The sequence below is a fragment of the Pelecanus crispus genome, chromosome 21 (genome assembly GCF_030463565.1).
Source record: "Pelecanus crispus isolate bPelCri1 chromosome 21, bPelCri1.pri, whole genome shotgun sequence".
Lineage (NCBI taxonomy): Eukaryota > Metazoa > Chordata > Aves > Pelecaniformes > Pelecanidae > Pelecanus > Pelecanus crispus.
The window spans coordinates 1,371,638-1,515,816 of NC_134663.1; the positions used below are offsets into that span (position 1 = coordinate 1,371,638).

The following is a 144,179-nucleotide window of genomic DNA, read 5'->3' on the forward strand; positions in this document are numbered from 1 at the left end:
AGTGCTATTGAGTCCCACTGCTAGTGTTCATTACCTCCCTTCAGCTCTCTCCCCTGCTGCATTGTAGTTCAGACTTCCCAGCACAGTTTCTCTGCTGCTACAGCCCCTTGCCTGCATTTTGTCTACATAAATTAGACCTTGTGCAGCATATTGGCCTGTCAGGGGACTAGGAAGAAACTGTATATTGTTTCTGGCATTCCCGGGCCCTTCTGCCCCTGACATCTGCTGTGTTTGTGACAGGGAATACATTCCTGACTCATTATCCGGGCAAGCGGAATCCCTCCCTGACAGCACCATTAATCAGAATCAAGCAGTCCAGCAAATAAAAAAAAAAAAAAAAGGGGGAGAGAGAAGAAGAAGAAAAAGAAAGCAAGCAAAGAAAAGAGACAGTTTCTAACTTTCACTTTTGTGTCATTCCAGTGTCTGGACAAGTAGCAATCTATCTTTCTGAGTGACAGCTCTGATGGATGGCATTATTTATGCTTTTCTGTATTAAAAGACAGTTCTGGCACTGGCTTGTCACTCTACCAGAGATTTGAAAAAAGTTGAAATTTAATTTGAAGGAAAAGAGGGCAAAGATCATAGGATTCTGGCTAGGGAGTGTTGCCTGGGAGGGACAGAAATTACAGTGGGAGGGAGTAACCAGCAGAGGTGTAGAAATGATGCATAAATAAGTAATTGCCCTTACAGGTATAGAGACTTCTACTTTTCACTGTGTATCTATATTAGTATCTTCCTGGGCTGGAGAGGTCTGTTTGTTGACACAAACAGGTTTGATGTTCCTTGGAGGGATGCGTCATTTTAGGGTGAGATGGGCATATGCTTAATTTTCTGTACATAACTTGTCTGCGTTTCTGTATACAAACATTATTATATATGCACATATATATGACTAAATGTGTGTATATAACAGGGTGTCTTTACATACACGTGTATTTACACAAATTAATTTTAAATATAGGCTTTTTGTTCTAGCACACACATCTTCAAGATACAAAACACATATCTAAATATCTACACACACATGAAGACAGTCACATAGATACATCCCAAGATGAACAATACATCCGTATTTTTAATTTCTTCCTTTTAAAAAATGTTTACATACTACACTATTTGTAGGCAAATTTAGAATAGAATAGAATACAAACAAAGGACAAAATTTTGTAAATCTGAAGTACCTTTACTTATTTAAAGTTTTGGGGAAAAAATTGCATTTCACTTCATCTGGAAAGTGAAGTTTGACTGTTAGTCTAGTTTTATGTCTTTTTCTTTACATTTATCCACACGCAGGCTAGTTGACTGTTGAATGCAGAAACCCTGTTACGAAGATTTAGTTGCCCCCACTCCCCTTTGTACCACCTCCTGCCTGTAGAAAAGGCTGGAAGCTGCATGTGAAGTGCCAGGCTGGGGAGCTGTCTCATACTGACCCATTTGTAAAGTCAGAACCGCAAGGAGTATAAATCTGTATTTTTGCTCAACTGCGCTGATTTACGTGCTGCCAATTGAACCCATAGGTATTTATACAGCATATACCACACCGTATATAACTACTAGAAACACAGTCAAAGTATGTTTGTGTGGGGATATTATACATAGTGCTACAAGAGGAAATAAGCAGGCCACGTTCACTTCAAGAGCAAACAGGTACATCTTTCTGAAAATTGTTGATTATGTGTATTAATGCCAGCAGTGAATTTGGCTCTACACATATTTATGTTTCTGCAGCCCTGATGATAGGAAGAACCCCTCAGGACCTGCCGTTCCATGTTCAGAGTGAACAGTGAAGACTTACCTGATCTGAAGACCGTAGTTAAATTATTAAAGGACATTATATGAATAAGGCACCCCAAATTTAGGTGTCAACATAAATTAAAAGCAGGAATCTTACCTGGAAAAACTGAATTTATTCAGAAAGTTTGGATCACAGGTGGATGCACATCTCTCTCTTCATCCCCTTCTAATACACCCTGGGACTGAACAGAGGGAACTGTCTGTACTCTGTTGTGCTGGCTCCAGTCAAGGATGAGGAGTCGCAGAGGTGCTAGCGCCATTCACACACATGCATCTGCGCGGGTATAAAATTGAAGAGAGCAATTTGGTCATAGGTGGAGCAAGGCTACCAGCCTCTGCCTGCAAAAACATTCCCTTACTGCGAACGTCTGTTCAGCAGGCTGTGGCTGCCCGTCTAATGCCATACACAGGTTTCTAACTGCACGGTGGTTTGGGGTTTATGGGTCAGACACACAGACATTATGGCAAACAGTTCCCTATAGCATAACAACACAAGATGTTTCACTCTGTGGTATTTCAAACACATGGTTTTGACCTGAGAGAACATGAAATAACAAGAAACATAGTTCCTAATATGTGTAACTTTTGCTTTCAGATGACCCATCTCTTGGCTATTTTGACAAACATCTGCTTTGGAACCCATTAGCCAACATACAGCATTTGCTTCTAATTAATACGAATCTGTTTCATTCCCAAGTCTCAGCAGGTTCCACTTCCCCTCTCCTAGACTACTGGCATCAGCAGCAGTCACCCTACCACACCTAGCAAATCTTGACAACAACCACTCCTGAGACTACACATCCAGGGCAAAATCCCAAGCACTTCAAAAACTGCCAGAGCTCTTGGCTAAATCCAGGAACGGTGTTGACTTGCAGGCCCAGCTGGATTGTTACTATCATCCTCTTGGACTCTTTTTTTCTTCCTGAGGATACTGTATCTCCTCTTCTTATCCACAGGGATTTTTCAGCTCGGCCTCATGACAACACTCAGAAGTAACACCGTATTTCCAGCCTATTGACTGAGCACTGCAGGTGGACAGACAGGGAACCGCTCTTACGCACGAGCATTTGAAAGCCCACCAGGCCAGGATCGCACCGCTGGTGTTCTGATCGAAATGGAGGTCACAAGAAGGCCTAGGACTGTGCACTGACTTAATCAGAAAAAGTTCCCTAAAGGGATGACATCACAGCAATCCCAGGCAATGAGCTATCCCTTCAGGGTGTGAAGTTGTGGAATAAACCTATTCTTTCAAGATCCAGAGCTTAAATTTCAAAGAAAGATGCGTGCGTAATTCCCTCAGGCTCCTTTGAAACCCCAGCCAGTGTTTTGAGAAGGAACTGGTCATTTTTCTACTCCCAGTCTCAGTACGGTAGAGACTGTAGATTGGCCTTTTTTAAATGTTGATACCATTAAATTGAAATTGGCTGGGATGTAGGGCAGGCTGTACTTAGTGGAGAAATATGTGGAGGGGTTTCTCTTCACTGGCTTTCAGAGGCGTAAGTCGGGGTGGTCAGTAACTGCTCCAGAAGGAAACACAATAATAATCACTCATAATAGCTAGGCACAGAAGAAAAGGAGGGTCTGTCTTATTTATCAGTCCTACTGTATCTATCTTCTTGGAATTGTACTGTGAAATAAAGACATCCAAGATTGTACCTCAGCTGGGGTAAATGGTGTAAATTTTCATAGCTCCAGTGAAGATAATTTACACCCGCTAAAGATCTGCCCCTTGATCTCCAAAGCCAAAGGAACATAAGCTCTTGCGTTTTAAGCATGGTAGTTGGAATGTTTAATTCTATTCTGTCGTCTGTCAGAACAGCAGGCAGAGGGAAGGAATGTATTGGTGTCATATGGAAACCATGGTTTGATGACGGACAAAATTAAATCCTTGCATTTGGACATAAACCATGGCAACACAAAATATGCAGCAAGTCAGGCTTGGTTTTCAATACTGAAAACACAAGGCCCCACTTGGCAGGCTGAGGAGGGGATATTAGTCAGATTTAGACATGGTTTTCTTTGTTTTATTGAAGGATAAATAATTATGTGCTGAGATATTCCAGACTCATGTTAACACAGTCCTGTGTGAACCACAGCAGAGGATGCTGTGAGAATAGGAAGGACTGAAGGCCCTTTAACCTACAAAGTATCTGGGAATCCTGGAAAAGTTTTGGGTTTACTTCTGGAAAACAATCCCAAAGTTTCCTCAAAATATATCTGACATGCTAATCTCCATAAATTAAACCTTCCGTGCGTTTGCTTTCTTGACATTCTTAGGTTAACAGACTGATTCAGTACGTCCCACGTCTCCCTGCAGCGTCTGCTCAGCACTCCTGCTACTGCTTCAGCTGGGGATGCGCTCCGAGCAGCTGGCTGAGCCCCCAGCTCCTGCTCCACTGTGCTCTGCGGCCGAGCACACACCCAGCGTCTCCGGGAATGGAGGGACTGCCGCACTCGCCGCATAAAGGCAGCTCTTCTTCCCTTTTAATGCTCTTTACTAGTTGAAGTCCAGAGAGGACCTCACAGACATGTAAGAGAACAATCAGTAAACAGAGGCTGTAGTCCTCTCAGGCAAGTAGCAGTGGCTAGTTCTGGGTTTCTGGGTCACACAAAGAGATTTTGGGAAAGTTTCATTATGACTTGGTAGCGTTTCTTATTTGATAGAAACAAATGTCTGTGCAGAACAACAGCTAAAAACACTTTAACTTGTAACAAACCTTTTCTTTCTAAGTGCAGGAATTCTGAGCCAGATTTATTGAATATACCCAAATCTGCTGAATAGCTCAAAGTGATACTCAGCAAATGAACGTTCTGCCTCGTGCTCTCTGTTTGTTCCACGATCTCCCAAGGGGTGCTGCCACTTGCTGTTTTAAAAGAAGCCCCAATGTAAAAACTGCCTGCAGTAGAGGATCAAAGCTATTACAGCCCTGTCCCATTGCCATGCTCCTGGTTTTATTTACATTGTAATATCCTGAAGGCAGAGACCCTATTTTTGTTCTGGTTTTGTATTGTGCCCCGCTCAGCGGAGACCCGACCTGGCCTCTAGTTGCTACCTGTGCTGCCCAAGCTAATAACCGTAACAGCAGAGCAGTTTAAGCAGGTGCTGTGATTATTCCCAGAGGCGCTGGGCAGAGCCACAGTAATTAGCTGCCCTAGCAGACACCCGTCCTGTGCAGACAGCCGTCACAAGGCCTGTGTACCAAGGTGGGATAGATGGTCTTATCCGAGATTCTGGGAAATAAACAGGCTTCATGAAGTCGTGGGGCCACCCCTGTGTGGTGGCACAGGCCTCATGCTGGTCCACCTGAACGGCTCTATCTTCACCGACCTGGTACCGCAGTGTATGAACTGCCCCTCTCTTCCCTTCCCAGTAACCCCACCCCTGCTTCCATTTCCCAAAGTGATTTATGATCTTTTGCACAGTGACATCTGCATTTCTCTTGCCTGACAGCACTAATGAAGCATGCAGAGACCTGACAATATTGACTGGTCTTAAGTCATTCATATTTCTCTTTCCTGGTCAGTCTCCTCTGCTGCCAAAAAAACTTCAAAAGAGAAAAGTGGAAGGTGAAAGCCACAATTCACTGATGAAGTTCTGGAACTGCCTTTTTCTAGGAAAAAAGCTGCTCCAGCACCTGCCCTCTAGAACTGAGTTCTGATTTGCACCACCCCCAGATTGCTGGGGATGCTGCTTTACAGAGAATCACAGAATCGTTTAGGTTGGAAAAGACCTTTAAGATCATCCGGTCCAACCATTAACATCTTGCACTGTCCTGTTGCACTCCAAGTGTAAAATGGAACTTGTAAATCGCTTTTTGGAAAAGGCAAGGGACATAAATGTCAGCACAGCAGAGTGAGTTTATGTAGAGATGAAATCAAGCTGAGTAGCATAGATACGGCATGGAGCTGGATTTCACATTTCACTGACGAGCTTGGTCCAGAGGTTTGCTCATTAACAAGGCTACGATTCTGTTATTGAAACTCATGGTAAGTGGTTCCTTAGGCAAAGATCCAGCAAAGCACTTAGGCAAATTCATAAATTTATGTCCCATTGACTTCTGTGCAACTATTTATACGCTCAAAGTCATGCATGTCTTAAATGCATTTCCAGATCAGGCCTTGTACTCAACAAATAGTCTTTCTGCAGCATCGTAAACCCCAAGCTTTCAAAATTCATGAGTTCAGGCTCTCATTTCCCCTAAGCTACCATAACTGCAATGCAGAATGCAAATTCAGAAAATGTTTTTTTGAAAGAAAAGGAGTCTTAGTTTTGAACTTCTAACTCTGGATAGGAGCCTAGCTTTAACAAAGTAAAAGAAACAAAAAAGAATGAAAACTAAGGCTGTCATCTAAGATCACGTCTTTGGGAGATGAGATTTTTTGAAAAAATACTCAATACTGTAAAATTTGCAATAAAATCCCTAAAGTAAGAAGACTGGTTTTCACATTTGAAAAGACTGAGATCTTTGTAGCGGTCTCAGGCTCACTATAACCAGCTAGGCGCAACTTCAGCTGCGTTTTGGGCGGGGGGAAAGATTGTGACTCTGATTTCTTGTGCCCCACACAGACTGCTTTGCTCCTCAGTCACTAAGGTGCTTCAGCTTAGCAGATTACTTTGTAGAGTTGTGCTGCTTCTTGTTTTCTTCTGCTTTATATATATGCTCTAAAGTCTGTGTTCAAAGGTCATCTCTTGAATGAGTATTTAAATTTCTTCATCAATAACAAACAAGGAATCAAACTGCCTTTTAGTAAGGAATCCCAACTTGTTTTTTGCAGCATGTGCTTTTTCTTATCATCCTTTTGGCCAGTAAGTCAAAACTGATTAAGGCAGATTAATTGAGTAGTTGGGAGCATCTTTGGATTAATCAACCCTTTTTTCAGAAGGGCTAATTTCATTTCTTGTAGACTCCAGGCACCCGAGAGTATAAAAACGTCTTGCCTTCACCCATGCGTGATTCATGTTTTACTCTTTTCTTTCCCAAATACAGCACAACATATTCTTTAACTGATCAAATATTTTAAATCCCAAAGTGACATTCTGCAGAAAATTATTTAGAGTCAGCTCAAGCTGCTCTTAATGTAAGTGGTAATTTCATCAAACTAAAAGCAATGGTGATTTATTTTTAATTATAATCACTATTTCAATGCAGGGAACTGAGCTGTAACCAGGGTTTGCATTTCCTGCTGAGTTTGTCCTGGCCTCGTGCAAGACCTGCTTACAAGGTGTAAGCTCTGTGCGATAGTCATTTACTCTGGCTGCATGTTTGGACAATCCTGCATTAAATATATATGTTCCACTCCATGCATATGACTGTTATAAACAAGACTTACTCTGTTTTGGTGCTTTTGCCCTTGACATCCCATCTATGTACATGTACTCCCAGCTCTCCGTATTGTTGCCTCTCTCCTCCTGGCTGAGGGAGGACCCATCGGGGGACCAGCCGACGGTGACGAGGAGTAACCAGCAGTACAATTTAAAATACTCCAAACTTTTCTCCAACTTCTTCCCATGTGGCTTTTCAGAGCCTGAACTGCCAGGGGCTGCAAGAGATGAACATGCAATTAAACTCTCAGGGAAACCTGCCTCGATGAAAATCTCTGGACAGAAAAATCCTAGGGCTTTTGATATTTTGTGTGATTTGGGCTTCTTGCTACTTTCCTCCAAATAAAGCCTTTGAGGAAGAGATTAACTTTGTTAGCTGGAGAACTTCAGCTGCAGGAAACTCCAGTCAGTTGCAATTGCTCAATTTCCCTGTGACAAGCCTCCTCACCCCCTAAGGCCGACAACCCACATTACACTCCCCTGCTCTCAAAGGGGTCGCTTTACATTGCATCATCGTGTAAATGGAAACCACCGAGTGTCATAGGGTGAAATATGAGCTCACCAGGCCACTGATTCCCTGACGGCACTACTGTAGAAATGGCTTATTTCTGAATTAGGAAGAAAAAATTGCAAAGCTTAAAATCATAGATTTGCCTTTTGCCTATGAAGTTGTAGGGGTGAGTGTGAATATGCTGGTAGGGGTTGCCAAAAGGTACCGGTCCAGATCCTGCTGTGGTTTTCATGTTCTGGGTGAAGGCCTGTCATTCCCAGGTCACCCCTTACCATCTTCCATGGCCACATTTTTCATTTTGCTGACCTGATTGTAAAATATCTGGTGCAAACCTCAGCAAGGAAATTAGGCCCATAAGGTTGAGAGTTAAGCACTCAAATGCTGGATTTCATAAAGCAGACAAAGAGATTAAATGCACATTGACGTATGAAACTGAACATACCCATAGGCCATTGAATATGTTCCCCAAATCTGAAAGGATGCACAAGCAAGCCTTATTTTCATCATCCCTGTCTATTAGCATCCAGCCAATACACTTTATAGAGTCTATAGAGACAAGGTATTATAAAGATCATGCAGCCTAGGGAAGTACAGAAGTGATTTAAAATGTTCTAATCTCATTAATCTGTTTCTTCTCCCTAAAGATGTTCAAAGCCTAGGCCAGATCCTTAGCTGGCAAGTGAAGTAGAAAAGCACTTAAATAAGACCTTAAATTTAAGCTCATGCTTAAATTCTATTTACCACAAAGTTCATTTCAAGATAAATTCATGCTAAAACAATATTTCTAAGCAAAAAAAACCTCACTTGAGCCAGAGCCTTTGCAATATAAACAGAGCTAATCTGTAGTAGATGAGGCTTTTCTGCTTCAGGACTTTTTTCCCACTCTTCTGAGCCTCTTTCATTTAGCAAAGGGAACAGAAACTGTGGCTTTGGTGACTAGCCTTAGCAAAGCAATTCTACTTGGATTTTGCATATTCAACTAACTGCTGGAAAAATCACAGTGAACCAGTTTGTCACCAAGCTGTAAAGCAAACAAAAAAAATATATTGCTGTAATAATTAATTGAAATCTGGTGTACTTGTTTACAGCCCAAAAAGTCAGACCCATTTTCTTGACCCTCTTTTTTTCCCCCTGCAGTTACTCAGGAATTGCAAGTACTGCACCGGTCTAGGGTGTTATGAGGACTAATACATCCAGGTTTGCTTACATCTCTGAAAATCACGCAGTGTAAATCTGTACGATGTTATCACCTGCAGACATCCTAATTATATTTTTACTATTATCTAAGTTATTATCACAGGCTCCTCAGTCTGATAAGCAGTATTTAAATATTTACCATAATGAGAAGAGACCTGACTGCCATTCTCCAATGGAATGGGCAGGTTTACACATACCTTGATTCTTTTTCCCAGCCCCACTGCTAATGGCTATTTCTGCAGTCTGGCGGAAGCCAATAACCCCTGTATATGAACTAGGTCAATAGTTAGATACTAATTTGGGGGAAGCTGGACAATCTTTTACTGTGCTCTTGGCCACTCCTAACTTAGTCACAGCATGATCCTACTTAATGTCCCTAAGCCTCATACATGTGAAGAAACGAGTACAAATGTTTGTACGGGTAGGCAACACTCAGCCACAGTTGTAATTGGAGGTACTATGTGCGTGCCAAACATTGCATTATTATTATTATTGCTATTGACAGTATAAATGGCAGCACCATAATGGGACAACAGCATCAGGTCTCAGGGAGGCAGAGGGTAAGGAGACATTAATATGTGCAGTCAACTTACATCTTGCACTATGAAAGTGTGCTGGTATGAGTGGTTCTGACACCTAGAACATAAACCAGATGGCCCCTTTCTTACGCCATATCATGCAAAAAGAGATTTGAATTAATTCATGTAGAAATCATGACAATTCTGTTACTGTTGGAACTCAGTATAGCGGACAGGGTGGCAGTAGATTATGCTGAATTTTTAACTTATAAAATACTAGTGACAGATGTCACTGCCTGTACTCCTTTGTTGCTTCCCACCCTTTCTCCATCCCCCAGTGCCCTGGTGTCCCTTCTCCAGAGCAGCAGCTCTGGACTACACTGCTTAAAAACTTATTTAAATAAAATTTTGTGCAGAACTTTCTCAGAGTCTGTGTGTGAAAAGAAATCCATCAAACCCAAAAGTGTGCGCCTGAAACATAAAGATGCTGGGGTAAAGGAGATTTCATTTTTCAGCAAACTCCACCTACAGCCCTTTTTGAAATTCCATCCAAAATTAATAAAATTTTACTGGCCATGGAGATCGATGAACTATGCAAGCAACAGTGCCTTCCACAAAGAGTTTGCCTCCTGAGTAGCTGAGCCCGAGTGGGAGACCGGAACATTACCATCCGCACTACACGGAGGCCGAGGCACAGAAGCGAGGGCGCTTTGCCCAGGGTTACGCTGCCCAGACCCCCCAAGTCCTGCTGTCGTGCCCCTGCCCATGAGACATTCCGCGCTCCCGTTCCAGGGATGCGTTCGCATGGGTGCCCGTCCAGCAAGGTGCCGGGGTCTCCCCGAGAGCAGGAGCAGCTTTCTGCCCGGGCACGGCTGGCGCAGCCACCCAGGCTCTGAGCGCACCATCCCCAGGGCCGCCTCGGCTGTACGCTGCCGTGATGAGACCCCGGGCCGCTCCCTGATCTCTGCACTTCACACATGCCTCCTCACTTCCATTTTTCAGCGCCTTCTCCGCACGGCACGTCTCCTGCCGACACACCCCTGTCAGCTCCTCCATTGTGTGGCCAGCAGCGTCTTTCAGCACATGAGCCTCAGCCAATATGGCTGAAACGCATCGATTCGGGGCGGGGGGAGCAGGAGGGAAGCCTCCACCACCAGCGTGTGTGTGTTTGCGGGGGGGTCCTCTCTGCCACACAAAAGCACAAGTGGTTTTGTTCAAGCTGGCAGAGGCCGGCTGTGTTGAAGCTCCCTTTCATCAGTGGGTATTAGGCCCAAATCGCTGCCTCTCTGAATATGTACACAGCGCTTTCCATCTCCTGTCACCGGGATGACAGATCTGCCAGGCTCCTCCAGGGCCTGGCACCTGGGGCGCGCAGCAAAGCCGGCTTTTCAGCTAAGAGCACACGCAGCTTTTTTCCCCTCTTTTTTTCCCTTCCCCTTTTTTTTTTTTTTTTTCCATTGGGGAACTTTCTCCTCCGCCTTCCCCTCCATTTCCCCCCCCCCCCGAACCTGAATGAACACTTCTTTCAGTAATGGGTTTTTTCCACCTGGTTGACTTGATGAAAGGTTTATGAGTTGACATTATGTGTGAGAAGAACAAAGCAAGCGCGGGGATGTGTGCGTGCGCGGGGGCGGGGAGCGGGCTCGACAGAGCTGCTGAAAACTTTATTACAAACTAAGAGACGTTGGGAGCAATAAATCAGTTGGATGCTCTCTACAAACCAGCAGAAAACTGCCACTGCAGAACAGAATGAGAGAGCACGCAAGGCCGTGCTGGGCACCAGCAGGCTCCAGCGAGTTGCACTGGGCTGCTGGAAGGAGGGAGGAGGGAGAGGGGAAGGAGGAAGGGCAGAGGAAAAGCCTGCTGTGGACCCATCTCTCGCAGGTCCCGCTTCCCTGTGCCAGCATCCTCCAGAGTCCCTACCTCAAAATCACAGTTACAGACGCAATGGCTCCAAAGGAGGTTTCCAGAGGCATGAACTGATGCTTATGCGCCCAGTTCAGGGTGAACACCAGCAGGCTTTAGGAAACAAGCTGCCTTTTGGACAGATGCCCTTGTCTACTCTCCCGCACTCTGGAGTTGCGTGCCCGGTCTACCCAGGCAGTTTACTGTTTGCTCAAATTCTGCCTCTCCCAAGGTGAAAGGCGGCAGCTACTATTTACCAACGTACAGATGAACAACAACAGCTTGCTGCAAGTGTTTAAAAAATACCATACCTAAAACAAACAAACAAAAGAATTTCAGCTGTTGTTTGTTAGGAAACCAGAGTTAACAGGCTTACAGTGATGAAAAGCACCTTTAGAAACACAAGTTAAATGAGAATGGTAGAAAGGACCTGAGCTGCTACCAGCTGAGCCTGCAAAACAACCAGGAGGTGTATTGTCACATCAGCTTAAAGGCAAGGCTCGCTAGCTAAGACACGACACGGCACGGCACGGCACGGCACGAACACGGCACATGGCTCCCAAAACAGACTGGCTTCCCTCCGTTGCCCCCCACTGCTTGGTACGGACGTGTTCAGCAGGTTGGGGGCTGCAGCAAGGGAAATGACAGCATGTTTCCTACAACGTCACAGGCTGCTCAGTGAGAACCATGCAGCATTCCCATGATTTTATGTTATACTGGAAGTACCTTAGTTCATCCAGTTTTTTTAAAGCATTACCCTTAGTTCTGCTCTAATTTAGACCTGTGCTAATTAGCACTATCTCTACTGAGGTGAATAGTTTCTTAGGAGGAGCAGGTAACAGCTTTCCCTGACTAAGCTGAATAAATTGCTCAGAGCATCACTGTAATGCGAAAAGCAGACCAGGTCCCACAGCATGAAAGCCTCTGAACCGTACAACTACCACAGGTCACGCAATCCAACCGCACGCTCCCATTGCTATTTCTCCTTAGCAATCCCATGCTGTACACAAAGGCAAACATGTTTCTATTTTAAACTCTAATCCAAGGCTACTGCATGCCTTTTGGAGTGCGGATGTCCTGGAAATGTCACTGCAGAGCAGTGTGCTCAAGAGATTAGAGCCGTTCCATTTTGCAAATGACAGAGTACAGTCACAGATGTTACTCTAGCCATGGGGTCAGACACAGTTACTCAGGCTTAACTTGTTGAATTACATTAATAAAAAGGAGAAGGGGCAAATGCTGAAAGATCCTGAGCAGCCATAACTTTGCTCAGGTTAGTATTTCTAAGGCTTTTATCCCAGATAAAGAAATTTCCTTTCTCCCATAACAACCACTAGCCATTACAGGCTTCTGAGAGATACCTTTAATGACTGACTTCTCAGGCAAAAAGTACACTTAATATTTCCAGTCTTGTCATGTATGGACCAGCTGAAGAGTCTGCATAGTTAACAGCCTTCCTGCAAAGAACTCTGCAATGAAAGTGACAGTCGTGAGGCTAAGAAGAATCAAGCAACTAAAGCAGCTCGAGTATCTAAGAGCACTGTCATTTGCTGAGCCATCTAAAAGCTTCAGAGTAGAGCTGGGTTAAGGGAACCGGTCAAGACCAGAGACAGGGCAGTGCAGAATCGGTCAGGGATATGTGAGAACTTAAACAGGACTGCCCAGGAGCAGAGATACATGGAGGGTGGTTGGGAACGCAGTCACTTACGGAGAGTGGAACTGAGCTCAGGTTAATGAGCAGTAGCAGCCCTGGCTCTTCAGACCAAGAACTGCCAGACCTGAGCAGTTCTAGCCAAGGCTCTGGTGCTTGGCAGAGCAGGGCTGCGGAAAGCACCAGAGCCTCCAAACGGTGACATGGTGCAGGCTGTGACTGAAGTTCACAGGCAGAGTAATGTGAACATAACCTGCTCGAATCCTAGGGGCCTGGTTCTCCCATCAGCAGTCATTTACACTTGGGCACTTCACACAGTGAGCAGCAAGCACAAATTGCAGACTAGAAGGAAATCAGGCTGTGTTAACAATATTTCCAGAAGAGAGTAATACTATGGGATGCTTCTATTTTTACGTACCTAATTTGAGAGCTTCTGATTTGCAGATAGTGAGAACTGAGTAGCTTTTACATTTTTAGAAAAGCAGGTGCTTTTAAGACGTACCTTTAAAATCAAAATCCATTTTAAATCACCACTGAGAACCTTGGCTGGTGTATAATAATGCTTCTAGGCACTTGCTCTGAAAAACAGCCTGAGCTCTGTCCTAGATCAGCATGCAGTGACACGCATCATTCACACTAATGGACTACTTCTAGCTGTGTTGGGGGAAGAGAGAAAGGGAAAGGCTGGGGGAAAGGTGCCAAGATGTGCTGAAAAAAAACCCCAAAATAAAAATCAGGTGCAATTGCGGCTCCAGCCTGCGTACTTGGTGTTAATCATTTACTCCATTTCTGGGGCTCACATCTGCTCTACACTTTTGCACTGTGAGCAATTCTGGTGCTCTGCACAAAGCAAAGTATAGACAAGCTTGAATCTAGAGCTAGCACCATTTTAGTGGGGTTTCTGCCTACCTGCTGCCCAGGGCAGGGAGAACCTATAATTTCTTTAGGGTCTGTAGCTGCCTGAGGAAAGCTGGGGAGAGGAAGAATCATAAATTACCTAGTTATTTAATTTTTTCCAAGCAAAAGTTTGAATCAAGCACATGAACCAAACACTGCTATATCAAACTGCCCTCAGTCAGATGTACTGAAGTTGTTACATTACTTGGGTGGAAAACGATAGGTATTTGTTCCCTACTGCCCACTGCTGTTTAAGAAGCAGGAGGCAGGCCCTCTATTTTCTTGTTCCAGCTGCAGCTGAAGAGATAACACAATAATCAGAGCTACTTTATGGTACATCTAATGGAGCAGGGGAAGAGTTTGATGGGAGTGACCACAAATGCATGCACTATTTGAGACACAGGTACACTATGGATATAATGAGCAATATGGTCTCTATTTCTTCTCTAGAAGTTTCTCACAGAGCTGATACCCTCACAGAGCTATCCACATAGCACTGACATCTCTGTCCTTCAAGGTATTAATGAATTGAGACATTTTTGAGCAAATATTTAGGGGATATTTTTTAACCATGTGACTTTACTAGCCTTGAATTTTCACTGTCATTTTATTGTCTGGCTGTTCAGTACTGTGAAATCCTCCTGAAACAGGAACATCATCATTGTGGCATTTGCTTTTCTGTCTTCTAAATGATGAATATACTAGTCCAGAGCCTCCCCCTCCTCACCCTATTCTGATCTGTAGTCCTACTCTCAAGGGTCAATTTTTTGCAGTAATTCATTCCCACTCCACATCAGAGTTTAGCTAGTCACCAAGTCTTGCCACAGCAATGAAGTCTGTAGGCTGTCAGGGTGATGATCCTGAAGAGGGATGTGTTCACTTTATCCAGACCACTCTGACAAAAATGAGTCCTGTTCTGAAGTGTGAAGGAGTTGAAGTCAGGACTAGCAACGTGTCCTTCACATCCCAAAGAGCAAGACTTACGCCCCGACAAGCTCTTGATTATGAGCGCTGATTTTTCGGTCTCGGACCTGCTTTTCCTTTTTCTTGGTAGCAAATCTGATCCATGTACTTGCTGACTAATGCTAACCAATCAGGCCAGTTGCTGCCTACTGGAATCACCTTTCAATGGGGAGCTGACAGCAAGAACAATGCATCTGTTTGGAGGCTGCGGAGGCTGCGGGGAGCGTCTGTCATCGGAGGAGCTACTCCCCAGAAGAGGTTTCAGGCTCTGCCTGTTTCTCAGAGCAGGGAAGAGAGACATGTACAGACCTATAGCTGGACTGTTGTTTTGTACTGGTGGCGCTTTCATCTTCCCCTTTCTTAGCTTCCACAGATGACTTTGTTCTATCAGATGTGGCTTTTAATTATGAGAGTTCTATGTGCCATTAGTGGTTTAACTGAAGGGAAATTGAACCATATAAATAGCACCATTTTGCTATTCTCTGTTTATATTAAGCTGGATTTCCCTTTTGATATTTATTGAGGGAGACGCCGACCTGTTTGAAGATTCAGTTCAACTAGTTAAGATTTTACTGGAGGAAGGAATTTAGCCACTGAAATTGCCATAGGCAGCATCGCAACTAGTTGGGTAGGAAAGAAGCAAGCAGCAACCACTGCTTAGGCAAGACAGACGACATCAAAGAGGCATTCCACCAGGGGTTTTTTAGCAGTCAGTAAATTATGCGTGTACAAAGTAATAAAGGAAGTGTAATAATGCCTTATTGTTACATGGGCACCTTTCATCCTGAAGGATAGTAGTTTACAAGCTGGAGAGCTCAACACTGAAACTGGTATTATGTTTTGTCTTGCAGGGCTGAAATATCATTCACCATTTTAGTCTTAAGCTCATTAAGAAATTACAGTTTGTAGAATATCGTCTATCGAAAACATTACTGAAAAATTGCATGAAAAATTACATTTGAAAAAGTCACTTATATATTTCTAGAAGGAAAGCATTTTTTTTTTTAGAGAAAAAATATATTTTCATTTGAAAATAAAAGCAACTAGTTACAGTAAAAGGTGAGGGACATCTTTTAATTAAATCACATGCAAAAATCAAATTCTTCACCATTATAGGTAGCAGCTTACGGTCAGCAGTATGAGCTGATCAGATGCAGTAGTACTGGGTGTCCTGTGAGAACTCAGACAAGTTGAATTTATAAGCAGCAGCATTGAGGATAAAAAGGGGGAGGCCAATGGCATAAGACACTGTACAAAATGCAAAGATAAGGAGAATATTGGTTAAGCCCCTAACAAAACTCCTCAGACTGATTCAATGTGATGTCAATTCTCCGCAGAGACAAAATCCCAGGTCTTAATGGCTTATTCAAATGGTAACCTACAGAGCAAAGTGCTTGATCCCTAACTCACCTCACTGGAAAACATAAAATGCTGAGTTAGTGCTACTGGAAACTGGAAAGGCAATTGTAGGAAATCTGAATTAATTCACACCAGTATTTGGATCAAGAAGGTAAGATGCTATAGAACCTGTTGGCTCCCAAAGCAACTAGGAGCGTACGTGTCAAGTCCAAGAAGTCCAGAAGTGCTGAGCAAGGAATTACAAATGCTTCTCAACGCTTCCTACAAGTTACGCAGCACTTGCAAGGGTGTGAAAGCAAGAGCCGGTGGGAGACTGTTGTCCTCAGCCTTGCCTCTTCGTCAAGGCATTGCTTTCTTCCACAATGATATATAATTTGGAAATACTTGTGCGTCCGCAACATTTACCAAATTAAGCAGGAATTGCACATGCTCAATTGCATCTTAGGTGACATGGATCCACTGAGAGGTAATTGACCCTAATGCAGAAGGGGATTTTCAGGCTGTCTCATCTGTCTCCCGGAAAAGGCTTCCTGGCAGGGATATCGCTTCATTAGAAAGCAACCGAGTGTTTTAAGTTCATTTCTGTCTTCTGCTAGGCAGAGGCTTCTAAGTGCACCCAGAACTGACTAAGACTGCCAGCATGCAAACTACAATTATGGTTAAATTATAAATTGTGAGACCATGAAAATAAGGGAAGAGGCTGGCTCTTTTTGTTTTGGTTAAGGCTGTGCAACCACCACTAGAAAATTCTTTATCTGTAGGGAGTGTTGCTTGTTTGCACGGTAGCACATCCTCCCAGACAATGCTGCATGCTAGAGGCTGTTCAGAAAGGAGCAGAAAAAAATGGGTAAAATTAGCGTCTACTATTCGTAGTCCAGGTTCACTGGTAATTAGCTTGGCTACCTCTACAACGTGTTACGCAACATAGATCAAGACTCGATTATTTCTGCCCAGTAATACTCACAAGCAGAGCTGGGTTGCAACATGAGATAAGGAAGTAAAAACTAAAGTTTAATAGAAAGCAACAGACACAGACAAGCAGACATCACTATCTAATGATGTTTGAAGAGCTTCTCTTTTTCAGCTGAATGTCTGTTTGGCCTGTAGGCATTATGAACTGTATCAATCAAATTTTCTGTGCCACCCCTTGTTTATGAAGCAAGGTACAATTACTCATATTTGACAACTCAGTCCCACAAAGCCTTGTGAAGTTCAAAGCACTACCCACCTGGTATTTCTTTTTTACAAGCAAGCAACTACAAAGTATAACTTTGGGAATTTTTTAACCTTTCTTTCCCACACACCCAACTATTCTTGTTCTTCCCTCCCTCTTTCTAGCTTTCATTTCACTGGGTATCACACTGAGAAGACTGAGATAATTCAGGTAAGTAGGGGATGAGTCAGAAAAGATGTGTTTAGGATTGGTGCCTGACTGAGTTTTAGAAGCAGCCTGCCACACTGAATGAAGTAAATCCCTGGGAGATTTTAAGTGCCCAAAATGGCCCACAGGACCCAGGTTTGGAGATGTTAAGCAAGGACTGAAATGACTTAGAGCAACGCACTCCACACCAAAGAACACTATGGCTTCAGCAGAGCCACTCTGAATGCAGCCCGAACTGTACAGACAGCAAAGACTGGTTGCAGAGGTTTATGAGAGCTCCTTTCATACCACTGCATTATTATAGAGATGTGTGTCTGAAGATGCCACAATTATAATGGAGAATGTTTATTTTGTCTGTAACCCAGCTGGCTGGTTTGCTGTATTTCAAATCTCTTCAAGTAAATAAATGAGGGGACTCTACTTTCCCCTCTACACTGCAGTATGTATACATGAGTGTTATTTCCTGTATCAGATTCCTGTACAAAAACTGCTGTCAGGCTATTAATAATCCAGAAAAACACCTTGAAACTTGACTCAATGAGGGCACATTGCAAATGGGCTCTAATGGCTTTTATTTCTCATCTCTGTCACCTCAGATCTAATCTGCCATTTTCTCATTTTTTATCCTCTCCGGTCCCCTCAAAAATCATTCAGCAACTCTTCCCTCAGTGCCAGGCAGAGCAGAAGGGGGCCATGTGATGGGGTCAGCAGGCATTTATTAACAGAGAAAGGTCAGGTGTATCATGTAGTGTGAAGAAGAGTCTTAGGCACCCTCCCAGAACAGGACAAAGGTGAGTTCACGGCAGCTTTCTGCCACTTCAAGGCCGAGGATCAAAATGTAGAAAGCAAAATGAGATGTGGTCCTGAAGGGAAAATATTCCCACCACCACAAATGAACCTTACACGCACGCACACCCATTACTTTTCATTTTATGGGCCAGTAAGGAAGTTTCCTGGATTCTAAGACTCACTTTTAGCCACAAGGAAAGAATTAGCCAAGACTGCCAAAAAGCCAGTAGCAAACCCCTGGAAAGTGACATGCTTGTTTTGTGGCTTGTTTCTTTTTTTTTTTTTTTTTTGTTTTTTTTGAAATTAAAAACAAACATACAGCCTGGAACTGAAACAAGTTCCTAATTTTTTTTTTTACCCCCTCTATTTTGGGACCACATCTGCACCTTCTGTAGAAACAATCTACAAATGCAAAATTTTGCAGCATGTGTCCCTATGTTTAAACTCATTCCTTACATGGGTTTGGTGTGGTACATTTGTCTGAAGAAAAAATGCAAATCAAAGGCTACTTAGTTCTTCCTCCTCTGAAAAAAAAGAGAGAAAGAATGTGAGAGGACATTGAAGAGCATTATACAGGACTTGTGACCTGTTAAGAACTTATGGTCAGACTTTCAAAAGTTGTTCAGATGCTCCACAGTTCTTAATTAGATATCACTACATTTTAATTAGATGGCATTCCTAGGTACCTAATTACCTTTAAAAAAAAAAAGGAACTCAGGTACGTAGTGGGAAAAGGCATTAGGCAGTTTCTGACAAAAGTTGTACAGTATGTGATTCTCAGAGAGAAGCCACGTGTCCTTTTTTCCCTCTCAACCATCTTGACATTACAATCTGTTTAGGAGTTCCTTCTTTTTTGTTTTATTTGGTTATGCAACCATTAATTTAAGGAAGATTTCTCAAGCCTCCTGTGGGAATCCAACCCAATTTTCAGAGACAATGCATGTGCAAAAATGACTAACATTTCTCTTTGAGAAGGGGAGGAGATTTAAGGCTTTTGACTCAAGGTTGATTCCTCCCCCCCCCCCCCCCCCCCGCTTCTCCCTCCTCCTCCTAAGTATCTCTTTATTCATCACTTTAATTACCTAATCGTAAATTTCTTTAGGGGGTTACTTAGAAGGAAAATTAGCATCAAAGCTTGGCAGTAAATTCAGGGGCTTTTGGAGCAGGTCCAAGCTGTTTCACCTGTGATTAATTAGATGATTTTTTTCTTTAAGTGCCAGAGGGCTGTTGAGGTCTTTAAGCAGTTACATGACTGCTGGCAGCTCAGGAATTATGATTGATGCATTAGTCTGGCATTTAGGACTTCTGCTTCTTTTTGGTAGTTGCCTGGATAAGCAAGTACGTAAGACCAGCCACACTGGTGGAAACAAAAGGCTCATTGCTGGCAAGCACCAGTCCTTGCTCTCATAGAAGAGTGAAGGAACTGGGTACCTTTGCTTCTCCACTGCTGGCAGAGTATTCAACAGGACTAAGATGAAAGGGAGAAAGAAATGCCTCCTATTCACATTCTATTTTACAGAGTCACAATATCAAGTCATAGCAGTACTTCTTTTCTTTAAAGCTTTCTTTAAGGTCTGGGCTTATTCAAGAATGAAAATGAGAGGAAAACAGAACCAAATGTTTAACCTCAACCCTGGAAACCTTCTATTAAAAAAAAAAAAAAAAAGATGGACTTAAAATGCATTTCTCTTTCACAAAAAACTAATATTCCTTTCCCCTTGCCCCAAAGGGGAAAGAATGAATCTCAGTGGCAATGAGGTTGCTTTTTTTTTTTTTTTTTTTTTAAAAAGCAGAAAACTTTACAAGACAACCAAATTCCAATTCACAGTGACTGATCTGGCTCCTCCTTCTAGCTGGAAACAAAAATCTCATTGTGTCACCAAAGAAGTGAATCCCCCCAAAACCAAGTTCTCCATTAAAGCTTTAGCAGAAGTTAGAAACATCAGCCAACTCTAATCATTATCCCCATGCAACTCCCACCCATATGCAGCAGAGAGGAGTTTGGAAAAGCATCTCTGCTTGTGAAGAGAGACAGCCCAGTGGGCTGTGTCTACACTTTCACTGCTCCAGCTATATCTGTTTTCTGGGAAATGGAGACACTTCAGTCACTAATGCTTATTAGTTGGCACATGTGTACTACAGAAGACATGTCAGAAGCATTAATGATGCACTTCCAGATTGCTTAATACAGTTAGCTCACCTAATTCACTCTGCACAGCCTCCTGCTGCAAGTAGAGAAGCAATCAGCAGTTAAACAGCTCTAGTCCCTTTATAACTGGCCACTAGAGAGACAGTGGGGAATAAGACTAAGGCTTTATGGTACATTGGTGGCAGGTCAAGAGAGTAAGCTGAAGTAGATGGATGGGAAAGCAGCAAAGAGCCCTTCCTTCAGCAGGAAGAGGCTAGAGAACCCACTGCCAATTAATGACTAAGAGAGACCTCCTTCTGTTCTGGCATTAACTTAAACCATTAGGTGTTTGGAGTTTCAGCAGAGTAAAATAATTTTTCAGACAAGATACATGCTTTGCAGGAAACTGTGTGTATGCTTTCAAAAGCCAAGTGTTCTCAGGACAACAGGATGTCCCTTCACATGAGGAGACAGCTCCTCATCCTGCTGTGAAGTAGTTAATGTCCATGGGAAGTTCCTAGGCCTCTCACCATCCCTGCTCAGAGAATAATGACACTTGGTGTTTGCAGCCACCTCTTGTTTTTGTCAATGCCCAGCCTGCCTCATCTAACATTTATAGAGTCTGGATTCTCCTCAGATCTCATTGACTATGTGTCAGTCGCCACCTGCAGCACGCTGTACTGCAAAACCCAGCCCAGCTCACAGCAGTGACATCCTTCACCACTCATTCTGCTGGATTGTATTTGACTACAGGAAGGAGGAGGAGGAGGGAGAAAACAACCCTGGCCTGGATGTATATATTCATCTCCTTATGGGCCTGTGTTTGTCTCTGTGTGTATGTCCTTATCAGTGTTCAGATCTAGGCGATGCGTGTGTTAGGAGTGCTTTAGCATGTTTGAGTCTCTGCAGAGTCTACATATCCCTGCATGCGTCTTTGGAGAGGTTTCTGGCTCCATTCATCATGTACCAGCCTGAAACAACAGTGTGGTCCAGCTGACAAGACACATAACTGCAAGACAGCTGACCTACTGGATAATCTCAAGTAACTTACTTTCCTGTTTGAAAGCACAATGATACTTGTCTGCTCCTGTAAAGAGGCTGACCATCTTAAAACAAATAGCAAAATAATTCATCAGGTAGTGCTCCGTGAAGACTATTTGAGTCAGCTGTAGAAGAGACTGTTAAATCCCTAGACAGACTGGCAAGGGAACAACCATGTTAGCAGGAGCTGACATCTGAGAGTGGAAATGCAAAATGGCCTAGTGGGAAAGCCGCTAGCCTAGAAATCAGGAGAGCTGGGTTCTGGTTTTATCTTTTCCACCAATCTGATATACGCTTTTGAGCAAACTACAACTCCTCTGCTTCCCTTATAACTAACTCTTTCTTGTACATACCACCTAAGCTCACCAGGGTCAGGGACTACTTCTGATTGTATCTGACACAAGAAGTTTCAGAACTCAATCGGAGACTCCAGTAACACTGCTAAAAAGTAAAACGTACTAATATTAATCACCACCCACAGACTAGGCAACCTTTACAGCTTGGAATGGGTGCAGATTAGCAAACTACAGTGCAGAGATCCTGTGACAGCTTTGTGTACCACACTGTGGTTTTCACTGCAGGAGCTGAATTTATTTATGCAATAGGTACAGAAACATATGACCCAAGCAACACACAAGAAGATACTGTTGCTGAAAATTCAAAGGTGGTAGCTTCAGGAAGCATGTCTGCACGCACCCCCACACAGATTCTCCCCTATACCTTTGCTTTTCACAGTTTGTGACAGAGATTATTCCTTGCTGGAAGAATGTGGCATTGTTGACATTAAAAAAAAAGCAAAACAGGCCTTTGCTTTGCTTGAACAGCACAGGCTTTCTTGATCAGCTGTCTGAGGTGCCTCATCTGTACAAAGCATTTAAACCTGTCTAACATCAAAAAGTAAGGTAAGACAAGTCACTTTGATGCTCCAGAGCACATGCCTAACATGATTATTGCAGAATCTTCCTGGTGATAATAGAATTATGCAAAGGAGGCCTTGACCTATTAATGCTTTTACCTTTCTTAGGATTTCTCTCCCTCTTCCTTCTTTCATGAGAAGGAGAACTGCTTGCTCAGATATAGTAACCGAACAAAAAGGTGGAATAAGCAAAGTGAAAGAGTTCCCTTCTCCACCTTGTCATCTCTCCCCACTCCACCTTACCCCACTAAATTACATGCTCTAGCAGTTGCAGGTTAAGCAACTGGAAATATGCTGTACTGGAAAAGCTGTATGACTGGAGATGGGCATATTCCCCCATCACAGAGATACTGTGAGTGCAGGAAGGGAAAGCATGGCATGTGTCATCACTGGCAGTCCTGCACCTAAGACACCTTGGAGAGAAGGAAAGTTTTAAAAAAAATGCACTTGCTGCAAACCTCTCTTTCTAAGGGAAAGAAGATAGATAATCACACCAGGGGTTGCAACAGTTTTACACAGGTAGCATGCTCTGGAGTAACACAGTAGTATATCCAATGTTTGGTGCCTTAAAGCTGGAACTGCTATGTCCTGGATCTCAATCATGAAGGAGCGCTTTCAACATTTGCCTCCATTTTCTAGGAAAAGCAGATGATTTCAGATAGAAGAGTTTGCTGACAAGACAGTCTGAGTTTCTCACCCATTCAGAGAAATTATGCAGTAAAGGGGTTTTGATGTTTTTGCAGTTTTGTTAATAAAAATACCTTAGCATTGCACAAGACCTGCTTAATATCAGAACACAGAGGTCCAGGCATGTGTAGTTATTTAAAAGCAACAGAAAAATAAGGAAGAAAAGGGGATGTTACCTCCTCTGTGCCCTGCTTAGACTGAATTACAGCTGAAAATAAAGAAAGGTTCAGATGATGACAATATAGAAAGTTTGCAGAATCTTAGTCTGAGGTATCCTTTGCAGTCAAAGGACTGCAAAGCCTGCCCAGACTCTTCCTTCCACCTTTTGACTGTCTTGTCTATTTAAAATAATGCATGCTAGGGAATGGACTGAGATGCTATTACTGAAGCCTTGTTCTGCCAGAGGGTAAACAGAATCCAGCGCACAAATTCTTATCTAAGTTTGTATATACAGTGGGTGATTTTAGGCCAAAATACTCCTACCGAGAGATCAGCTGACTGTGTTGGCTGAAGTTCAGGTCTGCAAAGGGCTGGCAAAGGCAAAGCATGCTTCCTATGTATTCTGTTTGCTCTAAGCATGGTTCACTGATTCCTACTTGCAATCTGTCCTGAATTGAAAACGCATGATTAGTTTGTTCCAGGAAAGATGAGTCCAGCACATTAAGGCTCAGACCTGAATCCAAACTCCAAACCTCCCCAAGCACAGATATGTTTCCATCTGGAGTTTTGGTCCAAGCTTTTCTCTTGCTTCTTACTCATGTTGTTTGAGTGGAGTTCCTAAATGCCCCATCCTAAATCAGTACCTATTTATGTTAGGCCAAACAAATCACAAGAGACAGTCCTTTCCCCAAAGCTCTCATTACCTAAATTAACAGTTATGTTATTATATTCCTCATGTGCAGCAAGCAGCGTTATGATATAGTTTAACTCACCCAAGGTTACGCAGCCAGCTTGTTGCAGAGCTGCGTGCTAAAGCCAGTTGTTTGACTCTTAAGCTCGGTGTTTTAACTTACTCCTCAAGAGGAAAAAAGTGCAAGCCCAGATCTGACCACTCTCCTGGGTAGGAAAGCTTCTGGAGTATCTATTTGAAACAAAGACTTACTTTCCCTCTTTTCCTGTCTAGAATAGAAAAAGGACCAAGACCTTATCCTTGAGCTTCAGGGATCTGTTAATTGGCTCCCTAGTAAAATTACAGAGACTCAGCTGCCTGATAATGATTGTAAATGACAGAGACTATCAGGTTTACCTTGTGATGTCCCTGGGGAGCTTGCAGTTAGTTTAGTCTGAACTCTGCGTCAGCTGTTTGGGTTCCTTTCTTCTCGGCATGTGGTATCTGGACTCAAGCTGCAGTCTTTCAAACCTAATTAGTGTTAGGGGAAAGAGACAGAGAGAGAGGGAGGAAAAAAAACCTAAACACCACCACCCTCCTTCCCTCAACTGACTTTCTAACATACTAGCAGGACTTGATTTATGGTACAAGTTCATGGGGTTTTTTTGCTTCGTTTTTTGTTTCTTTTCAAGTGTATCAATCCAGCATCTTCAGTTCTGGCTACAAGAAAACTGAATTTTAGTGTGCTGGAGTCTTTAAACTTTCAGAAGTTCAGCAGAGAATCTCTAAACTCAATGGAGTCATCGTGTTTGTATAGAGTTGGATCTGTTCTGTGCAGCGCTCAGCAGAAACTCACGTTTTTGCCCTTTTCCTCACAGAGAGCATTCTACTCTCTAATATGTTTGTTGTTAAAGCTTAACAATACCATTTTCAGTAATAACCTCATGTTAATGTTTAGCCAAATTCAAACTGTCACCCCTAAGAAATAAAAACGCAGACAATTTATTTGTGGGGGGGTCTTCGCTTGTACAATTTTTTATTTGCAGGGCATTTCACAATCTCTCACAACTCTGGCATGAAGGTGTCTGTACTACCTGTTTTCTTGCTTGGTAACTGACTTCCATCCCACATCACAGGTCATCAGTTGTCGCAACGTTGAATGGAACAACACAGAACAGCAGATCCGTCGACAGCATCTTCAAATCACTGGCAGGCCGAGCAATCACAAACCTGAAAAAGCAGTGGCACTTGAGATTCAGGCTGCTTTGTGAGGCCTTCGAACTGAGCATCTGGGACAGCAAAAAAGCTGTAGGGTTTTTTTTGCAATGACTGATTGCATGTACAGAATTCTTTGGAATGATGAGACAATATACAGAGGGTTTAATTTTACCTAGGAATGGGATACATATATTTTAAATGAAGCTAATTAGTCTCTGGAACAGCTGCTGAAAGATGTGATAAATTTTTTGATTGCTCAAAATCTTTAAATCAAGACTAAACGTCTCTAGGAGATCTGAAGCTCAAGCAATCACTAAAATCTTGAAATTGAAAGAATCGGTGAGTAGAACAGGTTAGATGAGAAGGTTCTCTCTGCCTGAAAACTCTCTGAAATCCCTGCCCTCAGCAGCATTACTAACTTCATGCTCCAGCAGCTCTCTAATGCAGAAGGCTCACTTGTAAAGATAAATCACATCTTAAGCGAACGTAAGGGAATCTCATACAAGCGCCAGTAAGCACCATGTTCAGACCACACACCAGTTTGCCCCAAATGGCCTTAGCTACCTACAAGAATGTCTAAATCCAAGACAAAACAAGGAATTCAGGTTGCCTGTAACAGATGCCTAACTTCAAAGTCTGAACTACTATCTTTTGACTTACGGTACAATTTGAAATAACGTATACTTGCCTATTCTTGTATGGATTGGGCTCTTCCATCAGGCGGTAGAGCCCAAAGCAGAGTATCCCAAACAAGTCTAAAGCTCTGCAGTAAATGTCTCCAAAGGAGTCGTCCTGCTATAAAAGAAGAAAAAACACTCTTATCTCAAGAGGAACCAAAGTGGACAATTCAGCCCAATACTAAATCACTTTAGCCAACTATCATCGCTATTCACTACTTTTAGTATCATAATATTTGACAAGAAAGGCAAGACAATGCCTGGTCCCCGTAAGATTAGAATCTAGTATAAAATAAGGCTATCTGATGTCTTTGCCTCTTCAAAATATGGCTCAAGCTACATAGCAAGGTTCAACTGAATGAAACTAAACTTCACGTAATGACAATCCAAAAAGTACTAGCAGCAAGGATGAAAGCCTAGCCCATGAAGCACCACTCAGTGATGTAACTCACCATGGCACCTGTTAACAACCTCCTGGGCAGTGGCAGGAGTGCTAGTTTGCATCTGGCTTGCGAGGCACTGTGGATCACGTTGTCAAGACTTCTGCACAGTCTGCCGCCCTCTTCCAACAGCTGTTCCCCCAATGCTGGGCTTGTCCCACTTGTCACCAAAGTCTGCAGCAGAGCCAAGATGTGATGGTTGTAGTATGTCTGGAAAGGGAGACAATGAAAAGTCAAAGACAAGAGAGTACGCCTCGCAAAGGAAAACCAAGTTTCCCAGTGAAAACCTAGAGAAAATGATCAGACAGACACTTCGGAGTTTTTTGTATACTTAAAGTAGTCCTTAATTACATTTAAAGTTTTCTGACAATATTTATGGACCACCACCTGCTTATTCCATTTCAGCTTCAAAGAGCAGAAGATCCCACCTCTGCTCTTATAACAGAATGCACTACGATGTGCGTGAAAGGGTGATTTCCAAAGGCACAAATAGAGCAGGTGTGGGGGCGTGTGTGTGTGCACACGCGTGTGCACGTGTGTGCCTGTAAGAAAACTGGGCAGCCTCTGATGCCACCTGAGTACAAGCGCACTGCACAAGGGGAGGCTGAGGAGTGCAACTGTCCTGCCCAGTAGGGTCCAGGCGCAGCAGGAAACTCTGTCCTGGTACTTGCCACATTGTTTTGAAAACCTCTCTCTGTGCTCTTATCTGTCAGTATTTTTTGGAAAAAAGTTACCATGGTTCAAATTCAGATCTGAGACAATAAAAGGCCTAGAATGCCTTTTTTTTTTTTTTTTAAAATGCAAAAGTGTTTCCTCTGCCTGCAGTGCATCAACTAACTTATTTTCCACCCTTTCTCAAAAAGCTCATTTCCTACACAGAGCCACTTTGTGGAACCTGTCACCTGTATTTGCCTGAGTAAAGAAACTAAACAAGCTGCAGAAAAGGAATAGTGTTACTAAATCCACGCTGGACTCAAATCCGCTTAAGAACATCTGACCATATAGTCGGGCAAATGGGTATAATGCTGTTAGAGTAATTCTCTCAGTCTTTTAAAGTAAGGAGCTATAGTCCAGGGTTATCCAGGAGTGGTACAGCTTCAGGGGAATCTGCACTTTACATATTTAACAGAAGCGTGCTGAGCTCTTTAACATATCATTGCTGTACTTTTTGACATCAAAAGGATTGCATTTCCATACTTGGATGAATTAATAGGATTTGCATGTCACCCTCATTCTGTACTTTCTTTGCTGAGTTACACTGCAGGAATTTGAAAGGCAGGGAAACTGGGGGGGGGGGGGCACGTGTACTCAGGAAATAACACACTGCATTTAGAATGGGGCTTGAAGCTGACTTTAAAGGAGCAACGCTTCTGTAATATGCCCATGAAATGTTACCTTCTTCGGCAGTTGTTGTTTGGTTACAGCTTCAGACAAGCAGATTTCCTGGGAACACCTCTGTATACAAAGGCAAGGCTAGAAACCTTCTCCCATCACCAAGCAGTTGCCCAGTTCCACTGACTCTGTGTTGCTACTAAGCTTTTAAAGCTAGTCCTGTATAGCTTCAGAAGCCACAGCTGGATCAGGAAAGGAATTCGGGGCTTATTAGAGTACCTGAGCCACAATGATCGTGCTCATTGAATTGTTTTCTGCCTATTGTGACCCCAAGAGTCAAGGCTGAAGCAAATGCCAGTTCTGCTTCAGGCTTCCAAGGGGAATTTCACTTTACAGACCACGTTCTGCCATTGAGATTCTTCTGCCAGTCTCCTTTCTAGCTAAAAGAAAACAGCACTCCTGTTCTGAGTGTCTTGAGAAATTTCAACAGTGATAGCAAAAGGAGGTGGTATTCGACTGCTGAAGGCTCCCTTCTCTTTCTTCTCCAGTTCACACACATCTTCTCCCCAATACTGCAATTGCTAAGCAATATCATATTTCTCTTCGTCTTCACAGCATTTACAGAATGACTGAATCCAACCTAAGGTACCCTTGTACTTTAAAGCAGAGTTGAGTGCTGATCATTTCTGGACAGACTTGGAATCTTAGGCTTGAGTGAAATTTTATCCTTTAAGACAGGTCATGCTATGTCTTGAGTTACTTTTACACTTGACACTAGCAGTCATTAATTACCATCTGGCTGATTGACATATCAGTGAGTAGCAGCAATATAATACTTTCCCTAACACTGAAGCCTTCTCAGAAAAGCATAACTGGACTTGACACACTTATTTTGCACTGCTTATCCCTTGGAGAGATTTGTTTTGTATTTATCCAGTTTCTGTAAAACTGCCACCCAAGCACTATCCCCTTGGACATGAGCTGAGAGCAAGGCATGTGGAACTTGACTGCAGCATGGGGAATTGAGGTGAAGAGGAAGGGGCTTTCAGAAAAAAGAGAAGGCAGTTTTCGAAATGCCAGCTTATGAGTTGAACTGCTGTTTTGCTGCCAAAACTGTGGCTTAACTCCACCGAAGTGTGACCCACGTGTGTCACCACTGGCAGTATCACTCAGTTTTGACAGCAACTTAAAATGATTATGTCACCACAGTAGGATCACCACGTTCCCTCCATTCTTGCAGTTTTAGTGCCATGTATCAAATCCTTGTGATGCAAATGATGAACACACTGCCAGGAATTTACAGAGAATCAAAATGCACGCTTTTAAAACCTGATGTGGTCTTGCGGCTTAGCAGTGGCCCACATGTATGGAATTTGTTTTATACCTTTTCAGAAAACAGCTATTGGAAGATTCCCATTGAGTTCAGTAGATTTTTCCATCCAAACTTCCAGTGAATTTCTGCCTAGTTGCTAGACAGACAGATGAGAAGTTAAATGTTCCATTTATCCCCATGCCTGCTATGGTAAAGTGGTGGTAGTGCAAGCTCCCTGTTCCTTAGCTCACCAATGCACCTCCAGCCAGGCTTGTAAAACTCCTTTCTACATGAACAGGTAAGAATTCAGAGTCCCCATAATCTTCTCAGCCTCTGCCATCAATGCTGGAGCTTCCACCAAGGGGCCAGCTGGTGTCAAATGCAATTTTGGCTTCAGCGACTGCAGTTGCCTTAGAGGGACTCATTGTAACATCATGTTGTCAAAAAGTAAGTAAATCAGGTTGGCTTTAAATACCTTTTGTAGCCTGTCAATATTTTGGAGCTGGGAACAGGAAGAACTTATGAAAACACTCTGAAAGTTTCTCCAAATAAGTCTATGTGTATACAACAGGGGCAGTTGCTGCTAACAGCACATATTTAGAGACATGTCTTCTGGAGCTGATAGCTGCCTTCTAGTGTATGGAACGCACTACCCCAAGGAATCACAGAGGCCCACTGATTAGCAAATTGCTTAAATAGGAATAGACATGTATAATTCTCAGGGCACCATGTAACTAATCACATCAGCAATCTCTGCAACATTTCTTGTGCCTTTCTCTGACATACATGGCCTTGACAATTGTTAAGGCTAGATTAAGTGGGTTTACCCTGGTTGGTAATCACTTTGTTACACACCGATGCCGCTAAATACGACAGAACGTGATACACCTACTTACCATAGACAAAAGAGAATTCAAGAAGCTATCTGAGAAGATAGCTCCTGCAGGGGCACCAGTGGTGAAAAGCTGATCTTGCTCTGGAATCTCAGAATTGCTGCTGGGAGCCTGATTAATGAACTGGGCATTTCGTGAAGACTCTGTTGGAAAAGCAAGGAAGAAAGAGGAAACATTTTAGCAAGCGAGGAGCCATCTAGAATCAGAAACAAAAGTTAATAAATCCAGTTTGCCATTCTGTGTCCAGCACTAGCCACAGCATGCAGCATTAGTAAAGAAAAGAGGAACAAAATATTCTGTGCTGCTAACTGCAATAGCAGACAAGAGCCACAGAATCCTAAAATTAAGTTTTAGGATATCAGATCATAATTAATTTACCCACTTTGAAGAAGAAAGGAATAATCTAATTTCTTCCCCTCAGTTTCCTGACTTAACAGAAATACCATTACTATTTCTATTGGCTTAAATTGGGATTACACAGTCCCCTTCACAGCTGTCCTACTGTTACAGGGATCTTCACTAGTTTTTCAACCTTACGCTGAGATACTCTTGCAAAATTCCCTCTACTCTGAAAGTGATTCCTCCTTAACTTTCTTTTCTATTTTCAGGGAACTGTCTAAGTACACCCAGGCAGAAGGCCCCTGCTGTGCTACTGAACACGCTAGGTATGTCCTGGCACTCCAGCACTACCAGCACGAATGCTGATGAATGACAGCAGCACAGCAGGAGACTGAGAGGAATTGAGATCAAGAACCCATATCTTCCCATTAAAAAACAGAGAGCGAGCACAACTAACTCTATGTGAGGAATGACTGATTTCTATTATGTCCCCTTGGGTCAGGAAGCATTTGAGTGCATCATTTTTAAAGATGACTAAAACTAGCCAGAATCACAATACTAATGTCTCCTGTTGTCTTGCAGTGTTGGTGTCATCCTTCAGCCATGTATCCTCAATACAGATATTTTACCCACCCTGGACTTGAGAGTTGGCCCTGCATCTGGCATTAATCAGCATGACTCCACTGACTAGCTTACACAGTCTGGGTATGAAAAGCATGGTCTCACAGCCACAATAAGGGATCCACGCTTTATTTCTCCACACCATTCTCTTTCTCCTTTACATATTTGTATTTCTTTATGGATCACTTTGCTATTTCTCTCCCAGATCTCTGTCTCCTTATGGCAAGGGTTTCTAGAATCCATTGTTTCTGAGGAATAACTATTTATAACATACCTCTGAGCCCACTGACCAACTCACAAATTCAGAAGATGCTCAACACATTGAACTGTGCTCAGCTTGGTGGACCTGGGCCTGCAGAAACTGCATGCAACACTTGCCATTTAATGGGCCTTGCATCAGCCTGATGTGAAGTGGCCAGTTTAGCAGTTCTTATTTTTCTGTGTTTCTCACCATTGGGCAAGGAGAAGCAGCAGCATGTCAGAGCATGATGACAACACACAACTCTCCTGCTCAAGTCAAAATTCATATCCAGCCCCCTTTAGAGGTCTGCAGACCCTCAGCTAATTCTGTCAACTCTGTCCCTGACTACGTGCCCTGAGCTCGGTAGGTGCTAGAGGACAGCACACCTTTGGGAGCACAGCACACCTCTGGGACTCAGGGGGCTCTGGCATTGCCATCCTGGTCACAAAGGAACTGTGGCACAGGCAAGTCAAGCTTGGCAGTTCTGGCTCTACTGAGATACTACATTGCTTCCTGTGCCTGTCAAGACAAATTGCAAAATTCCCACTGACTTCAGCAGTGACAGGATTTCAACTGAAGGCACGAAGGGTCTTAGCTTCTCTTATGGCAGCAAGACTGCTAGCAATATGTACTGTATTGCTGGCTTTGGTGTGTCAGGCACATCAAATGATACAGATGACCCTTGGTCAACACTCAGTGTGCTGTGAAATAAGAAATTCCCTGGAATGAGCAAAGCTCTTACAACTTAAGGCACAGGAGTATTACCCCCCTCAGCTTGTTTCTAAGAGATAGGCACAAAAGTGAGCATTTGTCTAGATCAAGGTCTACCAGAGAGACTTACGGGAAGCTTATTCAATCACAAGAAAGCTCCAGCCGGTTTTGTTTAGCAGGTTTGTGCTTCCAGGTTTTAAATTCTTGGGGTTATTTTGCTTCCCAGCTCATCTCTGTAACTCTGAACATATTTCTATGCTGTTCAAGACTACAGCAGGGGCAGGCATCCATGTGCTAAGGGACTGGGCTTGATTCATTATTTTGTCAAAGATCCGACATGACTAAAATCCAAGTCATGTCAACAGATTGCAGATGTTTTCCCCTCCACTGACACACCACATCCTGGAGGGAAATCACAGGGGTGCAGTGCCTGTCTGAAGATGTTAGCTTGACTGCACAATATCTTCTCAGAGGAGCTGGGCCTCAGTAGCCAGCTCAAGACATTTCTAAGACTTTTGGATGCAGCAGAAATAAAAGCCTAAACCACAGCACAAGATATCCAAAATGTCACTCTGGGAAATTCAAGAGTTCTGAAATTACTCAGGAGGAGGCATCATTATCTTATCATTATTTTGTGCTTTTTTATTTTGCAGTAGCTCCTCAGTGTTTCAGTCAAAGGAGCACACAGGACCGAATAGCCCACTGAGGTGCTTAACTGCTTCTGGGACACAGCTCATCAGGTGCAAGTTTTGACTAAGCAGTACACTAGAGCTTCATATAAGTAAAGTATTACTAGTGCCTGCTACAGGCCAAGGCTGCTCACTAGCCCTGTTCCAGCTGCAACCCAGTGAGGACTGGAAAGCACAGACCCCACGTGTGCTGAGTCCACATAGCATTTACAAGCATTGCATCAAAAAGAAAGAAAAAAAAGCCTGAGTGAGTCAGGGGCCAGTCATGATGCCTAGCAACAAGCTATGCTAATTTGATGGGTACGTTCTTGTGTCAGCACTTTAAATGGATCTAAACATCAATGTCCCTTGGGACTGGCAGCCCAGCCACACCGCTCTGGTGTGACACTGACTGCTATGTTACTAGTAATCAGTTAACTGGTGCACTTGTTCCTAATTAACAGATCCAGTTTGTAACCATCAGGAGATGAAGACAAAGACAGCCAAGAGTAGCATGAAAGAACTCCATGGGTTACTCCAGTTATGAATGCAGGCTAGAGAGGCTGAGCCTTGTGGAACAAGGACAAAGGTGTTTGGGCTCTGGAGTAAAATGCCTGCACTCTGTCCACCTTGGCGTGTGCACAGACCCATCCACGTACTGTCCCCCAAGCAGGCACTGCACAGTGTCGCACACTGCAGACTGTTTGGAACAGGCTCTGTTCTTTCACAGCCACTTGTACAAATGAGGAAGCCTGCAGCTATCCCCATAATCCAGAAGAGAAGGGAACCATCACCAGTGTTTCAGAAAAGGGAGGGTTGGAACAGACAGAATTAGGCCTTGATTCACCCCATTCTGTTGTGGGATGAAAACTGGGCATACAGTCTCTCTCAGTGCTTTTTAAAATCAGAGGAAAGCATGGCCAAAGGGCAAGTTAGATTTCATCTGGGCAGAATTGCCTCTGGTGATGCCTCTTTCTCCACTGAAAATAAGGGTAAACCAGGCAAATATGCTTCTGATTTATCAATCTTAGTGAAGTATGTTAGGATAGGTGGGAGGAATGCAGGCCCTGTGACTAGAACTCAGATCTCCTGAAATCCAGTCCAGCAGAAAAAAAACCCAAGGACATGATCTTTCTCCTAAATGGATGCTTCAGAGTTTTGCTACACACTGAGACCTTTGTAACACTTTGTTATATTTATTCTCCTGATAAACCATCCTGACTCCTTCAAAGCCAGTGAATTAACATCTAAGTCAAACCTTTTAATGTTCCTTGGACATGTACTGCTTGTCGCTTTCTGCCTGTGAATTCTAAAAAGGGCCTGGAGTAAATAAATAATGCAGCATGCATATTGCTTCTGTGAAATTTGTTCCTAAAGAATAACTTACTCAGCTCTGTAGTGATGGGGATCCTTTTATAACATCGCTGTGATTGATTCCCCAATGCTCTCGCTCTGAAAACAGCATCTGTAGAAACAGTCAATAACAACATGAGGAGAGAGGGAAGTTAGCAGAAGCAGAAAGGGAAAGGAAAAAAAGAAGAAAGAGGAAAAGAAGAAACCAAGGCACAATGGTTCAGACTGACAAATGCAGGAGATCTCTTACCTATGCCTAAAAATGTCATTGTCATGCAAAACTCCCAAAGCATTTCCTATATTTAGAAAGTTTCTTGCCTTGGTTTGCTTTTCCAAGGCTCACTTTCTTCACTCAGAGCTTCAAAGGATTAAAAAAGAAAAGCTCTCCTGGGAGCTGCTTATTGACATCATAACTAAAATATAATTACCCTCGGTGGAGGAGCAGTGCTGGTTACAGTGTTGTTTGGCACAAAGCCCCCACTAAGCCAATCTGCACTCAGAGCGCTTTTGAGGGAGGGGGTTGTGTTTTTTCCTTCCCCTTCAAGAAGGCTGTACATAAATAGATGGGACATGTGCTGTAGGAATGAAGGCAAAAGCATATACCATAATTTTTTTAAAAACCTGACAACCAAAAAGAGAAATCCAGAAGTTCCTAGAAGCATGTGTCCTTATTTCCTCCCAGTTCTCACCAGCTCGCTGATTTAGTAGAATCAGTCCCAGTTTGAAGTCTGCTTTCTGTGTTTTGATCACATCCAATCTTGTCTCCCTTACCACTATATCTAAATTTTTCCTTTGCTACCTAGCACAGCATCTGGGTAACTGAGTAGTAATACTACTACTTACTGCACAAGATATTATCAAAGTCAAAATGATGGCATCTATACTCCACTAAAGATTTTGCTAGAAATGGAACTTCTTCCAGTTCAGATACTGTAGAATGGATCCTCTCCGCTTGGAGGAGCACAGGAACACTGGAGATCAGAGACCCTAACAGTGTCCTAGATGGACTGTTGCTCCAATCAGCCACCTCTGAGGTTAGGCAATGGACTGCCAAAAAACCTCATTAGAGATGTCAGGCATCACAATCCCTCAAAACAGCAGAAAAAGTCCTTCCCAAATATAGCAAGGCATCTCTGAATGCATGCTAGTGGCAGCAACTGAATGCCTGAAATGAATCATTGCCCTTATTGTACCCTTCCATGTACTGTACCGGTTGATTTGAATGTATGTCTGATCATTGCCTGGATACCTTTTCCTTATGTCAATATTTTTGCTATGAAACAGTACACAGTACTCTACCTGAAATTTTACAAACTGGCAGGGTGCTATTACAAAAGATTACTTAATTGTAGATTACTACTGTACATTTGAATTTCAGTATCTTATTAAGTTGTCAGATTTAATTACCATTATATGTTTAGATTATGCCACAGATTATTTAGTTCGGTACCTAGGTTTGCCAACCTGTTTTCTTTGTGACATGACAGGGTGATAATTACAGCATTACCAGAAAACCTAAATTTTTCCATGGGAAAGACTAGAAGTCCTTGGCATCAGCACTGACCCTAGTAAATGCTCATTCTTGCAAGTGTAAGTAATGTTTACCTCCGTGTGGGTCTGGTTCTCTAAGACCTGTCTAATTCTCTACCCCATGAGAGGTAATGTGCAGAACAGGCCTGGGTTTGTTGGGTGTGAAATGCTCACAGCAAAATCTAAAACCCTAGGAATTGATTTGGGCTTTGTTACAATCTCCAAACCAAGACTATGCCTGCTGCAATGCTTACCAAAGCACCTGAACCATTAAGGGAACTCAGGGCCTTCCATCCAAATAACTATTTTCCACTATGGTTAGGATGCAAAATGCTATAGCTTTGTCTACAGCATCAAAGTTGGGGAATAGAAAGAATTTGGATGGGTAGGGTAGCTGGATATCCAGCCAAGTCATCTGCTGTCCCATCAGCAATAGCAACTAATAAATGAGAAAAATCAGTCTTTCTCTTTTCTTTTTAAATCAGATAATAGTTGCATAATCATCTTGCTTTAGAAAGCTCTCCCAGCTATTCTTCTGTCTTTTCCTACCTGCTTTCTCTCCTGGCTACTAACATTAATTGAGGCTAGGTTTCTTGGATCCAAGTTTTGAACGTAACTTTGCCCTTCTCCTTCAAAAAATTAGGTCACAACCCAGAGGACTGCCATACTTTTTGGGTCTCCCCTATATGCAGTAGTTCCTGCTGCCCACTTCCTTTTCTGCACAACTTCTGGATGTTTTTCCTACAAATGGAAAGAAAACCTGCTGATTTTGCAACTCTGCAGCTGAAAGCACCCACTGGTGGACAATGCAGGTTTCACTGGTACACTGTAATTAACTACTGCAGAGGTAAACCAACACCAGGTTCTGATCAGCACGGGCACAGCCTGGCTACGTTATTAGTATTTACTGTTCTTACTGCTTCCTAGCTAACTTGACAGCCACTGAGCCTGGAAATCCTCTTGATACTTTCTGTACTGCTAGTTCTTTTCTAGCTGTATTCTTCTTCAGTGCTCTTATGTAACTTAAATAAGGCCAGCGGCCCTACCCTCACTCCTTCTCCCCACATAGAAAACAAATTCTGACAAAAAGTCATCCTTTTCCAGCTTGTATTTCTCTCTTCTCTGAAACCTTCCTCATTTTCTGACCCCCATGAACTGGGCGGGGGCCATCCAGTCCATCGGGACCTGTTAAGATGAGCTGATTTTATCAGTGAAAATTTTGTCTTCTCAGAGATGAATTCCTATAAAATAGCAATGGCAGGAGGGAGAGCAGAGACTGAAACAGTGGGAACGGGGACACGTACATTCTGTTTCCACTCTGCACACCTTGATCCAAAACTTGGTGGCAAAAACCTATGAGTAATTTACTATCTTATAGGAGCACACATCTGTAATGCGTCTGGAGACCTTCAGAGGCAAAGACCTTAACCAGTGCAAGACATAGCCTTAATCTTGCAGTTGAATCTGAAGGAGCTTCTGGTATGAGAATCCTAACCTAAGATTTTGGTCCTATAATTATAAATAACTATAACAAAGAAGAAAACGGGCTGGCTTTTTTAGCAACTCACCTAATCAAGCTATAAGGAGAACGAGCTTATTTTTACACTAGCAGATTTAATGACTGACTTGAGGAAGAAGTGAAACTTGTGTCTTAGCCTTATTTTGCAAATATATCTTTATTCATTGATGATGATATCCTGTAACTGAACGCTGCTTTTCTGTCTGCAGAAAACACTGTAAATCTGAGTAATAGCCTTAACTGAGTGGCCAAAGATTTATTAGACTGGAATTGTAGTCAGCTTATGGAGCGACAATGCACTAACATCTGAGCTAGGCAATAGGTGCCTTATAAATATGCAAAGCGCAATACCTAAAATGAATAAACCAGGGTGGGTTTAGAAACACAGTATTTTGTCAGCTAGAGTAAGACAATGCTGTTGTAGTAAATGGTGACAGAATCTATCCTCTCAAGTTTGAATCAATCTTTCAGAAATAACTGATCACAGTAATGGGTAATAACAAGAATAATTTGCATTTGTGTATTGCTACATTGTGAGCTTGAATTTATCTGGCTTTAAACAAGCCTGGGAAATAAATATTGTTATGGGGCTCTATGCTGAGGTACAGCATGCCTATAGTAGCTGCCAGGGATGCACAGCAAAGGAGTAAGAGAAACAGAAGAAACTTTAACACCATTACGTTTACTTGATTCTGCCCCTTCTCAAAGCCAGAAAAGAAACCCAGAAGCACTGATTTCCATTCCCCTGTTCCAATGTCTAGACCATACTTTACCCAGGTTCCTGACAGAGGACCAAGCAATCCTGATTTCTGCTCATACCTGAAAGAAGGTGTTGCATATTTGGTCTGATTCTGATGCGCTGAAACACAGTGGTAGCTGCAATACAGAAATAACCTTGTGCCCGCATGTCTCTGCTCTAACTGTTCTGACTACTAGCCTCTTTCTGCACAAGCAGAAATCCTTTTGAGACTGTTCTCAGGGACCTTGTAACCACAGAACTTGATTATGTTTTTTCCAGTATGACTGAATAAACTTTTCTCCCATCTCTCACAATAGCAAGGATGCTGAACAGATTTAAATCTGCAAGATCCATTTTTCTGATGCAACTCATCACATGCCCATCTTCCCAAGGGAAACAGGGGAACAAATATATGCTTGTGATTAAAAAAAGACTTTGAGTATCCAGGTGGTGACAGTTCTGACAATGATACACCTGGTAAATTGTCTAACCAGCCATGCCTCAGCTTACTCAACTGATCACACCTGCATCAGCCTTAGGTCCCTGAGGTCTTCTGCTAGAAGAAGACAAAGCAAGCCAAAAGCTACTGCCACAAAAGAGAAACAAGCATGAGCTCTGCAAGGCACCTGGGTAAGGTTTTGATGAACAGATGCTCACATCTCTATTTTCCATATGCACACTGTAGTTCAGAGTTTTGCACTCCATGTACTACAATTTTGAGTGATAAAACAAAAAACGCTGGAGGGGAGTAGGACAGTGATTGATAGGATGAAATATCCTTTTTGCTCTGAGTCTCTCTTTCCCATATATAGGTATAAAGATGGAGTAGGTACAGTATCTATATCTGTCACTACAGATGGAGATACATAAATTATATATATAAGTACATACTATTTACTTCCTCTCTAGATACAATCAATAGAGCTCCACACATCTTTATATTTATGTAGCAATAAATACATTAGATAAAAGTAATCTATTCAAGTCACAATTACCTCTTACTCCAATATACCATATAAATAATTTGTCTTCCGTTCTGATTGTATACACTGTATATTGATATTATTTTGTCTAGTTATTGTTAAAAAACCCCTGTCTCTGCCTCACTCTAATCTTTTCTTTGGCACAGCCATTGTTTTAAAAGCCTAGAATGATAATAAAGTATAGGGAAAACACTTAGGAGAGCCATCCATTTCTCAGCCCGTCCTCAGTTAATTAATACTCCACATTCTCAAGAGGAGGACAAATCTTAGTTCCTTCGCCAAATTAAGGGAGGAAGAGACACAATAAATATTCTACTGGGCTGAAGTCGTTTTTGCTTCCGTTGCAGTTCTGAGCTACAAGCTCTGTTTGTCTGGGAACAGAGCACCCACCTTATCAAGCCTCAAGGGAAGGCTATTATTTTTTTCTTTTTGAAGGATGGAAGGGGCCTGCACTCACACATGCTTTTGCAAATAATACAGCAGTTACCAATACTGGTTACCATTTACCCTCCAGCCATGGTCTCTTTACTGGAAACCTTGAAGCTTCACTCGGAATTTGCAGGAGAAACTGGCATATTTCCAGGAGCAATGCTGGCTTATCACTCCTTCGAAGGAGCATATCTGTAGCTACAGAAACTGGACTAGGCTGTACAGCCAGCTACGCTAAAACGGACTTCTGGCCCCTTTTAACTTACGTATTTATACTCGGGAGAGACGGGCTGTGGCTCAGACTAGTGACAAATGACCCTTTCATTCTTCCCTCCTTCAGCTTCCATTTTTGGCGCATCAGCATGCTCACAGGCAAAAGGAAGCATACTTACCTAGTGGGGCTGAGCTGGACTTACCCTGCATGGATCGGATGTTCAGAGTGGCTAGGATGCTCTCTGTGTCCACCAGGGAAGGATTGCTTGAAGCAGTGGTGTTGGAAGACAGAATGGCGCAGGCAGCACAATCCTGGACATTAACTGCCCTCAGATCTGCACAGGAGAGAGCACTACCCTGATAAAACCACAGAAACAGTGTTAAGGCAAATTCTGAGAAAGTTGAACATTAAGAATCTTTAAGGGTGAAAGGTGAAATTAAATTTGTTTCAAACTCAGCTGGCACAAGTGCGTTTTGGAAGCAACTCCAAAGTTGGAGCAACTTTGGAAATGGGGAAGTGTCCAATAATTGAAACTCTAGACTTCTGAATTTTCTTCTCTGACCAATCAGGATCAGCTTTTCAGTGTTTCTGCAGGAAACCAGAAAGTACCAAGACTCCCCCAGAAGACAATAAGTATTTAAGAAGGGAAAGTTTTTCAACATCATCTTAGATTCAAGCTCAAGTCTAGAGCCTGAGATAATTTTGGTCCTTTTTGAATCTGAATTGTGCTATCATCAAGAAGTTTTAAAAAGTATTTAGAAATGTGCACGAGAGCTAGAGAAACGAAGGAAGAGGGAAAGAGAACATGTAAAAAAATTCTTACTGAGAATAACCACAGCTTTGGGAAGTTCTGAATAAATTTCCATTCTCTTTGCAGATATTCCAAAGACCCGAGAAAAACAATGTCTTTCAACTCATGGTAAATGAAGTTACTAGCTCTTAAGGGCATCACGAAGTCCTGCAGCCCAATCAGCGGTGAGTCTGCATCGCCAAAAACGCAGACCAAAATGTGATCCTGCAGGTTCGGTGCTGCTTGGTCCTTGCGACTCTAAATTTAAAACAGAATTCTGCTAAACCAGCTACTAGGTTGATTTTAGATTTCTTCAGTTACAGACTTAAACCATTTCTTAGCTGTGTAACATCTACGGGTAGAATGAGACATATATAAAAAGAAGTATCTCCCCTTAAGTATTTGGATTCCAAGTGTATCCTACAGTAGTGAAAAATTCATATATGTTGGCATAAAACATCAAAAATGTAGAACAAGGCAACAATACTAGTTTAATGCCAGGAGCTTAATAATGACTTTGGCCTGGTGTTTTTTTTCCTGGCTAATTGATCATGTTTCTCAAATGAGCTAATTAGTCTGGGAAAACATAGTAGGGAGCGGGTATTGCTTAGTGTGGTGCCTCACGGCTGGTAGGTAGCATGGCCAAGTCAGCCGACCAGGCTTATCAAAACCATTGCATTAATGTCCACATTAACCAACCAGGAACTGTGGGATCAGTATATCCCTGCAATGTTCACTCCTTGGCAGTTTTTTTTTCCAGAGAAACAAGGGACTTTGTCAGGGAGAAGTTTCCTGATGAGAGATTAGAATCATAACCAAATTAAATGGTTGTCTCTAACTAATTACATTAGTTTAAATTGAATAATGAAACCTTTAGCTGTATTTAATGTAACATGCCTGAAGTCCAACGATTAGTCTGCTGAATGAAGCTAAACAATTAAAAACACAATCTATTTTATAGCTTATTTTATAGGAACGATTGGAAAAACTATTACTGCTGAAATCTGCAGAGGAAATGCACAATTACAAGACCAACAGGAGCAGTCAGTATAGTGAATGAGCAGCAGGGACAGGTGAGCCGTTCTGAAGACACTAATTCTCAGACATCTATGCCATACTAGCCTGATGGTTAAAATCTCAAAAAATATTTGAACTATTTAATAATGTATACCTTATGTAAAAGTCGGAGGACCATATTTTAATACGTGTTTAGATGCCTTGTGTTTTGCATGGACATCAAGGAAGAAATTCTGTAAAGTACATCCACCTAGCTGTCCATGGTTTCCAAACAGAATGAAATGCTATAGTTATGAAAAATCCCATGGGAGTATACTTGCACCTTTAAGTACCTAAACAACTTTAAAAACGTAGCTTTTAAGAACCCAAAGCACAGTCTGGGACTTTGCCAAGCACCCAACTCACTCCCAAAAATGCATCTTAGACTCCCAGGCTTCTGAGGGCTTGCCTGTCCCAGATATGTGATTGCAAAGGAAGATACTGCGAGAACATGAAGTGCAATAGCTATTATGCACTAATTTCCTTTGTGGACATTCTTAATCCTCATAAAGAGCCCCTTGCACAGCCTAGCTTAGCTACACAAAACCACTCAATACAAGACAGAAGTGGCACATGGGGAGTTAGGACACACTAGCAGTTGTAAGCTTTTTCCTCATGTAAACCTGCCTGTAAGATCTTTTCAAAACATTACCCTTCAATTCACAGAGCTGAGCTTCCAGTCCTATTGGGATACTTGCCCATTTGTAATGACTAATCCTATTTTGGAGGTTGCTGGGCAATAGGGTCCTTTTATTTGCTTGGAAGGAAGCTGCAGCATTTCAAGCAGCATGAATTCCAGCCTGCTACAAGTCTCCCAGCTGGCAGAACAGCTTGAACATTCTGTATTTTTGATGAAATCTTTGATCACCTCATTGCAAGATTTGGTTGCCTACTCTCAGCTCTCTGGCAGCTCTGAGCACAACCTGCCATTTCTAGATGGGATTTGTTCTTTTACGGATTAGACACATTAAATAAACCAAATTGTCTTAAAGATATCCAGATCAACAATGTCACAGACACAGGGGTCTGGAAACACAACACACAAAATTTTAAAATAAAATAGATGTCAATCAGACCTTCCTTTGTCCATCTGCTGAGATCCTCTCCTGAGATAGGATGCCTGCCCTGCTTTAGATGAACACAGAAGGCATTACTGATCCCTTGGACAGCTTTCTCTGTTCCCAGGTTACTACCTAAATTACAAGGGAATATGGCCATGGAATGAGCCTTCAGCTCCCACCACTGCAACAGAATCTCCATGTGACCCCGGTCAAGATACTTTATCTGCAGCTCACTCCTGAAAAAGGGGGTAATGGTAAACCTTCAGTCTCTCCCCTCCAGGGCAGGGTCTGTCTCTTACCTTTGCATAGGAAATCAAAGTCAGAAATTTGCTAAGATAACATTGGTAAATAAACAGCAGTAAACTAGATAGTGCCGTGCCCTCCACCCAGATCAATGCATTGAAGCTCCAGCTTGTTCTCCTAGGAGAACAAGGAGGAAGACACACAAAGATCCCAAAAGCAAATACCCCACACCTACCAGAAGAGCCTCCTGCAGTGGAACAGCATCACACCAGTGGAACATTCCTGTTGAATCTAGGATGACTCTGCTGTTCTCCCCTCCTTGGCCATCAAAACCCCTAAAACAGAGAGAGAAACTTCTTAGCTACAGAACAACCTCTCAGCAGCGGCAGCTACAGTTTACCCAAGTTGAGGTCACATCTCCAGCTGCTGCTGAGATGCCCTCTATCTACATCATAGCTTTCATGTCTCAGAGTAGCAAGGAAAAATTTGGACGTACAAGTCACATATTAACCATGACAGTATGGGGTAAAAGGGTTGTGTGGTAGAGGAATTCCTTTGTCAATGTCAGCTGAGACAAATACAAGGAAAAATATACTGCAAAGTGTTTCCTTGAATTATTGTATTAGTCGTGATATTTATAGCTGTTTGGACTTCGTCCCTAGGATTATTTTAAATAATGAGTTCTTCAGTGGGGACACTCATTGAAGCAATATTTATACAAACATGGACTTGATTAAGAGCAAGAAGAAGTCAGCAGGAATTTTCCCCTTGTCTTCAGGGACTTTAAATTATGTCCATACTGCAGGATATTCTTAGAGACAAATTTCAGATACATAGCTGTGTTTGCGAGCATTGTGTTAGTTCAGAAGCAGCAACAAGACCATGTGAAACAAAAAGCCATTCAATCAGATGCTGCTCTGAACAAACTGTCTGAAGGGACTGCTACAGAACAGAATTGTGGGGTCATGTCGCATAACACAAGGGTTGTTCACATGTCTCCTCAAGGCCCAGACATGGACAGAAAAAGACCTGAAATCTGTTGGATAAACCATTTGCTCAGCACCATCTCTCTGGCTTTACTGTAGGTAGAGTCAGCCTTCAACAGTTGGCTCAAGAGCAAAGTTTATTTAATCATCACTCTGTAACTGAAATCACAGTGGTAACTGAAACTTGCCATCTAGGATTACAATACCTACTGAACACAGCAGCTTTAGTAGGGCTCTGTGACCACACAAGTGTTTGGTCCTGACGTTCCTTATCATGTCCAAGTTGTCCTTATCTTGTCTATGCAGTATTGGGTGAGGCGCAACTAACAGCAAGGAGGGGGGATTTTGCTAAGGGAAGGTGTTATTCATGACGAGGCCTGCAAGGTGGATCTAGCTGTGCCCTGTACAGACCAGCTTATGCTGGTACTGGGTTTAGCACTTCTTAGCACAGCATTAAGGAACCCGAGAATTTGCCCCATTTTTGCACATGGGGCTGGGGGGGTTTGCAGCTTGTGCCAAACTCCATGATGCCATAGCTATACAATTAACCCACACCCAAGATAACTAGTTAAAAGTCACAGTGATTTCAATAACTGCAGCATAGCTATACAGTCTTTCCCATTCCATATGGGAATTCAAAGACCAGGCTGGAACTTCTTTGCACTTTCTGCTAGCTCCCCAGGTCTTAAACTAAGGGACTAATAACAAAATAACAAATCCCAGGACTGATCATCTTAGAATAGGTTACCTTGTTCTTCTAAATTAATTTATTTCTAAGTTTTCTAAATGTTCACCTATCCTAAAACCAGCACAAGATATAAAAACCACAAAGGGTCTACTAATGGCATGGACATAAACTGTAATGACTGACTTTTGCCTACTTGCTCTCTAGTCTCCTCTGCTACATGCTTATGACATGCTGGGTTTGACTGTAATCCCAAATCTGGAAGCTGGTCCTTTCCAGCTCTGCAGTGCCTCCTATCTCTGTTCCCTCCACATCGCTGCAGGGTAAGAGAGAAAGGGATTGCCTACAGCAGATCCAACTCGAGCAACATCTAACCTTTAATGTGGACAAGTAGCAGATAATGCAAAGCAAGGTGCAAGCTATGCCTCATGGAGGAAAGCACAGAAAAATCTTTCCTTCAGGCAAGAAAGGCACCAAAGAGGTAGAAACAGATCTGTATGCACTGCCTGCTGCACTACTGCTGCTCAAGAGGAGGCAAGAGCAGCAGGCACTGGCAGCTGGAAGTAGCCTAGGGGAAAAGAAAGGAAGGGCAAACAGAAAGCAGTGTGCTCCAGGTGCCAAATGGCTCCTGACAGCTCCGCTCCTCTTCCAGACTGGCGGTACCAAGCCATGAAGCTTCCAATCTTTTTCCAGGCCCTTTAGCTCTAGTCCATCAATCTCCAGAAGTTCACAAAGCATAGCCAAAGACACCACACTACCTATCCCTGTTGCTCTCTTCTGCCACTCACACAGTTCTTGCTCTCAACAGCATTTGCAGCAAGAAGTTCCACAGGCAAACAGCATGAAGCTTTTTTTTTTTTTTTAAATCAGCTTTGAATTACCCATTACTTCAGCAAAATGAAAGGTAATTTTGCATCTCTGAACAGGGGCAGGGAGAGGCTTCAAACTGGCTTTCCTGAATTTAGCAAGCTAGTACAAAACTGGAGGGAAAGGAGAGCATGTACCCCCTTTAAATCTCTGCAGTGCCTCTACACAGCCCTGTGCTAACTGCAAGCAATTGCATCTATTAGCCACACATCTCCTCCCCAGATAACAAATCCTTAGGCCAGTGATTAAATGGTATTTTGGCAAGTTAGAGACTATCTTCTCACAAGCTCCCTTACTTGACTCAGATTTACCAATCAATCAATGTATATATCTCTATCATAATAAAGCTATCATCTATATACACAACCTGTCAGAAATGACAACTCCTCATTCTAATATTATGGGAAATATATACATCTTGGAAGAAACACCTGTTGGATCCCTAAAGTGGGAGATAGCAGGAAAAGAGCAGGAAACCCACTTCTTCATAACAGCATCCACCTTGCCAAAGCCAAGCACATTCTGATTTAACAAGCCATTCTTTAGTTAAGGGTTCCTTCTGCCATATATACTCTGTAAACTATGTGATTCTTACGGAAATCTGATTTTCCTGAGAGACTCATAAATCATCCTGCACCGGGGTCTGAGGAGCTTGAGGATGAGGGCACTGGAACTGACATGCTGTAGTACCCAGAGACAGAAACAGTCTCTAATTTAGCTACAGTCACTCACTACAGCCATTAGCAGGTTATCTGGGTCACAAATTGACTGTGCTGTGGGTGCACAGATACCCGTTTTGGCTCTGCATGAGTCTGGAAAGAAAACAGTTGCCTTCACAGGATGCTGTGCATTGCCGTGTCTGTGTTGCCTTTCTCTATCACATTCTCATTTGAGGTCCTTACCACTTACATTGCACTGAACAGAATATCAAAAAAGCACAAGACCATGTTACCAAAGACTGTACAAGTGGAGCTGACTTACAAAAGCACTAGGTACTTTGGACTGTGGGCATTTCTGAAAATGTGGTCCTAGTGGCTGAACATTTGAAAATACTGTTCCACAGTGTCTCATGCATAAGCCGCTGGTGTAATCAGTCTGTGCCCAACCCACAGACGAACTGAGTCGATTACAACAGCAGCCCACCATTAAATTTGGAGAAAAATTTGGGTTTATACTGCAAATAACCCCAGTTCAATACCTTATATATCATTCAAAATGGCAGTTTGGTCCAGCGTACCAGCATCCAACTGAGAGTGCTACAACATGGTGAAACATTTCTTTTTTGCCTGTTTCCATAGCCATGACCTAATATAAGCCAGTCCCTCATGTTTCCATGAATTAAAGGAGATAATGTAGCTCTCAGCTACACTAAAAGATGGTCAGACACATCCAAGATGTTTCAAACTTCATTTGAGGACTAACATAAGTGACTAACAGTTGTCTATAGCATTAGAAGGCAGGGAGTAGAAGTCCTTTTATCAAATTGTTAGCTGCCAACAACTTCCCTGCTGACAAGCTATCTTTAAATTCTTCATAATGCCTTTGCAAAGCCCTAAAGCTTTGTTGAATCCCTCGCCTGCAGTCTTCTGACACCAGCTCTTCCACTCCCTGTCGTGGAAAAATGTGGCTACAATGAGTCTTAGTGTCATGTGTACACATCGAGGTCTGTGCTCATTTGGTTTGCCTTCTGTGCTCTAAGTACAGTATAGCAGCAAATCCTCAGGAATCAGAGCTTATTTCTGTGTCCTAAATTTTGCCCAGAGAGAGATAAAGCGGTAGAAGCCTACTCACAAAGCACCTCAGGACAAGCAAGGCCTGGAAGGAGCTGCACCATTGGTCCCCAGAAACCTACACACGTGGGAAATCTGTGCACAAGTCTCCAGAGAGAAAACACCCGTGGGTACCTGTGCAATGCGGGCAGGCTGCTCCAGCAGCTGGATCTGGAAAGCCCCGGTCCACCAGCACAAACACCCTGACATCCTTCCCCTTCCTCTGTACCACAGCCTTGGGGATGATTTAACACTTGGCATGTGGGCTGTTCGGTTCACATCCCATTTGGGAATCCTCTTATTGTTTTTTGAATCGCTCCCAGATCTGCACATATGTTAACCTTTTCCTTTAGGGAGGAGTGGAGTTTCACACACACAATGAAAATTGCCTGTGAAGGCTGCTACAAAGCTCCTTTTCCCACTCCTAGGCCTGCACTATGAGAATATGGTGCTTGTCTGGACTTGGCTTATTCATCATCATGGATTATATCACTCCGATCACAACACATCAAAGTGCTTTCCCTACCTCATAAGGAACTACAAGGCTTAATTAATTGACACAGAGGTATTACATGTCACTGCAAAATATTATAATTTAGAGTATTCCATCCGATAATTAACAAATACGTCAGGCAACAAGTAAAACCAATCTTAAAAACGAGTAGTTAAATTTTTCTTAATTACATCCACTGAACAAAGTCTGCCCCTAAGCAATGCACATGTAATCCCAGTGAAGTCAGTGTGGTTGTACAGAATACACTAAAATAAAAATAGTCTGTAGTTATCATCTATATTGCAGCAATGCTTATAGTCCCCCACTAAGTTGAGGGACTCCTGCTTTAGAGTTGTAAACATGAACAATAAAGGTAAACTAAGCTGAACTGAGAAAATGGCATGGAAAGAGACATGGAGCATTGGGACTTACACGACACAGAAAGGCTGAATCCTAGTCTAACAGGCACTGTCTGACACCACGTTTTAAAGCGGAGCCAAGATTGTCTAATAACAGGACACCAGGTGATGCCTTAAGAACTCCTGATACCTGCGTGGCAAAGTCTGAAGAGTCAGCAGCACTGGAGAAATTCAGAATGCATAAGCATAACTGGACTGAACTGTCTGAACATTGATCTAGAAGCATTAGGGCCTACTTCACTAAAGAAACCTCAGAGGAACATAGAAGGAAAGACATCTTCTGCTGTTGTTATCTGCTCTCCATTTCTGCATTCAACCTCCATCCAAATCACCTCCCTCAGCTAACTCTTTACTATATAAGGATATGTTGTTCAGCCATACATATAAACCAGGTGTAATAACTCCCAACACTTTTGCAAATTAATATAGCACAGTTATTGTGGGGAAGCTGGATACTACTTCTGCAGGCAGATCGCACGTGTCAGAGCTACGAGCCATTGCTTCTGACAGAAAACAACAGCTCATTATTTATAACATCCCTTGTGAAGTCTTTGCTGAAGTCTCCCTCTCCCCTTCCGAGGTCACAGGAGGGCTAGATAAAATGCAGCTTCTCCCCTTTGACACGGACAAGTGTACGTGCACGTTTTTGTTCTACTGCTACTTGGGCTGGGCACAGGTTGTATTTTAAAAACTAAAGCCTAATCCTGCTACCCACACACAGAATACAGGCTTGCTTTGATTCCAGAAAGGCTGTTCAGAGAGTAGGACAGCAGACAGCTTGAGTAAGGGTAGCAAAATTCAGCTCCTAATAATTAGATTAAAACCTTGAAACAGTTGTCACGTATGAAGGGACAAAGTAGAATTTGGCAAACAGGAAGGGAAAAAACAAATCTTCTCATAATGATAAATAATTTCTGAAGACAACCTTGTCATTTTTTAAGAGCTTCTCAACAGTTCCCTGTTTTTATTTTTTTGGTCACTGCTTATCAAAATTTGCATGGCTAGTTAGTGGGTTAATTTAATTATGAGCAGCATTTATGAACAGCCTGATGGGGGAATCTACAGAGGGCAATAGAATCTGTTCTTGAATTATGAAATTGCACACACTCACACATCTGGAAGCCGTCATGGGACAGATCGCTGTCTTGTAAATGCGTGTTGAGTGTTACAGTATTTTACTACGCACTCCCAATCTGTCAAGGTTTACAGGAGAGTAGAGACTGGGAACATTTGGGATCATTTGTGGCTTAGAGCCATTAGCTACTTCCACCCACTTATTGTGACGTTATTAATAGCAAAATAATCTAAAGAGCAGAACTTGGCTTACTCAAGATCTTAGATAATAGAAGTGATTTTCACTAAGGGCCAAAACCACGGACATGGGACCCAGCTGAATAATAGACTGTGCTGGGTAGCAGAGTCTTATTTTTGGCTGAACTGGTGGTAACTTTGTGCAGACTGTTCCTCAGAGGACTTACCTGCAGACCTAGCCTAGCCCTGTTGTTTCAGGTCTGTGCAAGAGGTGGCACATGGTGACACCACCCAAGAAATAACCAGAGGAGAAAATGCCATGTAAGCAATGTGATGTTGACGATCCCTTACTAATTACCCTCCTCAACAACAGTTAATGGTAAGAATGGCATTAAGCACCATACACAAGATAGATCAATTTACACTTCATTAAATCATGGACAGTGTAACAAAAGCTATCTGCTAGAACAGAAAAATATGAGCTGTACCTCTACACTATCCCTACTAAAAAGTTGACTGGCTAAAAACCAACGCCATTATGCTCACGTGACATCCAGGGATGCCTGTGACTATCGTATCACCATTGCCAAGAGGAAGTAACATCCTAAATTTTCCTGGACTTAAAAACAGAGACCAGAACAGCCAACTAGCTACCAAGACTCAAATCATGTAGAAGTCCAGTTCTAGCCTGGCACACAAGAATGGATTTCATCCCATGAAAAGCAATCCTCTGTTGAGGAAATCAGGACTTTGCCTGTGAAAGAAACTTTGCACAAAGTTTCTTCACCTTCTGGAGCCATAGCTCAATGAAAAGATTTGGAAGACTTCAAAACTCCATGGAGCTTTTGGCTTCTTGTTAAGCCATTGCATATCTGTTTAATTTAAATCCCCATCCAATCATTAAATATGGGTGGGTTTTTTTTAATGGGTCATTATGATATGATTTATGACATTGGTGTAATTGTCAGAATTACTGTGGGTAATTAAAATATGAAATGCATGCTGCCAGAGGCTTCAGTCACTCTCAGCACCCTCATTAAAAATCAGGAGCTGACCAAATTATAAATAGACTGGTTTGCACAAGTTCACAGGGAAAGCTAATTATGAAACTTATCCTTATGCATTCAGAACTCACACCATCAGTCATGCAAATTCTTTAAGTGATTATACTATTGTATAACATGGAATCGGATTAGTATGTACAGGTGGGTGCAACTCCAGTTACAATGTGCAGTACAACTGTACTTTGCATGGTGAATATGACTCCCTAGAACTCTTATGCAAGCTTGATGATAGATGCGGGACAAGGGCCTGGGGAAGAGAGAGGTGGTGTATTTTCACATGAAATATAGAAAAAAAGACTGGGGAATACATGGAGAGGCTGCAAAGGATAAGGCTCTGATCTACAACAGTAAGTCTCAGAAAAACAAGAGAGGCTTGTGAACACAAGGGATGAGAGTTTCAGAAAAGCTGGAATAAACTTCGGATTAGCTGGCTAAATTTGTAAGGAATGGTGGCTGGCTAAAATCACAGGGAGCTTAGGTGCCAAATACAGTGAGCGTGAATACAAACTGAAGTTAAGAAAAAAATCTGTACATAAGGGCGGGCAAGGGCTGAGACTTTTTCTTTCTGGTATTCTGAATTTTTTACTCTCCAGAAGGGGAAAAAAAAATAAGTAACTGGAGGCCTATAAACAAAATTCAACCAAAATTGAATCAAGTAAATCACTGATAGAAGAAGAGTCTCGTTAGAGTTACCAGTAACATCTCTGGCAACCCAAAGCCCAAATGGAGTATGCTTTTGCTTATTAGAATCATAGAATCGTTTAGGTTGGAAAAGACCTTTAAGATCATCCAGTCCAACCATTAACCTACACTACCAAGTCTACTCTAAGCCAATCAAGGGTAGACTAGACTAAAAAGGGGCTTCAAAAAAAAAAAAAAGCGGGGGGGGGGGGGGGAGTGAAACCCCTCTTTCAATGCCAGTAAACAGACTTGGTTTTCATGCAAAGAGACAATGCAGTCTGTATAAAACAAGTTTGGGCAGACTTTGCACACCGCGGAAGCTAGGTTTTCTGTGTCAGAAATCCACTAACAAATCTGCTCCATCACAATGATTTGTCAGTCTTACTGGTTGTGCAAGTTGCAGTGAGGGTAAGACCTCAGTGTCCCATGAGCAGGATTCAAGCCAGCCTGCATCAACACAACAATTTATTGGGGTGCTTAAAGATCCATTCATACCAAAAAGAGTCATGTTCCAAAAACAACATCGATTTGTATTCTGTGTACCTGTACAAGATTCTGGGGGCTGGAGATTTGAACAGAGAAAGCTTGGGGGAAAGTATGCATGGATGATGTCTCCCACCCGAATTTCTTTAACTTGGATAAACCTAATTTACTGCATGTGTATTTATCAGCTTAGCTATCACTCCATCCAACCTGTCACCCTGACTGACAAGTAGTCCTCAAAAACACACAGCAAGAAAAATGGGACTTCAACACAACAAAAATTGGAATGCAAAATATTACCGCCTCTTCCTAGAGGAGCTCACTACCTAACATCAGTTCACAAGCTTCCAGTGTCCAAAATATCTGTTCATAATCGTCCTTTTGCATCCCAAACTCCAGAAATGCCATTTGTGTAGTTCAGGAGGGACTCTTTGCAGAATTCCACCCCTGAAGTGTTTGAGAGGTACTTACAGGCATCCACACTTTTCCGTGTTTCTACAAACCCTCTGAGGTTTGGCTGTCACTGAAAAACCCCTTCCACATCTCTCTCCCATTCTAGCAACAAAAGTAAAGCTGAAGGAACGTGAAACTTGTCTAACTTGTGAGGTTTTTTGCTATGCCAGACTGCTAAATTTTCCACAGAGCCTCCACCCTGTAGTGTAAATACCAGGTAGTGATCAAAAGCACAATGTGCCTGCTGACAAAAGGGATCTTGCTCACTGTAACAACACTTTCTCCACCTCTATCTATCTCCTTTTTCTTGAGAACACAGTTTTACACTTGTCCTTCATACAAATAACCCGAGGGTGGGAATTATTCAGAAGGCTCGTGTTTGACACCCCATCTGTTCATTTCTGACAGCGATATATAATGTAAGGCTATAAAAACTTGAAAAATAATGCAACATAAAAAGGGATTGACTCGGCTCCAAGAGGCCATAAACGGTAACAAATACCATTGTATGATTTATTTCATGCTGTAATCTTTACAGTAAGTCATCTTTCAGACATTTCCTTGTGACAGGTTTTAATAATATTAATGCCCAGAGCAATCCAAATCATCGCCAATAGACATATTTATCAAGCTGCCAATCCAAGTAAATGAAATTCTATAAGCAATAATGTAACATGTTTAAAGGAAGCTAATAAAACAAGTCAGGAGAGAAATATTACTGCAAAGTATGCTCTCTCTAATCCAGCCCTGGATTTTATACAGCCAAAATGCAAATCTTTCCCTCTATGATTTATCGCTCCAAAAATACCAATGACCTTTTCAGGAGCTCTTGTACAGCCCTTCTCACACATTTATAAAGATTGTGATGCATTCTGCCAGATTAGCGGAGCTGGAGTGCTCAGCATTACTGCCTTGTTTTACCCTACCTTTGGATTGGGAAGTGATGGGTAGCATCAAAGAGTAGGATCTTAAGTCTTTAAGATTTATTAAAGACTGACAAGCCTTAACATAGGCTCAGCAACTCAGCAGGTATTTACGAGCAATTATCCAGGCACTAGATAAGTTACAATTAACAGGGAGCTAAAACTTGGTTCTTTAACCTGGTTTCCCTTTTAATCTAATTCAGCTTCTACTAATCCATTGTTTGGCTGAAGTGACTCTATGCCGGGGCAAAAGGGAAGGAGACATTGCAGAGTTGTATACACGTGGAACCTTGCTCACAAACATTCTTTTATGCCTCACTAGAAACTTAGCAGGAATGAAAAACAAGAGTCAACAATTCAGCAAAACATACACCATTAAATTTGTCATGCCTTAGGCAAGAATGTGTGGAAAACCCATGACTACTAAAGCAAGTGTATCGATGCAGGGGCTCAGAAGTGCTTGAGGAATCCTACCAGGTCTTTATGTATTCACTTCTGGATGAGCTTTATAGGTCTTAGGGTTTTTTGTATTGGTTTGCAATGACATTTTTTTTTGTAATGATGCTAATTAAGTTCTTCCCCTGGATATAAAGATCTGCTTATTTTCAGTGGGGGGAACAAAAAGAGAAAGAAGAAAGGTACAAGATTTAATACATGCAATACAATGGAAGGTATCTTTCATTAAAATAGTCTAGGACACCAGCAATATTGGCCTGACTCAAGTATGTGTTTTGAATCTTATAATAGGCCATGCCTAATTCTTTCCCACTATACTTTATTGAATTTCCCTGAATTATGGTTTGATTACATTTTTCTTTGATTAGCCCACATGCAAATCTTGTCTCAATCTCAGCTGCAAATTTCTGCTTAAAAAAAAACAACTGGAATTTAAATATTTAGCTGATATTTTCAAATGACCCCGTAAAAGGGCAAGAGTAAGTATCCAAGTAATTTTAAAAGCACTGCCTGCTGGACACAGTGAAAGTATCCCCCTGTTGTATATCCAGAGAACCCTGGAAATGAGACTTGCGTTACAATGCCTACCTACATCAGATTGCAGTTTACCATCCTAAATCAAATGGAGCAGAGATTTGAACCTAGAGCTCTCTTTGGTCACTGTCCTAACTATCCTAATCTGGAAGCAAAAGGTCAGTGTTAGCTTTTCTATTAGCAAAACGCCCCAGGTGGAAAACCTTACCTTAGTCTGAAAATGGGCAATTGGATCCAATTCTATTGCTGGTTTAAGTAATAATAAAAAATGATTTGGGATTAATTTGAGAACTCTAATGTTATGAAGAGTCAGCCACAGAGCTGTATTTTGCATTGTGAGGTTTCCTCTATGACTTTCAATACCTCATTTCACCCTTTCCTACTCCCCTTTGCCTTCCCACTCTTTGTCTGCTCTTTCTATTTAGACTGAGAGCTCTTTAAGGCAGAAACTCCCTTTTACCATGCACATATACAGCATCCAGCCTGACAGGATCCCAGTCCCAGTAGAAGCCTCAAGGCACCACTATAATACAAATAATAAATACTGCAACTAATAACAACAGTACAGTAAAATGTCCTCCCCAGGGAAGTGTTGGAAGACCAGTCCCTCGTGTCATTTAAAACTAAACACCAGAAAACATACCTGCACTGACTGGATAGAATATAGAGTCTTTATGATATGGTGATGAGGGAGAATCTTCATGGGGATGGGAACAATTATTTATCTGCATATTTGGCTATTTCTTTAGGGGATTTCAAAATATCTTAGTAACATTTTTGTTCCTCACTGCTAAGCAGCAGCAGAGATCTCAGGGAAAATAAATAAATAAGAAATATATAATCCCTAAGGTGTAATCCCAGAGTATGGAAACTCACTTCACTTAAATACCTCCCTCCGGCATAATTGACTTTTCATGTGCATGTTAATAATGATATTTCAGCAGGTTGTGAGGGCTTGTTCTTCTCCCCCCACCCCCCATGGTAAATTATGTTGTCAGGCATGGGGGGGGGGGGAGGGACACATTATAAATCTAATTATGTTTTCGTTTATATTTAACAAGTCAGCACAATCTGGTAGTAGGCACGTATGTATTTACCATGCAGTCCCAATATTTACAGCTAACCTAATCAGTTGTAAGACAGCAGCACTGAGCAACATTTTATTGTCCCAATACCATGTATGTGCTAGGGACAGCTGCTAAGACGCAAAGCTCTCCAGAGGACACCTTAGAGACCTTGCCATACTGACAGTTGCCCTTGCTGCTGAAGCACAAGATAGGGTTTTGGAAGGAGGGAAGACATCATTTATTAAGCCTCTTCAGTTCTACAGTGGCTGCAAATTGCTCACAAGCAGAAACAAGGCAAGAAATATAGTTTGTGCATCTCTTCCCCTACTAGGTTCCTGTTTACTTCCTGCAAATTCTGGTATGACACTGTTTGCCAGTATGTCCTGTCACCCTCTCTAGTGGATGCTTTGGAAGAGCCTAACAGCTTGCTATTACTGACAGCTCAGTATCAGACCATGATACCCTTCCTTATGCTGAATGTGGCAGCTCAGGTTGAGGAGTCCTACTGCAAGTCAACTGGACTGGCAAACTAAGTACACTGTAGACAAGAACACTGCAATTCACACCTTGCTTTAGACAGCAGATGACTATGCTCTGCCATCAGTTTGTAAACCCTGCTGGGAAATCAGATTCCTCTGGCTAGGAAGAATTTCGATGGCCTAGAAAGGACTCCTCTAGCATGCATTACTGATGCCAGAGAGAAAGGCTGTAGGGTGACATTTCTCTCGGATCTCCATTTGCCTTTAGAGCAAGCTTCTTTCAGAGTACACCAGAGTTTGCTAGTCTACCAGGTTGCTGCCAGTATCACACTGCAATTAAATATCTGAGCAAAGAGCAAATCTCAGTGTTGGCATTTATGTTCCTACTCCTAGCTGCTCCTGCCTCCACTCTGCTCTCTCAGAAGCAGCCAAATAAAATGTGCTCATGACTCCGCTGGTCAGTGATGGTATCATTGGGCTTCTGTCTGGAAGGCAGTGAGCACTTTCAGGAGGTTTACCAATCCCTTCCTTCTCCCTTGTTCCTCCACAGTGGTATCAGGAGTTCACAGCACAGGCTTTGAGCTTGCAGGAGAGTATGAGAAGCTAAGGATTTGGATGCATAGGCATAGGTTGCATAGAATGCTGTTCGATTAACCAAGACGGGAGAAGCCATAAACCATCCACTTCAACCACAACCACCACCAATAGCAGAAGAATTAGTAAAGAGGCACACCCTGCTGTTCCCACTTTCCACACAAATTCACAGTAAGTCAGTCCAGGAAATACCTACTCAGCATACACACGGCTTTACATTTCTTACCCATTAACAAAAGTCTGAGGTAGAACACCACCAAGGGACCTTGACTTTGCAAGCTCTCCATCCAAAACATGCGATTCTCTACAGAATTTCAGTTTCTCTGAAACAAAAACAATGAAACAGAATTGGGTTTCTTTTGTTGCAGTCTTCAGTTGCATTTAGATTGTGTCTGCAAATGGCTACCTTTGCTTTTGAGAATTCTGTGGGGCTTCAGAAATGCTAGACAAAGGAGCTCTGAGTAATTGGTTATTCATACGAACTGCTCAGAAATACAGCACAGTGTTATAAAACAGTAATTCCACCTAGTATGCATAAAACAGTCTTAAATATGATAAGCACTACATACTTAACACACCATTTCATTCCAAAGGGAGCTTCTTTTCTTTGAGAGGTTCTCATGTTGGAATCCAGAAGCTAAAACTCACTCAGAACTGCTGAGTTTTTCCCCCCCAGAGTGAAGGAAACCTTTGTCACTTCTGCAGGTAGAGGCATGGATGAGGAAGCATACCCTCAACACATAGCCACGACACACTTGTGTTACCTGTAAGACATTTATTCTCTCATTTTGCATGGGAAAGAACAAGATGTGGTCTTGACTAGAGAGAATCACAGCTTACATTTGAAAAGGAGTGGGTCCTGGGGCTGGTCCCGAAGGGGTGAGCGGGTTTCTGGTCCCGTAGGGAGGGGGAAGTCCAAGGTGCATGGGGGTGCTGGGGCTGGGCCTGTCCTTAAAAGTGAGGAGGAGGATCCTGGTCCTGCAGGGGAGGAGTGCTCTAAGTGCTCTATGAAAACATGGCCCTCCATAAAAGGGGAAAAAAAAGCCAGAGGGTAGGAAGAGTTCATACTCTGTACTTGTACCATCCTCATACTTGTCATAGGTGACTTGCAATTATTTACCACACTAGTCTCTGCAAGTCAAACCTGCAAGTCAAACCATTTTTAACTTCCTCAATTTCCCATCAGGAAATCAAAATTCAGAAAGGCTAAGTTGCCTAAAGTCCCAGACTGAATCTAAGGAAACAGATCAAGAAAACGAGCTCAAGTTTCCTAAATCCTAAAGTAGCTATTTAACAGCTGGAACATCCTCTGACATTTGATGTAGTCCTTTCTGGGCCATAATCTGAGGTCACGGGCCATTAAGCCCAGCATTATAACACCAGGCAGTGATTTGAGGGTGTACAGCAGCACCCTCTGAGATTTTTTTTAAGAGCACCAGAGCCTACCTGCATCTCCTGCTTTTTACGGTGATGTAGCTGTTTCAGAATGCATGATGTTACTCCTCACACACCCCTGGTCTGTATCTTTGTTGCTAATCTGCATTCCTCCCCTTGTCAGCATTTGACAGGAGGCACAGCAAAGCTCTCCATGTCACATGTGTCTAAACATGTCCAACACATACAGATGGGAAAAGAAAGGTTGGACTGGAGGAACATTCAGGCACACATATCTTTATCTCAAACTGACAGATGAACCCTCTCACATACCCTTAACTTTCTTGTGGTGTCGTAACTATTGCCAAACCACACCAACCCAGATGAAACAGCTAGCAATTCCAAACATACCCCTGGCAGAAAAAGGGACATCTCTCTGAATAGGTGATTTGTCAACATTAAGCTGTAATTGTGCTACACAGGTGTGCTAAAAGCAGGTGCATTTAGCCTGAGTAACAGGATCCCTCTTTTGACAGCCCTGTGTTCAATGAGGTGGGAGCTAGATGGGTAGAGAGAGCTCTCTGAGGATGCTACATGCCACTTGATTCCTCTAGGTCAAGCTTAATGGGATTTATCACAAGTCAAGTCAGAGAATGAAAATTCAGAACAGCCTGTCTTACACAGGCACTAATAAGTATCTGAGAGAACTCTTTTATGGTCTTCTAAACCAAGATACTTGGCTAACTCCACAGAGCTGGAGTCACAGACTTCCTTGGTTACTGTGAACAACCTGTGCAGGGCCTGACTGCCCAGGGCAGCTCTGAGGTGCCGCAGAGATGCAGAACAGGGAGAAAAGCTCTTATTTACTTCCATTGCCTGACCAGGTCCCAAAGTGGGGCAGGGTGTCATTGTCTCAAGAAGCCCTATTGCCTCTTAATACATATCTGATGATTAAAAAAAAAAAATCTAGTAATAGCTTTTGATTAAGTCCGGATGATAAAGTAAAAAATAGCCTTTGTTTTCTGTTCTGACTGCACTCTGGTACGCCATTTACACTCCTGTTAAAATGACAATAGTAGCTCCTTTGACTAAAGCTCACAATTTGTGAGGCTCCTGTGTTAGTTTTTAGATTCATGACAATTAACTTGCTTTTCACCAACTAAATCTCCCTATTTCCACTGCAGGTACTGGAGGCATACTCATCTACACTAGTGGGGCCTCTTCCATCTAACCTTACCTCCCTCACAATGAGTTTGGAAGAATCCAAAACAACATGGACCACTTAAACTACATTATATGGAGAGTGGAGAAATAAACCAAAGTGCTTATAATTAAGCTCTGTTTTGCTCTGATACATCCAGAATCCTAGGGGAAACCAATGGCAAGGTCTTATGGCTGGCAAAGCTCCTGATCCACCTCAGGCAACCACTCTCTCTACAGTATAACTGGTGCAGAACTGCAGGTTTGCAAACAACTGCTTTTTATTAATACACATTTATACTGAAATGTCATCTTGTCCTTTTAAAATCTAAGATTGCCTAGGAAACGAGAAGAAAACCAACCAGGTGGAGAGCTCCTACAGTGTCAACGTCTTTCTATTCATTTGCCATTGACTTTTATTAAGATGTCTTTGCAGTCTATGGAAGTCTCTTTTCTGGGAGGTAGCTGGCTTTCAGGGACGTTAGTTACATCTATGCTGATAAGTGGGTTGGACTGAAAACGGGCTCCAGCTTCTCTTTCTACATGACATTACTACACGGAGTCCTCCAGGTGTCAGCGTGTTTGTGCTTCTTCACTCAGTCTGGCTGAGCACAGTGTGACTGAGTTTTGCCTTTATCTCAACCATCTGCAGCTCAGAGGCATGTTTTGTAATGGGGCTTGGCTGCCATCTGCTGCTTAAAGGATTTGCAAGTAGTGTACATCCACATTTAATGGAAAGCTCCTTCTTTACCCTTTAAAGCAAAACACCATCTCCACAGAGGGGAGACACTAGCAGAGAAGTTTACAGGAGCCTAGCAGGGGGTGTGCATTTTGGCCTTAAACGCTTAATGAAAATGCATCAAGCTTCAGTTTGGTGTAGTTACACATAGATCTGAGAGGCTGTTCTCTTTCCAGAGAAAACTAACACCTAATAAAACCCCACATCTTCAAAATGGATTTTGAGGCAAAAAAAGGAATAAGTTGCCCTGCTTAGGGTTAGATGTTACCATGATTAATCTGTCCTCTCCATCCAGCTAAGATTTGCAGTCCTCAGAGAAAACACCATTAAGTGTTGCTATACAACTCATAAAACCTCAAAAACATTTATCTGACTTCATGTTTAAAGTTTTATATTCTCACGATGACAAAGATCTAGACACACTTCCTCAGTGAATCCTGAACAAGAATCTAGTACAAACCAGACACAAAATTCTGTTTTTACCCAGCTGTAGCTTTTGCTTCAGCTATACACATGCTATAGTAATAAGACACATTTGCTTCAGTCTCTGCAGTTAAAGAACAATATTTGTGATAAACCTGTTAACGAGTTTATCTTGAGTGAAAATCTTGAACAAGATATATTCTGCCCTACTTTTTTTTTTTTTAGCCAAGAAGCTTTGACTCCTAAAGCAAAGCATAAAAAAGCATAAATTCAAAGCATTTAAAGTATAATCATAATCTATAAGACTTACTAGTATCATTAGAAAGCTCCCTATTTTACCAGGTAAGTAAAAGGCTGTGTATTCTAACTATCCTTCTATAGAAATAGGTAACAAAAATGCAGTTAACAGGTATTCATTCAATTTTTTCCTAATGAGAAACAGATTTTAAAAAATTACCTGAGAAAGGTTTTGAGTAGAGTCTGCTTTTACATTGACATTTTTTAATCTGCTCTGGATCCTGTATATCACTGTGACAGGCTTTACAATAGAACTGTGCCCTAGAAAACAGAAGTGAACTACGCAGAAATGAGTTGTATTTAACTGATGAGAGAATAAATGCACTTGTCTGCTCTTGAAAGTTTTTCTGTTCTAGACCTTTTTTCAACAAAACAGTAAGAGAGAATCTTACCTTCTGACTTCTGCCAGGGAATGAGCAATAAAAAAGCCCACTGTATTCTGATGAAGCTTTATCTGTGCAGATGGATTGATCAGAATAGCACTGCATTGAGAAACAATCAAGAGAGTAATCACAGTTTGTCTATCTAGTGACATTTTTCACCTCTGTTGTGAGAATTTGGACTATATGATCATAACAGTTTCCTCTCACCTCACAATCTTACATTAATCCTGTTATAGCTTCTGTGACTTATGAGACACACACGAGACATGAAAAAGTTAACATGCTTTTTCAATGGCTCAAAGGAAAATTTACTGTACACAGAAACCTAAGGGAGCTGTGAAAGAACAAGGACTCAAAGCACGCAAATCAGCTTTTGTTAGGATTTCGGCAGTTTATTCAACTCTAAGGCTTCTGAGTATTTGGCAGCTCTTTTTTTGTAATTAATTTGCTAAATTGTAAACTTCATAGGGAACAGGTGCTTTCACTTCCACCACATTATTTCTGAACACATTTAACATAATAAAATAATTCATAGTTTACTGCAGTCTGGATGGGCCATTTCTCCATGGGGTCACTGAAAATCCTGAATACTCACACTTATAATACAACTTCTGCGCAACTGAAGATACTAAGGATGTGCAGGGTATCAGGTATCTGCTCTAATGCTGAACATGTCGGGTAAAACAAGGGAAGGAAACCTTATTTTGTAAGAGTTCCCCCTTCTACATCCAGAGTGAGTATACCTGTTGCACTGCTTTAAGCACATCTATGTTGAATCCCAGTTTCCCCTACAAAGACCACTCAAGGTACCAGCTCAGTCCAAATTCTTATTGCTTTCAACCCCGTTTTAATCAATTTTGGTAGTGTGAATGGCACAGGGAAAGATGACATGGTTGTTAACATTTTCCTATCACACAAGAGAAGGCCTATACTCAGCTCCTCCAGATTCATGGCTCAGAGGACAAGCAAAATATGAATTACTATAATTATTACTACAGATATTGTAGCAACATTAGAGATCTTTCTTCTGTGCCAACTGTTGTGTAAAGAAAGCAAAAATATAGTCTATCTCTCAAAGAGCATGCAACTTCCTTTTCCCTCTTGCTTTCTCTTTTCATCATTCTATTTTCAGCCAGACAACGTATGAACTCAAGGAAGAATAGACTGAGTTGTGGCCTGTTTTCCATTAGTGCTAAGCAACTACATCTACTGACTTCTTTCAGTGTAGAGTTCATTCAACCCTTCTGGAAGAGAGCCCCAATGTATTTCTCACAGCAGTGTTTCCCTACAACCCTCTGTTTTCAGAGTTTCTATTCTACAGTTTCACCAGAACAGCCATTTCCTTTATAAAAGTGGAAAGAGAAATAATTGCACTCAATAGTCTGCATTTTCTGGGTGATTTCTCAAGCTTTTTAAAGGTCTATGGCACTTATTTATTCCCCTTTCTGAACTAGTTCCAGCTTCTCCATTAGGATGTCTTGTATTCATCATTAGAACAGACAGTGTTATCTGGCCCAAGACCAGATCAGCTTCAGAGAGCAAAAGCTCTGCTGCCAGCATTGACAAATTATCCCTTTATGACAACACGTTATAGTATTTAGGAGCCTCTGTAAACTTATGTGGCTAAAAAATGAGGCGGCGTTTCCTTTACCGATGAAAATAAATATGCTTGAGTCACCCCAAATCAAAGTGAGACCTATGCTGTTTGCATGTGGAATAGAAGGTAAGAATGGTGTTTCATCTCCCATCTCTCACCTGATTATCTGTGAGAAAACAGGAGGCAGAAGAGATTGCTGTATATGGTAAAATTCACCCCGGCACTTAAGTAACTAGGAACAACGTCTTGATCCTCTCTCCTAAATACTGTGCACAGGTAAGAGGTGTATAGAACCTGTGCAGACCCTGGGGCATGTTTCTTCTGAGTTCTTCAGAAATTGCTAGTTTGGAATTAGTTGGCTTCTTACTAGAAGTCTCCCAGACAATTACCTCTCCCCTTGACTGCCAAATTTGAGTTCAATTCCCAAGAGGACAAGGTTCAGTTTCACAAAGCACAACCTGGGGAAAGAAAGCAAGTCACAGTTAGACACAGTATCTGTACTGTGAAAAGACACATCTGGAAAGGAAATAACAGAAAAACAACCACATCTGCACCACATACCGACAAACCTCTATAAAAGTCATGTCTGCAAAATCATTGGAGAGCTGAAAAGTCATTACTTTGTAGTCTTTGTCTTCCAGAAGCATTTTGTCCTTCAAATATTTTCTCTTTGTCTAAAAGAATCAACCACAAAGATAATGTATTTATTGAAAGGCAAAGCAAGTAGGATATGCAATCTAACACTGGGCCAATACTCTAACACCGCACAGTATTAGATCAAAGGCCCTTAGTTGCTGGAAGCAGAGTGACATCAGCTATGTGTTGTCAGAGACAATATCAGAGTTAATAAACAACAGACCAGGGAAAGCCTCAATCCTTCTAGACACTTCCAATTCATATTATCATTGAAGAACAGTTGTTATTACTGCATACAAATAACGTTACAGCAAAATTTCATGACTGCAAAGTATTGGGAGCCCACTATTTGAGAAAAGCTACACCTTACTTTGCAATAAGATTAACCTGCCTCCCTAGTTATGCAAATAAGGACTCATCTTGTGTTAATTTTTACCAAATACAGCTATTAGAGGTGTGATTTATTGCTGAACTGTGATTGTCTACTCTAGTATAAGCACTTTATTTTTCTTCGTAGTTGTGTGACTAGGGAAGGGTTGTTTATACCTGGGTAGTTAAAGCAGCAAAACATTCTACTGCTTATAGCTCCTTCAGGTTTTAGAGTGCCACTCATTGTGTCACAGTATATGCTATTCCCTTGGCATACAAATGCCTTCCACATAAAACTTAATAGGCTACTAAAATGTGTAAAAAAGTGTTGCTTTCCAAAGAAAAATTATTTAATGGATTTTGACATAAGAGGCTTTTTTCAATTTAAAAAGTTTGCTGAGTTCTCACAGTATGCTCAAAAAAACCCTTAAAATATCAGTTTTGCTAGCTTTGCCATGTCTGTGAAATATTTGGACTTGAATGACACAGCATGCCAATGAAATAACACTGTCTAACAGCAGCCCAATTCTATATACAACTTCTGCAATGATAAACTCTGTATTTATTTCACCCGATATCTATTCAGTTTGTCTAAATTAATTTTGTGAAAAGTCCCTGAAGAGATAAATTGCAGTCAGATTGTTTTGCGCAGGAGATTAATGTGAAGTATCACATATAGCCACTAGGTGATAGCAAAAGCATGTCCACTGCAGGACTAGCAAACCTGAGACTTGTTCAGGCAACTTCATGCCTAGTAGTTCTGTCTTTTTATGTTTTTACTAGATCTCTGGTATTGAAATAGAAATATCCGAGCAACTTGTATACTGTAAAGTTAATATGCAGTGTATCAATTTTGCATTGTAGCAGGTACTGATGAGGAAAGACAGACAGGAGGATAAATTTGGATCACTTTCCTTGCAGAGAGATGACAGGATTTCTAGTTGTCACTGTTCTTGCGTAGATTACCCCGTAAGACCCAACCAAAGAAATAAATAAGCCTAAAAGGATACTGAAGAAAAGCATGGTATTAACTGGAAAGGGTACATTGGACTGATTTTTCAGCCCATTTTTGGGGGTGTCAAGCAGGAGTGGTTCTGAAGTGCTTTAAGCACAGATTCAAATAATGAATGCCAGACAGAATGGAATCAAGCACAGACACAGAGAAGCTAACAGGGTCCATACTGTGCAGTAACCAAAACTGATTTACTGTGTTCTCTCAGAGGTAGTGGAGCACTAGCATCACATGATTGTTTTTGAACTTCTAGCAATAGACAAGGTGCTTCCGCATATCAGCTAAATGCGGCAGCATGGCTCACTATGGGCCATCCTTTGCTTTGACACCTCCTTGCAACACTGTTGTAAAATGCATCCTTAGGTTCTTTTGTTCAGCATGCTCTACAGCACTCTTTTCACCTCTTGCACTGAAATCAAGTATTAGATTAGAAATAGTCTGTTAGGTTTTCTTGACTTCTACACCAAGCTTAATCCTAGCATGATCAAGATAAGCATCGAAAGACCTGGCTGCAGTTTCTACTCCAAAGTCAGGCACGTATTTCAGAGAAGATCCCACTGGGCTGTATTCACATTATTTAGACAAGTGAAGGACGTACCTCAGTATCCTCTTTCACAATGAACAAATCTGTTAGGAGAGTAGACAAACCAGGAACAAGGCAGCTTTGTGCTACAAAGCCTAGCTTCAGTTCAGCTAAACAGATGATGCTGTCCCCCCTCCTCCAGTCCCAGTTGGGGATGTTCGGCAGGTATACCTGTTTCAGAGTAGGAAAGTGATTACAGATCAGCATAGAGATAGGCAAGGCTACAATGTTCCTGTAAAATGATGATTCTTGTCTTTGCCTTCAATTTTTTTTTTTTTTTTTTTTTTTAAATCTGTTCTGGAATAGGCTAACAGATAGCTAAATGGACTTCTGAGGTTGTTTGGGTGAGTTTGGTTTTTATTTATTTATTTTTTTTTAAACACTGAAAACATGCATTTGCTGACAAGTGGCAAAGCCAACAAAAACAAACAAAAATTTATTCCTTATTTTTAGTAATGTTAAAAGATATTCTAGGTAGGTTAGTAACTGGATGAGTAAGAGACACTGGATAAAGATCCGTTTCTTATAAAAAGGCAGATATTTTTGATTCCATAAAGGCCAGAATTTCAACTGTGACAGCCTGCATGACAGACAGACAATTGTGATACCTTGTTATGAGACTGAATTATCTGTAAAATTACTCTTGTGTTCGGGTAGCGATTCTTGATAGACAGCACTCTGTACAAAAGACATAATTTCTGATTAATATACTCAGTTCTGGCTAGGGTCTCATTTTTCAAGTCAGACTAGTTTACTCCGGCAGATAGCAATTGGAGAGTAGTGACAAAGAACAGCATATGACCCGATGCCCATATCTGGGACCTCTATACTTGAAGCATATCCAAGGCCACTATCTGGAGAGTAAGGCAGTCACCATCAAAAGATTTTAAGATAATAGCACATGGCTTGGACACAGGGTGAAGAATCATACCTGTATCCCACTAGAAGTCTAGACCTAAGAGAAGCAACAATAATGAGTATTATTTGCTTCATCAGCTCCACCTGCAAGTTTCATTCATAAACTAGTATCTCCACTTCAGTAGATGCCCTACAAATAGAAAATAAAGATAATCCAATTTGGAACTTGGACTTCTGGACTGTTTTGGGGTATGCTAATTATGCCATCAGATTCACACAAACTAGCATACTAAGGGAGCCCTCAATTCAAGTCTGCCCAGTACGAAGACGTGTAGAATTACCAGACCTGACAGAGCTGCACCAGACGGTAGTGTGCAACTTGCTCCAGTGTAAAGGAGCCAGACTCCTCAACTGCTAATATTCAGGATATTGAAGAAGGTAATTACACCATATTTAGTAACAATATATTCTGTATGGGGTTGCAAGGCTGCACAGCTGCTACCTGCCTCAATCCTTCAACACATGTGATAAAATCATAGCAGAAAGCAGTCAGTTGGCTTTCAGAGTTCTCCAGGCAGAAAAAAACGTGACAGGACAAGTATGTTCCCCTGCCAGCAGCACTGTCTGTGTCACTGTTAATATCAAATAGATAGACAATGAAAGCAGTGGAGTATCTCATCCTACCTCATGATATTGGAAGTATCTTCAGTATAAGGCTGTGGAGATTGAACATCTGCTAGAATGAGACAAGCATTCGCAGATTCCATCTGTATCCCAGGAGAGAAAAGTTAAATCAGGGTTTAACCCCATATGAAGCACAACAACCTCCAACAGCAAGCTGATTTAATGGCACATGTCTTTAGTTAAAAACCTGTATAAGATCATCCTGATCCTATTACTTGGAGTTCTACACATGCCTGAACATTTCAACAGTGACGCAGCTCCAGTCAAACATGCAGTATGTAATGCATATTTCTATTTTTCAAAGTGCTGGAACACATGACATTAAGTTTCTAGTGCTAACATCTTCCTAGAAGAGGTTACAAAATAGGCAGCTTTGCTATACTCTTCTCCAGCAAAGTCCAGGTGAAGCACTTCAAGGGTCAGTATTTGGGCAGGTCAGAAGACCTGTCTCAGTCATCTAGTTAATACTCAGGCTGTGTAATTAAGTCATTAACAACAACAGAAAGTTTCATTTATGGTAGAGGTCTTATAGTCTGCTGGGAACTGGGTGGAGATCTACCACTGTATTTCAAACAGGATACTAACAAATAGAAAAACACCACTGCTGTTTTTTCATTTGTTGGTAGCAGCTTTTTTTTTTTCTTTAATCCAGGTCCATTCCTTCTGCTTCTACTGGAGTGTTCTACTGAGTCTTCAGTATTTCAAAACACAAGGTCTCTTTTCTGGACATCCATGAATGAGACCCAAATATGATGCATGCTCTAAGGGTGAGCTAACAAAGGGCTATTCCAATTATTTCCAGAAATGCTGCGCTCCTGTCGTGGTTCAGCCCCAGGCAGCAGCTCAGCACCACGCAGCCGCTCGCTCACTGCCCCTGCCCCGGTGGGATGGGGGAGAGAATTGGAGGAGTGAGAGTGAGAAACACTCCTGGGGTGAGATAAGAACAGTTTCATAATTGAAATAAAGTAAAATAGTAATGATAATAATAACAATATAATAGTAACAATAATATACAAAGCAAGTGATGCCCAATGCAATTGCTCACCACCCGCCGACCAATGCCCAGACAGTTCCCGAGCAGCGATCGCTGCTCCCCGGCCAACCCCCGCCCCGTTTCTATACTGCCCATGACGCCGTATGGTATGGAATGGCCCTTGGGGCAGTTGGGATCAACTCTTCTGGCTGTGCCCCCTCCCAGATTCTTGTGCCCCTGGCAGTGCCTGGGAAGCTGAAAAGTCCTTGACTGGCATAAGCAGTGCTGAGCAACAACTAAACCATCAGTGTGTTATCAGCATTCTTCTCCTACTAAATCCAAAACACAGCACTGTGCCTGCTACTAGGAAGAAAATTAACTCTATCCCAGCCAAAACCAGGACAACTCCATAATATTCCTCTTTCAAAATGAGATGATCAGTTTGGCTTTCCCCTTTATTTTTCCTGTTTCAGTGCTTGAAAAATTTATAGCCTGAAAAGTCTGTTATGCCTGACTCTTGCATTCTCAGTTCCCATGAGTGATATGTTGGTATGCAAAAGGTACCACTAAAATCAGCAGAGGTGCTTGAAGTGTAAATCTCAACATGAATTGAGTAAATGCAGCTCAAGCACCCTTTCATAAGGGACAAGATTTTTCACAAGGTTGGCTTATCTACAAGAAAGGGCAAATGATGAAGTTCTTACCCCAACTCTCTTCAGATCTTCAGAGTTTAGTGCAGAGCCATAAAAGAAAGTCGTGTAGGCTGAGTAGCATTTGAACACAGCTTCCAGCTCCAGACTAGGAAGAGACCTATTCAGTACAAACAACAAGGGGAGGAAAAAAATCCACCAATCTCTCATAATTACATTCTCTGCAAGTCTCCATTTCTCAGAGAAGCTATTTGCCATAACTACTTGCTGTTTAAAAAAAAGCTACAGGGATTTTGGCAGCTCAGTTAAAGTACATAGTTTCGATTTTAATGAAAACAAGCTTTTATAAAACTTAACAGTCATGGAATGTTTCCGGGATTTTTCCCGTCTTCTGCTATTGTCATTAATTTTTCATGAGTATCATTCCACAGCCATCCATGCAACTCTAATTGTACAGCTCACTGTTACTCCACAAGAGTCAGGAAATGACACTTCCTAGGGCTTGATTCTGCATTCTCTTTTCAAATGAAACTGCTGAACTTCAACTTTCTCTCTAACTCAAGTGTTATTTTCCTATTCAACTTATGCAAACTATCTCATCCAGGAACCTCTGTAACATTCTCTTCTACACGAGCTGTACAATACATTATCAAGATATTCCTATGCTGATCCCAGTAATGAAGCATGCCTTGCAGGAAAGTATCCAGTCTTGATTTAAAGACAGGAGCTGGAAAAACCCACCCATTCTCTGAGCAGTTTGAGTGATCATTAATCACTTATCACTTTCCAAAATGTATGCCTTGCTTCTTTCTTGAGTTTGCTCGACTTTGAATTCTAGTTATTAGCTTTTGTTATGCCTATCTTTTCCAGATTAAAGAAGATTTTTATACTGGTTGGGAAGCTACTTAGGCACTTTGAGCCAAACTCCCTATCCTCTTCCTGTTACACTAAACAGAGTGAACTCTACATCTCTTCCTCTAAAGTACTTTTTCCCATCTTTGAACCGTTCCCGTACCTCATTTCCATGCATCCTCAATTCAACATCTTTCTTAAAATGTCATGGTATTTCAAAAGAGATGCCTATAATATTCTGCTCACCTCTTGCCCCACCTCCATTGCATTCCAAGGTAAAATCATGTTTGTGCTCCCAGCAATCACCTCCTTCTGAAGCTTCTGCTTTCAGAAACATGTCTAATAGCTTCAGCTCACCAGAAGAAGGGGATCTGACAGGACAGCTGAAATGCCTGATATTTTTGGCACATAAAAGTAGCTTCACTTTCCTCCCTTTTCCATATGCCAGCATGACTAAGTGGAAGTTACAAATTTTCTCCCCAGGATGAAAAAAATGTACAAGAAATTGAGACAGCCGGCAATTATTTGATTGCCAGACTTAGCAAGACTTAAAGTCAGGTATATCTGGCAAAGCTAGCTTACTATGCAATTTACAGGGAAACTTTTTTTTTTTAATTGATCACAACAGAAAACATTGTCATGAACATTCCAGCATGAAAGCTTCATTGCTACAGTTTGGTTTGTAACTCCCATTCGTTACACAGCATTGCTTTCCTTTACTTTCACATCTCCTACATTTCCCCTAAGTTCTCAGGGAATCAAAGTGAAATATCTCAGAGAAATAAGGATACTTACTCTCCCAGAAAAAGGATTTCTGTGCAAACATTTCCCTTGTCCTGAAGCAAAAAGTCTCGCAGGAATGTAGTGACACTCTCCAGAGTGATATTACCACAGACAACAATATAGCTACAGGAAGAGATGAAACAAGATTTGTCAATTTGAAAATAGTAGAATGGTTGTTGCAAAGCTGACACTGTATGAAGCTACACACCTGCTTGTAGTATATTAATCCCATTTAGAAGACAGTTTGTATCTTTGTTTTGATGGAAATTTCATCCATCGTGACTATGTCATTGAGTTATTTTGGAAAGGAAGAGGAACTCTTAAGTGTTAGAAGCAGTGAATGGTAGACATTCCAAAACATCTGTCCAGTTCTGCGAGTGGCCAAAAAAAAACCCAAACCCCAAAAACCCAACAAAACCAAAGTAAACCACACCTACACCAAAAAACCCACACCACCACCACCAATGAAAGAGGTCTCTTCAATCTCTAGGTTAAACTATCATGTCAGCTATCTTCCCTGCCTTTGAAAATGTTCAGCCCATGCTGAACAGTGCTGTTGACAAGGTTATTCAGAGAGCCTTCAGGTAAGGATCCACCAAGAATAAGTTTCAGGATTTCATTTCAGTTACTACAGGAAGCTTTATTTAGCTTATTTCTCTGAGCTGGTTCCCAGCCTAGTCACTGATCTGATTTTTATTTTCCAAAGACAAATAGCAACCATACTTACTTTTTCCCACTCACCACTTCATAGGAGGATTTGTAATTTTTATGGCTTTCAACAATTTCCACAACTTCAGGGATAAAGTTTGCAAATAGTACCTAAGACATCAAGAAAAAAACCAGCGTCTCAGAGGCAATTTGTGAGAGTTTAAATTATGTGGAGCAACAAGAAGAACCTAACTTTGGATTCCTAAAAATCACTGGCAGGAATGTACAACTGTATGATGTAGTGATAATGGATTTATGCCGTTGATACCATCGATTAATTTTGTCCAGTATTTTGGCTCTTACCAGTACTTGCAGCCGCATGAAGAAATACTAGAGGCCCTGCCAGCTCTTAGAAGAGAAAATTACTCTAAAACCATGCCAGTAAATACTTAATGTCTAAACTCTCTTTGCTCATAGATGCCTAATCCCTACTGCAACCCTGCCAAGATCAAAGTTTTGGTGACACTGCTGTTCACTGTCTGTCCCCAGCTGCCATTTTCAAAGAAGAAATACAGGTTTCTTACCAAACCACCAATAATGAAGAAAATAATGAAGGTTTGACCCAACGTTGTTTGAACCACAACATCACCATAACCAACAGTGGACATAGTCATCATTACTAGGTACATGCATTTGAAATAGCTGAGGGACTGGGAATTTGCAGGCTGAACCCAAGGATCTCCATTGTTTTCTACCTGCCCAGAGGTGGGAAGAGACAAAAGAAGAGAGAAGTTTAAATTGGTGTTCGTTTCAGGCCATCTCCAATTCACAATCATTTCATTAAAAAAACTAGCACTATTTTAGTTGTTGCAGAAGTGATTCATTCCTGGGGGGGGGAAGTGTATTGCATCAGTGGAACCACATCTGATAACATATGCAAGTAAACTACACCGGCTTGAGTCCTGCTTTGTCCTGGTACAACAAATTTGCTCTCTCCTAAGAGAATGCTGCATTTGTTAGGAAGAAACATATACCCAAAGCTCACATGACAATACTGATTTAAGGTGACAAGGAAGGATGTGTAGCTGATTATACATACCAGGTGAATAAATCCTGCAGCTGTGAGCCAGGTGCTGATAAATACAGCAAAGAGCTTGGAGAGCTTGATTGAGTAACTGGAGATAGAAAGGGAAAAATCCCAGAACATTTAAAACATAACATACTCTTTGCCAGAGTTAAGATTTCCTACATGACCCTAGTCCACTCAACAAAACTCTTCTCTAGCGAGTATAAGGTTACATGCAAAGGATTTAGGATTAGAAAAATCTTCCTACATCCAGCCCTCCCTATCATAGGCAACATGTCAAATAATCCCATTTGACATTTATCAATCTTTAAAGCCTTTAAGACTTCTTGCATTTATGATTTCCACTCTTTTTCCCTACCACCGGAGTCTCACTGAGCTGATGATAATAAATTTTTTTGTAATTTCCAGTGCAACATTATAGATAGTAATTTTTTTCCATATGCAACACTAGTATTTTCCTTTATTACCCGAGTCAGCCAAAATACACATATCAGGGAGAATTGTTAGGCTTCCAAGTGTACTTGGTGAGGCTTTAACTTACTTGTTCTTCGTGATCCTGAGGAACTGTAGTATTCGTGGAAGTTCTAACAACCTAAGTGCTCTCAAAAAACGCAAACCTGCAGAAAAGTGAGAAAGTCAGAGGAGAAGAAAAAATCTGACTAGAAGTGGAGTGTCTCCACGTATTCAGATACGTTTAAATATGCATGCTTTGTTTTCCACATATTTATAGTGGATCCTACCTCAAACCTGGCAAGAGATGATAACATTGCTCAGTACTCAGAGCCTTTATGTCACTGGATTTCCAACTATGTCCTCAAGGGAGGCCTTGAATTATGAGAAAAATTAAGAACTGCAGTTCCTCTGAGCTGCAACCTGAAGGTTTAAGTGACATACAGGTCCACTGACTATAGACCACAGAGAATGCAAGAAAGCCATTCACAAAAATCAGGGTACCACCTTCGCTTCCCTGCTGGATAACTCCTCAACCAGTTGGTCAGGTACACTGATTGCCGAGATACTAAAAGCCAGGCAGACAGATAAACACAATGGAGACAGACTGGTAAATTACAAGCCCCTCAAAATTAAAGAAGTTTTTGCCAACAAGGCATAATTTTGCTCGCAAAGAGCAGTTTTCATACTGATGGTCGAGCCTCTCCAAATCAAAATAAATTTGAAGAGAGTCTTGATGTAAGATGCAGAACAACATGGATGGAAAGCAGGATCTCCAAGTCTTACTTACCAAGCCAATTCTTCTTTAAATAATAGGAAACAAAAACTGGAGGGATCGTGAAGAAATCCACAATAGAATTCAGCTCAAGCCAGAACCTCAGCTTGTCATCTGCAGCCACAAACTGAAGACGAATAACATCAAAAAGCATCAGTGCTGTGTGATCATGGGTCTCATCAGAGCAAGAAGGTAGCTCTCTGAGGAGACCCATTTTTGCAGTCTGCTTCCTTCTCTATTGTTTTGGCTTCTGTGGACACCCCCTTAACATTCCTGCTTTGTTTCAGAAAGGCTTGGGCTGGAGCCCCAAGAACACAAAATGGGTTGGACCCAAAGCTATAATGATGCTCGCTCTCTCTCATCTGCCCCTTTCACCTTTTTTCTAGGGTGTCTTTCTCTGTGGTACTGCAGTATCAGTAACAATGAGTTATAAAACCAAAGGCCAGGCAAGACCCCATCCTCATTACATCGATCTATAACAGGGAATATCCTGTTTTCTAATGACTTAAAAAGTCTCATGTCAAAAGCTACAATCAAAATGTATTTCACACCAGTGCAACTAATGTCATTTCAACAACAGATGGCACACAGCTATACAGTTTGTTCAAAAGAAGCTGAAGAGAGACCTGCCTGATTCATTCAGTGGTTTAAAGACATGGAGAAAGACAGACAAGGCTAACATGTGAGCTGGGAAATGTTGCAGAAATGCTGGAAATAACGAGATTCCAAAGGGAGAAAATACTTACAAGAGAAGGTAAAAAACCAGAGTGGCTCTGAGTTAAGCTAAGGCAATCAAACTTTACCCTACAAGAGCACCTGCTGTCCACACAGATCAACTGCTCCCAAATATAGCTCATTTTTAACTCAGCTTTCCCATAAAGTGCCCTTACCCGTAATCCAAAATAAAGGAGGAAGAAAGCATTGAAGCCTGTATCTACATATAGGATGCTGTCTGGAAAGGAGATCTTGAATTCCTCTGCTCTAATTTGGAAGTAGACATCACAGCCAGTGGAGGGAAGGGCAAAAAAAAGAAAACAAAAACAAGCAATAGAGTGGCTATAAAGTGACATTTGGTTTGGGTTTTCGTTATGAAATAATCACTAAAACAAAATTTACATGCATTCACAATTTTGTGTGGTTTAAACCTCTACTTCCTCATTGAGTTAGGCAGAATAAATGGCTGTTAATAGCAGGTTTTCATTAGCATCAGCAAGCATGTTAAAACATGACATTATTTATCTATCATGCAAATATACTGGAAAGATTGGGTTTCATATATTTATAGAGTGCTTATGCAAATCTTATGCAAATCCTTCTGTTGACTTCAGGAAAATGGTTTCACCCTTCTCCTGTGGACCAGTTGTCGTGGTTTAGCCCCAGCCAGCAACTAAGCACCACACAGCCGCTCGCTCACTCCCCCTGCCCTGATGGGATGGGGGAGAGAATTGGAGGAGTAAGAGTGAGACACACTCCTGGGGTGAGATAAGAACAGTTTAATAATTGAAATAAAGTAAAATAGTATTGATGATAATAACAATATACAAAGCAAGCGATGCACAATGCAATTGCTCACCACCCGCCGACCGATGCCCAGACAGTTCCCGAGCAGCGATCGCTGCTCCCTGGCCAACCCCCCCCAGTTTCTATACTGCCCATGACGCCGTATGGTATGGAATGGCCCTTGGGGCAGTTGGGATCAACTCTTCTGGCTGTGCCCCCTCCCAGCTTCTTGTGCCCCTGGCAGAGCCTGGGAAGCTGGAAAGTCCTTGACTGGCATAAGCAGTACTGAGCAACAACTAAACCATCAGTGTGTTATCAGCATTCTTCTCATCCTAAATCCAAACCACAGCACTGTGCCTGCTACTAGGGAGAAAATTAACTCTGTCCCAGCCAAAACCAGGACACCAGTATACTCTCCTGTATTCAGCTTAGCCAGCAAAAAAGAGAGCTCCTGTAGCTATATCTCACTGAACCCCTTTTGAACACGGCCTTCTAACTTGCCAAGGGAGCAGTTGAAGCACGGAGTAGCTTCCATCAAAGTCTACCAGGTTAGCTTACAACACCAATTCGAGTTTTCTAGGCCAGCCTCACTGACCTTGCATGAAATAGGCTTACAGAGTGCTCAAAGTGTAACAGTGCAGACTGATGGAAGTGGTAAAATCTGGCAGTAGAACGCTGCGGGAATAAGCTTTTCCCACTGGCACCACCTTGTCCAACAACGGATGTTTGACAGTGCCTGAAGAGATTACAGGCCACATTCTCACACTCACTTACTGACATATTGCCTATACCAGGCTGACAGCAAGCTAGGTACATCAATTATGAGCCATCTGAGGCACCTCTTCCTCCACCCACACAGGGGATATTTTGAAAGCAGAAACACAAAGGTAACTAGTCCCATGAGTCAGCCCAGGTGAATATCTACTCTCACCTACATAATGCTATTCATGGACAGAATTCTGTGTAAATAGGATTAACTGCCGGCTTATTCCTTAAAAAATCAACTCATTCTCTTCTGAAGCTATTCCTAGATGTTTTTCAGATTTATAATGTCTTGGGATTAAACACAATATTGGATTGCTCTTGATGTATAATTCTGCTTCTCAGGTTTACCCCTGCTGATTGAATTCAGTTCAGAGTGCTCCACAGCTTTTATATTTTATTTATTTCATTTTATGATTCCATTTTATTTTCCAGTGTTGTGCACCAATCCAAGCAAAGAACTAAGAACAATGCTCTGGCATATTAAATCAAAGCCGTTTACATATTAGTATCTTTTTACCCCTGAGCACATTCTACGAAATTTATGTATTCACGTGAAGATTGGTAGAGACTACAGTGCGCTTTCCTACTCAGTCTCGTTATTTTATTTCCATCAAATTGTTTACTGAAGGCTGGATTTTATAGAAGAGCTCCATTCCCATTTAGGTACCAAAAAATAGATGGCCAGACTTTCAAAAGAGCTTTGGGTAGTGAGCTTTATTAAAAATCTAGCATTCTCTAACACTGCGATAGCAACAGCTGGGCTTTGAATATTTTTGAAAACATCTGTACCAAAATGGGTGCAGGATCCTTTTCCAAAGCTGTAGGATTTGGACATCTGTCCCTCAGTTGTTCTGAAAATCCAGCCTTGAAGGTATACATAGAAAAAACCTACATACAGTGAAACCTCAACCGGTGTAACAGAAAAATACAAAGCACAATTTCTCCTTTCTGGCTGCACTGTGTAGTTCCATGCACTACTGGGCTGCTGCTATCATGTAGTTATGCCCAAAGTACACTCTCCTGGCATCTGTAATCCCTGTAAAGTATTGGCATCTTAAAGGAAGGGGGAAATATGTACCTGACAACCCATGGAGCTCAAAGGGGCCTGTCACATACCAGTGCTCCTCTAGCTCATATCTGTGGCCACAGAACGGCTCTCAGAAAACACTTCAGCTTGGCACTTTGTTTCAGCAGTTTGTTTAAACAAGCTTTTTGGATAAACATCAGTAATCTACTTACTCCGCAAGATTGACAAAATAAATGATGAGAGCACCAATGTTCAGAAGAAACACCAGGATCACCTGAAAATGCAGGCATCACAGAGGATGTTATGAGGCTTACTGTGGGAGCAACACAGCTTCCATCTAAAACAAGCACACATCTAAACCACCACTTTTTCTATTTTTCTATGACTTAGAGGAGAGGCAGAAGGAACAAAATTCAGTTAGCTACCCACTGCAGCAACCCCAAGATAGAGATTTTAGTTAGGCCTATGCGCAATGAACCAAAATCTCAATCGATATAACTCAACACTACCATGTCAACTTGCTATGTTGAGGGCTGGATGCAGCTGACCACGTTACTCCAGTTCCCTGGTGTCTTTGCAAAAGGCCAGGGAATCAAACCCATGTGACTAGTTGCTCATTTACCTGCAGCCACCAAAATCTAATATACAAAAGGATGCTCAGATTAAAAAAACAGGCAGTTAAGTTCCACTGAGATGTGTCATTGGCATATCCTTTTTTGGTGGATAAAGACAGCACTCTCAATCCTTTGGACATGAATTTAAAATAACAAAAATGATTAGCACCAATGCTGTTATAGTCATTTCCCACTGAAAGAGTAAGCCACCAAGCAAGCCATCAGGGCTGAATCACTCAGAGGTGATTCAATTACCCAGAAGATGGAGATTGTGCCAGACCCAGCAGTCTGCCTACAGCCAGATCTAGGGAGACATCAGATGGTGAGTTTCAGTCATTTTATATAACTTTTCTTGCTTAGGAACTTTCCAAATCACCTTCCCAGGCCAAACACATTTGTATTAGGAAAAAGTGTGACCTAGATCATATGAACTGCAAAACTTGACATATACTTGTGTTTTCACTTGATGTCCTCATAAAAGGATAGGCCTCACCACCTGCGTTAGAAGAAGCCTGTGCTAACCGATCTACTTACCAGTACACACCCCACAGATGTCTGAGCCGATAGCATCATTTCTACCCGCGTAGAGAAGGCTCTTATCCAGTAGACTGAACTTTGTTTCCTTTTGTGTGGCCACCAGACATCTTTGTCCTGACAGAGAAGCAAATAGATTGTTAACCTCGGCTTTGCCAGACACCATTTTCCCAAGATGGCTATAGCCAACACATCCAGCCACCACCAAATCTGAATGGGGATTGAAAGTAAGAGGAGGGTAGAATATATTTTCCTTCAGCTAAGCTACTAAAAGCTTCAGAAAGCCTTATCTGCCTGGAATTCACCAAGGGCATGCTGTGCAGACACACTGTGATACAGATGCAGTCTCATTTCTTCTCTACTGGTTGCACCAATGAACATTGATTCTCATCACCTTGAAGTGATTGCCTCATAACCTGAGTCTGAAGGAAAGAGTGTGCTCTGTTGATAGTAACACCTCTCTACCAGTCTCCCCACCCTTTCCCATCTTATGCCAGGTGTGAATTAATTTTCTTAGTTTTGACCATGTAAAACATTTCCCTAGCATATACCCTGGAATATCTCAGTTCTAATGTTCTGTTTTAACATGGTCTGTTGCCTCTTAATGTATGCCAGTAACAGCCCCAGGTAAGACTTAGCTTTACTGTATAGCTTCAACTAATTCTGATTAGCTTTTGCTATGAGGTAGGATTCTGTCCTTCTTGCAGATACAGCTATTAATAACTGTAACAAGTAACTAACACAGATTATTCAATGACAGAAAACCTGTAACCACCTACAAGGGGGAAAAAAAAAATGACCAATGCCACTCTAATGTGAGATACTGTGCTGGCCTCTCTTCTTTTACACTCAGTTTCCCAGGCACCAGCATCTGTGGTGATCATCATTGGCAAACAGAGATGCCTACAGTTTGCCAGCAGCACAGGTGTTCCCTTCATTTTCTGCTCACACAATCCAGGTGAGCTGATGAGAACATCAAGGCCTCCCCTGGAAGTGATGGAGTGAAATGGCCTGCGACAGTTGTTGGAGGCAACATGACGTGACACAAGGAAAGAGCTCTTCAGTCCTGCAAATTACATTGTAACCAGGTACATACGTGACCTGGATATGTTGTATGAACCATCCTGGTGATATCCTTGGGAGCTATTAATACCTTCTCAAAAATTCCACAATGCACACAAGGAGAACCAGGGTCAGAAGACCATCAATCTTTTGGTGGTGAATTTGTTTCCAGCACGCTTAATCCCATCCTTGTCCAGTCTGTTCAAACCATGTGAAAAAGGCTATTCTAAAATACTGAAAAATAACTTAAGAGAATTTTTCCAATAGTTGCAGTATACAGAGTGGGGAGTTACGGTCTTGAGGGACAGCCTGACCATGTACATGTATTCCTCATTTCTGTTATGAACTCTGCCTTGGTGTTTAAATATCTCTGTGTATGAGATGCTATGTTTGCACATATTAGCTTGTGTGTTTAAGAATCAGAGGTTGTATGCAAATGTGGATCGAAAAGGCAAGCATTCTAGTGCTCTTGTGTACATCTGTGTTTATCTACATTCATACGTAGGTGCTGAGGTTTCCATATGTATATGTTTGTGCAGCTAGTAATATCTACATTGGTAAAAACCTCGTGCCCTCCTCTTAAAAGGAGAAAGATGGTAACATCCAAAAGCACTAACCTCTTAAAGTAATCAACTTGAAGATAAAAGTAAACCAAGCTTTCCCTGAACATGCCATGTTTAGTGCAATATAACAGAAGATACTTTCTAAACTAGTACTCCTTCCACACCAAATGTAATTCTTGCATTCTCGCAACACACAAAATATGAGCCCTTTCAAAGAAATTTTGCCCTTACCTTTTTCATCCAGATCTTCTCTATGCTGAAGCCATAAGCATACCTAGCCAACCTGAAAGCCAGTATGGTAAACAGGCCTCCCAAGAAAACAAACAAAGATGGTATAATAAAAGCCAACTGAAAGGACAGTCCACAGGTGAGGTTAAGTTTCCCTGACATATTAGGAATCACTTTGTTCTGCCTTCTTCCTCCTTAGCTTCCTTAATTGCTTGGTCCTGACCTTCTAGAATACTCATTGCTCTTGTGACATTGCAGTGACCTCAGTCCAGTGCTGTGCATCATGTTGGCACTGGTCAGACTGACAGGCTGGGACACTGCGAGAAACTCCCTCTGCAATGGAAGGATTTGAATAGGGCTTCTAATTTAGAACGCTATCTTTTTAGTGACATTACCAAGGTATTTTCTCTCTGGAATACCTTAGTTTATAAAGCTGTCTCTCACTGTATAAACATAAGTTGCTTACTACAGACCTGTGAAGTCTCACATACAGCACTCTGGACTCATCCATTCAGGCCCCATTTCATGCCTCCCTTCAAGAGCTGCAACACACACATACTGTAGTAGTCCCTTGGGAATCTCCACTCAACTTCTGGATCAAGTCCTACTGCTCAAAACCAAAAACAAGCAAGTTGCCCTGGCACTGAAAGAGTAGATGTGATAAGAGCTGCAATAGCAATGTAACAGAATAAGCAAAATAAGACTGGTCAGATGAATCAGACCAAAGATGCACTTAGCCTGGTATTTTGCCTCTGTAATTGCCCTGTTGTCAGTAGTGAAGTACAGCGTGACCTTTCCACTGCTGTCTTCATTTCACTGGATTACCCTCTTTCTTTTCCTAGTTTCATAAACTTTTTAATCAGAAGACTTAACAAGCTAAGTCAGAGTTTCCAATGATATGAAAATAACCAAGCTGGGATAAAGTGCTCTCATGCCCACAGGTGGCAGCACTTCCTTGAGTTCAGCTACCTCTGCATACCAGTACATAAAACCAACTTGCTTCCCAGTATTGCTGCAGCCTCGGATGAAGAGAAAACCAAAGTAGAACAGCACGGCAAGCCATCTCCCAGAACCTGCTCAGTAAAAGCAGCAGTCCATCTTGCACCATGCAGGCCTACCTGTCCCATCCACAGCTGGCAGGGTAGCAATGCTATCAGATGCCACCAGTTCATGCAGTATCTGTCCCCTTTTCTATTGAAACAGAACGTCATCAAAAGCTTTAGGTCTAGTCAAGAGTTTTCAAGTCTTTTATGAGCGCTGCAGATGAATAATGCAATCAGACTCTTCTTCATGCAATCAGGACAGCTGTCTATGGAAGTAGTGATTTTGCCTGAATTGGGAAAAACATGTGCCCAGGAAAAAAAGAAAAAACAGAAGAATGGTGAAATAACAGCCCAGCAAACAGTTGGCAGGGAGGCAAAGAATACATTACTGTAGCCTTTAAACACAACAATATTTAATGTCTGCCCTCCCCTTTCCTCCCTTGCTGAGCATCAGAGGGGACTATGAGCAATTGGAACCAGTAGAGTGTTTTGAATGGTGAGGGTGGTCCTGGGGACAGGCTGTCAGCTCACAAGAGTCATTACTTGTGTTTTCATGGAGACTAATATGAAAAAATTGCAATCAGCTCATCGAAGGTTCCAGGATGCCTGAGCCAAGGACAGAAAGAATTTTAGGTAAGTTCCCAAAGGGAAAAGGGGTGGGAGGGTGAGGTAGAGAAAAGAAGGTTCACTCTCCCTGGGAAGCGTGGACAGCAGTAGTATCTCCCTCACTCTGCAGATACCCCCACTCAGTAACGAAGCGTTTACCTGCAGGACTGTAGTCTGGGGACAGGAATTCATGCAGATGACAAAGGGATGTGACACCAGTCAGTGCAACTTCTGCTCCACATCTAGTGCTTCCTTAACACATTTTTTCCACCTGGTCCCTGCTCTGTCTCAAATCTTCCTGTGGTGCAAGCTCTTCTCTGAATTTCTCCCCTCCACGGCTGTAAGGAGTTTTTGACTGAAGATGGCAGCCTTTGCCCATTCCTTGCAGCTGAGCCAGGACTGGAAGCAAATCAGCTCACTGTAACTCCCAGCTGATTTCTCAGTCCAGCTGTCCCCAGAGCAGAAACAGGTCATTCACAAATCACAGCCACTCAGCAGGAGTACAGGGCTACAAAAAGAAAGTGATTTATTAGCATGCAGTAGCACACTGCCCTGTCTTTGCAGCGACAGATACATAAAGCAGGAAAGGGAGCATGCAACAGAGAGCAGGCTTTTGTTTTATTTTGACTAAATTGTAGTTTAGGCTGCACTGATGCACATATTTGGAATTAAATACAGAATGGAAATCCACCAAGAGGCATCGTGTACTGCTCATTTCTGGTGCAAAAAATAGTATTACTGATAATCAGAGTGCTTTATGACTGTGAGGACATCCACACCTGTCTCCTGATGGGAAATAGCTTGGTGCTATCAATATTTACAGGTAGAAAAAACAAATGAAAAAAAAATTAAGGCCCCAAAGGAATTCAGCAGGATACCAGGAACCTGATTTCATAATTTTCTGGCATAGAAGTGTTTTAAGCTGCTTCCATTCTGCAGCCACACCCTGCTGCAACATGGCAGCATGACACTCAGCTGCTGTCTCCAAGAGGAACACTCAGTGCCCACTGTGACACGTCTTTTAGCTTAGCCTCTAATCAGTAGAATAAAATAATGCTTTTCATTAGAGAGCATTACAGATCTCCTAAATTAGGCTCATGTTCTGGATTTTCCTGATTTGTTACTCTGATAGTAAATTCTTCCAATGGCTATTATCTTACCTGAAAACACACATACTTTTTTCCAACTCTGGTGCTAGCTCCAGCTTCCAATGAAAGCTGAATCCTGACCTTCCAGCAAAATTTCACTGTGTATTTTTCTGCTGGCTAGTGGAGTCATCTATTATAAGAAGTCATCTTCCCTGTATTTGTGCTTGCACATTGTGATGGAGTCTCCTCTTTGATAGCCTAGATGGATCAAGCTCCTTACATCTTTCACTAGAAAGATGTTTCCCAGACTCCGAATCATTTATACATCTCTTTTATGAACCCTTCCAATTTTTCAGCATCCTCTTTGATCTGCAGACACCAGACCCAGAATCACTATCCCAGTGAAGATCTGGTTAATGTGGGTAGACAGAGTGGTAAGCTTAGTATATTAGATCTGTGAAGGAAAGATTTGATTTTAAAGTGCACCAGTTTGACTGAGAGGAAAGAACGATAACAGAGGCACTGAATTGGGGAGACATTTCCTGAAAGGATTAAGCTTCTGTCTGGGTAATGAGAACATCCACAGTCACATTAGACCGGATTAAAGAGAAAGATAAATTCTGCTGCTTCAGAGCATAAACCAATAGCTGGTGGGGACTACAAATAAATGTCTCCTTTGGGTAGATTCTTCTGTAATTGTTCACTGTGGAGAGAGCTTACGTCTCCCACTAAAGCAGCTGGCTACCAGCAGACCCAGAACACTGGGATAAATGGGTCTAGAGGAAATCGCCCATCTTCCTGTTATGTGGAGACACACAAACACAGATTGGAGAGACAAAGGGGTTGCACTTAAAGATTAAATCCTTATGTCATCTCTGCCTCCAAGCCTATCTAGGTGAGAAGACTAAGAAATTAAACTGAGAAACATGTATTATAGCCTGCATTCTCCCAGCCTCCTTGCTACTGCAATCTCCATTTGGGATGGATGCGAATACATATGTGCATGAATGCAACAGTCCTCTCATCCCTGCTTGGTAAATAGTTCCCACTTTTACTGTGCTCTGAACCTTCCAGGTGCAAAATAAAACAGATTGGTCTGGAATTTGGAAGCAAATGAGCCAGGCTGCTTGCTCCAGGCTTCCAATTTAATAAACATGCATCTATATCTAATGGACAGTCTGTCACTTCCCTTTAATAGAAATCACCTGCTCCTCTAATAATCATTAAACAAATTGACAGCACAATAGCCAAGGCCTCTCATCTTAATGCCACCTGCAGCAAGAGTAAAATAATCCACTAATATCTTTTCAGAAAGGCCATTATTCTGCCTAATATGAATGCATATACACACACTCCATGTAACATAGAATCAAACATGTCCATGAAGAAAATAAATTGCATAAGAATTCTTTTTATTTACATAATGCATGTATTTTATTAGTAAGATCATTTCTCATTTTCTCATGATGAGGATGATAATCTCTCATGCCTCCTGCAGTGCTTTCCTCTGCTAGGGCCAGACCCTGAGCAGCTTTATGGGCACCATCAGGCTGGATGGCCAGACATGCCTCCATCTACACCCGAAATGCAGCTGCTTTCCTAACTCAGAGCTTTCAGGCCAGGATATGCTAATACCACTGAGACCTAGAAAGTTTTTAAAGTCCCCTTTTGGAAGGGATTAGAATTGTTCTCCTATACATCCTTGCCTACTTGTGGCAGGATCCACAAGGGTATTGGGACTTCTGACAGCTAACTGTAGAGCTCTCCTAAGGCCCAGGATGGCAACTTCGCATACAAGAAAAATACTTCAGGGTTAGATGGAACCTGTCGACAGATAACTCAGCATGCCTGAATACCCAAGGGGCTGTGTGCAGCCTTCCTCAGTCTTCAGAAACAGTTAAGCATTCAAGGGGTATCATAGTCCTGTGTGGACTTTGCCATGTGTCAGTCTCTAAAAGACATTTTTTCTGAGCTCAGCCAGTACATGCAGTGTTTTTGAAGCAGCCAGACACATGTCATGCCATAAAATTCTGCATTAGTACATGCAAGGTCATCTGAGCCTTATCAAACTTCAAATAATAGGACCCCACCTTTATTTGTTCAAATCACATTCCATATCCACAGAGTTATGGCCACACCTTAGGGTCACAATAAGAGGAGGAAAAAAAAATTAAAAATCAGAAAACGAACTCCAGTATGACAAAATTCAGACCCACTGGTGATAGAGCAAGCACAGGCAGACAAGAGCTTGCTCTTCAACTTGTTCCTCCCTTTGACCACCGTATTTTTGTTGGCATTCTCAGATGCCTGTCTCAAGCATCTGTTTGTCTCTCTGGCCTTGCTCTTGTTCTCCCTTCACACACACTGATTCTAAATACAGCCCATCAGTCTCCAAGTTCTGTTTGCTATGGACCTTTCAAAAGCTTTCTTATCCACAGCACTCATTACTGAGGGCTACTTAAAGTTAATGAAGAATTCTCTTAACAACCTTATGCAACCAGTTTGCCTGTCTCAATCACGCTGATTTAAGTCATGTTGTACCTTATGGGGCCTCTCATGTCAGATGAGAGTACAAAAAAAACCCCACATATGCTGGGAGAAAAGCCCATGTGCCAAAGGGACAGTGGCAGCTTGGCACCAGAGCACTTCACAGGCCATGCCCCAAGGGACACCTCCCAAAGCCTCAGACAAGCTGTTCTATAAAGGCAGGTGCACAGAAGAGTCCTACCCACATGCTAGTAGCCAGAATATCCTAAGGAATCCCAAAACATCCTTCAAGACACCTCTGTATCTAGCCACATGGTTCTTGCAGAGTGGGAAGCACCTCAGGAGATATTAGTCTTTCCAAAGCAGCCTGTTCCCAGATTCTACTCCCCACGCTGCTAACATGCACCACAACCAAGAGCTCATCTGTGTATTAGACAGGACACATGCACTGGCTCTCCCCTTCATGTGCAGAAGCTGCTCCGCAACTCCTGTTCAGAGGTAAATTCACTGCTGTGCTGCAACTATCTTCTGGCAGCTGTGCACAGAAGCTTTGCAGTGAACTACTCTCAGCTCAAAACAAAATCAACTGTCCTTCACAACTCTCCCTCTCTGGGGGAGTATCCACACACACAAGTATTCAAGAGAAGTCAAGGACATAGCGGGACTGGATCTACTCCAGGGCAATTCCTAGATTTAACAAGCCTCATGAGGCTACTGATCATCTGATGCATAATCTGGGAGTTAGGATGGAGGATGCAAGTGAGGAGTCTGAAATGAGTTGTACAGGGATAAATTGGGCCCTTGCTGTTTGTCTGGTCCTTACCTCCACAGTACAAGAGCGTATCAGTCATTTGCAGAGTTCTCTTCACAGCACGCCTCTGCAGGAGGGAAATTGGACATCCCCATTTTCCAAACAGGGAGGTGAAACAAAAGGAGTAGTACATGACTTTTCTGTTCCTCCCCAAAGTCAAGCAGGAGGTCTGCAGGTGAGTGGAACTGAAACCCTATCTCCCAAGCCTCTCAGCTGTCTTCCTTTGCTAGCAGTGACAAACTGTTCTGCTATCAAACTTGCCTTGCAGAGATCTCAGCTAGGCTGATGGCATCTCAACATACGTCTTTTTACCAAAGACTTTTTTGGTGTGTTTCTGGACATTCCTACTTCTACTATCAGTTTGAGGCCTGATCCTTGCTCACTTCATTACTGTGGCATTCATTGCAAGACAGCAATATCCACTAAGAAGTACGATTACATTCCACACACCCACTGAAGCTATTTTCAATGGTGGTGTAGCTATAAATTAAACTCTGAAGTCTCCATGGAATATTGTCTCTTCCTGTCTCTCTCATGACTGTGTAGCCTATATTTGGAGGCCAAATACCACTAGCTTTATTTAAAATATAAAAGTTTCAGAATATTCCCATACTTACAGTACCAGGAAATACCAAGATAAAAGGAAACAAGTATCTCAAGATTTCTCTGATTAAATACTAGTTTTCTTACCACCAGGAGTAAACCCCATTATTTATACTGATGAAGAATTCTGACAGTATTTCTCTTTTATAGAGCAAAAACCGAACCGCAAGAAGCTAGAGTTCATTCCACGCCTATTCACTACCAGCAAATCCACGAATGGAAGCCAGAACTACTGACTCCCATCGCCTTGTACAGTGTAATCATTTACTCCTTCACTACCAAGAACTGCATTTATTGAGGTGGTGTAAGCATGGGTGACTAAAAACCTGCAGCTCCTGATCGTAAATCCTAAAAGTAAAGAATGCTCCCAAGAGGTACCATGACCAACCAAGTACACGTTGACCCATCACATACAAAGGTCCACTTGCATGTGCAGATTCAGAAAGGGTCAGAACATACTGAATTGTCTTCATTATAAGTTACATGATTTGTCACGGCCAACCCTATTGCTGTACACAAACATGCTTTTGTAGCACAGAAACTAAGGACACCTCCCGGCCATAAAAGACCTGATGTAACACATCGGTATCCCATACTGGTTAGGACCCACACAGGGGTTCACGTCTCGCAAAAGCAGACACCATGCAGTACACGCTTTTCCTCCATTTGAGCTCTAGCAAAGAAAGCTCCACTTCAACCGACAACCTGGAATGAGGCAAGCCCTTCTTTGGATCTAGCCCAGTTGTCCCTTCTGGGAGAAGTTGGGGGAAGGGGTAGGTGCAATTGGGAACAAAAAAAGTCAAGGGCTGCACAACCATCAGTTCCTTCACATTTAAAAAGAGTCTACCACAGATTAAAACAGGTCTGTGTTTAAGTATCTCTAGTTTAGAGTAGATTACTCCCATTGAAACCTCTCAGCACTCAAAATTAACAGAACGAGCATCATCATCACCAAAATGAAGTGGAATGGGAAAGGGCAGGAGGGCAGTCACATTAAGAATCAGATCTCAATCCACACATACATGAAAGTCTGAAAAACAGTGCCACAGAACATTATATTGTAACCTCTGTTATTTCTCCCATGTTCCTCTGACCCCACCTGGCCGAAAAGCAGCTTATTAAGTAACAACACTCTACAGCCCTTGGGACTGCAAAATCCATCAGTAACTACAGATTTAGTAGCCAGCCCAGCTGCTTCTCCTGTGCTGCCATACCCTTCTATCGCTTGTGCAGAGGAAAAGTACAGTGGCTTTTAGAGACAATGGCTGTGATATACATTCACACAGACTTGCTTGAGCAGAACCTGCTGATTACTGAAGAGGACACCTCCAAGGGACTAAGATACCACTGACGGGTTTTTTTTATTTTTTGTCAGGCTTCAAATACTTCAGCCTGGGAACCAAGATCCATGTTTCAGATCCTCAGCAAAGATGTATAACTCAGTTAATTTTGAAAGTCACAGCCATGGTGACAAACTGACCCAGCAGCTGAGACTGCAGCTATATAACTTCATGCACCTGTTTTTATCTAGAATGCTAAAGAGGAGATGTTTGACATCAAGCTTACTGCTTGGGTGAGTCCTTATTTTAAACATCTCTTCTCTGCTCCTGAGATACTGGTGCAAGTATTCAAAGGGCTCTAACACAGCAAGATGCTCACAATAATACATCAGTGGGAGCTGAGCTCTTAGCTGACTCAGGTGTATTTGCAAAGATGAACCATAATGCTATGGGGAGTTTCAATGTTTGCTTAGAGGACTGTGAACACATGTAATGATTCTTGCTACATGTCCTGATGTTACGATCAAAGTAGTCTGCACTGGATATAGGTTAGTCTAACCAAAGTACATTAGACAGACAAAGATTAACATGCCTAAATGATACATGTGTTCTAATTAGAGAATGTAATCACCTCAGGCTTGATCATTATTGCTCCCTTTATGTTTATCATTTCAGCCGCATTAAGGTCCCTGGCAGTTCTTTCATCTAACTTTCATATTCAAGGACATCAGGTTTTTAATCATTAAATACCTTAAACAATATTTTTCAAGAATCTTTGAAGAATAATTATTTTCCCCGTATAAGCTGTATATCACTGAAGGTTGTTTTAAAAACCTCTCATCTCCAGCTGCTGCACTTATATCAACAGATCTCTTTGGAAATCAGACTGTGGGAAGAGTGCTCAGAAAAACAAAACGTTTTGTCACTCTCCCTCCATTTTTTCATCCATTCTGTTCTGTTGCAAGATTTCCAACTCAACTATAGGATCTGTCAAAGTATCAGCATTGTCAGAGGTAAGGGGATTTTCATTTGAGACTGAGCCCTCAGGGGCAGTATTGCCCCTGACCTGGGGCTGCCTGACAACTGGAACTCATTCCTTCTGATTTAGCTTAACGTTTCTTCTCACACCTTTCTGCATACATCCAAGTTTTCCCCTCCATGTAGATCAACCACCTGTAAGAAAAAAAGAATTAAAACTGCCTTCCAAAAGTCCTCTTTTGCAATCTTAGCAATATGCAGGGAGACACTCGAGAAGAGTTGGCATAACTTTTTGCACATTCACCGATACATGCCTTTATTATGTGGTTAGCTTCATACGATTCTGCAGAATGCATAAATCTGGCTCAGAATATAAAAATAGCCCACTATCAATCTTTCTGTAGTGGGAAATGTAGATTCATTGGTGCAAGCACAGGGAGCACTGGCAAAACTTTATAGCTGCTTCCATAAAGCTGTCAGCAGTGAAAACAGGCTGGTTTTTAAATTCAGGGAACAAAGACCATACCGGCACCAAGTCTTACAGCAAGGATACTGATGAGATCCCACAGCCAGAGGTTTGTGGCTAGGACAAGGAAACACAGATGTACCAGCTCTGCACTTTGAGCTCTGTACCAGTGTGATTCCATCAAGTTGTTAAAAGTGACCGCAACTCTTCTGAATGCCTCTACAAAGGACAACATTTCCTTTTATCTGCAATGCTCTCAAAATACATTATGAGTCCCTAGTATGGCTGCCTACCAGATATATATTCTGGGCATAATTATTTAGAATTGCATAAAATAATGGTCTGATGTTGCACCTCTCGCTTCCATCCATGATTATTTTGCTGGTGTGCCCCTAAAACTGAAATCTCAAGACTGTACCTCAGTTCAAGGATCACCAGTTCAGGGTACTTTTCAGAAACACAGCCTTTCAGAATCAGCAAAGCTGTAAAGGAAGCTTAACTAACACTTTCTTAATACAGTGGTTAAGGAAAACTCTGAATCACAGCTCATATTGATACAAAACCAGTTAACCTCATGAACATGAAAAGAACTTAGCAGAAAAGAAAGGAGGGTCATGGTTCTTTGTGCATCTGCTTCTGCTGGGCTTCTCACCAAGAGTTTTACGGGTTAAAACAGAACTTTAAGTTCTACTGCTTGTTACATTTCATCCCAAACCTTCTGAAAGGATCATTGTCTGTCAGTCCTATCAAGAAACTGGCTATTTTCATTAAAAGAGTACCAGCAGTCATATCTATTCTGTTTTCAGCCAGGACTGAAAGCCAAACAAATGGGGTTCTATGTGCCAGTTGCTTTTGTGATTCACACCCTCAGTGCATGACAAGAAAATATGCCATAAAAAGCACAATAGTAAACTACAAACTTATTCTTGTAGGGTTTTTACAGCTTTAAGTTTTCAACCAAACACTCCTTGAATGCTTTGCATATATTCACTCTGAATGATATCCTGATATCAAACTGGTGATCTATCGCTTAAGAAGGAACACAGATAAGACAGAAATCTATATTCATTTTACATATGCAGTGTACACAATATACATAACATATAATGTGCTCCAACAGTAGGAGCCCAAAGACCAAGAAAAGAAAGGTTTCTAAAGGAGAAAAAAACATCTGAAACTGTTGCAGCCCACAAGGACTCACCAAAATTATTCAAGCATCCTTTCCACAACTGCTTCACTTTGCCACACAAAGCATCACTAGCAAGAACAAGCAGAGGCCCAGGGGTAGCCAGCTGATCTCTTCTACAGGTGCTTCTTAGTTGTAGCTCAGCTGACACCTGCCCCTCACACCCCAACCTAATTTCATAGCATTGGTTTACATTAGCAAGTGGGAATGCTTGCTATCATTCTCCATTTGCCTTCTTTTCAACAACCCTAATTACTAGTTAATGTTTTTATTTCATTTATATTGCAAGAAAAAAAAAAGGGGGCGGGGGAGAGGTAACACACAGGTAGGGGCTGGAGACCTGTACATACCTGACTACCACAGAACCTTGTTTTGAGATCTCTCATCTCACAGACTGTGGGCTATAACTGTGTTTAGCAAAGTCAGCTATTTGCAAGACCAGAAAACTAGAAGTTCCCATTTTGAGCCACATGACCTTCTCATGAGTAAAAACTGAATCAAATCGTCCAGACTGTATTTTGCAATTAGATGCTCAAAATAACTTTAGGACACTATTACCATATGCATTTTTCCCCCTTTTGATCACTCAGAGAATTGGTGTGATAACTCTGCACAGCAAAATAAAAGTACATGGGCATTCCCAGGCTCCAGCTCCTCTCTTGTAACTGACAGCAAAGTGACAGTGAATGTGCAATAATTCAATATAAACATTATGAAAAATGTAAACATTACTGACCCAAACTGCATTTTTCATGCAGTTCACAGAAGACCAGATCCAAAGCTCTTTGAAATTCATATGAAACCCTTTCAGAATCTGTTTGAACATCATCAGGTTGCACTGCTGTGGTTTCTCTGTAACATGGCATGTATACTTTTTGTGCATGAATACCAATATTCAGAATAAAAGAAGCAACACATCTTTTGAGACTGTGCCCCAGACACAGAAATCAGCCAGTCAGTAAAAGGCAGAAGGCCCTTTCTCCCAACTGGCAGCTTTTACCAATGTAAGTAATCACTTTGAAGGACATGAATTGTTTGTACCTAGAAAGATAAAAACCCCACAACGCACTGTATAAAATTCTTCACTACCCATTGTGCCTTACTCAGTATGTTCCTTCTCCAGTCTGGACAGGCAGCTACCACACCTGGAGAAGTTACTGTACCTACCATCCCTTGACTTCCCATCACTTCTCTCTCGCTAGGGGTTACCATCTCTTCAGATGTATTATCAGAGCATTTGTATTTCTGATCTGTTTCTGTTCCAGTTGAGACAGGTCAGACAGATGTCTATTAAAACAAACCAGCTCTCTTGTCCAAAAGGGCTAAAGAGCATTGCTGTGAGGAAGCGGTAGCTTTCCACAAAAGGCAGTGGTATCCTTCACCGGTACAGTGCTCTGCAGCCTTAGGCAACCTCTGCATTAAACTAGCAGGAGCAAAAGAGACTCTGTCACACCTTGCCTCTAGGAAGGAAGTGCCTGTTTTATTATTACCAGGACTCAGTGATATTCAGTGGGATTTACCCTGCATAAAGTTAGCACTTTATGCCTCCAGGACTGTAGCATGATTCAAAGGGACTAACAACTTTGTAGCTGCAAAAAACAGGAATGCATTTTTTTAAGGAGTCTAATGGCTGGAAAGCCCCAGCATTGATATATCACCTGCAAGATTGTTAAGAAGTAATCCTGCAAACCAATCACTAAGGCAGATCAGTGACTTCCTATAGTGGAAATTACATCACCTAGACATGGACTAAAACACAATGCCATGCCTCCCGCCAAGAATTTTCTCTATTATTAGAAAATCAATTACTTCTTCCAGTCTGGACTGCAAATATTGGAGGTGACTAAGTATCCTGTGATCTCTTTCACTCCTAAACTTCTCTCTCTACAGTAGGTGTACCACAGAGGTGGTAATAAAATTTGTATCTAGTGCTTCATGCACATTTCAGTATTACTCTCCTGCAATTGAGCCTGGCGAATGAAAAACAAATTTAAATCAAGATAAAAGCCCAGGCAGATGCTATCCATATTGTTAACTGCTTGTCATAGGAAGAAATGTATTCTGTATCCTTTGGGAATGGCACTTCTCATTTTTTCTCACTGTAAAGTTGTAACATTTATTGTCTCTGAGTAGGAGCTGCAAGGTATTCCACTTGGATAACAGGCATGCAAGAATGGAGTCTGGTGGCTTATAGTTTATTTTGTTGTAGTCCTCCCTCCATTTCTCCTCAGTAACACACAAATTCTCTGCCCTTATTTTCTCTATCTTCATTGCTATAATCAAGGGCTCTGACTCAAAACTGTAGTCAGCACAGATCTTTCCACTGGCTTCAGAAAGATTTGGACCAAGTGCTAACAATCTTGTTGGATCTCTTGTGAAATCTGCAATGATATCCTGAAGATTTTTTAAGGCAGCTTTTGGAGGCAAAGGTAAAAATACACATTTCCTGTTGAAACAGACTGGGGGTGGTCCTGCAAGAATCAGAGGTACAAACAACATAGTTTAGATTTCTGTGGAGTTTGTTTTTTTGTTTTGTTTTTTTTTCCATATTTTCACCAAAAATATCAGTGAAAAACCCTGGACGTCGGGGTTAGAGGTTGAAACATGCCAGCAAAAACCCCATCCACTCCAAAACAAGTCACAATAGAAAACATTTCTTAGGCATAGGGAGCTTTTTGGCCCAAGAGCTGTTTCCTATTCCACTAAGAAGCTCAAGCAACTCTGCCTTTATTGCTTTAAATGTCTTTCCCTTATTTATGAATATAAGCGCTATTCTGAACATCAGGTTTACGCAGAGTAAGTGACAATGGGATATCATCAGTCCCACTGTTCAAGCAAACCAAAGAACATGTAATGGAGTTAGTTATAGGCACATGAAGTCTCTCTCACCAGCCTAGGGAGGAATCCATATCATGCTGAAGTCTGTTTCAGGTCCTCACCTTAAGACACAATTTAGTGGCTGAACAGAAAAATAATCAACAGCTGAGAACAAGGCCACATCAGCTGTAATCCTCAGTTACTTCCCTGTCAGCCACATAAGGAGAACTCGCATTATATCACACCTTCTTGTATCATATACAGGTGAGCCCTCATCACTTTCCTTCACGGCTTTGTGTGTGTTAGACTGCCTTAAGTAGACAGCCCAACACATGGCAGTCAAAGAGCTTGCTTTAAGCTCTGTCACGTTTCAGGGATGCAATCTGATTCCATCTGAAACTCATACAGCCAAGCAGCCCCATGAGATGCTCTGCTGAGCATCACAAGCAGTAGGGTGGTTAGCATTGACAACTATTATGAAAAAAAGCAGCACAAGAGACAAGACAAAAAAAACCCCAAAACTAACTATAAAAAACTCAAGTGTGTGCCACAGAAATTCAACTTCCTATGTTAGCACTGCAGAGGACTTCAAAGATCAAAGAACAAAAGTTACAGTGCTGTTAGCATAAGCTGAAAGACACTCACCATTGTCCCAATACAGGGATATGGAGGGTACAGGTGGCAGGATTAGTTCAGCTGAATATCTGTGTATTATTTGTACTACTACTATATTCCCCTCATTTTCTTCTCCCCTCCATTGCAGTTTTCAAAGTACAGTTTAGCACAAGCCCTACCAGAAACAAAAGTCAGAATAAAGGCATGCTGTCAACAGCACATTCGTGACTGGATGAATCGGTACCTTCAGGGCAGGAGAAAGAAGAAATATTTCATGTCAAAATAGCTGACCCAAGATAGCTGCTTTAATGCAAAATCCCAGCAAGAAGCATGCTTTTACCTAGGTTTAAATAGTCAAGATAAACTGCAGGGTGAGTGGTACATAGGAATATAATATTTTGACTGTACATGCACTGTGCTTCATTTCTACTACTATTTATTTCAACCTGGTCAAAGACAGTTGTTACTTTACTGAAAGAACATTACTTTTACAGGCTATATGCAGTCTACCAAGTAACAATGGCTTAAATTGCCTTTTCTTAATAGGCCAGTGGTTCTAATACAGAGACAGTAGAAATAAACATGCCTTACTAGATGACTGTGTTGCAGTCTCAGCCCAGTTTCTCTTTAGCCCTGCTGCTGTTACATAAACAGTCATCACAAGAATTAACAGTCACATTTCTTATCAGCAGAATCCTTTATTAAAAATAAAACTGGTGAGCTGAAGCTACCACAAAAAGTCATCACTTACCACATCTCAGGGCAGTAACTTACCCTGAGAAGAGATCATCCTCTAATCACCAACCCCAGTCAATCTGATGTGGTTTTCCACACCCACATCCCTAACCCAGACCTCTAAAGGAGTTCCGAGTTCTCCTTCAAAGGGGTTTAAATTCACAGCCTTTTGGTTTTGAAATGAAAACAAGCAGGAGCAGATATTTTCCTGGGTTTGTGTTCTCATTTTCTGTTGATCATTTTTATTTTCAGAGCTTCAGGAATTAGAACTATTATGCACCAAAGGCCTCATTAAGATTATGTAATTAATTTCACTAATGAAAGAATTTCTAAAAGAGTTTTTAAATATAATTATTTATTTTTTTAATGTAGTTGCCTGATTTCCTAGGTAAATACCAGGCTATTGACATTTTGCAAGGCTCACATTTATAAATAGCATATTTTAATGCACTAAACTTAACAGAATCCTTTTAGAAAACCTATTATACTCTTTAATGTAATGTAAGGTTTTATTACTTTTTAGTAATTACAGTGTTTGTTTTGCAGAATTAATTACCAGCTGACTTCAACCTGAACAACTCATCATTCCAAGCTTCCCTCTGTCCTCTAGCTACACATTGAGTCTGGGTCATTGGCGTGATTACTGGAGATTAAGAGAAACAAGTAGATTGGTTTCTGTGTTCTCCTGTATACTTGGCAATAAACATATTTCCTCACAAAATATTCTACTTTGAATTAGATCTTGAACAAGAAAGGTAATACAGTAAGACTGTTCAAAGTAAAACAAAATACTGGTTTTTTTCTTTTTACACAGGCTTAAGCACTTGAAAGGGTATACAGGAATTCTGCCCTCTATTTTGGATCAGGAAGAGTGAAAAACTTTGAAAGATGACTATGAGGATTTTTCCTATTATTATGTTACTACAACTATGTCTCAGTGAGGATCCCATTGTAGTAGGTCTTACCATGAACACTTGTGAAAGGGCCTCATGTACTCTGTCCTGCAGTAAGACACCAGCAAGAAAGAAGATCACTCTGCTTTTTATAAGACAGTCCTACAACTGTCCAACAGGAAGGTTCCCCTGAATGGGAAATGCATCCCAATAGATTTCTTAAGGTGTGCATCTCAGAGCCTTTCAGTTACATTACTCCACTTAGGAGACAGCTCTGTTTCATTACTCCTCTTCAGCAGCCAGGGAAATTAAGGAACATAATATGTCTCAAAGCTCAAAACAAATAAGAAAATACATTTTTATTTCAAACTGCTCTACACTGTTAACATGACTGTACTCACATAACTCTAGTAATCCATTTTAACAATATTTTTTCTTGATAAACATTTGGATATGGGAAAAACCCCACAATGTATCTCCTCAAAAAGAACTTTGGAGAAACCTGCATTAAGACAGACTGAACACTAATTCCATAAAAGTTTGCAACAACTCACTCTGCCTTTTTCTGTGCTTTCACATGAACACACACATATAAACACACAGTCTGATTCAGTTCTGTAAATTAAAAACATACAGGGACATATGCAAAGCCCAAAATTTTCATTACAGCTCAGAATCCAGAACTGGGTGCCAAGGCTTTCTAGCCCTTATGTCATTGTTCAGAAAGGAGCTGGTGTATTTTTGAAATCTGATACCAAGTGAGTCAAGTTATGCATATGCTGACACAATTATATGATCCAGGGCATAATGACTACCAATTATTCTAAATTTCCAAACTGAGCAATTGCTTACATTATATATTTTTTGAAAACCCTGCAGTCTCAAGAACAAACAATTGCAAGCCATTCTGTGCTTTCCTGGAACTAGACTCAAACTTCTTTCTCCTGCTGAGACCATAGATCATTAACATTGTTAATGTTCTCACTAAAACTGTTTGGAGAATGTGACAAGTCTAATTTGTTACTGACAAACCAGCTGGGAATATGTTTAAAATGCATCAGTCTTGCTGTTGTACCCTTTGAATAGATGATGTGGTTCCTATCAGGTAGACTTGCTATTCTGTTAAAGACTATCTGTTATTTCATCAATCTTTTTAGCTGGCTCCAGAAGGGAAAACCCTCCATTTTGCTTACTTTCTTCTCTGCTTTTAGATTAAGAAAACCTGTCTTTAAAACACAACGACCACAGCCCAGAGAAGAAGAGAGAGATTTTTAAGGCAAAGCTTGGGAGCCCAGAGGTGCTTGATTCCTCAAATAGAGCTAATTAAGTTGTATAGCCAGTTACCATAGAGTTAGGTCCCATATCTACCTTTCCACCTTTATTTTGATGGTTTGATGAGACTCATTTACAGACTACTGAACTTCAGCAGTGATTTAGCAGAAAAAGATCTGTATTTTAGCAGCCTGAACATTAAATTTGGCACCAGCCTCTCCTCTTCACCCAAGAAGTACTTTTCTGAAGGAAACAGCCTAGATGACCTTTCTTGTCCATTCACCTACCTCCATGTCTTTCAGAAGTGTATTTGACTACTTTGGTTTATTCAGCTACCCAGATCACACCACTGTGTATTTATGACCTAGCCTTGAAGATGCAAGAGATTTTCAACACTGCTGACTTCTTCAAAAGATCTGAGTTCCCTTTTGCAAACAAGTTAACAAGTTTACCAGGATTATTTGAAGGCACTATGGCAATTTGTCAAATGCTGTGGGCAACATTTTCAAAAAAGGCCACCAATGCACATTGACTTCATATTCTAGAGAACAATTAAGTGTTTTAAAATGGGCACCCACAATGAGAAGTTGGGGAAAAAAAAAGTCATTAGCCACTCCTGACAGATCCAAAACAGTTCACTCATATTCCCAACATCTTTGGTTTCTGTGAGCCTGATCCTTAGCACAGATGTAGGTCAGCACCTGAATGTCTGAAAGGGATGCTTTTCTGTCATATTTTTATCCCCACTTAATTGCTTCCAGCATACAGTATGACACTGCTAGACACTTCTCCAGATTCAGGAGAGAAATAAGTGAGAGGCCAATTGAAATTAAGTTTCAGCAACAGTGCTAGGTGGATGTACCTAGATGTACCTGCTCATACTACATTTTATATAGCACAAACAGGACATACCTGTTTGTATTATGTTTTGTTTAACACCATGGTAAATACTATTTTAAATTGGAAAAACCTAAACCTAAAGCAAAGTATCAGCATTGAATGGGTAGTTTTATTCAACTCAGTAGAAGGGTAGATTATTTTCCCTTTTGCTTCAAGAAAAAGAATGGAAAAATAGTATTTCAGATCTACTGGGCAATGTTATTTTTTTCTGGTTTCTTCCTTAAATATAAATTCAGTTACTCAAATAGTGCTAATAGCCACCTTGCTGGAAGGCCTGCACTGTCCATTTCCATGCAGAACCTGTCTCCAGCTCTACCCTGATGGAGATAAGCAGAGCACAGGGCACATGCTTGTGTTGAGCAGCTGCTTCACTGCAGAACAGGCACTCTGCTGTGTTGCATCTCACAGCTAATCAGGCTCCAGAGCTCTCTTGAGTTAAGTAGTGGCCTTTGTAGCACACCAAGCCCATAGGAAGGTGGTATGGAGTAAGTCTCTGAACTTTAATACAGGAACAGCCAGCAGTAATGTGGAGCAGCTGAATTCTGTCTGGGATGCAGGATTGCAATAAACATCACCCAGGTGATGAGTGGGCCTGTCAGTTTGATGAGAGGCCCAGCAGAATGAAGGATCTTGGTGTCTGTGCTAAGCAGCTGGTGTTATGAAAAGTGATCTAAAGGAGAGATGCTTAATTTATAACATGCAGCGCTCTACACATGGCAGCCTTGCTTCCTCATTGTTTGACAGGTTTCCATGACATAAGCACTCCTGGATTTCCCTTCCTTTTCAAACAAGAGTCAAAACCACTAAATGGTTTGGAGCATATTCTGGCAGGAGAAGGATACTTACAGGTAGACAAGAGGATTACTTTTCCCATTTGTTACATGCTGCACCCCATCCTTCTGCAAGGCATCAGAGTGTCTCTATGCTTGATGAATAGAAGACAGGAATTCGCTACAGTTAATGCCTAGAGAACTGGTTTTTTGCTTCAGCCACAAAGGCCAATGTGTTTAGACCCTACCTATGCACAAACATGAGCTCATTTAAACTGAGAGTATGATTTTTTTTTTTCTATAGCGGTTTAGTTAAAATGTTACAGCTTTGTAGCTGGACGTTTTTATATTAGTTTTAGCCTAAACAGTGAAAGCTAGAGCAATATAACTTGTTTGAAGCAATATAAACCCATATTGAGAAGTTAGATAGTAACTCAGAGTAAACAGAAGTGCAGCTTCTGTGGGCAGCTTCAGGTGTCCTACATCTATTCTTCAGCAATATTCCAGATGATTGCTTTCCTAATACTCTCATGAACACAACCACTCTAACATGGTAGCAAAGAAGAGCCAGAAGAAGTAGGTTAAGTGGCAGTCAGAAAAGAAGTGTGAAGAATGTATCTCCTCCTGCCTCAAGCAGAAGTCAAGTATGTTTTGCTCCCCATATTGACCTCCTTGAGAGATTTTAATAGTAGAACCTGCTAAGATCTGTCTTGCTCAGTTTTTAAATTTGGTCCATTTTCACAGCACAATGCCTCTGTTAATTTAACAAGCTGAGAGGGATTTATAGCTCTGACTTAGAAGTTTACAAATTGTTATTGCTTTTCTTGAGTTTTTCATTTAAACCAGTTGCAAAGCTTGGGAATATCTCATGGAAATTGATTTAAATCTGGCCATGCTGCACATCTGTAACCAGAACTGGTATAATGCAAGACTGCTATCTTGCTAAAAATAAGGGGAGAGGTAGGCTGCTGAATGGACCCATGAAAAAAAGGATTACCATTATACCTTATTGTAGTACTACACACAGTATATACATGGTGCACATTGCTGTCTATCAGATTTATCATTTTGTATTAATAGCAATTGTTAGCATTTCTCCTGGCCTCAACATATGGAGGTGAAATTGTGTTGGTTTTTTTTTCCCTAAAGGAAGACATTATTTCCACCCAGCAGAGAAAGAAGTTAAGATGGCAGAATGAGAAGGGAGTAGCTTTCAAAGACTCAGAGACCATTTAGAACCCCAGCCCCCACTGCAAAGGCTCTCATTTACACCTCTGAAAAGCTATCCTGTGGGGTTTGAATGATGGCACTCTTAGGCCTACAGCCTAGTTCCCCTTCTCTTCTTGTGACATCTACCAATTTGTATTGAACAGACCACACTGTGTCTCAGAGAGGAAAATGGAATGTCTTAGCATGGTGCCACTGCAAGCTACAGATGGCAGGGAAGCCTGGCCAAGCTATGGTAGAGTTGGTTGGACACGCAGTGGGAAGCACAGAATAGATATGTTTATGTGACATATGCGGGAACATTCAAAATATCTGCTTTCTCAAACAGGGTATCTCATGATAGTGTCTCAAAGGAAGAACTGTAACCTATATGCTTGCACAGTACTTTAGCAATGCGAAAAAATACTGAGCTAGTCTTCTGCCATCTACAGGATTCATAGATGCTCAGATACTTAAAATTTAGCTGCTGTGAGCCTTCATTATTGTTACCATTAGCATAAAGCCTGTACCCTAAGAGATATGAGATGTTAATGAAAAGGTGCTAATCCTTCCCAGCTGCTTGGGAGTTCAGCCCCATGTGGTATCAGTCCCAGAGGAACTGTGCAACTCTCTTTGCCTCTAACTTTAAAGCACTGGGAATTGAGTAGCCTTCTATGCTCTTAATTTCCAGCAAAGAATGTCAGTGTCAGGCTGGTGCATTTGCCTGACCCAACACTGAGACAGATTAAGGTCCCCTCCACCACTTCTTCCCTTGCTTCTTCTGTAAAATGACAATGAATCCATTCATGCAAACGTAGAAATAGCTTTTGTTTTAAGTAATAAAGCTGAAGTTGCTAGCTAGAGCAGATATAAAGTGGATCCTAAATCAATCTACATAGTTAATTTGGGACTTCTTACCTTTTAAATATTCCCAGAATCATAAGGATGCCAAGAGCTGATCAGAGAAGATTCATGTCTCCTTTGGTATAACAGTATTTATGTTAGTGCACATCCTGATAATTACTCAGTGAGAGTTTCAGACTGCCAGAAATACCTTGAGAATTCCCCTATGGGTGATTCTGTGGAGGAAAAGGAGAAAGTGAATATTAAACATACTGTAGTAAATATTTATCATATCAGCACTGCTACAGAGCCTGAGCCAATTCACAATTTAGCAATGCTGAGTCTTTCCATCTCAGCTATAGCAATCTGTGCCTATTGCTGCCTAACTCTAAAAAAAAAAATCAAACCTGTTCTCACATCATACCATAGAAGATGCACTCTGCATTTCATGCAGTGAAGGAGACTACAGCTCCATCAGAGATTTAGTTGGCCTCAAGGCTCATTTGGAGCTAAAAGCCCTATGAGGAATCCATAATGAGAAAGATCTGATAGTTTAATACATTCCTGCAAAGAACTGTAATTTGCTAGAAAATGGATAGGATAATATCATTCCTGAGATCAACTGGAGGTTAGTGTGTTAAATTACAGCTGTAAGTGTTGGTACAGAGGGATTCAATTAGGAATGGGTGACACAGTTCAGAGACAGTCACAGACTATGTGACACCTCTAGGGAAACTCAGGTTAATTCTTAATCAGAACTATCAAACAATCACTATAGGGACAGTATGGGGTTTTGGCTCATGGCTGGGTGACTCAGTGCTCTTGAAACCAAAATAATATACAAGAAATTACTCAATGAGCTATTTTAGTTTATTGTTTGCTGTGCAGAAATAAGGCACCTTTCTAATACACAGACTGTGTGTGGAGAAGGTTCACATTTTTAATTGTTATAAGAGTTTTCTGCAAGTGAAGTATCATTAGTATGCCAACTCTTCTTAGCTCTAGATCTCAACTTAAGAAAGGTAGTCTGTCACTGTGACCCCAGTATTTGTAATGGAATGACAAAGGTACAGGAAAACTGAGCGTCACTCAAGGTAAAGCAAACAACCACATTTGGAGAAACAAAAGGAAATGACCCCTAAGTGCACATTCAACCAAGCAAGTATCAGTAATTTCACAGATTTGAAATAATGACCACAGATACTACCTGGTATTTATATATGGAGAAGTGCCAAACAATTTTAAGGCAAGACTGACTAGGAAATGAGATACAACAGAAAGAGGAGAACTATCATTACCTTCTAAGGATGCTACTGCTGCTGTGGGATTTATAGGCAACTAAATCTGGAAAGATCAGAACTAGTGAAAATGATGAAATACATCAAACTGATTACCTTGGAGAAAAGAGCGTAGAACAAATCCACTGTATGAAGATAGTGAGAGGGGTAGAGAGCTGAACTTCAGAAAAATTTGTAAAGCCAGAGGTGGGGTTAATGCATCTTTAGGATTAATGTAATCATAATACACTGCAAAGAGAGAGCTGGTCATAAACTGCCACAAGGGAAGGAGATGGCAACGGGGGGTCTGTGTGGACTTACTGAATAATAGTATCATAGCATCTGCTATACAATATGGTTTGAACTTTGCAAAGCCCCACTGTATAACTCACTTGTCATTTGGGCTGAGGAACAGATGACAGATCTGCCAGGAGTGCTCAAAAACAGGCCTATTAATTTTTTTTTTTTTTTCCCCCAAAGAGAAGTTTCTAAAACCAGCTGTTCTCACTGAGACAGTGTTTCAGCAAACAGATCAGCCTCCATTTTTTTTTTTTTAAAAAAAAGGTAGGGTAGAATCTAGTAAAGGTTCCTCTAAAAGCAAGAAAACATTCAAAATGAGAACTGTGGCAGCTTCACTTAGCTTACAGCATAAAATTATTTACAAAGCAGTGGAGAAATATTACACTGGAAGGGACCAGCTGGGCCATCAAGTCTAAGCTTCCACAATGCAATGATAACAGCAGTGATACCAGCTATTAAACAGCACACCTGAAGGTGCTTTTCCCCCTCTCCAGCAATATTCTAAGACTGTTCTGAGAAAACAGAGTAAGATTGAGATGGCTACTGTCCGTCTTCCAGTCTGAGGTTTGCAAGTAAATTCAACATCTTTTTGAAAAAACTCTGACCAGGGTACCAAAGTCGTTGCTAAGCTCATCTGTACACTTCATCCTTTTTTTTGGGTGCTGACCAGATGGGAATCCCTCAGAAGTCTTTTGGTAAGGGAAAGTTTTCCCAAATCTCTTAGGTAATGCATGATCAATCCAGTGCCATCAACAGCATTAAGTGAAGTGATTGTTGTTGCCTTTGCAAACTAGAAATTTAGCAGTTGTGCTAATAAGTCTGATTTGGACCAGGATATTACTTACTTTGATTGTACAAGGAGATAATCATGCCTCAAAAAGTATGTATTATTACTCATTTTCCTTCCCTAATCTTTCTTCTGCCTTAGCTTCTATTGAGTACACTTAAGAAATGCCAACTTTAGGGGGATGGTAAAAACCGAGACACAGATTTACAACAGAAGTGTTCACTTCCTCCTTTCACAGAACACGTGTAAACACTTGGCCACTCAGCTTGCTAGGAAATGCAGCAGTTAAGTCAGAAGCTGAAGTTGGAATGGTTGTCTGTTGTGGCAGTATACATGTGACTCCTTCACCTGACGCCAGCAGCACAAGTAATAGAAAAAGATGGATGGACATACAGCGAGGAGCAGACGAAAGACACAGAGTACATTGCATGCAGCCTCAAGAGTAGAATGCCACCAACTCCCTTTTAAAATATGCTCGTAACGAGCAAATGCAGCAGCAGAATTGCCAAAGACAAGTTTGGTACAACAGATGATCTAGCTATACAATATTTACTGATCCATTCTACCTTCATAGGTATCTTTCTATATGCATAAACATAAAACTATATGAAAACACATGCAGGTTGTAGTTAATGAGATGAGGACACTACCATGGCACTAAATCAAGGCACAAGAGAACAGATTAAGTTTCAGGGTCCCAGCAAGTCAACACCAAGGTTTGAGGGAGGCAGGGAGACCTTTTTAACCAAACTATTGAGTAAATGAATTGTTAGTCACTATAAAGTTTTTCTACTGAGGTATGGCAGCAGACAATTTCAAAGCTGCACTGAGAACCGCTTGTGTGCATATGTGTATTAAGTCAGGAGCTGCCAGTTGCCTTCTCAAGTACTAAACAAGTGATCACATTAACAGCCATTACATCAGGATCCATAGATCTGAAATGCACACTTACCACAGGGGGCAGCCAAACTGTCACATGAACACAGCAAATCATCCCCTCCTGCAATTTCCATCTCTGCTCTTATTTTTCCTCCTTGCCAGATAACTGACTTCATGTTCCTTTTTCATGCTCGTTAACTTGTGCTATTTAGTTCTTGTTTGACATGAAAATGGGAAGTGTTATCCATGGAAGAGATTCCTTCCCTCTAATCAAATTGCTATCTGAAAACAGAGCATTATTACTTCAGTGTTAGCCAGACTATGCATTCAGGCTCGAAAGCCTCTGGTTCAGTTAATTTCTGATTTAAGCTGTGCTTTGTTCCATATATGAAGGAATGCAAAAATCAGAAGACTTGAAGAGTAACCTGATTCCTGGATCAGAAATCAGCCAGGATCTATTTAATCCAAAACTTGATGAAGCTGTAAAATGTTTTGGTGAATTTTTGTTTCAGACCTTTATGCATGGAACCTTGCCTGGGGCAGAACAAATATACTTAGCGAGTTTATGAGCATCAGAAAGGAAACATAAGAGATAAGCACGGAGTTTGGGGTTGAGATAAACCTGCAGCTCTACACGAGCCCTTGGTGACTCCTTCCAAGCCACTCTGCATTGTAGAAACTACTGCCCCTGTACTCAGAAGGAAATAAAGACTTTGGCAACAATACCAGGTCTGCTGTGGCCAAAGAGCAAAACCCTCAGAAGTGCTATGTCAGTCACATGAACCACAGTACAGCTTCTTTGCATGACAGCAAGGCTAGGAACACCTAGCAACCAAACTCATTTATACCAAAGCAAGCATACATACATCCTAAATCCAGATATTGCCTTAGCAGGTGTATTGCTTTCAATTTGTCTTTTATATCAATATAATTTGGGATGTTTCTATATTTGCTGCTCAGGTTGTGAGCACAAGAGCTATTTCAGAAACCACTGGTAACAGCAAACAAGCCATTGAAAAGGTAAACAAGAACATCCCAAAGACAAGACATACCAGCTCAGTGTTGAATACAACTATATATGCTCCAGCCATTTTCTGTGTGAGCACACAGACATGTCCTTATCTATTTTGCCTTTTACCAGCAGACCTAGTTTATCTATCTATAGTAATTAAGGAATGAAAAGCATTAAACAAATCTGATGTTAGCTTTAACATACAAAAATGTAAGGATCAGGGAGAGGCAGAGAAACCCATGATGCTCCCTGCATGGAGCCAATCCTATAACAGCATTTCCAAAATGAAGATGATCATTTGCATCACATGAATACACAACAATGTTAATAGGAATAGAATGCATTTGAAGTGTATTCAAAAATTCATTAAAGCTACAAATTAAGGTAAATTAACTGAATTTCACTCTATTGTGTCTATGCATCACCTGATAGCATGTCCAAAGTCAGGTCTCTCTACATTACTCGGCAAGCTTTAGTAGAAACATGCCCTTTGTCTTATTTAACTCCTCAATATAGAATAAAAGTTCCAGCCTTATTCTGTTTTTCTGCAGAGAGGCAATTTTTTCCCCCGAGATAGATGTATGCTGTTTGCTCTATATGGCATACATTTATAATGACTTTAAAGCACTGTGGTTTTCTCTAGATATTGTCACAATTACCAGCTTCCTTTATACTTCTCTTTCACTGTGCTACCATGCTCTGATCAATACAGATTAGTCAGCAGATGTGCTTACTTAGGTATTTTCCTTTATCTCTTGTGGCTTTCATACATTTATAAAAATATTATCAGATCACGTTCTACCTCACTGGCCTGTTTAATAGACTTGGAGCCAACCCCTACCTTATAGATTATCTTCTCACTAGCATCAATGGTCAAATAGCTAAGGCACACTTTGGAGCCTTAAAAACATTGGATGCAATTAAAAAGCCTCTGCTGGACTGGGGTTTTTTTAGGCTACTTAAGGCTAGTCATTTAGGCTGTTTATCAAAGATATTTAGGCACTTCAACTTTCATTGATTTAGGGTTTAGGCATATGAATTAGGCATTTCAGGGTCAGGGCTTGTCCTCAGTTTAAATGACTTTTTTCTGACAGATGTATTGCGCAGATACATATAACAAAGCATCACATAATTACCTAGACACCTATGGCTTGTGTAGAGGCTTGCACCTGAGTCACCGTTTCCTTTCTTTAAGAGAAGTGAGCACATATTTAGATCTTTTCTGAACTGTCACACACAGATTCATGAAGAACTTGAGAACAAAATGTTTTGATCATTTAAAAAATAAAATACAAGCAAAGCAAAGATACTTGCAATGAAATCTTTGATGTTTTATAGATTAAGAGAGTCTCTCATGAATAACAGTCATTTCTTATGTCATCTCTTTTCTGGCTTTGAGAGTTTTCATTAACTGAGATTAACACTCACTGGAAAATAATTAAACTAGCTTACAGAGTCTGGCCTTCCCATCAGCACTAGTAATAATTTATCAGCACCATCAATAGATTTTAATAGCATTAAAATTCTGATTCACTGCATTATTCCTCATCCCCACACCACCCACTTCTATTCTTAGTTCATTGTGTGCAGGAAACAGTATTCCTTAAGACAATACCAAGAGGACAAATATAGAAACTAGAATTAACCCTCATTTTCACTGTCCCTGTAAGAAAGTGTCGTATTTTTCTACATAATTGTCCAGCATTATTCACCACTGATCTGTGAATCTCAACTCATCATTCAGGTTCCCTGTTCTGGTCCACAAAAAGAAGCTTCTGTGAGGAAGCCAAAATAAGAAGAAAAAAGTTATACAAAAAGAAAGGTTGGCACAATCCCATCTTTCTTTTGTTGTTGTTGTTACTGTTCTATTCACTAGCAACAAGCTCAGTCTAAACTTTGTTAATCACATCAGAAATGAAGCAGGGCTTTTCTAATCTTTTATTTTCATGTAACTCAAATGAAACCGAGTCTTACCTCCTGAAAAGAAAAAAAAAAAAAAAAAACAATAGTCTTGCTGGCACTTACACATATATGACTTTCAGAAATGGAACAAGCATCTGGTCAATTTTTCTTCATTCTTTCTGATCACAGAAGATAAGTGATGCAACACCAGTTTTTGTTCAGGCCAAATGGGTCATAATTATCTTATACCACTTCATTCCTACTTAAAAGAACAGGCAATTCCTTGTCACCAGCCAGGACAATGTTACAGCCTACGGTTTACTGAAGAATGAGTGGAAGGTCAAAGAAGTCCTAAAGATCTTCTGTTCTTAAACCTATGTTGAAATAAAGGCATTTATATATATATACACATATATATCAGTGAGAAGCCATCATATTTTGAAACAGAGTAAGAAAGAGGATTAGTAGCAAACACAGTTCAAGTTTTTGGGATAGCTGAAGTGGATATTGCATTGTTTACTTTGGTTAGGAACTCTCATTTCCATTTGTAATATCCAAAGGCCTGATTCTCATCATCACTGCATCATTAGTGATCACTATTGTTTAAACAGGAGTAATTTCACAGCTGCCCACAAGAACTGGACCTGTACAGTACAAATGAGAAGCCCTACAATGCTGACAACTTTGGCTGTTAAGGATTCTATGTGTTTTCAGCAACATTAGCTATTTTAGACAAATTTCTTGCTTTTTGTCTTTTCTTGAAGAGAATCTCAATGTACTGCTAATTTACAATTCTGCCCTTCATACCACAGCTGCATTTCACTAGCAAAACTACTGGCCATTTAAAAAAAAAACCCCAAAAGCAAGAGGTTATTCTGACCATGTATATCTTCATCAGATTTACTACTTCAAGACTTGTGATGCAATAGACGGCAATGGAGGGATAAAAAGCAACAACCAATGTTTTCTGTCAGTGATTCTTGCAGGAAAGATTTGTGTTTAGATCTGATGCAAACCAACCAATGAGACAGTAGAAGCGTATGAATTGATTGAATCAAATAGAAAGGAGTCCTACAGATTTCACTGGGGCCTTTACCACAACTGTAGCAATTCTAACCAAAGCAAAGTTGCCTTAGGGGAAAGGACCCAGTTTATCTACATTCCCCCCCTCAATGAGATTGCCACCATTTTGCTCTCTTGAACAGTTTACTTTTATTTTCACTGTTTGGTTCTACTAAATGCTGATTGAGAGAGAAAGACTCCAGCTAAATCACTTACTCTGGGATTTCTCTATATCTAGGTACATGCAAAGAAAGGAGACATATCTCCCCCTAGGGCAAAGTTAGCAATTTCAGTACTTTATCAGAGGGGGACAGCTTTAATTCTGTATTTCTTTATGTCTATGGGGTTCTTTTAATTAACTTTTAGGTTACTCAGTAAGCTGAGTATTACATAGTCTTTGTTAGAGACAGATTAACCATTTCCTTATCACCAGGAACCACATTTTACTGGTGCAACATCTGTTCCAAGGAATACATGCACTTAAGACCATGGTGAAGCACCTTAGCACATGATGGAAACCCACAAGCCCTGTATAACTGAGTTTTACAACTTGAAGATGCAGGAAAAAAATGAAATTCCAGGTATTTCATAAGTCTCTGAATCCAATGCTTAATCCAAGTAATCCAAAAGCAATCTTGTTGGCAATCTAATTGTGTTTTCTAAGGAGGAGACTGCAATAACAGTTTGTTTACATATAATTGGATCCCTTTATATGTTTGTATTGTGCTTATTTCTGAAACCTTTCAAAATTGAAAGGTCTCCTGTAATATTTGACTTGGCTTTTCACTCTAACCTGAGGGATTACACATTACTTTGCACATAATAGCCCAGACAAATATGAATTTTGTATTAGCACTGATCAGAAAGTACAGCTATCCCTTGAGGACCAGCAACCAGGACATACAAGAAAAATTGAGGAAATTGCACTGATTTTTAAGTTGTTTTATTTTCATTTGTTTTTCTTAGGAAGCTCTTACTGTCTAGATCAGCTTCTGTTTCTCCACTAAAATGCAATTCAATGGGGAAAACAAGGGAAGAGAGACTCAACATTTGAGACAATGTTTAAAGTTATCACAACTTTTTCACAGAATATTGTTTATTTGCATCTGCACACTAAAGTGTTTGATTAATAGACAGATTTCAGAGTGTGCATCCCTCACTGATACTATTCATAGCTCTTAACTGGAAACACTTCATTTGCCTCTTACACTCCATTAAGGGTTTCTAGAGGACTACAGTGAAACAGAAGAGCAGAAGTTTGTGGTCAGAAAAAGCACACCCTTACCCCTGCACAGAAATGACATAGAGTTCCTTGTGCAGACAACAGCTAATGTCACATTCATTCCAAAAAACTATGTTCACTGACTGCCCCTAGTCTTGTGGCAGATTTTCAACTCCAACTTCCCATACACTATAGTAACCAACTCTGACATCCAAGCATTATTGCCTAGGGGTGAACTGGACTACAAATTTAAGGACATAGGATTTTGCCAAGCTACATCAACTCAATGGCCCATCAAGACATTATGCTGACTCCAGCCATGGCTACTACCTGATGCCTGAGCTGAAGCTAGACCTCCATCAAGCTCCAACAGTTGTGCAGTAATTTGCAGCAGGGGAATGCCTTCTTGACACCACCACCCCTCCAAGTGCTCAGTTTGCAGAAGTGTAGGAACCAGAAACAAAAGAAACTTCCAGGTTTGTGCACTAGATCCCATTACCCAGAACTCTCTCCATACCAGGATTTGGTTCTTACCTATTTGTTTCTCATATACCTGGAAAACATGGTGAGAAGTCCTGGAACAGGAACCTGACTAGAACAGAGCAGTCAATGTTTACTCTCCTGTTATGGCCCCGTGTAAGTATGCATATCTGCTTGCCCAGTCAGATATAAAATAGACAAGAAGTCAAAGGAAAGCATTATCAGGTGAGATACATTTGAGACAGGAAGAACACTAATTTGCTTAAAAGCCTGCTGACACAGTTGAATCCCATAGTTCTGAATTGCAGTAAAATAGTCTTCTCTTAGACTTTACTTTGGAGAAATCCTGACATAGAGGTACAACCTGAAGCTTGCAGTTACCAGCTCAGTCCAGTCATTCTGCACAAAAGTCTTTCATGCCTGCTCTCTTAGGAAACAAAAGATGCAGCCTTCATCACTATTTCTGACAACCCCAGCCTGACACTTGTAAAGCTATTCAAACCAAGCACACAAGATTTGTCAGAACAAGGCTGACATTTTAAATGAAGAATAATGATAAAACGTCTAAAAACGTGCTGCAGAAATACTCTCACAGATAGTACCGGCAATCTGAATACAACAGCAAAATGTTATCGTGTAAAAATCAAACCAGAAACTCTTTCATGTAGCTAAACATGGAGTTATTATGTAAAAGCTGTAAGTACTCTGATGCAGAAGGGGGGTTTCACGTGTCCTTGTTTTGTGGCTTAATGTATATGGACATCTTGCATTAAGAATTAAATTTGTTTCACTCTTGACCTAAGTATAGTTATGTCATGAACAAACAGTAGATGGAAAGTAAGGATTCCTCATAGCCAAAGGAAATGAAGTCTCTTCTGTTGAGCTAAATTAGTACAAATCCTTCTTAAGCATTTTAGATGTGTGCAGTGCTAAAATAGCACTAATAATGGTAATTCATTTTATATAGCTGAAGATCATGGAAGAGCTATAACATGTGGACAAGCCAGCTGAGCACACAGGACACTGCATTTTGTTATCCTCTGCATTATAGTGTAATCCTGTTGTCTTTTTACAGTGAAGCCTGGATCTTTAACATTCACAGTGGTTCATTTCGGTGAGAATTTAAGAGATTTTATTCTGCTTCCCTCATCCTCCTTCCCAGTGGAAGCTAAGCATGCCTGATGCTATAACATGGAGCCACATTAAGTTTGAATACAATTTTCAACCATCCTGGATGCAAAGAAAATTTGTGAGTGTATCTGAAGTAACCAATGCCCAAGTTGCAGACAGACTAAATTATTTCAAAAGTAAAAATTTATTGGAAAGCTCCAAAGATAGAACCACTTCTCAGGACAAGTAAAGGGGGGTGTGAAAATCTAAGTATGTATGCATGCTTTATAGTCTGCTGAATTCTCAGAGTAGATATGCCCCTTTTAGGACTGCTTTTTGCATAAGGGCAGATCAAACTGAGCACTCTATCCCTCATTTGTTTTATCATCTCACTAATCCATAATTAAAAATTAAATAATTAAGTACAAGAAATCCATTAAGTTCTTTAAACAATTAGAGTAAAGAGTCAGTTAAATATGATGGGCCATTAAGTTATTATTGAATGAGGTTGCTGCGTTTGCATAGTACTAACTTGCTTCCTCAAAAGTATGTAGTGCCTGATAACTTGCACCCAATCTAAAGTCTGTTAAATAGATATAATTCTATCCCACAGTCCAATAAAAGCGTGATGTCAAAATGCATATTTTCCATAGCTATAGAGCTCACTCTCTCCCCTGTGGTTTGAAGGTAATTTAGCATGGAACATTTTCCTACTAATATCAAGAAAGATGAACATCAGAGCAGAGGTGGTGTCAGCCAGCAGATGGTACTGCAGGCTGCCATACTGCAGGCTACAGAGGACAGGCTAGGCTGCTGTCAGTTTGCACACCAAGCTGCTAGGGAGCGAGCCCCGGCAGAGGTTGTGCTCTCAGCCTCCTTTCTCCCAGGGCTCTGACACTGGGAGACAGGCAGCCCATTACACCATGGAGCCAGCCGCAGGAAAGTCAACTTTTCAGGTAGCCAAAGGCATCTTCTTGTCTGTGAATAATCTAGCTAAGCAGTGTCTATTAGAAAGCATTGTCTGTACTCCCACCCTCTCCACTCCCACTCACAGTACCGCTGTGCATCTCTGGGCACACGGAGTGAGGGCAGTCACATACTTTCTCACGGCTGGGAGCTCCTGTGTGCTCCCCCTCACTAGTTCCGTTTTGCTCAAGGACAAGCAGCTGTTTCTCAGACAGTATGGAACCCAGCCCTGTGCACAGTATCACAATAAATCACTGGTATCACTTACACCCCTCAACTCTATTTTAGTTATTGCAGGCTCTTCTTTTCCCCATTGCCTTCCCGGGGAAGCTAGACCCTGTCTGTAAGGCAAGTTTCAGCAGCTCTCCCAGTCACCTTAGATTACCAAGGATGCAATATTATCTGCATGCATATTATCCACACGAAACGAGACACCACAAGTAGCAAATTCTCACTGGCTAAGGTAAGTTGCATCTCCTTGCATTTTCTAGGGGCCAGAGGCAAGCGATGAATTGAGCTCGGGGGAGGCAGTATAACTTGCAGAAAAGCTTAACTTAATGGTACATACGGTTTGCTTGCTTCAGGAGATTGGGGTTCTTTTACGATGTGCAGATGTCTCTAGAGGTCCACTAAGCCAAGAAAGGCACTCTTTTTAGCACCTCAGTCTATTCCTGGATTCTGACTTCCTACATGCACCCTCCCCTCCTCCCCCCAAGATAAATTGCATTGCTTATAGAACATGAAGATTTTTGTTCAACAAGATAGGCAATGACCCACTTTAGAATTGCATGATTGGCAAGTGAAGGGGAAAAAGTGTGCTTTAATTACTAGTCTCTCTGGGGAAGATTTTAAATAGTTGAGCTGGTTCTAATATGACAGCACTTAGCAGATTTTATTTTCTATTCTCATTCTGAAACTCTAAGTTTACAGGTCCATGAGGCACCGTCTGGAACAGCTACTGGAATCCTTACTAGAATAAGTGTCCCTCCTGGGGACTCATTCCTTTGGGAATGTACATACCGTACCCTAGCTGAGCAACAATCCACTCTAGTGACTGTTTCCCCTAATTAACTAACCTAATTGGGAGAGTCAGGATACCTTGGGTTTAGACTTGTCTGCACCACCAATTCTCTGCAATTCTCTGACAAGTTAAACATTAGCTGAAGTGACTTATTTTCAGAAGTGGCACTCTGAGGTGTGATCTTACAGATTCTGAAGTGTCATAGCCCCTGGTGGAGTCAGAAGTGAAGAAGCTCTTTGGAAAACGGTGGGGCTGGGCTTGTAGAACTTGAATTCCGTTTCCCCATCCTTCAATTTCACCATCTGCAGATTGCCAATAACTTACTAGTTCCTCGGACTTTCAAAGACCAAAGAGAATTTCAGTGGATGACTGAATAAGATTACAAATGGGTCTTATTTTTCCAAGAAGTTCTAACAAAACAATGTCACTTTCACCATACAATAGTCATGTCTCTTACCTTGGTACTACATGTTCTGTCATGACACCAAAAAGCTGAGAAATTCAGTCCCCAAGTCCTTCAGCACGGGGTCATCTTTAATGCATTGGGAGTTCCTCCGTGAAGCAGGATCTCTTCCCAAACCGAGTAAAGATAAGCATCACATATGCGCTACAGACTAAGCAAGTTACTGTCTCATAATTTAGATGTAACATAATTTAGGTGTAGCCACAGATACCCAAGGGGAAGCTAGGAATTGCAGGTAGGTCTGAAGCCCTTGTTTATCACAGTAACCACTGTATCATTTTTCTGTCCTTCTGTCTCATAGAACTCCCATCAATACGCTTGTCCTTAAGACCACTTTGCTAGGTTGCTCACATGCATAAAATTGTGCACAGCATTTAACTAGCCGGTTTTTCTTTGTCTTCCCCTAGTGCATTAAAATTTTAAAGACTGAAACACGAGCATTGAAAAAAATTCCTCAGTCAGCAGCTTGCAATCTATTATGGCAATTAATCAAAGACATACTTTGTCAACTTCTCCTTGTTCTCTTATGCTTTATGATCATGTTATTTCATCAACACAATAAAAAGGGATTAATCTTCATTGCTGGGAAAATTGTTTTCGGAACTAAGGGTAGCAGCCTTAGCTACACTACTGATCCTGTGGTCCAAATCCATCCCTGAGAGCAGAATTAATTATTTTTAACTGGGATGCATTCATTAAGCCCCAGCAAGTGCATTTTCAAGTTCTGCACATTACCAGAATACAAATCTGTCATTCAGGGCAGCATGTTCATACAGTCAATGCAGCCTCAGCAAGCAAAATGTGGGTTGCATGCAACCGAACAGACTTGTTAGGGTGACCATGTATATGGTGGTGTAACATGCCTACAAAAACACACATCAGTATGCTGTTGCACTGCTTTATTACCAAGAAGAATAACCACAATAATGACACTTATGATGAACATTCTAAAAAGTAACCATAATTTAATGTTACAAGGTGTAACATCACAAATTGTTTTTTCTAGTCTGGAGACTAATTACACAGCAGATACTTCACAGTGCAGGCTGACATACTTCTGCATTTCAATACCTGTTATCGATACAAATTCATACAACTTTGTCATGAAGCTTTCAGAATACAGGAAAGTCTGGCTAGCAGAGGACACACAGGATGTCCCTTGCAGCCACAGAAACCACCTTGACCATCCTAACCATTTCCCCATTCCCCTGCAGTTCCCCCTAGAATATCAGCTCAGCTGAAGTTTTTTTGTTATCCTTAGAGGTTTGGTTGATGGTCCCAGCCAGGACTTGCTGTTAAGTGTACTTAAGAACTAACAAAGTGACATCCCAAATCTTGCCTGGGCCACCTGGAGTGTAAGCTCCATAAGAACCCAATATCCAGTAACTTAACAGAGCATCATTTTGCAACACTCGTAACATCTGCAACATCCCCATTCACTTTTTAAAATTAGCTGGTGCCACAGCATCTCATTTCAGTGGTCAAAGATTTTTTTTTTTTAATGGTAGTCACCATGTTCTTACCAATGCATTTCAGCAGGATTGTTCAGACATTAATGCTATAAACGCCTGAAATATTTGCAGGTCAATGGCAGCACCCTAAATCTTTACACTGACCATCAAACTTCAGAGCATCAAGTTCATGCGTTCTTTGCTTTTCTCATTACTCAGTTTGACCTTATCATTGGCTCATTGCCCACAAAGCATTGATTAGCCACAGAATGTCTGTGGCCAGCACTGTAAAACCAGCCATAGATTTACATTCTGGAAGAAGTTCTGACAGGGCCAATAACAACCTGAACACATTGTAGGCTCTTTTATTACCAAGTGGATAGAGGGCTCATTTCACCAACTCAGTAAACAATTGGTTTCAGCTTAATGTTCTTGTAGTTAAAAGGATTACTAACAAGACTCAAGAAAAATAATACAGTATTAGCCTCAGGTACATGTACTAATACACAAAGGTCTTAAGTATGTAATAATACTAGTAACACATTTAGATCATACAAAAACCAGATGCACAATGTGAAATTCCTCCCTGTAGACACAGCCAGTACTTTTTCAAACTCTTTGAATAAGGGTTGGATGTAAGATACTCCAGATATACATGGCACTAGTAAATATTCAGTCATTTCACAGGTCACACCTAACTTCTGCTCTCCAGTATTTTTGGGGTAATTTCAGAGGAACTTCACTAGCAGCACAAACAATTGCACTCTGGTCTGAAGCAACAGTTAAGTGTTCACACATCTAGAATCTGCAGTCAGTGGATCAGACGCTCACCTGCTCAAAAAGCCATCTAGAGCACTGACCCTCCTGAGCCCCAGCTCAGTGCCCCATCTGTATGGAAGTTTTCTGCAAGGAATGCAACAATGGGAAAAACTCTTCTCTAGTTTCAGTTTCTGGAAAACTGGGTTTTGCTTCAGAACTACAAAATTCAGGGATACAGTTTGTTCTTCACTACCCAAGGGAAAAACAGATCATTTTTTAGGTCCTTATGTCAGCTGCACTCCATCCTATGCCACAACACAACAGCAGCCTTAAAGGCACTCCTGTGCTACCGTCCACCCAGCACTGATTACAGCTCCTAATAAATATCTCCTTCAGTGGCCATTAGAGAAAAATTCCTTTTTCCACCAGTGTGCTTCCTGCTCCTGACACTTCTTTAGAAATCCTGCTCACAGAATATTCACTGATGATTGATCAGCTTAATACCTGCCCCAGCAGCACACAACTGCTGCTTGCTACAACCTGGAGTTCATGCACTGCTAGAGCTTTGCCTGCCACAGTTTGTGTCCCTGATTAGACTGTAGACTTACCAGACACTTTTCTCACTCTTACTGATTAGGGAGGGCAGGTGTAGGGAAAAGAGTTTCTATTTAATGGCTTTGTGACTATAGAGATTTTAGAACATTAGCACAATCAAGTGAACTGCTAACTTTCTGCAACTGCCAATATCCAAGCAGCACGTAAGTTAAAGGCATTTCCTTGCAATTCCCAAGGTAGGGGAGGAAAGGGGAAATACCAGTTTAAGAAGAAGAGTCAGATATACTACTGATGTTTTGTATGAAACCAGTCTGTTAGGAATTACTCTTACCTCCCTCAGCCAACTTTCATCACCTTCTAAACCATAAGTTAATGTAGAAAGGAAGAGACAGCAGAAAGCCTTTTTAGAGTTTTAACCCAAAATTGTGGAATCATGAAAATCATTCATGCTCAGAAGAAAAAAAGGAAAGAAGCTATTGATTCAGATCTGGTCTTTTTTTTAAGCTACCAGAGGTGTAAGGAGGCACACAGATGGCCTGAATAGCCTATCTAAACCCTTAGACATCCTAATGTACCAAATCTAATGACAAAAGCAGGTCTCCTTTCCCAAAATTGTTCATGTAAGCAACATGCAGGAAACTCCCTAGTAATGAAACTAGTCAGGTACCACTAACTTTTTCCCCAAACGTTAACATTTACTGCACTGTCCCACATCTCTGAATCCATTACTAACTGCATTGCCACTTTAGTTAATCTCCAGGCCCTCCCAAACTGGCCAGGGCATCCTGTTTCACAGAAGTATTTTAAAAATCACTGGTTTAAGAATCAGTCTGTAACTCAGTTTTAATTATTCTTGGAGAAATTGCTTCCATCTAATCACTACCCTGACCCTGGGTCATGTGCTTATCTCTGGCCCCTTGGAACATGTTCTGTGATAATCCAGTACTGCCAGGTCAAAACCAATTGCTCTGCTTTGCGTATGTCAGTCTTTTGACAACCGAGTCTTCCTCTCACACTGCATGCAAACTAGCACAGAGACAATAGTTAATATGGACATGCAGGGGAGGGAATGAAGAAATAGTACCAAGTCTCCCTTTTAGTTAGTAGTGCATAGAAGCAGCATAGTTTACGTTACCAAATTGTCAGCATCCCAAGAGCAGCCAGAAGTGCACTATCATGAGATGGATTTTCATATGGGCAAATCCATTAGCAAAAATGTTTAACTAAATAAACCAAGATAGGTTGGTGACATTAACTAGGAGAATCTAATGGAGGGGCTATTACATTTCTTTTTGTTTCATTAGCTCAAGTATAACATGATAGACCTGGCAGATTCTTTAATTAGATGTATATGAAAACTCATACCCTTTGTAACAACAGTAGCAGTTCAGGTGAAAACACAGAAACAAGTTTCCTAAATTACTAATTGAAGTTAGTTAAGTTGCAAGGAAAATTCATGGGAGAAAGCTTTGATCAGCTTGTCAGCGAGCAGGAATATTCCGTGCTATCTTGGTCTCTAACCACATCCTACTAGGAGAAAACAATGCATGAACACGAGATGCTCCAAGGGTATGAGCAGCAAGAGTGACTTCCTTTAGTTTTCACTAATAGCCATCCTATTCAAATGGAATGAATTTGAACTCTCCAAATAAGTTTAACTCCTGCCGCAGGAGCCCATTTTGCAAAACTGCTGGCCAGCATACAATAGTTTCAACAATTCAACTTCCACTGTCTGAATAACAAAAATCAGGCCTCTGAGTTTAAGGGCTTTCCAAACACCATGCTCCCTCAGGATGCCTCAAGCAAGTGTGTGAACCAGCATAAAAGTACAGTAATTGCTGAAGCTTGGTTATGGACAAACAAGGAACTCAAATGACCAGGCTGCTGGCACCACCCTCATTCATCATTGACTTAAGAACACAGAGGCATTAGAAAGAAAAATTCCCTACAGCTTAATAGCTGTAATCACCTCTCATGATACCCAGTTTCTTCAGCCCTTACAGTTTCTGTAAACTTTTCCAATAGCTCATGAATTAGAAAAGCCACGCCTTGAGTTAACTCTGTATTAAAGTGATCATAACAGATTAGTGATAAATGCAAAGTAATTGATTTTTTTTTTCATTTCCTCCCACCCCCAACAAGCTTAAACTAATAACAATAATTATGTGAAAGTATTTCCTTTGGGAAGTTTGTACGTTTCTGGCAGTAAAAATCAATTGTTCCAAGTACAAGTTTTATCGCAAGTATTAATCATTGCTATCTTCAATTACTGTATCACACAATTATCAATGTTATTCATGATGTAAAGTATGCAGGATGGCATCTTAATTACAAAATAAGACTGTACAGTAACTACCGAGTCTTATGAACGCAAATGAATGGGAAAACATTCCTGATGTTAGAGCATAGCAATATGTATATTGTGTCATGTCAAGACCTCCTGGGAAGCTGCTGCAAGTATTTCTTGTCCCAACATGGAAATCACACTCATTCTATAGAGTAAGGGTTGTCCTGTGCCGAGTTTGAACATAACCTGTCCAAAAACTGTAATTGTTTGAGAGATGTTACCAATCCTTCCAAAGTCAGATTTCAGCCTTAACTTCTTAGAAAAGTATGGTTTTGATCTGTCAGTATGATTTCTGCTGTGTTAAAGGCTACCTCTGATAATCCTGTTCAAAGCTGGATAGGAGCGCCAAATAGTTCAGCAGGGCTCATGAAGTGCTCAGGACACTGATTCACATACAGAAATAACCGGGAGAAACCAAAGTCTCCTGCAGAAAAGACACCAGGTAAAACCACCTGAGAAGCTGGTTTCCTGCTCTTCCACAGACTTTCTGTATAACCTCAGGCAAGTCACCTGGGCTACATGCACATGCTGCTTTGATGGCACTGTGGTAAGGACAACCACAACCTAGTTTTTTTACTGCAAAAGCTAGCACAAGGAGACCAACAACCAGCACAGAGCTCTACAGATTGCAAAAACCACTACGCAAAGCCAGATAAACATAATGGCAGCCAACTATGCTGTCACAGCTAGACAAGTGTTATATACCTCTTGTAAAGCCAATCCAGACACTGCCAAGATAGGGTAAGCAGTTATCTTGGCTATTTGGATGGTAAGATTTATAATACAGGAGGAATGTCACTTCCCTCTGCACAGGAGAAGCATTCAAGCATCACTCTAATACAGACAATAATCTACACTGACAGTCTTTTAGGATAACCCTCCCATCCTTAAGGAATTCAAAGAGCTATAGCTTTTTTCAGATAAGCTGTTAATCTAAACACAACCCATCTGATCTTTTTGCTTTGATATAGCAGCCTTTTGTTAGTCTAAAAATCATGTAAGCAGCTAATAGCTTGTAGTCCAAGTGAACTGAACTGGTGAGTGTTAGGGCAAAGCAAGAGCTCAAGTCCAAGAAATGAGTAATCAAGCAGGTACTCTGTTTTACTACTCCTTACTAGTCTGTGTTGATCAATTGCAAATCTTGTCAGCACCCTACAGATGCAGTCTGGCTAATTATTAGGCTTTTCATATAAAAAATAATTGGCCTCACCACTGTCTCCTTAGGTGGGAGGAAATGAATAAATCACTGGACAACATCAAGGTGGTTTTCTTTTGAGGGGCACTCTGCCAGCGCTCCCCAAACAGGTAAGCAGTACCACTCTCATCTCACTGGTACATCACTTACACCTAACCTTCAACATCTTACTGCCTAGGTAGCTGGGCAAAACAGAACCGTGCTAATACACATATCAGGCCAAAGCCTCTACTGAGGTTTCCTTTTGTTTATAAATGGACATTCATAAGTATCCAGTTCAAATTCTTAGCTACTATACATTGCAATTGCTCAGCTGATTTGTATCTGCAAAGGATCTAATCCTCAATCTTGAATTTCTGATTCATTTTCTTAGTAGTGAGTATAACGTGTGTTTGTTAAGACTAACAGACAGTGACTGCACTGCTGTTATACTGTGCCATGAGATAAATTATATTTATCATGTGGTTCTAACCATGTCACTTTCAGTGCCCAGTAATTAATCTCCCATAACCCTTATTTTATTCTGAACCTTTGAGAAGATCCCAAGGGACATTAACTGTTAGCATATCTGTCAGGCAAGCGCATCCCCCTTCTTTCCAAAGATTGCTCAGCTGCTACAACATGCAGCATTTTGTCTCCAGTTTGAAACCTATAATGAGACTCTACAGTTGTAGGGTAATGACTGCAGTTGGTAAAGTATACAGAAAAGCTGACCACATGCGTTCACTCTGCTGTACTGGATGCACATATGGCATTATCCCAGGCTGTTAAGTTTGATTCGTGTCAGTCAAGAACTATGACAAGATAGCTGATGCTGAGAAAAGTCTTGTAAAACTTACTGTACAGTCCATGGAAAAAAAAATCTAGACAAAAAATCTGGATCTGGCCCAGAGGAACACAATTTTGCTAGCAGCCTGGCAAGTAGTCCTATTTATTCTAAAAATAAAGTGAACTAAGTTGGTGAGTCAAGCATGAACTTGAGATAGGTCCCAGATTGAGACAGCCTGTTGCAAACCTGCTTTTAAATGCTAGAAGAGACTTTTAACATCTACAGTGGAATCTGTCTGACTACCTCTCCTTTAAACACACCTCTAGTCTTGTGCAATCCCTGAGCAGAAGAAAAATTTAATCTGGACTTCCTGCTGTGGTAGCTACCTTTCTATGAGAAGTGTCTCCCTGGTACCTGTACAAGCACAAGGGCTCCAAGAACCTCCCAGCTCACAACACATTTTCACTGCATATCTACATGAGCCAACAGCAGGATGACAGGAGGCAGCGCAGGGCTGTGCAGAGCAACTCCCTCTGGAAGGTGAAAAGGACCTTTCTTTGGCTAGTACAGGGGCTTTCCACTGGTCCTCACAGCACACAGATGTAATTACGCTAAATTGCAAATTTCCTCTTTTAAGTGATACTAATTTCCTTTTGTGTACGCTGCCTTGGTCAGGTCACCATGCCTCATTAGACACAGCATCTCAGATGCCCAGCTATCAGGGGTTCTGGCCTTGGGAAATCTTTCCCACAAAGTCATTCTTTAATAACTGTTAGTCAAATAATACTTTAGGGACCAAAGAAAATTACGTACTTTAAACATTAAAGTATTATTAGTAGTAAGCAATAGAAATGATTGTTCTGAACAGAAAAACATTTCCTGAAAGAATCCATGCCAGCCTTAATTACACTCCCATTGTATTTCATCTTCATGCTCCCCAGACTGAGAGGGAGTGGTGGGTGGAAGATAATTGGAACAAGGTGAAAATGAGTGCTCATTAAATTGCAGACTACACAAGTACTCATTCCATGTGAGAGGGCTGTAAATATGACTTTTAATGAAGTTATGACATGCTTGCCAATAAAAGTCATTTACTTCACAGTATTACAGTTAATTATGCACAGCTGAAGCCATTTATTGCCCATCCCTTGTTAACTTTGCCTGGGCTCATTAACCCTTTCACAGCTCTGTGCTTATGATACCTCCCATGCAAGAGGTATAAGTCAAAGAGGCTGCAGGAATTTTAGGAGAAGGAGCAGGAATGTAGATACTGTAGAGAACCTTTGTAAGAGTGCAAATGCTCCAGCTGGAAACAATCATGCACTTAGTTCTGGAAAGTACAAATCTGTAGAAATCTGCAATAGAAGCATTAAGGTATAAATAGAGAATGAACAAGTACAGAAGCACCAGAAGGAACATGATAGTTGCAGGTGTGGATAGCACACAGGTCAATCAGGACTGCAGTACATCTACAAGGAACTTTGCAGAAGGTGGACAACAAAAAGTTTTATCTACAGTGCAGTGCATTTCAAACACTTGGTTCTTAATAGTCCCTTCTGGCCATAAAATTACAATTTAATATCAAGTCACAACAGCACAGAGATCTGTTTTCCCGTAAGACACCTCTGCATTCTCTATATACTAAAAAATTGAATTTTCTGTAAATGAAGGCACAGAAGTTCAGTTTACCTATTCGCTGTTTCTTACTTGCTGGCATTCAGGCCTTTTGGCAATATACTAGTTTAGCCAATGCTCTGTCAGAAGCACACAGCACCCACAAGAGAGGGACAGGCTTTTGCACAGCAGAGCAGTGCAGATGTCTAAACATCCCTTTAAATCTCATTTGCTTCTCTATTATTCAGGAGAGAACTTACTGCCTAAGCCATAAGCTTTACACTGTAGCCCCGGCAAGCAGAGTATCTTGTTTTCCAGGACAAATCCTCATTTGAATACAGGTATCAATTTCAGTTCCATTAGTGCTTCTTTGCAATTTGCAAGTAGAATGAGTTATCCACTGCTTTCCCAATTAAAGAATCAAATCAAGAAGTCAAAACTTAATTTGATGACAAGATTCAGAGACTCTTTTGTAATGACAGGTCACTGGTGACTACCTAGACTGATGAAGAAAGCAGACTGAGGTTATGGTATGTTTGTCTTTAAGAATTCCTGCTGCAGAAATAGTACTGCAATCTTAACACCCCCAAGTAAGACAGAATTGGTGTTTCATGCTCTTTGTTTTACAAAAACTCAAGCTACAGCTCCATGGGACTGTAAATCAAGTTTAAGATGCCTAGTACTAGATTAGGTTAAAAGAAAGTGCTGAACTAGGACAAATGACATCTGCTGGTGTCTGGTAACTAAAGAGTAAAAAAAATAATTTTATTTCTTTGCATAATCAAAGAAAACCTGAACCCAAACTTCAGAGTTGCTTATTTGATGTTTATAACAAGTTAGCTGAAAAAATTCTGAAGGGGTAACTATCCCTGCAGATCAGATGTTGCTTGATCAGGAATACTCCTACCACAGCCAGCATAAAGCTAGTAAGCCAAGGCAAATACCACATTTTGCACTCTGGCTAATTTCACAGAAACATGCTTGTGAGCTTGTCCTACCTGTATCAAATTTGCACTGCCAAGTGATCCAGTCATGCAGTGATTTGGTATTACTGAAAACAGAACCATCATCTGTCATTTATTGACATTCACCATTGCACAGAAGTAGGATTTTAAGAGTCTGGGGTTAAAAGATATGGAAAATTATCTAGTCAATACAAAGTTAGGCTAAATAGGCTAAAATGACCAAGCTTGTTTCTCATAATATCAAGGACAGCATCACCAGATTCAATATAAAAGTCAGAGGCAAAGGAAGGTATTCAGAACAGAACTAGTGCCAGTTGTTTTACTGCAGGTAAACAGTTTTAAGCCATTTTTTAATTATCCATTGCATGTACAAAAGCTTCCCAATTTGCATTGCTTGTACATGTTGCTTTTGCATCCTAAGAGCTCCTTATCTTCTACTGTTCCAAACAGTGCAGCTCTTCAGCTTGAGCTAGAAAATGTTGACTGAGCACTTTTGCTAGAGAAGCACAACCCTGACGAATCCCTCCCCCAAAATTCTTCTCTTAAAAATAAATGAAATACAGGATTTAACAAGTGTTGCTGGCCAGATTTAGAATCCCTGCAGTCAGGAACCCCCACAGCTGACAGCAGCCTGGCTCACAGATAAAACTTGCCAGCACACAAACTTTTACAGTGGTAATAAAAAGCTTTAAACTACCCCATAAGCTTAGTAGTCAAACACTTAGCACTGCTCCTAATTAGCTTCTAACCTGCTGGCTGTTGGGGTTTTTTCCTCTATTCCTTTTTTTTCACCTGCTAATGAAGTCTGGAAAATTGAACTTTTCCTTTATTTTTCTAGTTTGATGCCATTAATTACAGGTCCTCTGTGCAGTTCATAAGGATTCTTTAGCTACCACAGTATATACAACTCTTTTCCTGTAGTCTGAATCCTGCTTGCAAGTTGGGTTAGACAAAGGGCATGTCCTGATCTAATGAGTTAGTCATTTACATAGTTACAGGTGGTTTTAAGCAGAAGATAGACATTCATTTCCTTCCAGTTGCACTGAGACAAGAGAACAGACATTGGACTTAATAAAGGTTTGTTTACATGGAAGAGGATAAAAGCTAAAGCATTGCAGTAAAAGATTTTTCTAGGCTGTTCCAAGCACTTCAGGAAGCATGTTCACAAAAGGGGGGTTCTGAATTTAACCATTATTCATACCGGAAATCAGCTTCAGCACATCACATTTCTCACCAGATGACCAAGTATCTGAAGACAGTGTAGAGAGCTCAGACTCAGGCACTGTGTAGTTTGTTATGTCCCCAGCTCTGAAATTCTCAGCAACTCTGGGTTAATAGTCTTATTTTTCATCCTTTCTCCATTTTGTCTGCAACTGCTTCTATCTGACCATATATCTAACTCAAAACTGGGTGCTGTCTATGCCCTTGAATAAGTAAAGGTAACTAAAGAGTAAAAAAAATAATTTTATTTCTTTGCATAATCAAAGAAAACGTGAACCCAAACTTCAGAGTTGCTTATTTGATGTTGTCCTGGTTTCGGCTGGGATAGAGTTAATTTTCTTCCTAGCAGCAGGCATAGTGCTGTGTTTTGGATTTAGTAGGAGAAGAATGTTGATAACAGGCTGATGTTTTTAGTTGTTGCTGAGTACTGCTTATGCTAGTCAAGGACTTTTTCAGCTTCCCATGCTCTGCCAGGCGCACAAGAAACTGGGAGGGGGCACAGCCAGAATAGTTGATCCAAACTGACCAAAGGGCTATTCCATACCATATGACGTCATGCTCAGTATATAAACTGGGGGGGGTTGGCCGGGGAGCAGCGATCGCTGCTCGGGAACTGTCTGGGTATCGGTCGGCGGGTGGTGAGCAATTGCATTGTGCATCACTTGTTTCGTGTATCATTATTATTATTATCATTATTATACTGTTACTATTAGCATTACTATTTTACTTTATTTCAATTATTAAACTGTTCTTATCTCAGCCCAGGAGTGTTTCTCACTCTTACTCCTCCAATTCTCTCCCCCATCCCATCGGGGTAGGGGGAGTGAGCGAGCGGCTGCGTGGTGCTTAGTTGCTGGCTGGGGCTAAACCACGACAATGTTTATAACAAGGTACTCACAAGCCACTTCGAATGTTTACTTAAACACTAATCTGAGTTGGGACACTCATGACTTCCATCTATAGATGAAACACCGGTGGAAAAGTTAGTTATTTGCTTTTTGCTGCCCTGTTGCTCTGAAGCTATCTTAGAGAATCTAGGCCTCCTTTAGGTAGAGCATTAACCCCAAAAGCTTGTGTTATTGCCTTCAGTCGCTTGTATCAACAGGACAATGTGTTTCATTAAAGCCATTAACTAGAAAAAAGTCTAATCTAAGTAGCTGTCTTATAGCTACCATAGTAGTGAAAGATTGTAATTTCATAATTAAGTTTAAATTAATCCTATAAAGACATTTTTCTTCATTAGAGTCGCCTTCTACTTTCCTATCTGCATCATTCGGTTGGAGAGGAACATGTTCCAACTGCTGCCATGAGCCAGCAAAGAAAGCAGAATGACAGAACAATACCTGCAGAAAGGGTCACTTTTGTCTTGACTTTTATCCTTCGCCACAATGATTCTCAATTTTTTACTATAGCATACCCAGTTGTACATAAAGCAATGACTAGAACCAATTCCATAAGGTTTATCTTAAGATCATAGATTTGCTAAATGGAATACGCCAAGTGCTTTTGCTTTGTGCTGCCTAGCAACTTCTTAAAAATAAGGGCTATGAACAGGAAAGTTACTATAGAAAAGCAACCACCACTGCAGAACATGTTTAACTCCCTTTGCAAACAGCATTTTTACAGACAGCAATAAGATTTTCTCTGCTTCTCACCACCTCACCTCTGGTAACTGACTAGTATCTGAAGTCAGATACTTCAGTTCAGAGGTACTAGAAGTTCAGAGGTACTAGACCACTGAAACTGCTCTGGCACATGAACCAGAAGAGATGCTAAAAGTCAGGTTTAAACAGTGCTGTTTTAACCTGTTTAGAGAGGAGTTTAAACCACATCTGGTTACCTTCATCTTGAAAATGATCTCCCTGTTGTAACTATGAAAACAGGTAGCTTCCAGTTCTCTACTGGCCACTGACAGTCCACAAAAGCATTCAACAAACAGTTAAACACAAAAATTTTGCATAGGCTACTATAAACTCCATGTTCATGATCAGCAACTGAGTTAGGAAGTCAGAAGCTTATTACCAAGTTTCCTCTTCTAAAACTGTCCAAGTAGTTTCTTGTACCTTACCTCTAATACTTCACTCTAGTCTTTGTTAGCCAATATAACCATATAAAATGACAGTAGTAGTGGGAATAGGTTATAAACCACCTTTCCTTAACCTGTTGGCAGAACATTCAAACCCAAGACTAGTATTATTCTAAACTGGGTAACACCCAGATTAAAGACACAAACTCTCCATCCAGCATGTTATACAACCTTGGCACTATATCATAATTTACTCTAATTTGCTAATGAAGGCTAATTATCCAAATAATTTAGCATGACTATCTGTTCCTGACCACTGCAAATCATCCTGCTGTTCCTCAAAATCCTGTTTGTTCCCTCTCCCTTCTATTATTTTAAGCCTCTGACTGTTCCAAGTGCCTTTTATTTCAAGACAAATTGGTTACCTACTGTGTAAATTTCTGCAGGGAGCCCTTTAATGTAGACTGTTGCAATTTTCTCCAGGAATATACTAATAATTACAATGACTGGGGACTTGCACTTTGTTATGTAAGAGGAAGAAACAAAAACATGATGAAGACTTATTTGTTAAAGTCCACACAGAAAACAAAAAATGAGTGCAATGAAGCCATAGGATCTTCTTAAGCAGTAATGGGCTGGAGAAGAACTTAGACCATAAAAAAATACCAGAGAGGAAAGGAGATCGGAGGCAAGCAATTAACTGCCCACACTAACTGGGAAAGCATCTCTTCCTCTGCCTCCATGGAGCTTCTGCTACAGCGAGCAGGATTAGACACAGCACTGCAGCATTTGGGATTTATTGGTATTATTTCAACACCCGGGAGAAGCATGGTGGATGTTGACAAATAGGAGATGAAAAGGGAGGGCACAAAACACCTAAGGAGGAAGAAATAGAAGGAGCTGAAAAGCATGAGATAAGGATGGCATGTGGCTTATAGGGGTTAGAAAGAAGCACCTCATACAGCCAGTGAGTTGACCAAGCCATAAAGTATTATACATCCCCAATTTTAAAACAGAAAATTTGTTATTTTTAATTCAGACTCAGATTTACAGGTCACATTTTCAAGATGATTTCTGCTCAGCAATTTAAGATTTTGAATAGAATTCAAAGACTTGTCCAGGCATGAAATCCAGCAGCTAGATTCAAATTCATGCTCCATGTAAAGCCAGCATGAGTTCCCCACCATCAACAATAAAGTCGCTGGAGCAGTTGAGTCAAGGTGTACGTGGGTAAACAACTGAGCACACCTACATATTAAGAGCTTTTAGTTTCTGAATTCACAGTTGCTCAAAGCATGAACTGGACCACCGCTGCTGCCACATTCTTCAACCTGCTTGCCTTTGCAGCCCACAGGCATCACTGCTTCTGTTCAGAGGCCTTTGTCTTCCTTCTCCTTGATGTAGATAAGTAGATAAAAGTTAACTTCTGAACTTCATCATAATGACTGGACTGACTTCAGGCTTTTGGAACATGTTCTTAGACATTGGTATTTTCTGTGTTGGCAGTTCACACCTACGGACTACTTGCACATTAGCACGTTGCCCATATCAGACTGCAGCTATACTCAACTATTAGGTAGACCACTAAGGAAAGGGCCTGCATTCCAATTATTCTATCATTCCAGAAGCAGATACGAGACCCACCATTCTCACCACTCCTAGTGTATAAACTACCAAAGAGAGCAAAATGTCTGTCATGCATGCAAACAGATGCATAGTTTGTTCTGAAAGCCATCAAAGTACTGCCTTGGTTAAAAGGCAACTGTATGAAGGCTAGTAGTCCAGCACGCATCTAACACACCTCACAGAGCAACCAGTTACAGGCACCATAGGTGCCATTTCCTTCTTTACAGAGGAGCTTTTAAATCTACCTTTTCAACTTCATACATTGTTATTATTGAAGCTCTAGTTTAGTGCAGAACAATATGATTAAAAAAAGAAAGCAAATAAGGGCATGACTAGCTATCCTAGTTATTACAGAAGTCATGAGGCAGTGTAATGGTTTAGCCCCAGCCAGCAACTCAGCACTACACAGTCACTCGCTCACTCCCCCTGCCCCAGTGGGATGGGGGAGAGAATCGGAGGAGTGAGAAACACTCCTGGGGTGAGATAAGAACAGTTTAATAATTGAAATAAAGTAAAATAGTAGTAGTAACAACAACAATATAGTCATAACAATAATATACAAAGCAAGTGATGCCCAATGCAATTGCTCACCACCCGCCAACTGATACCCAGCCAGTTCCCGAGCAGCAATTGCTGCTCCCAGGCCAACCCCCCCAGTTTCTATACTGCCCATGACGCCGTATGGTATGGAATGGCCCTTGGGGCAGTTGGGATCAACTCTTCTGGCTGTGCCCCCTCCCAGCTTCTTGTGCCCCCGGCAGAGCCTGGGAAGCTGAAAAGTCCTTGACTGGCATAAGCAGTGCTGAGCAACAACTAAACCATCAGTGTGTTATCAGCATTCTTCTCATCCTAAATCCAAAACACAGCACTGTGCCTGCTACTAGGGAGAAAATTAACTCTATCCCAGCTGAAACCAGGACAGTCAGAGACAACTATTTCAGCCCCTTTCTTGCCAAACACTGCAAAGCCAACAGTGAAATATTAATTAGAGGAGCTAAAACTTGTAAAAATAAAAGCTTTAGGAATCATGTTCTAATGGCTAGAGTCATTAAAAAGCAGAATACAGTATCTAGGGAGTAATGCTTAATCTGTTGGATCTGTATCCCATTGGAGATTTTTTTAAGGAGAGATTAGAAGACATGTGAGGAGTGTTAAGTCTTGCTGACACTGCCTTTGAACACATGACCTCAAGAGATTCCTTTCAGTTCTGTTTTTCTGTAACAGCATGTTGTAGAAGGTTCTGAAATTCAGGCTTTATTAAAAGACAAATGTAAAGCTTAAGAAAGTGCCCAAATATGAATATACCATTTTGCTCCACCCCAGAATCTGGGAAAGTGATTAGGAGATCTCATGAGCATAGTCAAGTCTTATACTAGCTTACTACCACAAAACCTCAAGTCTCTCTAGCATTGTAATGCCTTATTTCAACTATCTGAGCAGTCTTACTTTCAAACTGTAGCAAGGTCTCCACAGACAATGTTATTTTATAAGAATGCTCAAAGACCTGATAGCTAACATGTCAGGTGCTACACAGTGCAGGGAAAGCTTCCCTTCTCTCAAGCATTCAAAATATTCATAGACTGACAGATGAGGGGAAGAGGAGGCATACAGAGAGAAAATAACCCTCCTGAATTCAAAGACCTTAAACGATGGAGCTGAAAATAGAATATAAGTATTTTAGTTCTGGTCTCAAGCAGAATTCTAGCTCCAAAATAAATAGCAGTAAAGAGATACAACATTTGTTTCTGCTCTAATTAGGAGAGACAGCAAAATTAGCACTGTGTTAGAATATAGAAAGTCTATAGGCTAGTATAAAAAGATGAAGATAGCACATCCAGCAGAAGGGCTCCATTTACAGACACACAATAGTGGAGCATCAAGTCTTGGCCAGATGTCTTTAACTTATTGCTCCTATTTTTGTGGAGAAAAGGACTTGGGGGGGGAGAGACAAAAGGAAGGACAGATCATATAGAAAGTTCTTACAGGTTAACTTATATTGGTTAGGGTAAAGCTCTGAGCTCTCTGTTCCTCAGCTCTGAAGACATTTATTCACTCAACCACGACACAGCAGAACCTGAAGGGAACTTATTCATTAAGCAGCCCTTGAAGCTACAGGGTTATTTTGAAAAGCCTTTAAGAAGGTTAAACTCTGATTCAGTGTTCTGACTCAGCTATAATAGCCAACTATCATGAAGAAAGAAAACACAAGTAGATGAACACTGAAAAACTTAAGGAAAACAAATCCAAGTAATTTGACAATTGCATAGAAGTTGTACTGAATATAGAGCCTGATTCCAATCAGCTAAGCTACAGCTTTCTCTCTTTAGAGAAAAAAGGGATACTAGCTCCAACTGTAACACAGTTCTCGGTCTTAGATAAAACCTTCCACTATGGAAAATCTCCAATGACTTTCAAAATACCACAGAGTAGCACAAGATTCACAAGAAAACCAAGTATAGAACCAAGAGTAATTAATCATAATACACATAAGAACAAGAACCTCAACAAGGCACAGACCCGCAATACCAGAGGGGAACCAGCACAGCACCAGTTCAGCAAACACTAAACCAAGGTCACAAGTCAAGCCCCAGAGCAGTACCTCAGCCAGCAACCCAAGGACAGGGCTGAAGACCACACAACACAACACAACCTAAGCAAGAAGCAAGGCTGCAGGACTGAGCTTAAATGGCGCTCCTGCGCCAACGGGGAGCGGCTGTGTGGGAGGAGGTCCGGGTGAAATCAACCCTGGCAGGGAAGGAAGGTCCCCTTGCTCACCTGGGAGCTAGGAGCAGGCATGCTGGTCTAGGATTTTTTTTTGTGGTGGGTTCTTTTTTCCCTTTTCTTTCTTTCTCTCTCATTTCATTTCAAAATGCCAGACTATGCAAAACAAACCTTTTTTGCAAGTAAGATATCCACATTAAAATTTTCAATCAACACAAGGGAAGATTAAAAAGGGAGAAACCCCTTTAGTAAGTAGTGATTCTTTCTTGGATGGTAGGCCTTTAAATATGACCCCTTATTTTCTAAGTTAATGAAGTAATTACTTTAGCTAAACAAGAATTGTGGATTTTAATCCTCCTATCCTGAAGCACATTTGTCAGATAGAAGTAATTGCAGTAGCTATATTTACAATTCAGCATCTTCCTTTTCTATGAAAGATCTGTGCTGAAAAGATATTTCAGTGATAGAGAATGTATGATCTCAGCTTTTCTGTTCCTGGCCACTTGCAAGCTTTGTGATATTTCTCCCCCCATGTATTCTCTAGGGTTGCTGAAGATTGTATGTTAGTGGCAAAGGCCCATCTTCTTATTACCCATGGCAGTTTTGAAATTAGGGTAAGTTAAATGTGTCACACTGCACTTGAGTAGGGAACAAAAGGAGAGGAAAAAAAAAAAAGAAGGAAAAATCTACTTCAGGAAGCTTTTAGTCAGTTTGTGTGGGTGAATGTGGGCAGATAATGTAATAGAAAAGCAAATATGCTGCTAAAAGAAGATTTAACAAGTTTCTTTTTCAACAAGGGGTGACAGACTCATACCACTAACTCACTGTGAAGAACAACTCAACAGATATTCCCCAAAAAGATACCTAGGGTCCTTTTTTAAAAAAATCTGCTTTCTCACCTATTGTATGAGCTTTCCCCCTCGTAATTTTTTTTTTAAAAGGTAATAGCTCTCCTAGAATTCCCTTACTTTTTATTCAAGGCTTTTTACTTACTGCTTGTTTAAAAAAAAAATCTCCATAGCATTATATATATAAAGGAATACAACCAGCAGAGCTGAGAGTTGGCTTCCAAGGTTTCTTCTTTTCCAGTTATTACTATTAGGAGTTACAGAATGATATTCATGACGTAATGTTTCAGTTAGTGCCAACATGCATGTTAACCAACAGATCATTTGGCTGCTTCTGTATTCGCAGTGGTCTCTTTACAGTACTGCTCCATGTAGGCTCCCTCAAGCTGCTGCATTCAGATTGTCTTCAGTCTCAGTTTGGAGGGGCATGAAACTAGCCTCCCTCCTCTTCCTTTCTTATCTAATACTTGTGAACATTTGCTGCCCCCATGTGAGTCTGGAATATATATATATATTCACTGTCCCAAGAAATCTGGCGCTTCTACTGTCAGTTGGATCCCTGGAGGTGTTCATCCATCACCTTTGTGCTCTTCCCTTTCAGTTTCTCTTATTAAAGCCTTGTGAGTTCCTGTTTATTAACACAGCACCTGAGAACGGTCTTGGGATGCTTGTGAGGTGCCTATTCTGCAGAGTGGCAAGGAGCAGGGTACTAGCTAGATTTTTATTCCAAAGAGCTAAAAAGACAGTTTCACATACCAGCATTTAAATGATCTCTGTTCAGATAAAAAAATACAGCCCCCCCACTGCCCTATCTCACTGCTGTGCTGCTGCAGGAAAACAACGTACAGCCTCTCCTTTTCATAATGAACTTTTATTGAAAATACCAACCCTTCCAAAACCCTGTCCTTAAATGGATATGTGTTTATATCAAAATATATGTCCCGATATAAAATGTGAGCACAGACAAGGCTCTGATAGTTTTCAGCCCTAACATGGCCAGCCAAGATACAAATGAGGTATATGTGTGCACGGGAGTAATGCTGAGTATAAATAGCTACATTACAATACAGATGAATTGGGGTAAAGTTGGGCGGGGGGAGAGAGATCACAGAGCTTGCAACAGTAGCATTTTCAAAAGCCTTTATTATCTTTTTAAATTGTCTGAGCTCAGCTAATAGAATTTGAACAGCCTGGCAAGAAAATAAATTTGGAACTCCCTGGGATCATATTTTCAGAGTGACTTTTTTCATCTATCAGACACTTCTGTGATAGCTGCTACATGTCTACATTATGCAGTTAAGACGAGATATTGATCAACCTCATGTATATGCTACAGAGGGGAGTCAAAAGGATTTAAGAATTACTTGCTCTCTTACCATGAGGTGAGATGATTCACTGGGTAGATGAACCCTACCGGGACCCACCATGTGGAAAACAGGCAGGTTGGGAACTGCATTTGAGGAATGTGGGAAAGATAGGATCATCTATTGCTAATGTGGTCCCTTAGTGGACTACAGGAGGCAAAAGGGATCTAGGACTATGGGAATTAACATCATCTGGATCAGGATGATGAAGGGCACACAACACTGCCACAGTTGAGCACAGCTCTAAGCCTGTTCCCAAGTCCAGATTTGCCAACATTACTTACATAAATTCACCCTGACAGACATAATTTGTGTCCTTCTGTAATACAGAGGAAAAAAAAAAAAGAACATTTTTTCTCACCTTTATATTACTCTTGGATAAAACCGTATTTTTAAATATTCACACTGTGTATTACCGTAAGAAAGAACACTTAGGGAATAAAAATAATAAGATCTGCAATGGGTTATTCCAGCCATGATAGAATTCTTTGGGGCCACAGGATGGGTGTTGGTCTCTTCTCCCAAGTAGTTAGCGATAGGATGAGAGGAAATGGGCTCAAGCTGCGCCAGGGGAGGTTTAGGCTGGAAATTAGGAGAAATTTCTTCACAGAAAGGGTAGTCAAGCATTGGAACAGGCTGCCCAGAGAGGTGGGGGAGTCCCCATCCCTGGAAGTGTTCAAAAAACGGGCAGACGTGGCACTTGGGGACATGGTTCAGTCTAGTCTACCCTTGATTGGTTTAGTGTGGATTTGGTAGTGTAGGTTAATGGTTGGACTGGATGATCTTAAAGGGCTTTTCCAACCTAAACGATTCTGTGATTCTATGATTCTATAAGAAGGAAAGAGAAATACGATTTTGAGGTTACTGACCACTTAATTTCTTTGATTCCTAATCCATCTGCAGTGTGTTATTTTAGATGTTGCGTCTTATCAGGCTTCCTAATCCTTCTTCAGAGGAATTCAGGGAATGCTTTTCAAATAGGCGTTTTGGAAATAAGAGGGAAACACAGATTACCAAGAAAGGTTTGATCCAAATCACATCTCAGTGTGGATATCCAGAGGAGCAAAGACCAAAGCAGACCCCCATTCATGGTCGTCAAAGTTTAATTTTGCGAATGCTGTGTTTTAATTTGGCACACAGCAGGCCTCTCGGCCATGGAGCAGAAGTCTGTGCAGCGAACTTAGGACCAGCTGGCATCTGCTGTGCCTCAGCTCTGGCTGTTGGAAAATTAAATGCAATAAGGAAGGAGAAAGAGACACGCAGTAGCGCGGCATTTCCAAACGTACTTTACTTTCTAGTTTACAGCTAAGATTTTTAAACTTTCTTCCAGTTGAAAGGTTTCCTTTTTTGTTTTAGAGATGTGGACTTCTCGTTCAAATGCATAGAGACGTTATATTATTTACAAGAACTTGCAAGTTAAGATGAGAGGGTGCCTGTGACTGCATTTTAAAAATCTCTGGAAATTTTCTTAGCAATCTTATCAAGAAAAATAAATTCAGAACATACTCACACCTGCAAGCTGATTTATCCAAAGTAGGGGACAGTATACTATGACCCACAGGAGTCTGTGAGACAGTCATAACTTTAGGCACATTGTCTACAGGCTCTGGCTGAAAATTTACTTAGGTGTTCCATTAGTGTTATTGAAATTGGAAGAGTTGATTTCAGAGACATAAATCTGGCTTTGAGATGCTAATGTGCTTTGAAGATAGCGGTATTTGAACACCTTAGAGTCACTTTGTGGCGGGACATCAAGGGAATGATGCAGAGATTGGGGGTGTATACATTTAGTTTATCTTCTTCACAGTAGTAGCACTTATTCTTGGAATTTAATTGCAGAGTGTTGCAGAGTACAGAATACTACTGTAAATGTGTTCCCTGCACTGAATACTTAATCATAATAATTAACAGTAGAGACATGCAAACAGTTTTCATTTAATAGCAGAGTTGCCTGCAAGTGCTTCCATTGTTAAGAGTTTGTCAGAGCTTTGTAATTTAATTAAAGGGAACATGATGCTGGTAGAAAGGTGTTGGATTGACACTACCTGAAAATGAAATCCTCTGCTTATCTGCTAACAAACAACAGCTGCAGCTGCCTAAGTGCTACTTTTGGAAAAAATTTGGGAGGGCCAAGCTCCAAACTTATCTAGGGATATTGCTTGTACATTTCAAATATTGTTCAAAAAGATGTTAATATACATAATTCAATCAACAGGTAAAAGTGTTTTGCATTGCAGATGGGGCTTTGGGAGAGCCAGGTTTTAACTCCTACTCTGTGACTCACATGCTAGATGATCTTGGAAAGTCACCACTGCTTCCTGGAAAAGTTCAGGACACCTAACACTTCTAGGGTGCCCTACTTCTGACCTGAGTAAGTCAATCTCCAAGAAAATGGAGGAGGACAAATAGTCCCAGTTTCATGATTCACTGTTATGAAGAACTGTAACTTCTTTCTGTCTTATGGTATGCTTCAAGAAACAACTGCTCAGCCTCATACTAGAGACAGCTCTTTGTAACACAACACAATTTTAGAAACATGGAAACTGAATTTAACATCAAAATCCTGGGAAAGCCCATTGGAATTTTATAACCTGTAAGTTCCAGCCAAATTCAGAGCTCGAGCCTCAGAAAGTGTATTGGTACAGCTCTTCTACTTAAAGATGTTTGGTTTTGTTTTGAACTAAAACATTAAATTCATACCCTCCTAGTTATGGAAGACTAAAAGGTAGTTTATACCGGTCTATTTTTATTCCTGCTACAGAGGAATAGCAAAGCAGCAAAACCATTTTTATTCTGCTCTATCTTTATCATTTTAGTCATACCAGTAAAGTGGTGTGAACAGTCAGATGAATTCTGACTCAAAGGGTCCCAGACTGAACCTGGAAGACGTTACAGCTTTGCTAATTTCCCAGCGAATGATCAACTAACGGTTGTAGCAGCTGTGATAAGGGGATTCTTGTTTACAACAACATTCCAGATAGCCTGCTTTTGTTTTAATACTGCCGCCTTTTTCATCTTCAGTCTAGGAGCCTGTCATAGCAAGGTACTATAAATTACTGCCACAGCCTGCTCCTTACCACCTACAGCCTTTCTGTGGAGATATATGACCCATAAATCTTACTGACATTCTTTTCCATGGCTCTTTCCTTTCCCTCCTCCCTTCCTCTCTCCCTTTTCTCCCTCTCTTTGCTGTGCAGAAGTCCAGCAGTTCCACCAGAAAGACAGAAAAAAGGGGGAAAAAAAAAAAAAAGCATGAAACAGCATGTAATCAGATTTTGTGGGGAAACTTGAAGGTGAACATAGTAAGAAATTAATCGACTCCGGATACTGAGTCCTGCTTCTTTAAGTGCTTTGCAACCTAGGAATTGCTAAAGGGTTTGGCAATGACAATAAACTCTTTTACGTAAAATATCAGCAATAGATTTGGTCCTAGTAATCCAGTTCATTACAGCTTTCTTTCCAGAGATCACTCAGTGTTCTGAGTAGCCACATGTTCTAAAGGAAATGGAATTACATTAACTTTTTGGAATAACTGTATGTCACGGAAGTAAACCTGGTTGGTGAGCAAGTGATGAATCTGGCCTCTAGAGGTCCATTTTCAGTTTCAAACACAGTAACTCATGGAGAGAGAGATATATACACACAAAAGACCATAAGAATTAATTTCAGTGCATTTAGATTTAACAGATTCTCTCCAAACTACTAGCATTCTCTTAGCAAAGAAATTGCTTAAATGATTTCTATAATAACCCCCCCCTCAAATCTTCTCAGTGGCTCATTGGACAATTTGACAATATCACAGATTTATGTTTCTATTATTTCTGATTTCATTATTTATTTTGGTCTTTGATCTGTTACATTTATTCTATTTAGACAATAACATCTCTGTCAACTGCAGTTTAATTGGTATCTAAGGCCTAGTCTGCATTTACATTTCACTGGAATAATAATGTTGGTAATGGGGCTGATTTTTTTATAAGAGAGTTATGCTGCTATGAACTCCTTGGTGGATGCAATCAGGTTAGTATAAAAGTGATTTATACTGGTTTAGTTCTTCCCCTACTCTATGGTAATAGCTATCTAATTATAAAGTATGTTTATACTGACACAATTGTATCCACAATCGTGGTTTACTTTTTCATTCATCATTTGTCTTAATGTAAATTCTGCCAGAGGAAAATGACACAGGCACACACATACACCCACAAGCAAGATCATCAAAGTCCTGAAAATCCATTTGGTCAAATTCATCAGAAGATAATTCTGTCCCTGGGGCTTTAATCTCTAAAGAGCAAGATCAGCTTGTGGTGATCGTAACTGCTTGATTTGCATTACAGCAGTAATAAAAGACTCCCCCAGTGCTTAAAAAAATACCATTTATGGAACTTCCTTGAAGAAAACAGGATCAATAGCACAGTAAGGTGCTAAATTGCTGTTACTTAAAATGCATACCAGATTAATTTAACCCTTAAAGCTCTTCATGCAGCATATGCAATAAAACTCTTAAATCAAACTGTCTTGGTAAGAGCATCACAGGGTTTCTGCCACACAATTCTGTAATCTCCTATGGAATAAGCAAAGCCCTGAACAGATGGCATACAGGGAACTGATGGTTCATTAGACACCACCTGGAATATGGTGCTCTATTTTTGCACCTCGCAGTACTTAAGACACTGACTACACGGAGGGAGTTACTCCAGGCGCACTTGGATTTCTGAGATTCAGAGAAAATGGAGCTTAGAAAAGGGGTTAGCCACTTAGGCCAAGGGTCCGTGGACATTTAAAGTTCGTAACAAGCCATAGCGATGGTGGCAAGGCCTGTGTCGTAATCATGAGCCCCTGTGCTGGGCACCAGCTGAGGAGAGGAGGCCCTCTGGGCTGGTTATGGGCCTCACCTGTGGCAGCAAGGGGGGCTGCCCGTCTTCTCCCATACTCCAGGCATGCAGCTAGGCTGTGGGGACAAGGTTCAGTGACAGAAACCAGGGCTTGTTCTAAGGCATTCATGGAGGTTTGGGCTTGCTACAGTGGCCGTGTGTGGGAAAAAGCAAGGTGAGACAAGGGGGGGGGGGGGGTGGTGGTGGTGGTGGTGAGCAAATACATAACTTACTTTGCCTTCACTCGACTGAAGACAAAAGGTGGTGCTCCTGGGCTCTGCCTGAACTGTTTTCAGGCCACATCGTGTGGCGGGGCTCTTTAGGGAGCTGTGAGTGCCTCACGTAGGGTTGTGGGCCTGACCATCCCAGACACAAAGCTGTGCCTGAGGTGGAAACCCCCGCGGGGCCTCCTGCGCGGGGGCTCTGGTAAAAACCCTGCGAGCCCTCAGGCCACAGGAGCAAGGCTGGTCCCGCGGGGAGAAAGGCAAATACCCCCGAACAAGCTGCCTCAGCGCTCTCACCTTGCCGCCTCGGCGGGCTGCTCCCGCTGGGCCGGGGCCGCCCGGGCTCCCCGCCGCAGGTGCTGGCGCGCGGGAGGGCTGAGGGCGGCTGAGGGCCGCTAACGACCGTTAACGGCCGCCGGGGAACACCTGCGCCTCTGCGCGCGCGGCGGGCGGGAAGCTTCTGGAAGGGCGCGGTGGGCGGGGCCTGGGGCGCTGAGGGAGGGCTGCGGCGGGCGGCCGTAAGCAGCTTCTGATTGACTGCACGCGTTCTGCGTTTGGGTGAGCTAGGCGTGCGTCGACGTTGTTGCCGTTGAGCCGTAGCTCTCGTTATACTAAGGAAACATACTCCTTGAGTCGTAGCGAAGTAGCGCGCGTTTGGCTCGCTGAAGGGCGAAGGCAGGGCGGCTGGGCGGCTGGCTGCCCGCCTGCACAGGCAGGGCGTGCACAGAGCGGGGGGAGCTGGGCGGGAGGTCATCCGGGCGGGAGGTCATCCGGGCGGGGCATCGCGACCGCCGCCCCGCCGAAGGGCGGCCGGGCCCCGAAGGGCGGCCGGGCCCCGAAGGGCGGCCGGGCCCCCAAGGACGGCCGGGCCCCCGCCCCTCCCGCGCCGTGCAGTTACAACGGCGCTGTAGCGTTAGAGACTGCGAGTGAACCGGTGACCGATGAAGATGAACGCTCAAGGACAGGTTAATGATTATGTATCAGAAAGGTGGGGAGACTGCATATGCAATGTATGAATAAGGGAATAGAATCCGAACTTGGTGTGCTTCGTTCGTGGAATTCTTCCGCCTTGCACCCTGCGCAGAATAAAGCAGTTATCTCCTTTCAAAACCATTTTGGTTTTGGGAGCTTTATTTCCAGGTAACAATGTGAAACTGAATTGACTCTATATGTGTCTGTGAAACTGAATTGACTCTATATGTGTATGTTTGAAACCGAATTTGCCGTCTTTTAGAGCGCAGGGGTGTTTCATGTTGAGAGGTTTCTTCATCTGTGACTCATAGGCGCATGGAAGAGAAGTTTTTGAAGTATTAAATATGCATGTTTACCTTTTTTTTTAACTGGTGATCTGTTTACAATTCCAAGTCTGTTGTTGTGAAAGAAAAAGGAAACTTTGTTGTAGGAGTACTGTGTATTTTCAATTATGTAGTAGAATGCAAGCCTGAGGGGGGTTCCCAAACCCATTCATTGCTCACAGAACTAGTAAAAGTGTGGTTCATGTTGACCTCTTTCTCGGTGATTTGAAAAGTTAAATGGATTCCAAGCAGAACAATTAGCTGGGCTGATGTGACTGAGATAAATATAAAAAGTAGTTAATTCCTGGGGTGGGGGGAGGGAAATGACTGTTGTTAATGTTAAAAGGATAAATAAAATGGCCCTTGTGAGAAGATCGGTTCAGGGGAATAATACTCGAGTAGGTGCTGGAAGAAACAATTGCATTAATTGATGCTTGATTTTATGAACAGTTGAAGCGCCATGCAAGAGGTGGGACTTAGGCAACAAAAGGGGGAGGGTCAAAATTTTTAGTTCAGAAGTCAGCAGGAACATTCTGCGCTTGTACGCTGCCTTGCTGGGCGAGCTGCTGGATGCAGTATGTACCCATCTGAAACTCTAATGCGTGAAGAAGATCCAGGCTGTTGGCAGCCCAAATTTGAAATTCTGTAGTTTTGAAGTGGTGGGTTGTAGTTTTGTGCAGTGAATTAACACGGCAGGCATGAAAAGTATAGCTTAAAGAAAACACGGAGTGTACAGCCTTGGGCAGGTCCAGCCATAATGGTGTCTGCGGGCTCCCCATGTACGTGTACTTTACGGAGATCCTTTTGCTTATGCTAACCCATCTGGTAAGTCAGCCAAGTTCATTAGCCTGCTGCAGTATCCCAGACATGCAGCCTTATTTCTTGCAGGCTTGAGTTTGCTTGGCTGTTGGTCCTGTAGAGGTGTTGGTTCCCAGCATGGTTTCTGTTTCTAGTGTCTGTTTCAGTAGCCTGTGCGGGATGCGGTCGGCGTTCAGTGCCAGTCTGTTAGACTGGATCCAGCCCTGTGCAGTCAGGTAATCCTGTTTTTGTTTGTTTTAAACTGATTAAGTTCTCAGTACCACTCGATTAAAAACCATGACCAGACAAATGCATGAATAAAGATGAAGTGCAAGCAGTGGTTTTTGGGCCTCTGTTTAAGAAGGTTAATAATAATGTTCTGATATCCTTGCAGCCTGGTATTAAGATTGAAGAAGGTGAGCTACATAGATGAAGCGCCATGGTAGCTTTTCATCTCCCAGAATAAAGATAAAGGGATTCTAGTAAAAGTTACTTGAATTGCCCTTAAGCCATACAGCATGATCTAATTCTAAGATCGTAAAAGAAAAGTCCTCCTTGAGGCATGCCCACAGTAGAGAACTGGGAGATGAGGAATCCTCCTGTTCCCTCCTGTTGGGATGTAAGTGGCTGAGGGTGGGAGTACAGCTACAGCTGGTCCTCCTGCTCCCCTCTCCTACACCAGTGGATGGGAAGAGAGATGAAGGGCAATGGGGAGAACCTTGGCTGTGTCTGCACTGATGTGCTGGCTGGTTCCCTGTGCAGTCCCTGTTCGGCTCTTAGATTTCATGGGGAGGAAAATCTGCTGGAGTCTGGCTGAAGCTGAATGGCAAGAACACGAGGGAGCTAAGGCCTTTCTGAGGTGCCATAGGACAGCAAATCAATATCCCTCTTGTTCAAAGAGCAGAATGAGCAGAGAGTTTACAGTGAAACTAGTGGGAGGGCCAGGAAAGAAAAGCCTCAACTGCCGTTGCCATGACAAATAATGACAAAAAATGACTGAAGCATTTTAAAGGTAATGTTGCAATAAAAAATATCCTGTGGGTTGCTTGGTTATAATTGAGCTGGGCCCTGTCAGCACTTGTTAGGGCTGAGAGCAAGTGCTCTGCAGGATGCACGAGCAATGTGTGCATTGGGTGATACACAGAGGGGGAGATAAAGTGGTTGTAAAAAGGCCCTGAATGTAATTCTTCTGGGAACTCTTCCCCCCGCCCCCTAGAATTTGGATATCTGTTTCTGTCTTCCCTGTCTTCTGTCTTTCTGTCTTCCCCGCCCCCCCTTTCCAGTCTTCCCTGTTTTTCTGCTCCCTTCTGCTCCATCTGCAAGAATCAATAGTTTTGAAATAGTTCGTGCAAAATGTTGGTCAGTTTTTGTATGCAGCTCTGTGTATGCGTGCAGGTGTGTTCATGTACATGAGTGATCTCTGAATGTGTACACTGCAACTCGAGTCTTGGGAAGATGCAGAAAGAGCCCTATTGTGGGGTTATTTTTTCTAATAGTCATGCCTGATTGCATTCTACTGAAGTGCAATTCAGCTAGACACTACAAAACTGCAATGCTGCAGCATAGTACTCTTCTCCCCACCTCCCAAACATACAAACAGCTGCCAGAACCAAAATCTTAAGGTAGTTTATAATAGATATGAAGGGAAACTAAGGGTGGCCAAGTGTGCATGCAAAACTGCAGGCATCCAGGATTGGTATGTTGGAGAGCTACAACTAGAAAGAAAAAGGTAACGTTAGAAGAATCCTTGGTCGTTGGCATTCTTTTACCATATACTGCATCTTCCTTGTATTGTGGGCCCGCACATCTGCTAATCTTTATGACCCTGTGGAGCTGATAGCAGATGTCAGTACAGCTAATTTTGCAATCCAGGAAGTAGAAAATTGTAAACGGAGATTGGACCAAATCAAATCCCTGTGTTGGTAAGATTCCAGACAAGATACCAGTCTAGAGTCAGAATTCACTGTCAATGCTTGTTACAATGAAAACCAATTGAGACCTTAAGAAAGTTCAAACCCCGTACGGAACACTAGTTGGGTGTTGTTTGAATAGGTCCCCTATTGAGATTTTCTGTAATAAGCCAGGCCAAACTTGCACATAAGGTTCCAGGAAGGATTTTAATTTGGTTTTGCATGGCTTTGGAATTAAGTTGCTTTGGCCACTATAGCTTTATTAAATTCTCTTTGCTAGTCACCTTTGTAAACTGCTTCCCAAAGGACAGTGTTTCTAGAATAGAAAATCAGCATCTGTCTGTACTGATGGGCTGTTTAAAATTTTAAAATAGTCAATACTCTCTTCAGTATGACAAAGACATAAGTGGCAAATTTCTTGCTGTATTCAAATAAAATAATCCTGTGTATTTTTGGAATTTTTCCCTTCAGTCATTCTAAGTAGACTGTAAAAAACCTGAAGGTACCTCGTATGAACAGGCTTGATTTTAGGCATTGTACAAATACTGCTAGTAGTTTCTTTTGCAGTTTCAAAGACCATGCTCTGTTGTCTGAGAAACATGCTGAAAGAGTTAGTACCAATTTCAATGCAAAAAATAATCCAGTAGTGTAGGAAGTACATAATTTCAATGCTCATACTGCTCCCGTTGGCCTGTAATGACCACAGGCTGTCAGAATAATTCCAATGGGGAGTGATGTTACAGCAGTAACAGTATACATGAAGGCATCAAACATTCATGACCATATCTGAGGCTTTCTAGTCCATAAACCTTCTCTGAACTCAAGTAATAGAGTTATCAAAAAGATAGAGCAACTGTTCATCATAAATGCACAATATTCGTAGGCTTCATTGAAATGCTACAGCGTATTGAGTACATTGGTATAATTTGGCCTATTGTGTAATATATTAACCAATACCCAACAGACCTAAACTTTTGGCTTTTTCCAATCTCTTTCCCCCCTTTTGAGGGTAAGCACATCATTTGGTGCAAACTTTCTTCTGATCCTTCTAGAACACAGATAGAACTTTGGAGCGTTGTTTCTTTGCTATTTTTAATTGAAGACCAAAACGTGCACATTCTTATGTTTACTTTAATTTCCAGAATCTTTCAGAAGACATTCTTGTGTCGATGCTAAGATTTAGTCAATCTTAAATGTTCTAGTGTGTTAATTGTCTTTCAAATAATGTTTGGACTGGATCTGCTAGCAGATTTATTTGATGTATTACACATTTTAAATGAAGGATTACATGACCTGAAGTTTTCTACAAAGCCATTTATACAACTTCACACCACAGTCAGTGAAAATTATGTTCTCATAGTCCACATCCTGATGAATTTTCAGAATGTGGGGTGGAACTTGTGTGCTGTAGGCCAATGGAGAACATCCTGTACAAGAGCTTGTGCTGGGCTTCACTCTGCCTTGTAAACAGATATTGCAGGGGTCAGGAAATACATACGGACAGTGCTATTTATAAAAATGTATTTAATAGAATCCTATAAAGTGAGCTTTTGCTTCAAGTTTTACCAATGAAAAGCCCAATGAAGTCAGCGAAACATGTTGTTACAGGCTTTAACAAATTTTTGCATTGTGCCTATAGGAGAGAGATGACAGACCGTGTTACAAATTGTTCTCATACAACAGGACATTTTAGCAGTGCTCTAGACAACCCTGAACAAGCTTCATCAAAAAAAAAGGTCAAATTATAATATAGCATGAAGTTTTGATGCTGTGGTGTTTTTTGTTACCTTTTGAAAGAATTTGGGAAGCCCTGCTGAAACTGTTGCTTAATTGAGTCTCCTATCTTTGCAGAAAAGGGTAAGAGATTGACTTTAAAGGAATTAAAATATTTTCCTTGGGAAAATACATCTGGGGTTTTTTTGGGTTGGTTTTTTTTAAATTCAGAGAGGTCTTTGCAAAAAGCATGAATACACTTGGTTATCACTTCTCTACCATTGTTTTTGTGTATTCTGTGTCACTACTGAAATGTAATTTAAATTTCAAATTGAGGGCTTGCTTTTAAATTGAATCATGAAAGGTACATGAGGACATACACATGAGACAAAGCGAATCTTTAGACAGTGTTTTTCCACTAGTTCATAATACTTTTTTCTGTGGTGTCACAGTGAACCTAGTACAGAGTAGAACTGTTTCTTTCTTTCACAGAAGTTTGACATGAATCTGGTTAGTGTTCACTGAGCGTAGATTGATCTTTTCAATGATGTTTTGAGGTATTTTTAAGCAAATCCAACTATTACATTCTAGCCCATAACATTAGTCATTAGATGTCTCTCAAATTATCAGAGCTGATAGCTGGTACATACAACTGTAATTTGCTTGCTTATGTGCTTTTAGGTTGAGTCAGGACAATTGCCTTTCCCTGGTGTCGGAGAGTGGTGCTGAGGTTCACAGTGAGCTACACTTCAGACGATTTGCTTGGCAGAGCTTAGCTGTCAGCAGAGAAGGCTCTGCTCTCTTGTAATTGTGTTATTGCACGTATGTTCAAGTCGGGTGCCTCTGCACCTTTTTTCCCTAGCATGTTTGGGGGTTGTTAGCAGCTCAGCATCTGAAACAGATACACCCTAAAATTACAGGCACCAATCCATGAATGGACTTTGTCCACTCAATAACTTGCAAGTATAGCAAATGTTTAAACTTGTGTTACAAACCATATTGTTTGAGGGGTGTCTCACAGGGAAGCTTTTTTACAGAATGAAAGAATAAAACTGGTGTAGAAACAGCTCTAAAGAGCTCTTAAACCCTTGTTACTTAGTGAAGGATAACCTGACAAGAAGCTGAGACTTGCGGTTACTGTGCATTAGCTTTAATCCTATTTCCATGTTGTTGTGATCTTCCTTTCCATGCTTTCTGTGTCTGATCCACTTTCAGTACTTCCTATAATTTAACTGATCAGCTCTTTGAGGTAAGAATTGGCCTTTTTCAATGCATATCTGCAGGGAGCCTGGTATAATTGTGCCTCGACCTTTATTTTACACTTAAGAACAAAGAAACTAATGTTGATGTCTCCAACAGTTGCTATATCAGAGCTCTTAGATGGTGTGCAAAAAAACCCTAAGATGACAGTTACAGAATATGTAACTGTAGGGGAAAGGTTTCCTTTTTCTTGCCACTTTAACCTAAAATAATGCCTAAATAGATATAACGTCTTTAAAATCTCCCACAGCAATTACAGAAATGTTTCTGGTTGGCTTGCAGTGGTCAGTGTGTCCTGCAAATTCAGGACTGGGTGCTATAATTTCATCTCCAGGTATCAATAGCCATGTAATTTAACAACAGTGATTCTGAGCCATTTGCAAGGACAGAACAAGAGGTTCTGTTGATCAGGATGGTTGACAAGGTCGCTATGACCGAGTTAACATTGACCATGCAAGAAAGTAGTCAGCCTGATAGAGCAGCAATTTTAGGTGATCAGGCAGTAATAAGGAGATCTTTAAACCATTCCAGTCATATAGCACACATTACTCAAAATAAAAAGGAGTCACAAAATTTCTTAATGCCCGATGAGTAGGCCTCTGGTTACAAGCAAAGGAGATTCTTGAATTTTAGTTGTTAATCTTGTATGTGTTGAACCTCTTCTATTGCATTTTTTTCCTCCAAATTACATTTTTAACATCCAATTTATTATACTTAAATCAGCATTTAGGCTTATACAATTTTTTGTGTGTCTAGTCTCCTCCCTGCTCCCCCTGCTGTGGGTATCAGCAGAGTCATTCCAGGACCAGTCCCAATGACATGCCAAAAAAGACGGGCAGAATGGCTGGGGTGCCGCTTTGGCCTAAGGGCTCTCTCGGGAAGCTGCACGCTGTTTGGATGCAGCCAACATCCCTGCCTGGCATAACTTGGTTCAAAGGGCAGAGGTGGTACATGGCTTTTCATTGCTCTCTGAGAAATATATGATAAAATATTTCACTCGGGCTCAGCTGATCTTCTTATTGAATTGCTGCATGAACAAACACAAATCAAAGCTGACGAGGTTGACTCTTTCTCTTCAAAGCTTTAAAAATAATGATGCATCGTCCCGGTAACAGTACAGCACTCCTTACAATTGCTCAGTCTTTCATACTTGCATACCTGCGCACACATACACAAGGATTTCTTTGAATCTCCTCAGCGATAGGTCTGTCACCCTCCAAACAAACAAAAAGAAAAACCAAAAAAAGGGGGGCGTGACGGGGCATGGACCAAACAAAAAAGCTTTACCACTGCGTAAGTTTTCGGGGGGGGTGGGGGGGGTGGGGGAAACAAGTGGGAAAGAAGGAAAGGTGTTGTGAAAGAAATCTGGTAAACATCTGAGGTTTGTTATATACAAAAGAGTAGCAATGTTTCCTTTTTTAAAATGCCTTTTATAT

At 41.3% G+C, this 144,179-nt stretch overlaps 1 protein-coding gene across 1 annotated transcript; it reads right to left on the reverse strand.

The window, feature by feature from the left end:
• Positions 1–25,019: 25,019 nt before the first annotated feature.
• KCNU1 (potassium calcium-activated channel subfamily U member 1) lies at positions 25,020–78,290 on the reverse strand. The gene is made up of 27 exons (XM_075724180.1): positions 78,126–78,290; positions 76,276–76,392; positions 75,340–75,401; positions 72,726–72,816; positions 71,851–71,962; positions 71,152–71,227; positions 70,623–70,698; positions 70,108–70,278; positions 69,603–69,694; positions 68,888–68,998; positions 67,295–67,400; positions 65,618–65,700; positions 64,684–64,753; positions 64,091–64,246; positions 62,037–62,149; positions 61,865–61,933; positions 59,888–59,977; positions 59,656–59,756; positions 55,689–55,785; positions 42,494–42,593; positions 39,932–40,156; positions 39,287–39,464; positions 33,729–33,806; positions 29,765–29,904; positions 26,237–26,434; positions 25,796–25,899; positions 25,020–25,119 (listed from the first exon to the last, which is right to left on the reverse strand). The coding sequence occupies exons 1-27, from the start codon at positions 78,288–78,290 to the stop codon at positions 25,020–25,022; spliced, it is 3,081 nt and encodes a 1,026-aa protein (XP_075580295.1).
• Between the last annotated feature and the right edge of the window lie 65,889 nt (positions 78,291–144,179).

What these genes read in the sequence shown, in the direction of transcription:
- KCNU1 (XM_075724180.1), bottom strand. Translation starts at nt 78,290, where the DNA reads ATGTCAGGGAAACTTAACCTCACCTGTGGACTGTCCTTTCAGTTGGCT. An exon ending in TCCTTTATTTTGGATTACGG is followed by an intron (nt 71,963 to 72,725) that starts GTAAGGGCACTT and finishes ATTCGTCTTCAG; the next exon opens with TTTGTGGCTGCAGATGACAA. An exon ending in GAAATCCTTTTTCTGGGAGA is followed by an intron (nt 67,401 to 68,887) that starts GTAAGTATCCTT and finishes TGTACTGAATAG; the next exon opens with GTCTCTTCCTAGTCTGGAGC.